This window comes from Leptidea sinapis, chromosome 37 (genome assembly GCF_905404315.1).
Source record: "Leptidea sinapis chromosome 37, ilLepSina1.1, whole genome shotgun sequence".
In the NCBI taxonomy this organism is placed as follows: domain Eukaryota; kingdom Metazoa; phylum Arthropoda; class Insecta; order Lepidoptera; family Pieridae; genus Leptidea; species Leptidea sinapis.
Window position 1 is genome coordinate 1973529 of NC_066301.1, and position 144179 is coordinate 2117707.

Below are 144179 nucleotides of genomic sequence, written 5' to 3' on the forward strand. Positions count from 1 at the left end.
CCAAACTTTTAAACTTAATTTTATTGTGCTACCTTACGTACCAAAAATTTAAGTTGAGGCGTAAAAAGATGATTATTACACCGTCTTGTCAACAAGTGCCTATTTGGTTAACTTTATATAGCAGTATTAGAAAAATATGAAGTAGGTGTCATTCAACTCAGAATAGTTTGCTCACACAAATTATTAATTAATAAATACACAAACTTATTACAGCTAGCATTGGGAGTTGCACGTTTGACCGCTGTATTTAAACGTGGATGAACATCCACCAAAGATGATGTTCGTTAGGGTTATGTTACAACGAGAAACAACGCGACAACTGTTTCCAAACACTTATAGCCTTACAAATTAACTTGGTACTAATTATACCTGAGAATAAATTAAAAATATATACAAAATATTTATAAATATCCATTTTCTTTGATTGGTTGATTCGGACGTTTGAAGTTTCCCGCGTTTATTTGCAAGGCTGCCTGGCATTCGGTAAACTTCAAAGTTATAATTGTCAGCGATATAGTCAACATTTTGTATATTCTTGGTTTATTTCAAGTATAACTTTTGATCAAGTTTATTTGTAAGGCCATTAAACTTTATCATCTTCTATTGCTACGAAAACCGAGATTTGTGCAGATAACACCAACCATCGGGCCTATACAGGTCTATAGTACATGAATAGGTACACTTGTTTATCACGCCAATACGATGCGCTGACTATTTCACATTTCGAATCTATTTATTTTAGTACGTATGGTATTTTCTTTACACTTTTATAGGATTAAAGAGGCAATTATTCTGGAATGAAACGCAAAGGGCGTCAAACACTTCACATGAAGCAAACTATCCTAAACAAACATAATGTTTTCTTTAACATCTAATAGGAAACCGAGAACCTTATGTTATAACTTTGTTAGATACTTGTCACGTAAAGCATATTTATTTAGGTTCTCAACAGCTTGTCGGTACATTCGTTTAATGTAATTGATTTTAACAACAATTAAAATTAAATAAGAATTCCCTTTTAGTGATGACCAGCAACAATAACTGGAGGCAGCTAAGTTTAGTTTAGTTTAGCTAGTTTTCCATGCTATATTTTTGAAGTGAAAACTTCTTTAGTGGCGTTGAGCACTTTTCTCGGGATGGGTATAAAATGATAAAATCGAGTATTGTTTACTTGGTCACACGTAACTTAGTCTTTATACAAATGAAACAGTTTCAATTATGATTCACATAACCTGAATCGGGAAAAATCCGACAGGACTGGAAGACACACCTCTCATGAAAACCAATTTCTACGCGTAGCTTATTTATTTATTATGACAACATAAGGTGTTAGAAAATAATGAGTAGCCTATGTATTATTCGGCGCTTCCAACGTCAGTTACGCTCTCATGTTTTTTTTATATCAGAGGGGGCAAACGGGCAAGAGGCTCACGGGATGGGGAGAGGTGAGGCAACCGCCCATGGACATCCGCAACAACACGTGTCAAGAAATGCGTTGCCAGCCTTTAAGGTGGGAGTATGCTGTTTTCTTCAAGGTCTCTAAGCCGTATCTGTTCGGGAAGACCGCTGCCGGTAGTTGATTCCACAAAGTGGCTGTGCGAGGCAAGAAATTTCGAACAAAACGCACGGTTGTGGAAATCCAGACGTCTATGATCGTCGTGATGTGGATGGTACTTTGCACGTAATGTCCGGTGGTGGAATTCGGCCGCTGGAATCAACCCGAACAGCTCCTCTGAGCACTCCCCGTGATAAATGCGGTAGAAGATGCAGAGAGAACCTACATCTCTACGCAATGCTAGAGAATCAAGCCGATCGGAGATGACTTGATCGTCGATGATTCAAGCCGCACCTCGTTGTATGAGGTCAAATGGAAGAAGCTCGTACTGGGGAGCACCCACCCAGAGGTGAGAGCAGTACTCCATGTGAGGCCGAAATTACTGTCTCGCCTTACTGAGTACACCAAGCTTTTTTGAGGGCAGTTTGGCCTTCTCTTCCAAGTGACCACGGAACTGAACCTCGCTAGATATATCGACGCCAAGTATGCCAATACAGGCTATGGCAGTTAGAGGAGTGATCTCGAATCAAGAGGATACGACAAAGAGAGACTTTTTAGTAGTGAACGCACAAACTTTTGTCTTCTTGGGGTTGAATTGGATTAAATTTTGTCGGCCCCATTCCGAGACTTAGTCTCGATTCAGACACAAGTTTGTTCCGGTTCTCGTCGACGCTATCCCGGGTCATGTTGGCACAGCCGGTGTAGGAAGCATACCCTACGTGAATGATTTTTGATTTTTCTTCTTACATCGAAGGCTTGGTACCACAAACACATCCACACCAGGCAGCATCTTTTTCTGCCTAGAAGCAGTGCTATGCAAGCATTACTGTGTTTTGGTTTATAGGGTGCCATGTTATGTTAAGTGATGAGCACATTTGCAATGCCTCTCAGAATTTTGAGTATTTCAAGAACCCTGAGCGGCACTGCCTTGTAGGGCGTACCACTAACCATCAGATGAATGACTTGCTTGTTTAGACAAGCTTATTATCAAACATACAGTAGTCTTAAGACTAGATATAATTGAGATATAATATTTATAACTTAGATAAATATACGTAAAGACTCATACAAAGAAGATTAATAGACTTGATATAATATTTAAGTTACAACAAGTGATTGGTTCAAAAAGTGCATCTCTATTATGGAACATACCTTATATAATATTTCGTTAGTTGTCCCATAATAAATTATACGGAAAAAAGGTAATTGGCTCTATCATATAAACCTTTATGATAACAAAGGGTATTTTTCCGAAAAAATAAATCTAGCGAAGACGTATAACTTATATTGTTTTATACCTCTGAGAGTTTAGGAGGCTTCAAACAATATGGAAGTTCCTAATATTATTCATTCATATTCATAGCAAGCTTGAGAATCTTATTTATATTTGACAATCAGTCGACCGCGAAAGTTTAGATGAGCCAATCTGTTTATCGAATCTTTTTTGTTAAAGATCACACGGATTTTAGCTTTTATACCTAATTCATATGTTTTCTATAAGATTTTTTTTACGGATATAGCTAAAACTACTACTTCCAAAAAATTGAACGCATCTGTTAGCAACTCAGCTGTTATTACGTGAAGTGTGAAGAAGAAGTATGTAAAGCAATATTTAAATTTGAACGCGTTACAATATCTGATGAAATAAATATTGCCAAAAGTTTTGAGCCCAGAACCACAGGTGATCTATGGTGTATTTCCGTAAAAAATCTGAAAAACGTTATTGCTGTTATAGCTAGCACCTTATCTTATGGTTATATTAAAGTGCAACAACGAACAAACGAGTGCAGATGGAAGAAAAACCCTTGAAATGGCAAACCAAATTGGAGGAACGAAATGAAACTCACGTGAAGGGATTTACAATTAATAAACATTCTGCATATGATGGACGTGTAACGATTTCCGCGTTTATTTGCAAGGCTGTTTGACATTCGGATAACTTCAGGATTATCATTGTATTGACAGTGTTATCAGCGATATAGCCTTATACCAAGTTTATTTGTAAGTATGTCCTATTGTAAAAACTGCAAAAGGCGATGCCGTCGGAATTTTATGTTTCAATATCACTTCATGGTGGTAAGCCTTACTCAATCTCACTTACTAAGGTAAGTCTTGCTCGATTCGTTATATCATAAAAAATTGCATTCTATATAAAATTATTTCCATCAATATTTAGCATCAATACTCTTATCTTATTATTATAGAAACAGGATATTAAAGTGAATTAACTATAGTACTGTAATGACTTCATGTAATTATGTCAAACAGATAATGTCCCCAGAGAGAGTTATATTATGGTTCTGCGGCTCGTTACTACAAATTGATAATATTACCATATTCGTAGCTTCTAATTATTATCAGAATATATTATCTCATACCATTTATTTAATGATAGTAATGAAGTATCAAAGGTATTCAAATCCCTTTAATATTATCTCAAGGCTAAAGCGATCAGAAAACGATTTTTTCAAATTAGTTATTTCAGTATTAGGTTACTGTATGCTTGCTCTTTTTAATATTTTTTTAGGTATAATCTTAGTAAACCATCTAATTTAATATAATATATTCTATATAGACATTGTTTTTAATAAAACAATAAAATAAAAAACATACATTGTGTTTTCATGCAATGGCCAAGTCAATTTATTTAAAACATAAAATATTTTTAATATTGAAATGGTTACGGTAACATGTTGTTAGGATAGCTAATTACGTAATAACTTAAGACAGAGGCATTAAGTAGAAATTAAATAAAATGAGTATGACTCTTGACATGAGATGACTTTTTATTTACTACATGGGTCTCATAACTTAAGAACTGAGTTGCGAGACTTGGATTTTTTTGATGGCATCTCATTTATTTTTGTGGATAAGACCTACTTTGTTCCTTTTCCCGAATATTCTACTTCTTGAATACAAACAACAACCTATCTTCTTAAAACTCACTCTCTGTCTCTATGGGTTTTTCTCGGAGGCTTTGATTTTATGATTTTTGAAAAGTCTGGACTTCTTAGTCTATTGCATTCACAAACTGAGAATGCGCTTTAATACTTCCAAACTCGACATTAATTAAATATAAGCCGCCCAGACTTATAACTCTTGAAAATGCAACACAAACACCAAATGCTTAAATAACTTTGTAACCGGTATATATTACATGAGTTTACAAAGTAATTAGTCAGTCAGTGAGTGACAAAATTAATTAATTATTAGACTAGTTATAATTCTAATATTACTGATTCAAACTGAATGAAATTTGATATATGCCGTGTTTAGACAATGCTTGCTTGGTTTCTGAATTAAATTCAGACTTCTAGTCTTATCCACAACTAAGGTAAAGGTGCTCAAAAATGGCCTGAACTACCTGGAGAAAAGGATGGTACGGTCGTGCCGTTTGTATTTGCTCGACTGTTATGTATTTATAAAAGCAGTAGGTATCATATGAATTGGAAATATTGTTTGAATTTCAGGTTTCTGATTATTTAAATGAGGATTGCACTTATAGAAAGCTTTTGTTTTAACGACTTTTTAAATTTACTTAGAGATAAATTTCTTATTTCTTTAGATATTTTGATGTAGTAACGTACACATTGTCCTTGAATTGAATAACCATAGTTATGGTGTTTTTATTGTATTGTTTATTTTATATCTAATAGTAAGAGAAAAAAGACTACGAGTCACCTGATGTCAAGTGATCAACTCTACCCACATTCTTCTGCAACACCAGTAGACGCTTCTGTCTCCACGCTTTTTCTGAAGAGTTGTCTGTCTGTCCATGTTGTATTATCCTGGAAACACCTCACAAGATTGTAAATTATAAAAAATAAAAATAGCAGCCAATGTTATTTTAAAATTGCTGGTAAAATAGATCAAGGCGTAACAATTTTATTTCTTATATTATTAATATTTTAATTAAGACATACAGACAGATATTAATAAAATAGGTTTATTACACTTGATTTCACCTGATTCCTAAAGCCAAATTAACACCACAAGTTACAAGCTTATTTACCAGCAAGCGTGGCGTTCTTCAAATTCAAATATTTTATTCAAAATAGGATGTGACATCAGTTATATCATCACTAACTCACAAAACCACCACCCATTCTAAAAAGAAAGCCTCAGTCCTGAGAAGAACGGGCGCAACAAACTCAGCGGGCTTTTTATTCATCCAAAATTTGTTTACAAAGTAATATTGTACAATTAAACTTACTATTTAATAGCCTGAGCTTTAATATCGATAGCGTTGCCCCATAGCAATATACCATACGACATAATACTATGGAAATAACTAAAGTAAACTAGTCGCGTCGTATCTATATCAGTTAATTGTCTAATCTTTTTAACCGCGTATACTGCAGAATTAAGTCTGTTCGCCAATCCTTCCACAGAGCGGCTTCCAAGGAAATTTAATCCATGTTTAACCAATCTCATACGTAAACATCTTGGCGCGATCTCTCCAGTTCGAAGAGACAGGGTTACTTTCAAAAGAAACATAAGGCCGGTACCGCTTTTTTGATTCCTTTGGTGTTCCAGGAGAGTATGGCCAGCTGTGATGGTAATCAGTGTCACTAAGTTGTAACGCATGTATGTCCTCCAAATGATATTTTATTAATAAACGGATCCAGATAATAATTTACATAATTTTCAAAAGTAATTAAAACATAACAACCATTTCAATATTTTACAACATGAGTTTTTAAAGTTTTTATGTAACACTGTTAAATTCAAATTCAAAAACACTTTATTCATGTAGGTCACTAAAATGACACTTATGAATGTCAAAAATAATATATAAATATTGTTTCTTATTGAATTTACCGCTACTTCGTAAAGGGTTGAGCTAATGAGAAGGAGTAGCAAGAAACTCATTGCCACTCTTTTAAGCCAAGATTTACATTTTAGTTGTTTTACAAATCATTTCAATTACAATATATGCAAAGTGACGCAACAAAAATATTCAAAAGTCAAAAACTGAAAGGCTTGCATGAGTAAGTCAAAAAAAGAAAAAAAAAGTAAATTAATACTTATAAACACAAGAGTTATTGAGTATAGTATATGCATCAATCCACACATACCGTAAATAAATTTTAAAAGTTCCGGTTTCCGGGGTTTCCGGCATAGGTTAAGTCTTCAGTGAGATATCATATCATCCCCACCATCTGGATGTGTGGCGGTCCTCCACCGTGCACTTTAAATCTGTGGAATGAGCTTCTTTGTGCGGTGTTTCCGGGACGATACGACAAGGGTACCTTCAAAGAAAGCGCGTACACCGTCCTTAAAGGCCGGCAACGCTCCTGTGATTCCTTTGGTGTTGTAATTGTAATCCTGATCCATAAAAAACAGAGAATGTTTACATTCACTGAGTACATACCGCCCGACACTATCGCAAATGATACAAAATCATTTAACAACCTTAATTCGCTAGTCAATCTGTGAACAAACAAAACCAAAATATCGAGATCTCATCGCACGCCCAGTTCAGATCCCTTTGTTATGCTGTACATGTTCATGCTGGTTATACTCATGAGTTCATTAATCACTCCTCGCCTCGGAACAGTTTTGTGCAGGAACGATATTAATATTATCAGCAACACACAGCCATCTAAGAAACTCACAAATTTAATTAATGTTTCACGTTCACTTAAAAGTTACTTAGAAGTTATTTAGCTCATAATTTTATTAGTATTTTAAATGTTATTCATGTACAAACAGAAAATATCAACTCCATACTTACTTGTATTAAGTGAATTGAAACAATAATCATTGGATACTTATATTTTAAAGGCCCTTAATATGATTTCCTCAAATAATAATTATATATTGACATAATGTCATTCTTCGAAAATAAAAATTCTAACGAATCTATATATTTTTACTCACGATTATGTGAGGTTAATTCAATTTACAAATAAAAATAAACTCTCAAGTGTGAGTCGGATTTGTGTACCTTCAAACAATATTTTATGTATACCTACTCTATGTGCTTCTTGTTTTTATATATAATAATATTTTTTACTCTTTTTAAATTTTGGTTATATAATTTTAACTGACGTTTACTTTCGTAATTTTCATAACGTAGCAAGAGAGACATGTGAAGAATTTTACAAACCAAATAAGTGCAGTGGTTGATTGATTCATTTCGTCGAGGTTGATTTATATATCACCATTAAAAGATTTAATCGTTTAAAAATTAATGCTCATAATGATAAAACTTTTTCAAAATTAAAAGTACTGAAATCTCTTTCGAAAGTCAATATATTTTTGTCAATTTAGTCACATTGACGCACTTACAAAAGTCCAATTAGCCATATTTATAATTTGATAAAGGCTGTCAGGTCAAGATATGTTCGTGTTCGTGTGCCGCCTTGCATCACAAATAGATACATTTTGTATGATTAGTTTTAGATTGATCTGTTTGTTGTTTGCTGTGTTTGTTGTTCTTGTTTGTTTGTAACTGTCACATTCGGTAATACCTGTAATGATAGTTGCTATGTGTGTGAAATAAATAAAACTTCAAACGTTCATGAGTAACAAATATACACACAAACCAATAAACAAACATACAAACTTTTGCCTTTATAATATAAGTGTGATTTTTGATTAAAAACGTAAAAAGCCACCGACTGAACAGATCTTGATCAGAAAATAGGGACAGACTGCCAAACTTAAAACTTATAGCACCCCTCTTTTTCGTCTGGGCTTAAAAAATATCTAGCTGCTACTCCACTGATGTCACTGTCCAAAACGGGTTCTAAATCCAAACTACGCAGCTTAATCTGAAAAAGTGTTAACATTGCTGCCTATTGACCAATAATATTTTAAACAATTGGAGTAAACGCAGATATGTATAGTGGTCTATATGTATAGAACGTCATTGCCTAGGTCCTAAGGAATGACTGTAAAGACCAATGTCAGCTGAGCAATACAGCCGCATTTAAGCGGACTTCTTGCGGAGTGGACTGTGTGCCGGACTAGGAAACAGCACCGCAGGCGGCACTTAATCCGGTCTTTGTTTGTAGTCAACTGGTTCAAATCGTTTTCCTCCTCTTCACAATACTTTTCGCAGCGCTTTACTTCGCGAGAGGAGCGAGTTCACTTGGCACAAGCGCGTGGGCGACCGTGAAGGCATCCGGTGACCGACAGATACGGTGGTTCCGTCCATAGATAATACACTATATACTAGGTTCCGTCCTTGCTAATGGCGCGTGGTGCAGCGGGCGCGGTGAAGTGGGGAAGAGAGAAAGAGCGTGATAGGAGAAGGAAAAGAATAGATAGATAGTGGTGTAAGCAATCATTACGAGAAGAATTTAAACGTGAAAAAGTGATAAACATACTGTTACCACCAGGTACAAACATATAATTGTTATGCCCACTACTTGGTTATGTAGAATTAGTAAGTTTATATATATTTTTTATACGGGCGATTTATGTACAAAACAATAATGAAGGTTACAATGACATAAATAGCAAATTTACTTAATGATACCACAGATTGGCAATGGAGCACCTGTCCTCAGGCTTTTTAATAATTTATTAATTTTATTTTAGGATATAATGTCGAAAAGAAGAATCCCGCAAAGTTTCTTACGCCCACTCTTCTCAAATTTTCGAGTGAGTGGCTGTTTTTGACGTTCAATAAGTGATTTCAAATACTATTTTCAATAAAAATATCTGAACTTTTATCTATCTCATCTATCACTTCGTCTAAATTTCAGTTGTCATAACTATTGCGGTGTATCAAATACAGCTTGCTGACAGACATTAGGACGGTCGGAAGGGTGGATAGCGTAGATATAGTAATTGGATTCCCGTTGATTACTGCTAGTTACGTATCTGTAAAATCTGTGACTTGAAAAAAATTTTTAAGTCGTAGTCAAGAACGTCGAGTCAAGAAGTGAGTACTAAGATGATTCGGTATTCGTTTTGGCTCTGGTGTAATCGGCGTGCGGTGCGAGTGCGGACGAGAGCAGGCGCCGGGTTAGCACTGAGCAGTTAGTCAGGGAAAACCATCAAACGAGGCGGTTGTGTCGCACGCGCACGCCGGGAACACCACGTTTTATTACGTAATCGTGTTTATATTTGTAAATTAAACCTTCTTTTACGATTATAAACTACTTACGATTGACTGATAATCGGTCTTGGCCCTTCATATAATATATAGTTACATATTAATATGTACCTACTGCATTGCAGTTTTCAGGCTACAAAATATAATGAATCCACAGTTATTACATAATAAAAATGAATAACCCGTGTCCTTTTTCATTACGTTCAATATAAGACTGCTCTACGCGGACACATAAACTTTATTCAGCAAACGTTAATTAAGTTAAGAGCCTCTGGTTAATACGCAAATAATGCATGATATTCGATGGTAAAAATGAATTTCGCTTCAAAATCTACGTTTTGAACAATATTTATTTTCAAACTGTATACCCCCTGATCAAATATGTACTGGCTTAAACTCAACGCCTGTAACGGTTTTTTTCATGAAAATAAAGGACAAGACGAGCAGGATGTTCAGCTGATGGTAATTGATACGCCCTACCCATTACAGTGCAGTGCCGCTCAGGATTCTTGGAAAACCCAAAAATTCTAAGTGGCACTATAATAATTCCGCTCGTTAACTTGACACAAGATGTTAAGTCTCATTTTCCCAGTAATTTCAATAGCTACATCGCCCTTCAGACCGGAACACTTTACTGCTTCACGGCAGAAATAGACGCCGTTGTGGTACCCATTGTGTATCCCGTGCAAAGGAGCGTCCCACTGGTGAAATATGGCGACAAATAGAAGTGTGCCAAAACTTGTGTTAATCTATAACGTGCGTCGGGTGGAAATTTGTGAACTTAATTTAATGAAATTTACATTTAATTTTCATCCAAGTACTATTACAATTCCCTAGGCAATTAAGAAGCTGTACTGATATTGCAGCACCTGCTGCTACTAAGCGATGTGTTAGTTCACAGAAAGTTAAACAATAAACGAAAATAAATAAATTCATAAATTAACTTTTGATTAAAAAAAAAAATCCAGATTTTATTTCACAACCTAGCAAACACTACGCATGAATAGAATATCTTTTGTTGGTTTTAAAAACTACGTCATCTGTAAAATGATAATATATTATTAATTTTATTACGATTTGATTCAGGCAAACAATGCTTACACACATAATTACATTAATTTAAAGCTAATACTGGTTTGCAACATATTGCTGTCAAATAGAGCAAGGCGCTACATTTTTTACTTCTACTATCAGATTCAGCTTGAACGTTTTTTGGCGAGCGACGAGTTGAGACGGGGCTCTGAGGACATTCAAAGACATATTATCTCAGGGGCTATGATAAAATTACTCTAAGAAGCTGCTCTTAGTCATAGTCAAAGTTCTTTATCTGCCAGAAATATTCACAAGTAAAGTTGTTACAAATTTAAGAGCAGGCACATGTTTTGTCTTGACAGACATGCAAATAGTTTTGTGGTTTCGCTTCACAATATCATAAACCTAAGACAATCAATAATTACTGCGACATTTAATTTTATCTAACGTAAAGCTACACCTAAAAGACCCTACAATACACAATTACAATAATTAATGAAATGCTAAGAGATATTGTAGTAAAAATAATCACTAGTATTGGTAAAAATAGTATTGGTGCCAGTTACCACTTCGTTTGATAATATTAATTTATTGAGTAATAACATTATATTTTGAATAGTGTTAATAATTTAAATATAAATCTATTTGACTCTGTCTCCTCTCTTATTTCTTTTGGTAATTTATTAATTTTACTTAGCAGACACTGAATAAAAGTATTACTAGCCAACTGATTATTGTATACTAAGCAAATAGAAAACTTGGAGCTCTGCATTGTTCTTATCTGAATTGATTTTTTGTCTTTTAATCTCTATAGTACCAGATACTTCATATAAACTGGTTGCGCTGGAAAATGTCAAGTGAAATTTTAAATAAAAGGTTATTCAGTGGACGGGAAATGAATCATAGGAATAAAAGGGGAAGGCTGTAATACAATAAAATATAAAGCTGTAGAGATTATAGTGATGTTCTTCTTTCTTGCACGCTTTATTAGGGTTCTGTACCCAAGTAGCAAAAAACGTAATCCTTATAGATTCGTCATGTCTGTCTGTCTGTCTGTCTCTCCGTATGTCACAGCCACTTTTTTCCGAAACTATACAGTTGAAACTTAGTAATTAGATGTATTTTATTAACCGCATTATGATTTTAACACAAAAATAGAAAAAAATTGGGTCTACGTTACAAATACAGTATATACACTGTAAATATCGGATAATTCCGATATTTTTTATTTAAATATTTACACCTTTTTCACTACACAATTACGATTTTGAAGAAGCAGGGGATGGAAAATTAGACAATTTACAGTATATGACCGCATATCTTACTTGAACTGCGTTACAAACAGAAGTAAAAAATCTGATGAAATAATATTGAGAAAAAGAAACAATGAAAATATGAAACAGGAAAACAATAAAGTCTGCATATATATTTGGTTATGTTTCATAATATGAGAAAATATCATCGACTTAAAGTCTGATAAGTATTTATTTCCTTGAATCAAGTGCTATAGTCAAAATGTTAAAATACCCACTGTTCTTTACTCCAAAATATCAAACATTTCGGAGCATTAACACTACCACATAGTGATACTTGAGCTTGTATTAAAAGCACTTTCCTAGGCCCAAACCACAGCACAATATTTCCTGTCCCCAGACCCTTATTACGTTATTACAGAGACAATACTACAGTAATAACAACAAAATATCTCTGTCCCTTCACTGACACTTTAATATGACATTATACTATATTTGTAAGGTCCTACAACTTGGAATGGTGTTGTTGTTTAATTATATAAAGCCACGATTTATTAATTCAAGCTCCAGTTATTCGAGAATACAGTGTTGTTTTAGCCTCATATTTAAGTAAACAGTCCTTTCAATAAAATTTATTCAAACAAAACAAATCTTATAACTATATTTACAATGCTATGACTTCATAAAATTAAAACTATCATTACGTGGAAGAGTAGCAAGAACACTGGCAGCATTTCCGCGTTGACAGTCCTTTAATTTGGCGCGAGACGTTGGCATTCCACAAATTTTATAATCCTATGAAGATTCTTTATGATTTTTGGAAGCATTCTATACTCAGCTGGATTTTTTTACAGTTTCGAGGGACTTTTGTATTTTTAAACATTTTACCAACTGACGGGGGCTAAAACGCGCACTATTTTGCATGGTGGGGGGGCTAATCTTGCCACCCCACATCCTCATGGTAGTTAATCAAATCTCTGATCGTCCGTGACCCGTATTTAACCCGGTATGTGGCCACACTTCCACACTCCAGAACCATGTGTGCGGCCGTCTCTTCTACCCCCAAGCAAGATCAGCGCAGGTTAGTCTAGGAAGGGATAATTCAAATTCAAATATTTTTATTCAAAATAGGATTTAAAATCACTTATTGAACGTCAAAATCTACCACCCATTCAAAAGAGACTGCCCCAGACCTGAGAAGAATGGGCGCAAGAAACTCATAAAGATAAAATAAGGGATCAACGGTTATATTTCAATGAAGCCTGTATTTGACTTACCTGTTTCCGGGTTATAATAAATGCAAGTACCTAAATAATTATAAAAATAAAATAGCTATCAACTTCAAACATGCATAATATTATAATATAACACAAGTAAATAAAAGAAATCTAAAATATTTTGATGTTGGTGGTGATGACAAATGACTAATAAGAAAGATTAAATTTGAAAAGATTTCAATGTCGTTATTATTATGTTTAACTTAAAAATGTTGTAGTGAAAAAATATTTTTTGTTTCTTAGTTTCCTGTCTATAGTACAATATGAAACCCTATTGAATATAATTAAGTATTTCCTTGAATAGATTTAGCTGGTATTATAGAATTTTTGTTGTATTTTACTTCTAAGTTACTGTATTTTTCTATACTGTATACTACGATAATTGCTCTAACAATACAAAAACTGTATTGGTGTAAACTGTAGTTTTCCGAATAAAATAAATAAATGCATGTCAGTACCTAGTTGGAACACCCAGACCGCTTCAAGTATGCCTTTATCTTATGAAGAATAGGGTGGGTATATGCATGAATTTTAAAAATACTTAAATATTATTTTTTACACCCTAAAAATTATCTAACACATCAAATTATAGATAAAACCATTCTTGTTCAATTAAAAAATAAATATTCTTTCCCGAGTTATGTTCGGTCGATCATAATTATTTTTAAAAATTATTATTTATTACACAAATCACTAATTACAATAATATTAGAATATGTGTTACTTAATACAAGCGAAAGTGTACAGTAAAAATATTAAATAAGTGACAATCGAAGTACAGCGTCCGCGTCCATTCACTTGTTCAATCTGCAACTCAGCTCCTTCACACCGATGGGGCCCCGGTAACGCCCGGCAAGATATTTCGGGTATTCAAACTAAAAGTACTAAACCAAACAGAATAATTAGAATTAAAGAATAAAATCTTCTCCGAAACACGCTGCATGTAACGTTACAAGAATTATTCTGATCAGTTCAGTAGTTTTCGCAGTATAACCGAAGGAAAAACCGGCCATACATATTTTATTAGTCCAATATAGATTCTTGGGATAGACTCTGACGTCACACTGCGCTTCAACCAATAGCATTGCGTTTCGATGTTTTATGTTTTGCGCGTATTTATTGCACTTTTGTATATTTAATATTTATTATTCAGCATAAATTTAATAAAAAAAACTATTTAAGACAAAATAAATAATAATAAAGATTAGAAAAAATAATATTTTAACAAGTTCTAAGCGTTGGTAAGCCTTCCCTGCTGCCACTCCACATGAGGAATGACAACTTCGACAAAAAATGAGAACCACCGCCCATGCAAAGTCTAGAGATGCTCAGCCAGCCTTTGAACAAAGAGAAGTTATAATGGCCCGAAGTCGAATGGATTGATTAATTCATGATTCAATCATGATTGAGATCAACCTCGTAGAATAAAATGGCAATGGAGCGACCGCCTTCAGGCTATTAAAATATAATAAATTTTATTGCACGATATTACATCGAAACCATATTTTTATGAAAAAAAAAAAGAAGCTCGCTAAGTTTGTTGCGCCCATTCTTCTCATTTCTATGACATACTATTGTGTATGGGTGATAGTTTTTTACTTACAATAAGTGATATTATCATATCTTATATTGATTTTATTTGACTTTGAATAAAAGATGCCAGCTCAGTAGTGCTCCTATGTTTTCTGTGGTGTTGCAAGCGGTGATGATCAGCTCACATCAGTTAAAACTTACGTTCATTCGTCCTAATCTTAAATAAAAAATAACTATAAAACGCTGGTTTTATAGATATATATCGTAATTGGATTTTATGTGTACAGAATTTGATACATACAGAAAAAAAAGAAAACGGGAACTAGCATAACGTGTATTCTAGAATAATAAGGGAACATTATACATAACTATTATATTTCTACCTTGCAGGGCTGTCTCTCTAACGTATTACATCACACAACCTTCTTTCCCATGTAATTTAATCTTTAAAATACTTCTCAGCCGGGGTCACTGCACCATATTATGATACATACCCCCTTATTCATAATAGTCTGCTAACTTCAAGCATTGCTAATTCTCACTCTGTCTTCTTCTATTGACCTAAGTCAGAATGAGAAAAAACACTCGTTAGCGACTGTTTGAAGTTAGCGGTCAATTATGAATAAGGGGGTTAATCTTTAATTAAACCACAGTTATAGTGCCAAAAGTTCTAAATCTGTGTTTGTTTATGCAAAAAAGTTATAAAATTCACCTTCCTCAAAGGCCAGCAACGTAGCTGTGATTTTTTTTGTTGTTACCGGTGACCATTACGCTGTTACCGTAAGTTTGATAAAGATATCTGTGGTATTTTGAAAAATCTGGATATATTCTGCAGCTGAATGGACGAAGATTCAGTTTTCCGTTTATTTATTTATTGTCCAATTAGCACGGCAGTGCCACTTAAACCAATAAGACGAAACACAAAAAGGAAAAATTACAAACAAAAAAGAAATATTAATGAATTATATTACAAGTTATACAATTTCAATGCTCTCCGCGTACCCTAGTAGTTATTAATAAGGGAAGTCCACCCATCATTGAATGGGTTCCATTGAGCACTCTTGTCCAAGAGTGCGTTGAAAGATTTGCGTTCATTGGCACGCAGAATGGGTGCCATGGCTGGCTGCCAACGGTGTGATTAAGCGATTTATTTAACGGCATTTTTTAGCTGACCCGGCAAACGTTGTTTTGTCATATAAATTAAAAATGCATTAATAATATTTTAGGGGTATGAAAAATAGAGACCGATTCTCAGACATATTAAGAATAATATACATATAAAAATTAATTAAAAGCGATCAAGCCGTTTCGGAGCAGTACGGCAACTAACACTGTGACACGAGAATTTTATAATAAAATAGATAATTTTGAAGAAATTTAATCATGCTTCTCAAATGTGAAAACGCGTCCACAAATTTTCTTATATCGGAAGCTGCGTGTCAGACTGGACTGTACCAGATGCATTCTCCATACTTTTACCGACGACCAGAAACACATTTGCATGGACTGGTGTCGCCAAGTAAGATAAGTTCAACGGCGGTGACTTAAATGCTGTATTTGACATCGTCACAGGTGATGAAAGCTGGATATATTGCTACGAACCCGAAACCAAAAGACAATCATCTCAGTGGGTGTTTCGTTTCGTGGATCGGCCAACTAAGGTAAAAAAAGGAAGAAGTCAAGGAAAAAAGATTATTTGTCTTGCAAGGAATGCAAGACGTCAGCGCCCTCGAAGCAGGATCCTTCTTCACCACGACAATCCTTCAGCGCTCCGACTGTTGAATATTTGACTATTAAGTGTTGAGATAGTGACTCATCCGCCATACCGTCCTGACATGGCGCCCTGCGACTTTTATATCCTCAAGATCTACAGATAAAATTCGAGGTATTCGCTTTACTAGCTATAAAGATGCGGTGAAAGCGTACGAAAATGCCATAGAAGAGACCCATAATGAAGAATGGGCCCACTGCTTATCTCAGTGGTTCTATCGAATGCGACGATGTGTAGAGAGGAACGGAGCTTACTTCGAAAAACAATAAAAGTATTGGCAACTTTCTACATTAAGCCGTTTTTCATTTTCTAAACATTTTCAGTGTTATCTAGGTAGATAGGCAAGTTGAAGGTAATCCAGAAGTTCTATCAATACGTTATCCGTGATAAAAAACACGCTTATGTGTTTTTTATGAAAATACGGGACGAGACGAGCAGGACGTTCAGCTGATGGTAATTGATACGCCCTACACATCACAATGCAGTGCCGCTCAGAATTCTTGAAAAACCCAAAAATTCTGAGCGGCACTACAATTGCGCTCGTCACGTTGAGACATAAGTCTCACTTGCCCAGTAATTTAATTTTACTTTTATTTTTAATTTTACTAGGTACGGCGCCCTTCAGACCGAAACACAGTAATGTTTTCACATGGTTTCCAGGTCTTTGTCGACGCCCCTCTCGGAACGTCCAACTATTGCCTGGTCAGGAGTATAGTGCCTATCCGACGCCAACGTTACAGACCACCAGCAACCCGCCGCCTTTGGCACTACAAGTCAGCAGATTGGGATAGGGTGCGTTCCTTTTTTGTATCCTACCCATGGGGCAAGGTTTGATTCCCTTCGGATGATCCTAGTGCCTGCGCCGTTGCAGTAGCCGATGTGATGCTAAAGGGCATGGATATTTTTTTTATACCAAGCTCTGTAGTACCGATCTGTGGCAGATCACAGCCCTGGTTCGATGCATCAGTAAAAGCAGCATCCGACTGCATAAAACAGGGGTTTCGAACTTGGGTTGCGGTGCTGGGCACAAAGGATCTAAACTGCAAAGTTATTAAGAGGAAATACCACCATGCCTCCAGATTTTTTAAGTCAAATCGCCCGTGCGAAATCAAAGCACGTCGTCAAAATCGGCGAGCAGCTTTCCAGTTACCCGACCGGAATACGCAAGTTCTTGTCGTTGTCGAAAGCTGGTCTTGGTAACTTCAACCAGCCGTCCCTGTCGCCGTTGCACATGAGGAATGACACCCTGGCCCATACGACAAAAGAGAAAGCCGATCTCCTGTGCACTCGTTTTGCCTACAACTCGACTCTTGACGACAACGGAAAAACACCGCCGACCATCCCGCGGTGTCAGAGCTCTATTCCTGGAGTAGAGTTCAGACAGAAAACTGTTAGCGAGTTGCGAGCTCTGTTTTCGTTGGAAGTCAGAAAGTCGAGCGGGCCGGATGGCATTTCTCCAATCCTGCTTAGAACGTGTGCTCCTGCGTTAACGCCGGTGCTAACGCGTTTATTACGGCTCTTTTTCGAAAGGCGTAGTCTCTGACTCATGGAAGTCCGCCCTTGTCCATCCGATCCAAAAGAAAGGGGAGACAGTTCGGATCCGGCAAACTACAGGCCTATTGCTATTACCTCCCTGCTCTCCAAAATCATGGAGAGCATAATCAACCGCCAGCTCTTGGTGTACCTAGAGGGTCACCAGTTGATCAACGACCAACAGTACGGATTTCGCTGTGGTCGGTCGGCAGGTGATCTTCTGGTATACCTAACACATAGATGGGCGGCGGCTATTGGGAGCAAGGGGGAAGGCCTGGCAGTTAGCCTGGATATAGCGAAGGCCTTTGATCGTGTATGGCACAAGGCGCTCCTCTCAAAACTTCCATCATTTGGGCTTCCCGAGAGTTTGTGCAAGTGGACCTCCAGCTTCCTCACTGGGCGCAGCATGCAGGTCATTGTCGGCAGATATCGCTTGAACCCGAAGCCCGTGAATGCTGGAGTGCCCCAAGGCTGTGTGCTATCTCCCACGCTGTTTCTTCTGCATATCAATGATATGTTGGACACCTCCAACATACATTGCTATGCAGACGACAGCACTGGTGATGCCGTATACACGGGCTCTCTCGGGAAATCGTCGACCAGTGCCGGGAGAAACTTGTGTCTTCTATCGAGAATCCTCTCTTGAGAAGGTCGCGGAATGGGGTAAGTTGAACCTTGTCCAATTTAACCCCCAGTAGACTCAAATTTGCTCGTTTACCGCTTGAAAAAACTCCATTTGTCGTATCACCGCTCTTCGACAACACTTCCCTTAAAGCCTCGCCTAGTATCGGAATACTGGGTCTCGAAATCTCGAGCGATTGTCAATTTCGTGGCCATCTAGAGGGCAAAGCCAAATTGGCTTCGAAGAAACTGGGCGTCATTAATAGAGCACGGCAATAATTTCTGGCGCACATTCTAGCGCTCTACAAAGCGCAGGTCCGGCCACACATGGAGTATTGCTGTCATCTCTGGTCTGGCGCACTCCAGTATCAGCTCGATCCATTTGACCGCGTGCAAAGTAGAGCAGCTCGAATTGTCGAGGACCCAGTGCTCCGTGAACGGCTGGATCACTTGGCGTTGCGTAGAGACGTCGCTTCATTGTGTGTCTTCCACCGCATTTATCACGGGGAGTGTTCCGAAGAGCTGTTTAACCTGATTCCTGCCGCCGAATTCTACCTTCGCACCACACGCCACAAGTTAGTATATATCATCCCCACCATTTAGATGAAAAAAGAATAATAATTTTAATATTTAAATATGCTTAGAAAGGTAGAGTTAGAAATTGAAGACACAAATATTAGGAATTTGTAGTTATATTTATTAAAATATAAATATAAAAAAGTTGAGTTAATTGAGTTTTAACGTTTTTAAGATAATACTGGTACCGAACTTAGCAAGGCTTAACAACATCTTTTCTATTTTGTAAATTTTGAGGTTATATTAATATATTATGATTAATAGAATTAATAAATTATATTATTATAAAACATTAAAACTAAAATTTTCCTCAAGCTGGAAGTGATGGGGACCTCTGCTCATAGTATAAAAATGACATGATTTGCATTAAATTAAATAATAATATGAAAACAATACCTATATCGCTGTCCTTCTCTGACCAGGAAACAGCTGGTCAAATTCATTAACTAGGTTGAAGTTTGAACCCGATGACGTAGCTATAAACATACTGCGCATGGCAACTTTCTTCTTCGGGCGCCGGCCAGTGCGCATGCGTCCGTAGTGTCAGATGGTCGAGTGAATTATTTCACTCTCTGAATAACCTAAAAATAAAAATAGTGTTAAATAACTCATACAAAATGGCTTTTGGGTCTTTAGAGAAATTAGGATTAGCTTTGCTTATCGGTTTTGTGTTCTATATTGTTAAATGTATCGTTAATTTGGTTTATACGTTTATCATTGGACCGGCAATCAATAAAGTTGACTTCAAGTCAAAGGGAAAGTGGGCATGTGAGTATTTTGCATAACATCTAATTGCATTGTTTTGATGATAATGAAGTTTGGTACCTTGGTGTTATTTTCTATTAAATAATTTTCGACTTAATTTAACTAACGGCCGTTCCCAATATTCAGTCTATTTCTTACTTGAGATAAAAGTCGTGACTATCGTTGACTTTTCTGTCCCAATAAACTTACCTATCGACGGTAACTCACCTTATCCGTACACGCTGTCTGTCAATGGGAAGACGTTTAGCTTACCAGCGATAGAAGTTTGTATGGAAATTTCAATTCACGCGTCCTAATGTAAGGCAATAAGAATGACTTATAGTGTATATTGGGACAGCTTCAGATTATTGACAGCTAATTACTGGCAGTTGAATGATAGTAATTTATCTCTATCTGTAGATAGTATATTGGGAACGGCCGTAAATCCTTTCAATAAGAACTAAATGAATTTCAAATAACCGTTTTACTTACTACCTATTAGAAAATTATTTGTTAGTTTAAATTACTAATAATGTCGCCGTTGAAAATAAATGCAACGACTTATTTTCTTTTATATATAAATATTATAACAACATAATACTGAGCCTAGTAGAAAAACATATTATTTCATAGTTCATCGCGTCTATTTTTTTTTATGGATGAGTTGGATAAATGGGTGTATGGGTTCAGAGGAATGACAGGAGTATTGGCGTTTTAAAAAGGTTTACGTGCTTTTTTGAAGGTTCCCACGTCGTATCGTTTTACCTGTCCTTTGCACAGGAAGCTGGTATATTATGGGTACCACAACGGCCCCTATTTCTACCCTGAAGGCCGCCGCTGGTAGTGAAATTACTGGGCAAATGAGACTTAACATCTTATGTCTCAAGGAGACGAGCGCAATTGTAGTGCCGCTCAGAATTTTTGGGTTTTTCTAGAATCCTGAGCGGCACTGCAGTGTAATGGGTAGGGCGTATCAATTACCACCAGCTGAACGTCCTGCTCATCTTGTACCTTATTTTCATAAAACAAAAATCGTTCGGGTAACACCGCACTAGGAAGTTCATTCCACAGATTACTTTGTACATGGAAGAAAGTTTCTGGAAAACCGCACTGTAGACGAAAGCCACATATTCAGATCCGTAACATATAGATTTAATTATTTCAGGATGTATATACTTTGGACTTATGTATTACATATAATTCTGTTTATCATTCTTCAGTTCAATGACTCTCCAACACGGTTCAATTCAGGGCTCGGGGATATGATTGTTCAATATATTGTGATTTAGCTCGGCGATACAAATATAATCATACTAGCTGACCCAGCAAACGTTGTATTGCCGATGTTAAAATCGCGATACAAAAGTAACTGTTGATCGTAGAAGTTGTATGTATTTTTTAAATTTCATAATCAAACAAATTTAAAAAAATGTGAAAAAAATAAAAAATAAAATTTGGCGTGGACCACCTTAACATTTAGGGGTATGAAAAATAGTTGTCCGATTCTCAGACCTACCCAATATGCACTCAAAATTTCATGAGAAGCGGTCAAGCTGTTTCGAAGGAGTTTAACTACAAACACTGCGACACGAGAATTTTATTTATTAGATTATTAACTTATAAACCGGTATGGTACAAATCAAGATCCTTGTGAACGTCAAAATTAATACATATCCGTGATTCATTTAAATTTTAAATTACTCTTCGTATCTACTATAATATTGGAGTTATCGCCGAAAAACGTTTGATATAAATCGTAAATGTAATAATCATAAATGAGGCTGCATTTGTATAATTAATTAAAAGCATAACTTTTGTTTCCATGATATGGATCAAATAAAGCCTTAATTTAGCTCTGGACTACGTTATGCATTTGTAAAAAAAATGCAGATTAGCGTGTACAAAATACAGTTATATACAAAATACCTTAAATTACCTTTTCCTAAAAAATATCCAATGTGGAGCCACATCTGCAGTTTTCTTATATCATATATCGATTTCATTTACAATAGCAAAAAATTGTCTGTGGTTATATCTAAGTATATATCTCAGTAACAGAGCAGATCTATCCGAATTGTTGGGACGCTTTGCACTGTGAAAGGCTCGGTCTTTTCGTAAATTAATCAAATTTAAAAAAAAAGTCCACACCAGATGTGGAGATGATGGAGGAACACCACACATCCATCTGGATGGTTCCTCCACGATGCAGACTTCGATAAACTTTCTTTTAGATACAACGTAACTGTGTAATGAAATCAAATTAACGTTGTCAACCAATGACATTCTTATGTACGTCATTGTTCATAGTAGTTTCTTTGATTATCGCGAGTGTTACACATTTAAATAAAACACTTTTAAAGGATATATTCAGTTTTTATTTCTATTCAATGTGTTTTATTTTACTTTTGAATCTAAGATTCTTAAGTTCAGTAGGTATATGTAATTTACCTACCGTTTAATTAAGTATAATATCACTTGTGAAATTGTAATATCACGGCTTTGACAATACAACACGCCACAAGTTAGGATATCATCCCCACCATCTGGACGTGTGGCGGTCCTCCACAGTGCGGTTTTCAAGAAGCTTTCTTCCACGTACTGCAACCCTGTGGAATGAGCTTCCTTGTGCGGTGTTTCCGGGACGATACGACATGGGTACCTTCAAAAAAAGCGCGTCCACCTTCCTTAAAGGCCGGCAACGCTCCTGTGATTCCTCTGGTGTTGCAAGAGAATGTGGGCGGCGGTGATCACTTAACACCAGGTGACCCGTACGCTCCTTAGTCCTCCTATTCCATAAAAAAAATATACCTAAGACATATAATAATGTAAGAAACCTGTAAGGTGATAAAACACAAACTCCTGGTAATAATATATTTAATTATTTACACCTTAATTACAGTTTCCAGTAAAATAATTAGCTAAGATACTAAAACTGATGAAGAATAATATTAATTAGATAATTAGTTAGTTTTCTGAAATACCTACGTACGAACATAATTATTATTTTATGCATTATTACATAAACTGAAGACTGAAATAAATTATTACCTATGTATGTATTGTCTTTTACCACAAAATTAATTTATTTAAATAATATGAAAAACATGACGGCCGGCTATCGAGAAGGTCGCGGAATGGGGTAAATTGAACCTTGTCCAATAAACCCCAGACAACACAAGTTTGCGCGTTTATCACTAAAAAACACCATTTGTCGTATCACCGCTCTTTGACAACAGTTCACTTAAAGCCTCACCTAGTATCGGAATACTGGGTCTCGAAATATCAAGCGATTGCCTATGCCGTGGCCATCTGGAGGGCAAAGAAGTTGTACAACTAAATTGTACGTTTGACACAAGTTTGTGTGGTCACCAATAAAAATTATTCCTTTCCCATCGATTCGAAATCACTATTATTATCATACCTTTTATTATAATTATATCTTATTTTCTACATTTATATTTATAACATATTTATGAAAAAAAAAAACAATATTATAAATATAAAAAAAGAGTCCCGTCGGCGTTGGTTCACGACAATTCCGCTGGTGGTTAGCGAATAGTTGTGTAACTGACCCTTAATCCAGTTAATAAGCGAGAGCCTCTTGAGATGATGGTCGAGGCTCTTTGCTATAAGATCGTTTACGGAAATGACCAGTGGGACACTTATTGTTGAATCAACATCCCACATGTCAGTAACCTCGTGTGCTAGGTCTAGGTACTTCGACAATTTGTCTATGTCAAGGTTATCATCACACGGAACGGTGATATCAACAATAAATGCTCGACGCTCTAACCGATCTACCAACACAATATCAGGCTTATTAGCAATGATATTTCTGTCCGTGATGATAGATCGGTCTTAGTAGAGCTTGGCACGGCTGGTTTCCAGAACTGGCTACGGACATATATATAATACGGGATATATAAGTATATTATAATACGGGACTTCAAAATGCACAAGATTGTATCGAAGAGCAAGTTGCTGATGGATAATCCTGGCTACTTGGTTGTTTCTGTGCAAATACTCTCCATCGGCAAAATGAGAACAACCGGAAATTATATATCTGATAGACTCGCCAGGATGATAGTAGTTTAAAAATTGAGAATATAGAGAAATAGTCTCGTAGCTTGCTAGTAAAGTAATTTCGTCTTTTCAGTTACTTAACAACACTTTAGCTCTTCACAGGTCGTAAATTTGGACAGAAATGAATTTAAATATCGTTGTCACTCCCTCGCTAGTATGTAAATAATAAAGACGAGGAACGGAATCACTTTCGTTATTTATGTAACAAAACGTAGAAAGTACACTACAGATGTGAACGAACTTCGGTTTCCATATCAACATAATTTCACCAAGATAATAAAACATTATTATATATACAACCGGCTTACCTCGACAAGACCCTCGCAGAATTCGTTTTAATGTCTCAAACTTATCATTCATTCATTTTTTTGTTCTATAAGACAAAGGAATCTTTAGTGAAACTTATAACAAGATGTACCTGCCCTGCCTGTCAAACTTGCTCCAGCCGTTTCGGAGATTAGTCGACATGAACAGGCAAACAAAGTGTGACGGGGACTAAGATAATATATATGTCTAGATAGCATCTTGCTGTTAGACAACAGATGAAAACAGGCCAGGTTTATTACTTTAGTGTACTTGACAAGCTTCGTCTTACTTGACAAATTGAAACAAATGAAGATCAATTTTTATTTAGGTATAAACATGATTCTATATTAAAATGTTGTATACGATCGGAAGAGAACTTCAACATTAAACATAACATTTGTATAGGTATATAAACTAGCTGACCCTGCAAACGTTGTGTTGCCTCATAAAGTAATTAAAAAAATAAATCATTAAAATTTTTGGAGTATAAAAAATAGATGAAGACCGATTCTCAGATCTACCAAATTATCGTACATAAGATTTATCGTACTACATTATGTATTATATTCGATTTCCATCTTGGAACCCTATTGCCGATCTGTGGATGGAACAGAATAATATAAATATCGCAATACCAAATAGGTGTTTATCGTAAACGGGTGAAATTTGAAGTTGTATGAATTTTTAATGCTGAATCATAATAAAATAAAAATAAAAAAAATTGTCAAAAAAAATGGGGATATGAAAAATAGATGTTGGCCGATTCTCAGACCCACCCGATATGTGCTCAAATTTTCAGCAAATCTGTTAAGCCGTTTCGGAGGACACCGGGATACGAGAATTTTATATATTAGATATATATATATATATATATGTGTGTGTGTGTGTGTGTTACGTGATATCTAAGCTAAATGTGAACTGTACGTTATCTACGGCGTGTTATCGCAGTTGATAAGGGACACACATTATGAACCACACGACCGTTCTTGTTATCAGTTGTCACAGCATGCATTCGAGCGTATCTCACCTACAGGTATGAATATCCCGAGAAACATTATATTCTATAATTTTTTCTGCGAAAAAATCATTGAGGAATTTATTGATCTTCTAAGTTGTGTGACTAACAGCCGTTCCTAATATTCAGTCTATCTCTTACTTGAGATAAATCGTAACTATCATTGGCTTTTCTGTCCCAATAAACTTATCGACGGTAACTCACCTTATCCGTATACGCTGTCTGTCAATGGGACGACGTATAGCTTACCAGCTATAGAAGTTTGTATGGAAATTTCATTTCACGCGTCCTAATGTAAGGCGATAAGAATGACTTATCGGGTATATTGGGACAACTTCAGATTATTGACAGCTAATTACTGACAGTAGAAGGTAGTAATTTATCTCTATCTGTAGATAGATAGTATATTGGGAACGGCCGTTAGTAAAAGGTACAGACAGCAGAAAAACTAAAAACATATATATTTTTTTTAAATTTTCTCTACAGATGCACAGAAAATGTTTGTATGTTAACTGTTAATGACTACTTAGGTACGTTTAACAAATATTGAGGGACAAAGAATGGATATAATTTATTTATGTATTAATAAAGGCTTACTAACTAAATACAATTTAGTAACTTAAGCACTGAGAATTAAACAAATATAACAAAATAGTTTAAATGTACATAAATTTTACGTAAGCACAGCATAGATACAATAATTTAATATAAAAACTAATAATGTGTTTTTTTAGGTTTTAAGACTATTGTTTGCATTGTTTAATTAATAATTCTCTTTGATATTAGAAATTTTTCTAATATTCGATAAATTTCTAATGTTGGAAAATTAAAGAAATTTATAAAAATTAACAAAAATCTTGTAAGTTGTAAAAATTTTAAGTTTTAACAAAATCTGGCCGTTTATAGTGGGTCAAAATCGCGCTCAAGTGAGTCGGTTACAACCCTACATACATACAGGTGAAGCTAATAAAAAGTATGTAAAAATGGAGAGCGTTTCTCTACAGTTCTGTTTTCAGGGAACTTTATACGAAATAGTTTTACAACATAAAGAGGTTTTAGCTCACTTTATTAGCCGCGTACCGAGGCCGTATTAGTAGGCAATTGTCGCTTGCATTTCAAACCACCCTCCACGTTCAAGCCATCATCCTACGATATAAATAAAAATAAAAGTCGAAACGGTTAGACCAATATTAATAGGACTTCCACTGACAGCATAATGGAGTAACTTAGTCTACTTTTATTTTAGAAAATGAATTATAGTTCATTAAAAAATAAAACCATTGGATCGTTAGTTAGCTGGTGTTAATTCACATAAGTCATTGTGTGTGAAACACTTAATTAAGTTTATCTAGGATTTATTTGATTCAAGAAAAATTCATTTTGAGTTGCACCCATTTGGAACGTAATTTTCAAAATGGTCTTCACGGATTACTTAATTAATTAGTTAGTAGTTATCGGCATATATATTGATCTGCCTACTGTTTATGCAATTCTGCATGCTTGATCACAGTACACAACACTAAAAATACAATTCGTCACCCGAAGGAAAGAAAAAAATATTAACATTATCTAACTATTAACATAGCAAACATTTTTATAAACACCTGCTTCTAACGTCTTCTCCACAAGTATATATTAATATATATAATAATTATTTGACGTATTAAATATAGATTAGTAGCTCATTATTGAAGTATTTTATCTTTATATTTCATAACGCAGATTTGTGTGTGATAATATTTTGATATTTTGTACGTAATAACTATACTACGCATGTTAATAAATGAATTGGCTAATATTTAGCAGAGTTTCTTGTGCCGCTTCTTCTCTCTCAGAGCGCCATTTGTTTCCGAAGCGGTAGTAGTATCTAGTATGTGAATGACATAAAAAAGAAATCAATTTTGAGAACATAAATGCCTTTTTATGCCTTTACGACACAAAATAATTTCGAATACCTGTTTAATTATCATTTTTATCGCAAATAAGGGATTATGAATTATGTAACGAAAAACGAAGGCGAATGAACAGCAGATACAGCTCTCACTTCTCTTTCACACTCTTCGCCACACATACTCTTCCTCTTTCATTCTATAGCTTTTTCCGTCTATGACCTAGAATTAGCTTTTTATTGAAAAATATTGAACATCTCTTTGTGGTATTATTATTGACCGTTCAATTATTACTACAATGTGCCGTTATAAGATATTATCTTCTGGTTTATTCTCTTTCCGAGTTCATATAAATCCTACTCTTACTTCGATTCGATATTTAATAAAACTCAGATTTTTTTCAGTTCAAACCCTAATTCTATTCTAAATTATACATCTTAAAACATTGTAACGAAATATATATATAGAAACTAAGATTTTAGTTTTTTACGATATTTTTTGCCAATGTACAATTGCCAAATCTGGTAAATCACCAAATCAAAGTCCATTTTCAACGAACAAACAACTTATGAATTCTTATACCACTTCATTTTAATTGTAAATAGTTTTTATATTAAGCTCAGTAAATATATTTCGTGTTTTATGTTTGCACTGACATCAAGGAAGTAATAATAAGTTATAGCTCCAATTACCATAAAACTTGTCTAAAATCACGTTTTTTTGCGTGTTTTCTGATTACCCTTCCCCTTATGCCTAGTGCGCACTTTTTGGGCTATCGTATCGTATTCTGGCCACAAAATATTGACACTAACTTAAAAAAAATCAAATTCTTATTTATTTTAAATTTAAATTTGGAACGCGTATATTATGTTAGAAGTTCGTTCATTTCCCGCCGTTTCACATAGTTGTTAAGTAAGGTGTCGAAGAGATGAGAATTGTAGTGTTTTGTCATGCACTAATTAAATGTAAAATCGAAAAAATATACAATGCACTCTCGTGGCGGATAAGAGATAGGGTAAATACAATGTTCTACAATAATGTTAATATCAAAATAAAAATGTCCAACATTGCATTTTTAATTATCTACCTACATAAGCCTCAATAGGAATTTTTATGACAAAAAAATATTTTATCATGGGGATGAAACCGCAGGGCACAGCAAGTTTTAAAAATAATACTGTATCTGTTTCATTTATAAACGCGATGTAATGTTTAAAATTACTTCTCCCTGTCATGTCATTATGTAGTGACACAAAGGTAAGATGAAGACATACGGCCTTACAAATAAACTTGGTATAAAGTTATAACTGATGATAAACAATGAAAATGCAAAATGTTTACATTATCGTTGACAACACTGTCAATACAATGATAATTCGTGAAATGAAAAGTATACATATTGTTTAGATAATAAAAAAAGGACTTGACTTAAAGGTCTTAGTTACCAGGTTATAAAATCCCAAAAAAAAAAAAGGTTTTCCGAATGACAAGCTGCCTTGCAAATAAACGCGGGAAACGTTGTACGTCCGAACAAACCATTCGTAAGCAAAATGTCTATTTGTAAACATTTTACATATTATTGGTTTATGCTTAGTAATAACTTTATGCCAAGTTTATTTGTAAGGTCGATAAAGTTTTAAATTTGGAATAACTTTACTTAGCATTTATTAATAATACAGAATACGTCTTTAATTTATATAATGTCTAATTCAGCTTTTCAAGGCTTATATTAATTTATATAATTAATTGGATTTTTTCTCTTTAACTCGCCACGCCACGTGTCGAAAAAGGCATATCAACAAGAAATATTATGTTATATAGCTGAGGAGATATCTGTATTCCCAGTTTAGTGTATAAAATATCTTAATATCGTTAAATAACTGGCACGAGAATGTGCCAGAGTTTGGCGAGAGAACATCTCCCGAGGATGCCTCGTGTAGAGGCGCAACACGTGTCGAATTGATAGAAGACAAATATTGGCGGAATCAAAACAGAAGAAAACTCAAAATATTACTTACTATACTTATGAGTTTCCGCAAAGTAATGTCTACTTCTTTTAAAAATCTCTTTATTAATAATGATTAACTGATGATATAATTCTGCTGAAATACTGGATGATTCTTGCATATTAGTAGTATGATCCTTTGTGGCTTTATAATAATCGTTTATTCTTTTGTGTTCATGTTTATATAAATCTTTTACTTTATTTTGAGGATTCATATAATGTGTATTTTTTAACATTATACGATACTATACTGATTTGGAGGTTTTCATTTCATAAGCTGTAATAAATGATATTTCACATAAAACGATAGTTAAAATGACATAAGGCGCAGCGTGATGCGACACAAATTTTACCATATCGTGCAACTTCAACCTAAGGCTTGGTAGAATATGTCATGCGTCTGTTACTACTACGGCAACACTACAAATTAGACTTCAACTCTTGTACATATTATTTTTATTCTGTTCTACCTATTGTGGCATCTTTGGAAAGGGCTCCGTAATTCGGCCAATTTGTGCGTTATTTGTTTGAGGTTTAAAGGGAACAGGTACGAAAATGTCATATTAAGGTCTACGTGACGTCATCATGGTATTAACATGTCTACTTCGACGCGCGTGTTAATACTAGGGATATATACATAATCAAGTGATACTCAACATTTTAATGCATTAAGCTTTCTTATGACAAGCAAAATTGCATTGGCGCTCAATATCTATTCAAAGTTGTGTTGTAGAGGGTAGGACATACCATCAGGTGTCATACATAAGCCACAAGTTAGGATATCATCCCCACCGTCTGGGTGTGTGGCGGTCCTTCAAAGTGCAGTTTTTAAGGAACTTTCTTTCACGTGTTTGCGGGACGATACGACATAGGTATCTTTAAGGAAGGCTCTAACGCTCTTGTGATTCCTTTTGTTTTTCAGCTCGTCTCTTTTTATCATAAAAAAATCATAACCAACTTAATTACTGCCAAGTATTTACTACTGCTAAGCATAAACGACTTATCTATGCTAAGTTTAATTACCACTATTATCTAAACCAGTTCAACTTGCATAAATGGTAGTGTTTCGCTCTCAATCAAAGGTCCTCGCCAAGGTGAATAGGAAGCGTATAAAAAGACTGGCGCGGAAACAGCGCGCTGTCAGCCTTGTATTACACGAAACAGAAAAATATTACAATTTAATATTAAAATATTAGCTGGCCTACAGTTTATTCCTCAACCACGTTACAAGGATTTGCTAATTTATATTTAAATTAACAGCTCCCACGTGACTCTAATTAATAATGTCGGCGATTGCGGCCAAAATGAGCTAAAAATGGACAGCTTTTTGTAAAAATAGCGTACGTTTTCACATACGCGACGTAACAGTGCAGTACAATGACGTTCTATACACATTTAACGACAAATCATTCGGAGTTTGATAACGGACCGGCGAAAGTGTGCTTAAAGACAATGTTAGCACACTTTTCTCCTTAGTCGTGTGTCTGTTAACTGAATAAATGTTTTACCTTGCTACTTATTGACCAATTATATTTTAAACATCAGTAGTAAATGCGGCAATGCATAGATATAGCAGTCGAAGCTTAGTATGTTTTAATTTGTGGCATGTTCCACATTTTGGCTTTGTTTTTATGTTTCGTGATTTGTCTATATGTATAGAATAGTTCAGTAGCATCTTGCTAAAGATAGGTACAAAAGCGGATGTTTTATTTTCGAGCGGAGGATAAAACTATCACATATTTAGGTCTAAGTTCGTCCCAAGCTCTTCTGAGTTCGAACTTAACTTTTGCCTCTTACCACGATGCCCCCCAAGAGAATAAAAGCGGTTAAGTGCGAGTCGGACTCGCCTATGAAGGGTTCCGTAGCTGCAAGTAACATAGTATAAAAGTTCTTGTAGTTCGTTGTAACTTTGATGGATGTTTTAATAATAGTGTATTTTTTTTTCAATTAAGTAATGGATAATACGACTTATGTCGTATTAGAAAAACTACTAGATCTCGTTCAATCTAAGTTTCGATGGAAGTTTGTATGGTAATGTATGTCATGTATATATTTTTTGATTTATCATCCTCTTATTTTAGAAGTTACAGGGGGGACACATATTTTACCACTTATCTCGGGCAAACTATTCAGTTTAGAAAAAATAATAATATTAGAAACCTCAATATCATTTTTGAAGACCTATCCATAGAAGTCCTATTTTTTGAGTTTCAGTTAAACGTATGGGGAAGCCCCAATATTATATTTTTTTTGTGTGAAAATCGTAATGTGGTTCATTACTTACCAAGTTTTAACAGTTTAGTTCTTATAGTTTTGAAAAAATGTGGCTGTGGCATTCGGACGGACACAGATATGAGGAACAGGATTCCGATTTATGCCATTTGGCTACGGAACCCAAATAAGCCGCTATGATCACTTTCCTTCCTCCTTACGTACCTAAACCTATGTCAAGTATATAGATATTATATATATAAGCGAGGCCTCTGGGAACCATTTTTACAAATAAGTAATATTAAATTGTATATTTCCCGAATCGATTTTTCTGAGTTATGATAATATATTACAACAAACAAAGTAAATTACGCTGTCAATTAATATAAATTACGTTATTATCAAAACGTATTTATTTGACCAGTTATGACGCACTTCAACTGGTATTTCGACTAAAAGTTAAATAAGACTAAAAATTTATTTTGCTTTTAACTTATAAGTACACATAACAGGAAACAATAAAACTCATAAATAAATTGCAATGGGGCAAACATGTTGAGGAGGATTCGGAAACAGGATTCGCGAATAGGCATTGCAGCATATGCGGTTAAAAAAATTAGACAGTTAACTGACATAGATACGGCTAACTTAAGTATACTAGTCACTAGTATACTTTAGTTATTTTCATAGTATTATGTCCTATGGTATATTGTTAGAGGGCAGTACAGCTTATATTAATACTATCTTTGTGCAGCAGAAGAGAACTATTCGCGGAACACAGAAGAAATATAAATTAGTTATGCCTACTACTCGGTTGAGTCGAGTTAGTAAGTCTTCTACTGAGTGATGCATATGCTTCTAAAATATGATCCCAGAAAATGTACAAAACAAATTGTTACTGAAATTAAGAAAATAAAATAAAAAACGTTTGTATGGTAAAGGTACTATAGCATAAGCGATCTTCTTAATGATACCACACATTGGAAACGAAGCGAACACCCTCAGGCTCTTTATTCATAAATGTTTATTGTACCACACATTGGATCGTGGTTATATTGTGATCCATATTTTTATTTAAAAAAAAGCCCGCTGAGTTTCTTGCGCCAGTTCTTCTCAGGTCTGAGGCAGTCTATTTTGAATGGCTAGTAGTTTTTGACGTTCATAAAGTGATTTTGAATCCTTTTTTGAATAAAAATTTTTGAATTTGAATAATATAAACATTTGAATACAGTATATCTGTGAATGCAGTGTGCCTCATTGGTTTTCATTAGCCCTATCCATGGCATCTCGTCTCCAAGTCGAAGCAACTATCAGCTTGATCTGGTCATCCCCACGTTAGTGGCGCCAACCTCTACTGCTTCTACCGTCTGCTGTACCATTCTGTCAACATTTTTCTCCACTTTTTACAGTGCCTCGCATCGGGTGACCTGTCCATCTCTGCTTAAGCTGGTTTATTTTTCATTGCACATCAGTTACTTTTGTTATTACATATATATATTATCAGCTATTATATGTTTTTTTTCACGCTGTTACCCCATGTTGTTTGGCTATTTTAGAGAATAAAATCTATTTTTTTAAAGATTTTGTCATTTGTCAATTGACCATGGATCTATAGAGTTTTGGTATATTTGACCCGTCGCTGGGCGGGGTCCGTCGAAAGTAACAGAGGTAGATTGCGTGGGTATAATTTGTTATTTAAAGATTGAGCTATTTCCATTACTTTTAATTGTTATCGTTACCGGCCTGTATATTATTCTGTCAATTTATTAAATAACCAAATAAAAAGACAAAAAAACATGTTAAAAATGTTCTTTTCTTATAATGTGAAAGTAACTATGTTGAGAGTTACCTTAACAGAGGTATTTCCCTGAAGTCTACTTATTAAAAAAATCAATCACATTAAATTTTGACATTTCACTTGAGCTATGTGATACTTTCTACACATTCGACATACCTATTCGTTTTAATGTATTTCGCATTGCTTTTAAAATATGTTAAGTAAACATGACTTTTTAGACCACGCGGTATATTGTGAATCGGTGGTCAAATTCACCTGACGATAAAAAATGCAAACTTTAAATAGTCTTGACATTTCATTTCACTACAGCAAACTTACATTTTCTACCCATTTTGTTATTTTTAAATAGCATACCTTGTTAAGTATCGCTTTGAGAGTAATTAAAACTTGGGAATTCGAGTCGTTAAGTTAGTTCTCGCCAAGTTTGTTACAAGTCTGTAGACTCACAACAGGTTGGTCTTTTGGGTAATATTAGAGAGTTTTAACGTTGAAAATGTTTACAAAATTTGTTTTGTTTTCTTTATAAAATAGCTTAATATATTTGCAAATTAATTGATATGGAGTGTTGTTTCGTCGCCACATTATAAAGTAAATGTTGCTAGAATTGAGCGTCTCCAAAAGATGGTATGGCATCTTGCGTTTGGTCGTGGAGTTGTTAAAAAGATTAATACATATGAAGAACGACTATCATATTTCCACATGAACTCCCTAGAAGAACGAAAAAAATATTTGGACTTAGTATTTCTAAGAAAAAAATATGCACCGGCCATATTAATTGTCCCGTTTGCTCAATAAAGTTAGATTTCGTTGACCAAATAGAATTCCAAGATCATTTCAACGACAAATCTTTTTTTTCATTACCAAAATTGTCGCACTAATCTAAGAAAATTCTGACCATTGTCACGAATGTATACCCTGTATGATCAGTATAACAAGAATTTCTTAGATATTTTCGCTCCCTCGAACCTTAAGAAAATGATGAAATAATGAAAAATGAAAAATGTCGAAAGAAATATCTTTAATACCACAACGGGTTCTTAAATCTGTGCTTACTAATTTGCTACTATTTTATTTATGCAATATAAAACATAAGTGAGTGTGTTGTTATCTTAATTAAGTAAAATTCTGTGCAAACTGTGATTTCCTGTAAGTGATAAGACACTATGCATTAATTATATTGTATTTATTGTTGTATTTGTGTACTTGTTGTTGGAAATCGTAATAAATAAATAAAATAAATATCTTTGCGTGACATTTAGGAGCATTTTTAACAGTTCGAGGGCCTTCACGAACATTATATCGACTATCATAAGTTGATGTAAGTTTTACACTATAATAACTAGTTTTCTACATTGAAGACGAGATATTTCTTAATGCAAAGTAGATACTTGGGGCGTGATACCCCGATTAAGTAGAACATCTTCCATACCAGCGTTGATTTACACGTTTAGACAAACAAATTTATTATAACATCTATAAGACATACGTAGTCTTTTGTGACTTTGTTATACCTTTTTATTAAGAAGTCACTTATTAAATGTTAACACCTTCCTCCACAACAGAAAATAATGACATAAATAAATTTGACACTTGACTCGGCTATCTGAAATAAAACTATTTTATAATTTATTTATTACAAGACAAGTGCAGACCCAGCAATCGTTGTTTTCTGTATTTCTGTTTGTGTTCGTCTTATAAAATAAATACAAAAAATCTCCATTCTTTTGAATAAGACTGTCAATTGTATGAGTGTTACGAGGGCGGCACTGAAAATTTCGGGAATCAAGGAAGTGACACAATATTACTATTTAAAAATGTGTTTATTGCTTTTCGAAGTATTCTCCGCAAAATTTGACACATTTTTCCATACGGTGGAACCAATCATTGAAGCAACCATTCCATTCGGAAGTTGGGGTCTCCAAAATGGCCGTTTTGTAGGCGTCCACAGCTTCTTCAGGTGATGAAAATCTCTGACCACGCAATTTATTATTTATTTTAAGGAAAGTATAGAAATCATTAGGGCTTAGGTCGGGGCTGTACGGCGGATGGTCTAATAGTTCTATGTTTTCTTGCTCTAAAAACTCTTTTGTTCTGTGCGCGGTGTGAGAACTCGCATTGTCGTGATGGAGGATGATGCGGCGGTTGCAGTTCTCTTTACGGAGTTCAGAAACGAACCTGAGGCAAACAAATGCTAGCATATCATTCTGCATTAACCGTTCTTTGTCCCTCAAGAGGAATAGTCGCAACATGGCCGGTTTTGGAGTCAAACGTGGCCACCATTTTCTTGCAACACTCCGTGAACGAACAATTTTTGTTGGCTTTAACTCATTTTCGAACACCCAAACTCGTGACTGGTTTTTCGTTTCGGGTTCGTACGCGTTTATTCAGGATTTAATATGACAGGAACAGTGGAAATATTCCATTCCCGATACTTTTAGTGCAGCCATGTATGTAATACCTTACCACGTAATGATAGTTTTAATTTTATGTTTTTTTTTTATGGAATAGGAGGACAAACGAGCGTACAGGTCACCTGGTGTTAAGTGATCACCGCCGCCCACATTCTCTTGCAACACCAGAGGAATCACAAGAGTGTTGCCGGCCTTTAAGGAAGGTGTACGCGCTTTTTTTGAAGGTACCCATGTCGTGTCGTCCCGGAAACACCGCACAAGGAAGCTCATTCCACAGCTTTATAGTACGAGGGAGAAAGCTTCTTGAAAACCGCACTGTGGAGGACCGCCACACATCCAGATGGTGGGGATGATATCCTAACTTGTGGCGTGTCGTGCGAAGGTGAAATTCGGCGGCAGGAATCAGGTTAAACAGCTCTTCGGAACACTCCCCGTGATAAATGCGGAGAAGAAGCGCACACAATGAAGCGACGTCTCTACGCAACGCCAAGTGATCCAGCCGTTCACAAAGCACTGAGTCCCCGACAATTCGAGCTGCTCTACGTTGCATGCGGTCAAATGGATCGAGCAGATACTGGGGTGCACCAGACCAGAGATGACAGCAATACTCCATGTCTGGCCGGACCTGCGCTTTGTAGAGCGCTAGAATATAGGCCGGCTTGAAGTATTGCCGTGTTCTATTGATGACGCCCAGCTTCTTCGAAGCCAAATTGGCTTTGCCCTCCAGATGGCCACGGAATTGGCAATCGCTCGAGATTTCGAGACCCATTATTCCGATACTAGGCGCGGCTTTAAGAGAAGTGTTCTCGATGAGCGGTGATACGACAAATGGGGTTTTTTTAGTGGTAAACGCGCAAACTTGAGTCTTCTGGGGGTTAAATTGGACAAGGTTCAATTTACCCCATTCCGCGACCTATGTAATCATACTATTGTAAAAATAGTTATAAGATTTTTTTTAATTGAATAATATTTATTTATTAACACGTAGGTTTAATGTTTACGCTAGATATTGGCTTGACTTGTGTCTACGTTTTGGAACCTTCAATGTAATCTTCAACAAATTCCCGCAATATTTAATACACACGTATCAAGAACTGACGACAATGTAATATTTTAATATCTTTGACACTATATCACTAGGTTAATAGGAAAATATCAAATATTTAATTAAGTGTTAGAAAATTTATTGAAGTAGGTGCTCTTGTGCGGAAATCTATAACTATCCAAATGTTTTGAGTTTTCTTGAGTAGTAAAGACATACTCAAGACGAGAGTCTCGTGACAGAGTTTGGCGAATCAAAATCTCCTGAGGATGCTTTGTGTAGAAGCGAAACATGTGTCGAATTGTTTGAAGACGAATATTAGCAGAAATAACACTCCTGAAAACTCAAAACATTTGGTTAATTTGGTATACTATGTATTTTTTTTGCTATTACAGATCGTATAGTAATAACTATCAAAAGTAGTAAAGTAGTGTTAGTAATTTTAAAAATCCTTATTCTTATTTATTTTAAATATAGTACCTAATATGTATATATTTAAAATTAAAGATGAACTTCTATTTTGTAATATAAAAAATATAAATCACCCAATATAATATTATGTATATCAGTAATACTTCGTCGCTTTTACCTTAAGTTCACATTAAGAATGATTCATGCTACAAATAACTAAACTAATTTACTCTATAAAACTTGTTAATATAACAGTTAGTTGTTACATCCATGCTAATTGGTCGTTTGCTTTGAGATCACATAAAATTGCTTCTGTAAACGTTACTGTTTGCCTGTTTATCGAGCGTGTGACTAAGCTGTATGTTTGAATGTTTAATCATACAACCGGATTGTTCCTTCCATATCGTTTATAAGTCTAGATCTACCTAGATACCAGTGGGAGGCTCCTTTGTACAGGATGCCGGCTAGATTATGGGTACAACACCGGCGCCTATTTCTGCTGTGAACTATTACTGTGGTCGGTCAGAAGGTCGCCTTAGCTAGTGAAATTACTGGTAAATGAGACTTAATATCTTATGTCTCAAGATGACGAGAATTACTGGGTTTTTCAAGTATTCCGAGCGGTACTGCATTGTAACGGGCAGGGCGCATCAACTACCATCATCTGAACGTCCTGCACGTCTCATCACCACTGTCATAACTACCGAGATACCTACACCACCATCGGAAATTCTTTCTTAAATTTAACAAATAGGAAAACAACTTGATGATGATAATTATTATGATAGACCTCGAATATAATAAATTACGTCATTATAATTTGACCCTCACCGTGAATTAAGAATTAAAATAACAATAATAAAATTTAAGTTTATAGTTGATGATTAATTCAAGAATAATGAATAATATATTACACGGATTTATAAATCTACCAGCGAATTTACTAACCAAAGTGAAGAAACGGCATCGATAAAATTGTTCTGATTCTTATTATAAAATATAAATCTTCTATATTTTTGTGTCTTTATTAAACTTGCTTTTGGTCAATAGAGATTCTTGTTACCGGGAGGTCTGCTTGATGTGTTTTTTATTATTATTATTTCCTTTAAAGTTAAAGTATTATATGTATATTTTATTTTATGAAATGCTCACATAATGCCTCTATTTATTTACGGTATGTGTGTATGGTAAATAACTCTTGTGTTTATAAGTATTAATTTACTTTTTTTTGACATTTGAGTATTTTTGTTGCGTCACTTTGCATATATTGTAATTGAAATGGTTTGTAAAACAATTAAAATGTAAATCTTGACTTAAAAGAGCGGCAATGAGTTTCTTGCTACTTCTTCTCGTTAGCTCAACCCTTTACGAAGTAGCGGTAAATTCAATAAGAAACAATTTTTTTTTAACATTCATAAGTGTAATTTCCGTGACCTACATGAATAAAGTGTTTTTGAATTTGAATTTGAGAGTTCAGCCTAACCAACTACTACTTTCTCTACGCCACGCTAAGTCAATATACGTGGGCGAAACTCTGACACTTTTTTTTTACACATACCTATAATACAATACCGACGCGACCTAATTAATCCAAAAATTTACATAGTTTAATTTTAACTAAAGACAAAAAAAACTTAATTATGAAGCGACAGCGCAGGACAAATAGCTATAATATAAATAACTATAATTAATAAACAATGTTTTACGTAACTCAGGCAGATCAAAAGCTTTGGACCACACGACCATTAACGAGATTAAACGCAAATACTTGGCGTAGACTATATTTGTTTGGCCTCCATTGCGTACTGGATACATTTCAACATTACGGTGATAGAATATACTGAACAAGCTTAAGCTTTTCAAATTATATAACCGGGTAAGGCCAAGTTCAAATAGCGATTTGATTTGGATTCAAGTTGGAAAATTAGATAACAGAAAATATGATTCAATGTAATTCATATAGTATTACTTGGAAAACAATTAATTGTGCCAAATGTTAAGGTTTCTATGTGAAACAATTAGTATTTAGATCCTTTAAGTGACAGCTCCGTGGGTCTCAGATGTAAACTATTGCAGTTTTATGATAATACCAAGGAAGTTAAGGATTTAAGACCGTGCCCGGGACGTTTCAGTTGCGTTGGCGTGGTGATACCGTGCATTAGTGTCTGTTCACATACGTCATTGATGTGACCGGACCATCCAAAGAATGAGGTCTTCCATCTTTGCCCTTCCCTCACTTCTTTTTGTTTGCGTCTCCGACTATAATAGCAGTGAATTGAAATAGGTTACATGAAAAGCAATATACTGAAGAATTCATAAGGAAAGCAATTGCTTCAAATAAAAAGGATTTGGACAAGGATAGAGAGATAGATAAATAATAACTAGGAAGAAAATAAGTCTGTTAATAATAAAAAAAAATCTTGTGGGTAGATTATCGTAATTATTCGTTCTTAACTGACCGCTATTCGACGAAAGGTATTCCTACCAAATTTGAAGTCTCTACGCCTTATGGTTCCAGAGATATCGTGATGAGTGACTATATACGAGGAAATCTCTTATATAGATATAGATGAGATTCGGTGTTTGAATTGAATTAATAGCAAATGTCATATATGTCTTAAGTTGATGATAGGAAAAAACTGTTAACAAAATAAAAATCATTTAGGTCCAAAAACGACACTTATAAATATCAAAGTTATTTATTTACCACAAATAAGAAAAGGTTTGAGCATTACTAATTTAGCTTATTTAAGTGAATTTTTATTGATGAATATGGAAATGGGTGGGCAGGTAGACGTGGTCTACAAGGACTTCGAAAAAGCTTTCGATCGTGTGGATCATAACATTCTGCTCTCTAAGTTGCATTTATTAGGTATACACGGTGACCTCTTAAGGTGGATAAAATCCTACCTGTCTAACCGTTGTCAAGCTGTTGTTCTGGGAGGATTTAGGTCAGACTATACATCTATTCCATCGGGAGTGCCACAGGGCAGTTTGCTAGGGCCCCTGTTTTGGAACGCCTATATTTACGATATAGGAGCAAGCATCGTTATTTCTGATTATTTATTGTATGCTGATGACAAAAAAGTCTTCATTAAGGTGCACTCTGAGGATGACTGTGAATTATTACAACATGACCTCAATAACTTATACACCTACTATAATAATAATAATATCACAGTCAGCCTCAAAAAATGCCAGGTCATTAGTTTTTCGCGCAAACCTACACCAATAATTTTCTCTTCGATTTCGATGGAGAGTTAATACAAAGGGTTAATGTTGTTAGAGATCTTGGTGTCTTCCTGGATTCCAAAATGAATATGTCAAATCACATAGATTCCATAATAAATCGCGCTTATCGTAATTTGGGCTTCGAAATGCGTACTTGTCATCATTTTGAAAATCCACGTTCCCTAAAAATAGTTTATTACGCATACGTTAGATCAATTTTAGAGTATGCCTCCGTGATATGGAACCCATTTTACGCCATATATATTAATAGGTTGGAAGGAATTCAGAAAAAGTTTTTAACACACTTAAACTATAAATTCCGAAAAGTTGCATCCAACTACAAAGACAATTGTCGCATATACAATCTGCTGACATTGCAGGAAAGGCGTACTGTCTCGGACATAATGTTCTTACATGATGTGCTGAGCGATCGTCGCAACTGTCCTTCTCTTCTGGCAGGAATATGCCTACGCGCTCCGTCGTTGCGCACCCGTGACATTTCTACTTTTCAAGTTCCGACTCGTCGTACTAATTATGGCCAGAACAGTGTTCTCACTCGTTGCACAAATGTATATAATAAATCCTTCAAAGATATAGATCCATTCTACGGTACTAGGTTGACCTTTAAAAACCACACCATAAAAAGTATTGTAGAGAAATATCATTTGTAGCAAATATCTTTATTTTTATTAATAGATTAAACTATTAAATGTATGTATTGTACTATTAAATCTGTTAATCTACACAGATTAACAGATTTAATAGTTGAATTAGATTAAACATGATACATACACATGTATCATGTTTTTCTCTTATTTATATTCATTTTTCTGACTTATACAAATAATCCATTATGCAACCAACGCAGGCACTTTTTTAAATACTTTTTTTATTTAATTTCTCTGATCTTGTGTTATTCATTGTTCATTTTTTTCTTTATTATTGTAAACACTGCTGTTCCCTCCATTAGGTAAACTGTGGTAGACTATTGTATTAAGCTGTTGTCAACCCTAATAAAATAAAATAAAAATAAAATTAACGAAAAGACTCTGCACAAAAGTCATCTATTGCCACTAACACACTACCTTAAATCAACATAAATGCAGCTTCAGCATTTTGCATTTTTTTTTTTGTATAATTTGCTCAAGGGGATTCGTTTCTCTCGAATTTTTCGACCTACTTCAGTTTATTTAAAACTAAAATAAAAGGTATCAGTAATATGTTAACATGTTTCTAAATAATATAGAATAATTCTATTAAGAAAAAAAATTGTTTAATAGCATGACGCATGGACCAGTGTCAACCCTCGCTATATTATATATAGTGAAGTGAACGACCCTCCCCACAAGCGGGCTGAACGCTATATTTATATTCCCATAATCCATTTATCAAACAGACACTAAAAATAAACATTTGACCATCTACCAATACGTCGGAAAAGTTAAATTAGAACCAGATGTATAAACTCGTCAACTTTATAATGTTTCTCTGTTTGATATTTCTACTCATCCGCCACACTGTCACGGTTACTATAGCCTTCACTTTCACCTCTACAAGTTCACGGTAAACGCGTTCTTAACCACATACTCTTAAAGGAGCTTTTGTGTTATTGTATTTTACGATATTATGTAGGTACTAAAATGAAAGTGCAGGAATATATTATTTTATACACTGTTATAAAATTAACGGCATGGATCGTGTAATTTGAATTTTCTTAACACTATTCTTCGTCATTCGGCTGGTGAAAGGAAAACATCGTTTAGTTTGTTTAAATGCGATTATTTAAAATTGGTATAGGTATTTTCATATCATTCAATTAAAGCTTTGAAAGATCTAATAGATTGTATTGCTGATCTTGTGTTATAAATCTTTTTTAAAATGATTCATTAACGTTAGGTTTAACTTTAGAAATATAATATCATGATACAAGTGTATACGCCGGCAACGGTCCTGTGGTTTCCTTGGAGTTGTAAGATAGTATAAGAAGCTTATGTCGCTTAGAGGGCAATGGAGAGCCACCCTCTAGCTATGCTCGGAGATTTCCCTGCGACATCAAATCAGAAATCCTCATTTCTGTAGGAGGACCAACGTCACTGACATAGCCTCAATGATTGTGAAACTGAAGTAGCAGTGGGCACGGCACAAAGTTCGATGAACAGATGGCCGTTTTGACAAAAAAGTCCTCGAATGGCGACCACGTACCGGAAGTCGGGGGCCCACAAGAGGGCAGCGCTCCTGCGCCGCCGTTAGTCGTGCCGAACGTCGTGGAGATCTTTGGAGGAGGCCTTTGACCAGTAGTGGACGTCTTCCGGCTGATGATGATGATAAGGAACGGGTGACCATTACCACCAGGTAGCCAGTACGCTCCCTTGTCCTCCTAACAGAGGCTCCGAATAACTTTCACACATCCGTTGCAGGTATAAAGACGGATAAGTCTGAAGTCAGTCTAGTAATTAGACATTTTGCTACTTAGTATAAGGGTGGAATAGAGTTGCTATAAAATATTCTTATTTTTAAGGCCGTATCTGTATAATAAATGAAACCTTATGTCAAAATAATTATCACTTAGCATTACAGACACGGTCACAAGGAAGTGACTACAAGATATATTTTGCTACATATTATCATATTAAATTTAATATGTATGTAAATATATAAGATATTGGTTACTTCCAATTCGTATGTTAGACTACACTATTCTACTAAATAGTGCAATTAAAATTCAAATAAGTCCATTAAGTAGTATTATTACCACGTATAAAATCTTTGATACGACACACGACATAAAGTCGGACTCCGGTAAATTATCGGTCACTTTTAAAGGTTAATGATCTCAACTTTCGGTTGTCACCTTGAAGTGTATAATATGTATAATATGTATACAGAAAATGCACCCACTCACTGTTTAAAAAGCTGTTTCATGCAGAATGTATGGAAAACTTATGAGAAGCTATGATTACATTACCTATAGATTTAATATAATATAGACTTATCTAATTCTTCAGTACGTCTTTACATTTTGATGAAAGTTTAAGGATGTACGAGTGGGGCCCTGGATTGTTAAAATTTATTAATTTGAAACTGGTTCTGTATAAGGCAAATAAGGCGAAAATATACTCTGAATTTAATTATGATATCTGATAGCAAAAGTTATTACTCTACAGTAGAAAGCTTTGATCTCAATATTATTAAGTTGAAAAAGGTTTTGCTCAAATACTTTTATTTTATAAAATTGAAAGTCAAATTTACGACTAACCAGGTGTTTATTTATGACGGCAGCACACACACTCTATTTTTTCTTTAAGGGATACGGAAGCTGAAAAAACATTAACTTGATAATATTGGCGTGTTAACGATCTTGGGCAAGTTTAATATAAAATTTGTTTTGTTACAGTGGTAACGGGAAGCACTGATGGAATTGGGAAGGAGTATGCAAGACAGGTAAACATTATTTAACACTTAATTGATTATGGTTATACTTTAAAGATTGAGTATTTAAAGACAGAGTGGCCGTCATGATGCGTTTGTCCTTTGTGCTGGTTTTTCTGTGAAGGAGGAAACAAACGTGCAAGCGGGTAACACGATGTTAAGTGATCACCGCTGCCCACACTCTTCTAAAGCGCCAGAGTATCACGAATGCCATGCCGGAAGGTACGCGTGCTTTTTTGAAGGTATGTTCCACCGCTTGTTCGCACGTGGCAGAAAGTTCCTTGAAAACCGCGCCATGGAAGTGAGGATTATATGCAAGTTTGTAGCGTGTTCGTAAATGTGGAGTTCGGCAGCAGGAATAAGTTTAATATCTCTTCGGATTTCTCTCCATGATAAATGTGGTAAATAAAAGACATGACGCGACGTTTTTAAGAAATGACAAATGTTCGAGCCCATCGTTGAGTAAGTGATCCCATACAATTCGAGCTCTGCGTTGCACGCGTTAAAATTTTGATCTCGAATCAAACTGGTACTGGGGTGCACTACACCAAGGATGTGAGAGCAATACTCTATATATCTCGCCAGATATGCATTTGTAGAGCCCAGAATTAGAGGCCGGGATAAAGTATTGCCTTATTTTATTGGAGATCCCCAGTTTGTTCAAGGACAATTTAGCTTTGCCTTATATAGCCGCGGTATTGGCAATCGCTCAGGATTTCCAAACTAATTCTTCTGGGGTTTAAATTGACGATGATGCCAAACGAGGGTATATATACGATCATCCGATGTTATATGACCACCGCAGCTAATTCTCTCTTGAAACTATATATAAATCTATTTTAATATTTTATTTTTAAGTGTTAATCAAATACATTATTATTGTAGATTGCTGCCTACGGCTGTGATATAGTTCTAGTCAGTCGGTCCATGGATAAGTTAAAGGCTGTTGCTTCTGAAATTGGTATGTATTTTAGTTGAGTTTCCTAACGCGAAATTTTTCATAGATTTGAAAAAAATAATTCTAATTTTTTAAACCGAAGTTTCCTTTATATGAGGACAAACTATTGTTACATTATGTAGAGCTATCGCCAATATTCTCCTGCAGCACCAGAGAAACCAAGAGATGAGAGGAGCGTTGACGGGCTTTTAGGAAGGCTGAAGTTTGTCGTATCGTTTTGGAAAAACCTGTTCATTCCACATTTGGTAGTACGTGGTAGGAACTTCGTTAAAAACTGCACTGGTAGGAATGATGCACATCGAGGTGGTGATGATGATATCAAAATTTATAGAATGTCGTGCGAAGGTGGAAGGCGGAGGTAGGAATGGTGTCAGACAGCTTTTCGAAACACTCCTTGTGAGATACATGCGTTAGAAGACACACATTGAAACACCAAGTAATCGAGCTATTCAAAGAACACTTTTAAATAAACATTCAATAATAAGTCATTCACACAGTCAGGGATTGAACTCGCAACCCATCGCTAGATCCGCAGACATTCAAATACCAATCGACAAAGCTTATATAAATGAGAATTTTAATAAATTATAGCAGTAAATAAATAGTAAAACTTTTCATCCATTAAACGGATAGGTAAACGTCGCAATATCATTCAATTAAAACAACAAAAAACCATAAGTATGAGAAATAATGACCTTTTATAATGAAGTTTTATTGCAGTTTCGACTTTACAAAATTAATGGAAATAATTATGAATTGTCCAATCTAGCATTGTCTAATATTCCAAAAAAATCTTGATGAATTTGTGCGTACAAATCGTTTATAATAAAATCGAACAGACAAATCCGATTAAATGATCTTAATCATCGAATTTCGATTTTTATAGCAAAATCAATAAAATAATTGTAGTTTTATTATTTTAGTCGTTTATAGGAATACTAATGTTCTGTATATCCTTAGCAACAAGAAAATGTGAAGGCATCAATAAAATGGCACATTACACACAGGTTTTGTTTGTTAATAAAAGATTAATATTCAAACGCTTGTATATTTTCAGAGAATGAATTTAAGGTGAACACTAAAATAATACAAGCAGATTTCAGTGAAGAGGGAATTTACGAAAACATCGCAAAAGAAATATCTGGTCTAGAAATAGGAACTCTTGTGAATAATGTTGGCATTTCCTATACATATCCTGAATACTTTAACGAGATACCGGAATGGTAAGAATTTTGAGAATTTTCATACATTTTGACTGACACATATACTTACGTGAGATACTCAGAATATTTTGAGAAAAGGAAAAACAAATTTATATTCACACTATATTTTCTTTTAAAATTTTCAAAGAAGCAGCTCTCCGACAGAATCCATGTACAGTTTCATGATTATCTAGAAACAATTTTATAAATACTTTCTTACAGCCCGCCGCAGACAAATCTTCTACGCCCTTCTCGAACACCGTTAGCGTATCTTCCGGCGATAAAAACTTACTCCTTTCAGATTCTGTTTAAGAAAATAAAAAGATGTCACATGGTGCCAGATCAGATGTTTTTCTTGAATTGCTTTGTATAATGCGCCTGATATATTCAATTAAATTTTTCACTGCTAGCCCATTTTGGTCGATAACAGCTTATCTAGGACCACCACTTCTTTCTTCATCCCCCAGATTTAAAAGGCCGCTCCGACGATCAAGTCCATCAAACTACTTAAACAATTTTAGGCCACATTTGAAATGGTTTAAAAGCAATGCACAAAAATATTCTCAACGCAGATCCGTTTTCAAAGAGATGATAATTTAACATTAAAACAGTTTTTGTTTAGGAAATAAATAATGATTGAAACACAAATTTCTTGCTCAATAATTATAAAAATATATCTCGAAGAGTGATCGAAGCATGAAATATAAACCCACTACCTATACGCAATAAGTGAGGCCAGTGGTTTGTGCTAGACTAAGAAAAACTTTAAAACTTTTGGGGCTTACATAATCAACTTATACTTATAAATTTAACCAAGTTTAAGACTTACTTCTTCATTTAAAGTTGATATTCATCCCACTTCATTTGATTAAACAAAAAGCTTACCTTTCTGTGGGTTAAAGAATGATTATTTTATCGTTTATGTACATTTTGATCTTCTCCATTATTAAAAAGTATACAAAATGAAATCAATTTTTTTAATAATAATATCTACCTATTTTTGTTAAAAAGTGCGAAATATCGAAAACAGTTAACTTTTCATTTATCGCTAGAATATTGCAATTCAAAACCCAAGCCCGACCAACACCTGAAAACAATTTCTATAACCGAGCAGGTGTTCCCACATTTCGTATGAAATAAGTGCTTCAAGTGAAATATTATGCGAACTATCGAAGTATTATGGAGCGGGATTATTCCCAGCGCTCCACTAAATTCTTTCTCCATATAATTTAACGGCGCGAATATTGATATCGTAGATTCACGAGTACCCTGTGAAGATATCTTGAATTATTCATGCTGTAGTAAAATTTTATATGATTTCGTTATTTCTATTAATAGTGTGCTTACTGGCTGATAACCGCGTTGTTTTACTTCGCTGCAGAAAAGCGAATAGTTTCGATTTTTGCGAAATATTTGAACGATTTTTGATAGATAAATGAAGGGTCTGTAATCGCAATATTATCTTTATCTGAATTAAAAACTGACACGATATTTTTTGCGTGAACACGTTTGTTGTTGCTATTCTAAGAAGAGGGACTTATTACTTTAATAAACTTCTTTTTGGGGTTTCTGCGAATATAATTGTAACAATTTGTCATTTGTGACAAAGTTTCTTAAACACTCGTATTTGAATTGGAACGCTCGAAACTCATATTTCCAGCTAAGCCCAACCAATTTAATCACGGAGAATTTACCTCTAAGACTAAGAAATTTGATCATTATTGCTAAGAAATAAAGGGAGCTACAAACACATTCTTATAAAATAAAATATTGGTCACGGATTATATTTGTTGCGTATTACAGAAAAAATGCTGGGTTTTTCCTTTGTAATTATAATTATATTCATTCGATTTCTATTTACCATAAGCACCAACAGGTTTTATACCACAATGAGAAGATTTGGAGTCTCTCCGTAATCATGACATTTAAAACACAGTTGAAATGAATCTCAACTAATATAATTTTATTTATTATTAATACGCTTATTGCGTATTAACAAATAAAATGTTTAAAAATCTTTTTTGTCCCTAAAGCATTACGAAAATCGACGTGCAAGAAATCGTTCTGAACTCCAGCACACTATCATGCATAAGTATATTTGAATTGTTTGAATGATCGTATTGAATGATTCATCAAATTTCACAATAGCTATGAGACCTACTTCGATTCACAATAATTAATTACAGTGATTAGCCACAATTTTATTATTCTATTGGCCTACTGACGAAACAAAGTTAACGTAGAATATCAATTTGAATAATTTGTTGTCCAGTGCTTGTAGTGCTTTGCAATGGATCATTGTTTCTTCAATTATTCAAGAAAGAGGGAACCCCTGAGGGCTACCCATACAAACTGAGTCTTGCGTTAGACTCGAATCCTCATGCAATTATTTACTTCAAAGCCGATTTTAGAAGCAGAAGCTATGGGGAATGGACACTTCAAATTTCAGAGCCAAGCATTCAGATCCCTGTTTTTATAGTTATTAATATATGTATATGATTTATTAACAGGGAGAAAACTGTATCCTCTATAGTCAAAGCCAACGTTGTTTCCGTAACTCGCATGACTAGAATCATTCTCCCAGAAATGGAGAAGCGTGGCAAAGGTGTTATCATCAACATCGGCTCTGCGTCGTCTATCATACCTAGCCCTCTTCTGTCGGTGTACGCTGCGACGAAGGTATGTTTTAATTTACTGTTTCACTTTCATAGGTATTATCTGGCCCCAAATAAGCATAGCCCGTCGATGCTGGATAACGATATATGTATAATATATTATATTCCAAAAATCCATGATTTGGATTAAAAATGTCTTTCTTACACATCTATTAATTATGTGAGATGATTTTGATACAGCTCGTGAGATTTCGAACATAGGGTTCAGTGGAGGTTTTATAAAGACTGACTAATGGAACCAATAAGTCGTAATATTCAGTAAAATCATCTACTCTATATAAACGCTTACAGCAGATCGAACTGTGATAAATTGTAATGTGTCATATTTCAATACTTCGAATACTATCCAAATTTATATTGCTATAGAAGTTTTACTTCTGACTCATGTACTCTGTACACACTTTTTTCTTAATTTTACCCAGTTCATTCGCAATTTACAGTACTGTGATAGTGATATTTGGCGAGACCCTCCCGCTACCAAGTGAGATTGGGTCAGGTTCGGACCCTCTCTCTCCCCGAAACGCTTCACGTAATTAATTAATGCCCCCTTAATAATTATTATTTTAGATGATATTGTATCTTACTAATCATGCCGAAAAGACCTCCGTGGTTTGGGGCCAGTTATTAAATAATAATATATAATATAAGCGGCTTTAAATCACGTTCTGTTGGAGGTCCTTCATTTATATTATTGCACACATTATTGCGATTGTTTTTCTATCCATGGTGGATATTTTTTAGTGTCATATTCATTAATTGATTTCATTTTTAAAATACTTAAAATTACTGTGGTTTGTTTTTTATTGGTAAGGTCTCTAAAAAGGCCATAAGAACATATTTTATAAATTTGTGAACTAAACAAAGTGTGACACAAATTAGGATGATTTGGTAAAACAAGACATTTAACAGTAAATTGGAAGATATCCAATGAGTCTTTTGTGTGAATAAAACTCAAATAACTTGATAAGTCAACTTCTGCAGCTTAAGCGTGTTGTACTTTGACAAAAGCCTGTAAGTTTTCTTGTACTGTATTACAGATTTGTATGTTGAGTGTTTCATTCAGTAATGCATTAACAGGTTATTTCATTTCAACAGAAATTTTAAAAAGAAATGCTTGTTGTCACTAATCCATGCCTTTTCTAGTATATTCATGTGCAAACGAGAGAGCTTCTTGCTTTCAATCAGAATAATTTGAACCAGACTTTTTTTAAGACTTCCTTTTTATATCTCATTGAAACGCAAATCCTGTCAGTTGATGAGTGAAGGGGCAAAGCTTCCTATTTGAAGAGTAAAGAGGCAAAAATCTCGAGTTAATGATGAAAAATTTCCCCATCCCTAATTGATCCCTAAAATAGATCCGCTAACACAATTTGTCCGCTTTCTAGGCCTACGTCGACAAGTTCACCGAGGGCTTGGAAATGGAATACAGTAAAAAGGGTCTTATTGTGCAGTGCGTGCTGCCAGGGTTTGTCTGCTCAAACATGACTAAAATCCGCCGCAGCACGTTGCTCGCACCAACTCCAAAAGCCTTCGTTAAGTCAGCTCTCAGCCTTGTTGGAACCACATCGCATACGACAGGATATTTCCCTCACGCTATCTTCGTTAACACTGTCAACACAATATACTCAACGTTTAATGGATTTGGCGTGTGGCTGGTCACAAGGTCATTGGAGAACAGCAGGAGGAAGTATTTGAAAAAGTACAAAAAAGCGTAATATATTTTTTTAGATTGCACATTTGTTTATAGTTACCAAAGAATTAACCGCTGGTGATTTGGGACGGTGACTTGTAGTAGAATATGATATTTCAACTAATACTTTGAAAGTGTCAAAGAGATCTTCTATCACCGGAATTTGAAATATACCAACGTACACCAAATCAATTTTGCCTTTTTTATTGTGTGCCATTAAACGTTAAATTTATTACATGTCAGTAATATTTAACAGTCTGTTTAAAACGGCAAATAAAGACCTAAGCTGTGAAGAATATATTATATATTCAAAATTCAACATGGTTAGATGTCTTAGTCAATTATGTGATAATTTTACAACACTGTATCCCTGCGCGTTGATAGTAATGCGGGCCGCCATTATTGTGACGCAAGAAAACAATCCACCAATCACGGACTGTTTGCAAATTGACCAATTCCTGCTGACGTAACCTAGACCTTATTAATATAATTTTTTTTTTGCCATACAGCAATTTTTCAATATTATTTTGACTTGTTCTTGAATTAGATTCACTCGAAATTTAAAATCGCGGGGCTAATAAATATTTTATAGTCTTACATCAGTTTTATTTTCAAATATTGTTTTTTCCTTAGTTCAGTAAGTGTACGTTGAAATATGTTTTTGTTATGTAACAGGAATTGTTATGGATTTGGTTTACGTTAAGTAATTTCTTAATTGTAAATACTTTACACATTGCATTTAAGCTATAATACAACCTCAAATTAATGCTGTTGCCTTATTATGTAGGTTACTTTGTTCTGCTTACTACAAATAAAAATGGTGAATATTTGATGTTTTATTTAATTTTCCTGTTTCTGTTTGGGTTGTGTTTTATCTTGGAGATACGGCTTGTATTTCTTTCTGTATATAGTATTTAACACTGACCGATGTATCAACTAAGAAAGTTTAATAATACCTAAATTCATTACTTTCATTAATTACCTTCCTTCGATACCACAACGGCGCCTATTTCTGCCGTGAAGTAGTAATGCGTAAGCATTACTGTGTTTCGGTCTGAAGGGCGCCGTAGCTAGTGAAATTACTGGGCAAATGAGACTTAACAACTTATGTCCCAAGGTGACGAGCGCAGTTGTAGTGCCGCTCAGAATTTTTGGGTCTTTCAAGAATCTTGGGCGGCACTGCATTGTAATGGGCAGGGCGTATCAATTACCATCAGCTGAACGTCCGGCTCGTCTCGTCCCTTATTTCCATAAAAAAATGCATGAAATATGTAACGCATGCAATTACTAGTATGCTGTAAATTAACATGTAAAAATGTACAATAAGTAACTTATTTAGTAGTAAGGGGAATGGTAATATAATATTAGATCCTAAACAGAAAATAAACCTATATAACCTTATAAAATCATCTGTTGGTCACATTTTGGGAGTGGTTAAGTTTATAAAGGTATTTTTCTGAAAGAAAATCAATAATTGAAAAGAGATAGGTAGTTGTTATTGGTAAGAAAATATTGGAGTAGGTTGGCCATGTAGGTTGGATTAAAGTAGATGCGGATATTTAAGCAGATAATGTGGATGAAAGGATAGGTCAAAATCAACAAAAATATAAGAGCTTGTAGGAAAGGTTGTGGAACAGCGGTGTATCAGCTACAAGTCCTTCATCTCCGCTAACCGCTGCGGGTGATATGCGTTATTGTACAGATTACACACGAGTTGAATGCAGAGTACAGGAATGCGATAGTGATGTGATCTAATTAAAATTGATGACCATAATTGTGTCGATAAATTTATACAATGCTTTAAGTTTACAGTTTCAACATAATAAAATATTGTTCTGCCTTTCTTTAACAGACATGTCTAAAATATTTTAATAATAATTTAATTATATAATAATGCAATAAAATGGCTTAGAAAAGTAATTTAATTTATCATAATTGAGGTCATCGTTATTGTTTTTGACATCAATTAATACACTACCACTGCTTCGGAAACAAATGGCAAGAGATGAGAGAGAAGAAATGGAACAGTCATCCGAAATCTATCAGTACTATTTTATGATTTTTAGCGTGGCATTTAGGAGATAATAATAAATTGTAATTTATGCACATACTAATCTTACGTCAAGAAACAAAATTATGTTTAACTTACTCTATATGCGTAAGGCGCAGTTTCAGACTTCAGCCAGATATTGCTCGCTGGTCACACACTGGTCAAGTATCAGGTTGAACCGTTTGACCGCATACCAGGAGCTGCTCAAGAGTGCTGCCGAAGAGCTGTTTCAACTGATCCCTGCCACAGAATTCCTCCTTCGCACCACAAATGGCTAACTAAAATTATTTCCACATCAACTGGACGTGTGGTGTTCCTCCAATGCGTCATCAAGGAACTTAGTTCCATGTACAACCAAACTCTTAGAATGAGCTCTGTTGCGCGATACGTGGGTCGTACGAGAGGTTACGTTGGATAATTCCTCTGGTGTTGTGAGAACTAAAGAGTATGGGCAGCGGTGATCACTGCATACCATCAAGTTACCCGAACTATCATTTATCCTCCTTTACGCGGTTTAATCTAGTATGCACATGTAACAATCTGGGTGTATTTATAGGCAAGATCAGAAAGAGACATAAATGTAATGTATATGAATAAAATTTTCTGTGAATTTTATAAATATAAGGATAACCTTATATTTATAAAATTCACCCATAAGGTGATACAGTGTTTACTCAACTTACTAATCCTGTGTATAAATGTATTGTTTATAAAGGTGAGTACCTACTGTTATCATAAAGCACATAAACTTATTAGGTACAATAATAAAAAGTATGCTAATTGTCGCCCTATTAAAGGTGTTATATAACATATAATTATATAAAAAGCAAAAAATAATATAGATATATTATTAAATAATATAAATATATTATTTTACATATATTTCTGCAAAATATATATCTAAGTTATTTTAAATAAAATATGAATTACTTGAATTCCTTACTTGATCGTGCCTCGTGTAGTAAAATAATGTACCTACTGTATATTATTATGAACACCTCGCTCAAATGTTAAATGAGTATATAGTTTGGAATCTAAATAACCCGTAGTAAACAGCCATTGATTTTTTTCTTCTTTTATTTGAGAAACACTGATGTGAGTGATCACCTACTAATACAAATAGAACTATTTTTCCGTCATAAAAAACATAGAAATTAAAGATTTTTAAAAATTCTTATTTAATGTCGTTTTGCTCTTGCTAATTGACCCTTCAACAGTCGACCTAAATTGTTGTAATAATTACAGTAACCTACATTAAAATGTATGTTAAGAGTAGGTAATAAATGTATTTCGATGAAATAAATATATACCTATATACCTACCAAGTATAGGAAGATACTTTTTAACCTTGTTAAAGTTAAATGTTACAACTGATATCAATTATAAAGTTCTTACGGAATAACAACTTAAATTATACATTTCTGATCTTCGTTGTTAGGTTATCTGTAGCTATAGGTAATCACTATAATCAAATATTCACATTATTTTCCAGGAAGCAAAAGAGCCTAGCGTGATCAAGGGTATTAGCGTAATTTTATTATGATAGCGAATTAAAGAAGATTATAACAAGGAGATTACATGGAGATTTTTATATTTACTTACATATAATAAAATGTTATAGTTAAAATAAATTTATTTATATTAACTGATTATTTTTATTTTTTAATCCTCGCACGAAAGACAATCTAAGTTTTCAGCGTGTTAATCTGTGTCATCGTATTCCACTGTTACAATTTCAGTAAAAGCTCCATATTTTCCCTCCATTCGCGTTTTCACTGTTCGCGGTTGAAAAAATGGCAACCAAATTTATTTACCTCCCTTATTCGCGGCCAAAGATTTCTCTATTCACGGATCTAATCGGTACATCGATACATACATAACAATAAAAATGATTCTGGATATGGAATCAATTTTCTTGTTATGTATGTATCGATGTACCGATTACAAACGTTTTATAAAGGATATTGGGATGGCCTATATCCTTTGTAAAACCTTGTCAAATGGACTTACAAAAGAATTAAAAAAAACCTTTAAAGGAGCTTTAAAAACTGCCAAGCACGGAAAAATGATATAATTATTTTACCATTAGTATACCCTTAAGATAATAATTAATCAATATGATCAAAACAACATTGAGTCCAGTCAACCCAGACTTGACTGGCGGCCAGATTAATACATCACACACACACAGTCACAGGACTCAGTCACGTCACTACTGGTACAGTCGAGCCGAGTTTTGCATTCTTTTTTTCAATTATTTACTAAATTATTCTTGCAAGTAACATGCCAATACGTATAATATTTTACTTCATAATATTGTCTTGAATCTTGATAACTATTTTTGACCAAAAAGATAGATATGCTATGGATATCAATAAAATACTTTGCGTTAACTATAAGAAAAGGGCGTAAGTATCACGGCCATACTGTATTTCTAAGAATTACAGGTATTTTCGTCTCCTGTATCTCTTAACAATTAGGCTAGCGCATGTCGAGAAATTTTTCGTCTTTACGTAAATAAAAAGCTAATCGTTTGACTGATAGCAAGATATACCAACGATTTGCTCCCTATGATTTGTTGTCGCTCACGAATATTGAATACTAAAAATAAATGGTTAGTCCCATTGGCGTAGTAATATCAACAAGTCGTCACTAGTCAGGTAGGTTGCTCTTCAAATTGAAAGACAAATAGGTCCCGCACACTATTGAAGACTACAGAAAAATTTGTTATCAAAAAAAACATTAAGCATTTATATCTCTATGGAAGATACTATTATACTCAGTTATGACCGGTTATCACTGATTAGTAGGGATCATGGAAAATACTGTGGTGAGCTTACGCAATTGCAAGTTTTTCACTTATTCTTAAAAGCTGATTGCTATAGTACCAACACTCGTTGTCTCAGTTGTCTCTGTCTATTTGGTTCAAAAGTTCTCAGTGCTCCAAGTGGTTACCACAGACATAATATGAAGAGTAGATTGATTTTGAGGTTACTAATTATAAATTGCGGAAAAATAATTAACAGAGTCAGTAGCTACTCAGCAAGGGACTACCTAGATGAGAGCATAACTTCTATGGTCCTTTATATTTCGAATACAAAATACGAGAAGAGAGCAATTTTCGTAAGCTGCCATAATCAACACGAACTGGTGAGCCTGGTGTGTATCTGCCTTGTTTATTTATTAAGTTACGTGAAGTGGTAATAAAAACTTATTTAATTAAAAAAGTAATATTTTTTTTGCTTGTCGACGACACTGTCAAATCAGACTTGTCAACTTTGTCAAGTAAAATGAAGAAATAGAAAAAAAATCAATATAACAAAATTTAACTAAAAATCATCAGAACTAAGTAACTAAATTCAGCAACATGATAATAATGAAGTAAACCATGAAGATGAAGAAATACACAACTATGTCGTAACTCATTATGGGGAAGAGGTCCTCTGAAACTTGCGGGCTCTCCTTCAACTTAAACCAGTTATTGATGATAGTAGGCTCAATGGTAATCCTGATATTGCTATTTCTGGTAGTTTGTCATATAGTGAACGGACGGTAGTTATGGGCAACAAGGCAGTTTGCTACTCTATAGATTTAGTTCAACTATTATTGATTGCTGTTGCTTTCGTAACCCTCCTGGTTGTAATGAGCTGGATGTGTAAATACTACCAACGAACATAAAATGGGAAAGTGTGGGCACTTCACTTTGGAAGCGCATCAAGCCCTGACCATTGTTGGGTCCATGGTCGTTCTTGGATTGGTATTTAGTATCATTTGTCACATATTCCAAGAAAAAAGTTAAGATGCAAAGTACTGAATACAATGTCGTCCAACTAATTATAGTTGGATTCTCGTTTGTAATTTGGTTGATGGCAATGAGCTTCATGTGCAAGTACTTTATAAACTTACCACCGTCTTAAATACAGTTTGATTATTACAAGCCAAATTTTTGTCACCATGTACCAGTTTTATTTTTGTGAATAAACCTATTCTGATATACATAATTTTGTTTTAATTTTATTAACTTCAAAAACATTCTCAAAAATTGCCTTGTAATATTTTAGAAAAACGGTGGCTGGTCCATGCGTCAAATGGTTCACCTGTTATAATAATAATCTGTTACGGTTATTGTATTTGTTTGATGGGATTACTAATTGTGACTGTAATCACGACCATCATGTTCACGAAGCATTTTACACAATTAATGAATTCAACTTCTGGATTGATGCATCCAATATACGATAATTTATATATTATATACAGTTTATTTTTAATAACTTTACCCACACAATATAGTAGATTCAGTAACTTAAAATAATTGTTTAAAGTGACGATTTAAAAGTGCTTAGTTTACGCCTAGGTACCCTTTCTTTATCTTTGACTATATCAAATTGTTAGTAAGTACCTACTTTAAAAATTAAATTCTCTCAACTTATATTAATAATTGCTATCGGTGGTAAAAATGTTTAGATTAATCAAAACTTTTTAGAAAATCTGAGCCCTTCCTGAGCATTATCGCTCGGTCCGCCCATCGTAATACTGACCATCATCTTGGCACCGCCCCGTCAACCCGTCAGTGATTCCACTTGTGATACAGTTCGCGGAGATCACTTACCATCTAGTTACCCGTTTGGATTAGTTTTTATATAAGGGGGGGCAAACGTGGGGGGACAACAACAGGTCTCAAGAGATGCGTTGCCGGAATCCTCGCAAAATACGCCATAGAATGCCAGACGTCAACGTGATGCGGGTGGTGTTTTGCATTTTGACGTAATGTCCGGTGGTGGAATTCGGCCGCTGGAATCACCCCGAACAGCTCCTCTGAGCACTCCCCGTGATAAATGCGGTAGAAGGTTTGTAAGCAGATTACTGGCCTCTATCGCTGTCCCAACGCACAGGGGTTATAACATAGCTGTTCCTAGATGTCCGGTAAATAGCAATTAGGGATGGACCGAAATTTGTCTTACATTTAAGCTAATCTCCGCGATTTGAAATCGGCATTTAGCAGAAGTTCATTTTAAATTTTAATGCACAACATTAATACATGAAAAAATTAAAGTAACTGCACTATTGTATATTATGTAGTGGGAGGTTAACTAGATGGTTACCAAAATAGCGCTATTATACCTACCACCAAACAGGAGGTAGTGTGCAAAGATCTATTTATGTTTCCATTTGAAGGGTGCCGTAGCTTGGGAAATTATTAGGTTAGTGAGACTAGGAACGAACGCAATCATGATGTCGCTCAGTAATTTGTTTTTTTTTTTTAAGATTCTTATGCGGCTCTGTACTGCGATGCAGAATATATCTCTTAACATCACGCTTATGTCATGATCGTTTTTTAATTAATTTAGTATTTTTTTTTATCAGTGGGAGGGAGGCTCCTTTGCACAGGATGCCGGTTAGGTTATGGGTACCACGACGGCGCCATTTTCTGCCGTGAAGTAGTAGTGTGTAATCATTATTTGGTTTCAGTTTAAAGGACGCCGTAGCTAGAGAAATTTCTGGGCAAATGCGACTTAACATCTTATGTCTTAAGGTGATGAGCGCAATTGTAGTGCCGCTCAGAATTTTTAGGTTTTGCAAAAAACTTAAGCGGCACTGTATTGTAATGGACTGGACGTATCAATTACCATCAGATTTACGTCCTGCTCGTCTCGTCCATTAATGTCATGGAATAAATTGTCTAAAATTATGAAAAGAAATCAAATACATAATACCTAAGTAGGTACCTTTTATAATCATCATCACTAATTTATTAATTACTATTAACTCCTCTCATTATCATTATGTTAGTTGAAATTATTCAAATGAAATTTGAAACTGAATAAGAAAAATAAAATGAATTACTTATTCTTCATTAAGAAGTCTTAAATTTTGAATGAAATTTTAATTTATTAAGTATCATTACCACTCGTGCTTACATAGTTCTTAAATAGTAGATGCACAGCACAATTTGCCATTAAAATATTTAATTGTAAATATTAAAATACAAGGCTGTAATTACCATCTTAAAGTAACTACTTTTATGTAGTTAACATTTATGGCTACAGAATTCTTATACTTAATTAATATTCTATAATATAAGGATAAATGCAGCATGGGGCAGTAAAGTACTCAAATGGTGACTACTTAACGGAAGACGTAGTGTTGTGGTAGGCCCTCCAAGATAGACCGACAATCTGGTCAAGATCGCCGGGGTAGGCTGGATGAGGGCAGCGCAGGACCGATCGTAATGGCGATATTTGGGGGAGGCCTTTGTCCAGCAGTAGACATCTTCCGGCTGATGATGATGATGATGAATATAAGCATTCATCTATCAGCCATAATATAAATTTTTATGCGTTATAGTTATAGGCGTCACTCGTATGAGTATTTTTGACCCTTATACACATAACGAAGGCGTTATTTTGATGAAGCGCTGAGCTTCAGTTGGGCAGACAATAATTTTAATGAAATAAGTTTGAATTTTTCGAACTTTAATCTTCAACAACAACGCGTTAGAAGATCCGATACCATCTATCGCTTTCGAGAAAACGCGGGAATAATAAACCGGTGACAACAGTTGATCCGAACTCTCGTTTGTTGCAAGTTTTTATGTATATAACTGACATTTAACTTCATAAGAAATTCAGAAATTAATATGCAATTATGCATAATTAATAAAATAATCTATCTAGTTAGTGTTAGAGTACGAAAACACTGCGTTTCACGGTATAATTCATATCCTAAAAATCGTATTTACTATTTATTTAACATTCGACGTCTCTACGCAACTCCAAGTGATCTCGTTCACAGAGCACTGGATCCCTGACAATTCAGCAGCACTGTATTGCACGTGGTCAAATGGTTCGAGCTGATACTGGGGTGCGCCAGAGATTACAGCTAATACTCCATATGTGGCTGTGCTTTGTAGAGCGCTAGAATATGGGCCGGCTTGAAGCTTTGCTGTACTCTTTTTATGACGCCCAGTTTCATCGAAGCCAATTCGGCTTTGCCCTCCAGATGACCACAATAGTGTTCTTACACCTAGATAGGTATAAGAACAAAAAATATAACGCCTAAATATTTTTTAATAGCAATATGACGTAAAAAACAACATTTGCCACAATACTCTCGTATTTTAAAATTATTTATACGTTACTCTGAGAAGTGAGAACCATCAACTCTCACCACACTTAAGTTATATCATTTTCAAACCCCTATTTAGTATTATATCTTTCAAAAGTTTTCATTCATTTATTGAAATACATACATACATAAGTTTATAAAATGTTTAAAGACAGCATAATCGACGGTGCTCACTGCTTGCGTACACTGTACAAGTTCATAAAGTGATTGATTCAACTACTGCTTTCAAATTAGAATTCCGCAGTAGTCTAAGGCGCCAGATTTAAGTTCTGGTTGCCGAGAGTAGAGTGTGGGTTCGAACCCCACACAGGACAAAGGTTTTTTTATTGCATTTTATTTTATTTTATGAATAAGTTAAACATTGTTTAATTTTGTTAGATTTGTTAAATTTATTTTTTATTTCGATTATTATGCTGGTATAAATAATTATGTTATTTAAACAAAAAAGTCTCACTTATTTGTTTATGTCAAGCCACATAATTGTTTTTTCGGTCTCTCATCATTCGATATAAACATTTTTGAAAAGGGAGTTCTAATTGGTATTAGAACTCCCTTTTCACCAATTAGCAAGTGCACCCGATGCACATTTGCCCGTTTAATTAAATAATGCAATTAATAAAATAAAAAGTTTCAATTTTGCAACAATCGAAATGTCCTGAATAAACTAAATAAGTGAATTGAACTGAATCAAATATAAAATGAAAAATATTGAATAAATACCAATTCATTTCATACATTATCTATTCAGGTCATTGTAAACAAGTGGGAAAAGCTATTCGCTTCAACTTTGTTAAACTTTTCACGGAAAACCGGAGTGCAAGCACGATTGGATTTTAATATTAATTAGACGAGCTGTGACTAGGTATCGTGCTACCGTGTTAAATGTTTTATAATAAAGGTTTCAGAACTTTGTAAGGCATTGATACAATGCACAAAGTATCGGATAATTGCGTCCGTCTCTTTCGACTACTTGTAATGAGTGTATACTAACTGTGACATTATATATAGACCTAAAATAATTTATTTGTCTAGATAGAGTCTCTTGATGTTAGACAACCGATAAAACATGCCAGAAATATTAGTTTAGTGTACGTGACATGCTACGTTTTACACTCGCGATTTGTGTGTCAATAGCGCTACCTCCCATCCTGTGCCGCTTAATTGCTGACTATTTATGGTATAAATTGAATTTAAAAAATGATTCAATGTTATTAATTTGTAAATGAAAAAAATAAGGTTTTTTTATATAATGTGCCAGTATGGTGGTATATTCACATTCACATTTCTAGCGTTCGCTGAATCACTCAGTAGAGATAAACTATATGAATAAATTTTGTTTTATTTAAAAATATCTTGTCGTAGAAAAACTATTGTATGCGACGTTATTTAACTAGGTCAAAAAACGCTCGTGACATTATTCATCGTGATGTCCGCCTGTGGCTCACAATATGTATTTATATTTTTTATATTATACAACTGTTGAATAAAATACTATCATATCAAATCGACTGAAACCGGCTTCACTGGAACGATCGCTACATAGCCGAACGTGACGCGTCCATCTCATTCAGTTCAAACAATAATTACTGAGCGTGCCAAAAGTATTTGAAACTTCAAAAATTACTGATGTTTTTGTTAGTCGTTGCTTGATTGTACTTAAACATTTTCATTTAACCTGCGCTGTGAACAATCCAAACATTAATGCTTTGAAAGCTACCCTTGAGCGTTCAAGAGTCAAAGTCAAAGGCAGATATTGTTGTTAAAGTCTCACTTGAAAGGTATTACACTCAGACGGAGTGGAGATTGTAAGCAAGATTTAAGTTGGTGCAAAAAAATATATAAAATTAAAGTTTATTATTTTTCTCAAACGTGCTTAAAAAGTTTTAGCAATTATTTTAACAAACTTCTTCGAGATAAATTGACATTGCTGTATTGGCAAAATGTCCTAAGTAAAAACAAATGAAAAATATTTGACTACCTAAAAGTCAATCAAATTATTACGACAAAATAGTGTAGTTTCTCTCGCCTCTTACCTCGTCACGATGCGCGTGCGACACAAGCACATCTGTGCTTGTGTCGCAAGCACAGATCAACTATTTATATAGTTACAAACCTACCTCGGCTGATACCGACTCGACCGACAGAATAATACGAGCTATGACTTTGAGTCGCGAACACAATAGTTTAATTATTCTGGACGCAAATAGCCACCCTCTTTAAATATATCACAAATATAAATCCTATATATTATGCCCTGTGCTTCCCCGGGGCGTAAAAAGAATAGGGTAGTCCCAGGCACATGGGTGTCGTAAGAGGCGACTACGGGTTTTTTGAATGTGTGAGAGTCACGCTGCCGTCTTATGACGTCAGCACAAACGGGCCAGACACTTCCGGGCTACTTACCACACTCGCACAGAATACCGGCATGAAGTAGTGACCTAGTGCCGCTATGTTCATCCATCCAGTTCCATCAGGGGAATTCACTCCAATTTAATCACCGTCCACCACCACCTTGAGACGGCACAGCCGGCCTTATTGTTCCTTACGGAGACGCAGATATCTCAACATAGCGATACGTTATATTTAACGTACCCCGGGTACAAATTTGAGCATAATTTTTTGCCTCATGCCGGGGTATGTGTGTACGATAGGGCGGATATCTGCTGTCGCCGTCTCGGCAATTTTGAGGGTAGGGACCTGTCTACTCTCTGGCTCCGCTTAGATTTAGAGGACCGCGTCCGCATCTATGCGTGTATTTACAGGTCCCATAGTGGTAACGCAGAAACGAATCACCTCATGGGCTGTGTTCAAGCGGTATTTGATGAGGTGCTTGCACGAGTCGCCAACGCGGCTCCCGGATGTGGATAGCAACATGCCATCCTTATTAGATCTTCTGATGACTACACATCCCGATAGTTACCAGGTCTCTGTCGACGCCCCTATCGGAACGTCCGAGCATGCCTGGTCAACAGTGTAGAGTCAACCAGTGACCCGTCGCGTTTGGCACTACAAGTCAGCAGATTCGGATATAGGATGCGTTCCTTTTTTGCAAACTACCCTTGGGGCAAGGTGTGTTTCCCTTCGAATAATCTTAGTGCCTGCGCCATTGCAGTAGCCGATGTGATACTGCAGGGCATGGATATTTTTATACCAAGCTCGTTTATTCCGGCATTCTTATTCAAAAGGGGTAGTCCCTGACTCATGAAAGTCAGCTCTTGTCTATCCGATCCAAAAAAAAAGGAGACAGTTCGTATCCGGCAAACTACAGGCCTATAGCTATTACCTCGCTGCTATCCAAAAACATGGAGAGCCTTCAGGGTCACCAGTCAATCAACGACCGGCAGTACGGCTTTCGCCATGGTCAGTCGGGCGGCGGCTATTGAAAGCAAGGGGGAAGGCCTGGCAGTTGGCCTGGATATAGCGAACGCCTTTGATCGTGTATGCCACAAGGCGCTCCTCTCAAAACTTCCATCATTTGGGCTTCCCGAGAGCTTATGCAAGTGGACCTCCAGCTTCCTCACTGGGTGCACCATACAGGTCGTTTTCGAAGCTTATTGTTTGAATCCCAAGCCCGTGAATGCTGGAGTGCCCCAAGGCTGTGTGCTATCTCCCACGCTGTTTCTTCTGCATATCAATGATATGTTGGCCACCTCCAACATACATTACTATGCACACGACAGTACTGGTGATGCCGTATACAAGGGCCATGCAGGTCTCTCGGGGAATCGTCCACCTGTGCCGGGAGAAGTTTGTGTCTTCTATCGAGTCCTCTCTCGAGAAGATCGCGGAATGGGGTAAATTGAACCTTGTCCAATTCAAACCCCAGAAGACTCAAGTTTGCGCGTTTACAACCTAAAAACCCCATCTGTCGTATCACAGCTCTTCGACAACCCTCCCCTTAAAGCCTTGCCTAATATCGGAATACTGGGTATCGATATCTCGAGTGATTGCCAATTCCGTGGCCATCTGGAGGGCAAAGCCAAATTGGCTTCGAAGAAGCTGGGCGTCATTAATAGAGCACGCTACTACTTCAAGCCGGCCCACAATCTAGCGCTCTACAAAGTATCAGCTCAATCCATTTGACCGCGTGCAACGCAGAGCAGCTCGAATTGTTGCAGTGCTCTGTGAACGGCTGGATCACTTTGCGTTGCGTACAGACGTCGCTTCATTGTGTGTCTTCTATCGCATTTATCACGGAGAGTGTTCCGAAGAGCTATTTAACCTGATTCCTGCCGCCGAATTCCACCTTCACACGACACGCCACAATTTAGGAATTCATCCCCACCATCTGGATGTGTGGCGGTCATCCACAGTGCAGTTTTCAAGGACCTTTCTTCCTCGTACTACAAAGTTGTGGATTTAGCTTCCTTGTGCGGTGTTTCCGAGACGATACGACATGGGTACCTTCAAAAAAAGCACGTACAACTTCCTTAAAAGTTTAATTGTTTATAAATTCTATTCGTTATAACATTATATACTTAAACTCTTCTTGTGATTTGATACTGTCTGTGTCTGTGATTTTATCTTATTAGTACCTACATGAAAATCACTCCAAAATTCTTTTATAATAAATAAATATTGATACACACAAATTATCTTGCCCCACACTAGGCATAGCCTGTACTATGTACAAGACAAGACAAGACAATGGTACAAGACAACGATATAGTTAATACAATATACATACATAAATACTTATAAACATCGATGACTCGGAAAGAAACATTCATATTCATCATATAAATGTTTGCACCTACCGGGATTCGTACCCGGGACCTCTAGGTCAGTAGGCAGGGTCACTAACCACTGTGCTACAGTGGTCGTCAAATTCTTTAAGTCCTATTTATGATTTAAACCCCACTGTCAGTCTTCAGGAATACCAAGGCAGAGCTGAAAGCTTGCTTATTTTACAATTATTACTTTACTGTTTGCATATTACTATTGCTAGTTTCGCATTAAAATATAAGATGTTGAGTTCATTAAAAACTTTGCCAAAATTATATAAAAGGTACATACTCATTACACATATTCGAATTCAAAAACACTTTATTCATGTAGGTCACTGAAATGACACTTATGAATGTCAAAAAAAAATAAAAATATTGTTTCTTATTGAATTTACCGCTACTTCGTAAAGGGTTGAGCTAATGAGAAGAAGTAGCAAGAAACTCATAGCCACTCTTTTAAGTCAAGATGTACATTTTAACTGTTTTACAAATCATTTCAATTACTATATGTGCAAAGTGACGCAACAAAAATACTCAAATGTCAAAAACTGAAAGGCTTACACGAGTAAGTCAAAAAAAGAAAAGAGTTATTGAGTAGTCTTATATATAGTAGATGTATCAATCCACACATACCGTAAATAAATAGAGGCATCATGTGAGCATTTCATAAAATAAAATATATAATAATTTAAACATTAAAGGAAATAATAATAATAAAAAACACATCAAGCAGACCTCCCGGTAACAAGATCATCCAGCCACCACGAGTAGCACCCGTCACGAGCATGACGCATGGACCAGCCATCGCCTCCCTCGACCATATTTTAGGGAAGGGAACGACCCGCCCCACGTCACCGCCATTGATTTATTACCTAATGATATGAAAACCCTTCATATCCACGGCAAATCCAACCGAAACTTGAACGGTTTTTTCAATTTATCGCTAAGAAACAGACAGACAGAATCTGCGGCAGACATTGTATTATAAAATGGTATAATTACTGTGTATACTTTTATGAGTAAATATATTAAAAGCAGTGTGCCGAATATTCTAGTTAGTAGAATATATTAACAGAATATACACATTCATTAAGGAGCTTAATATTGCCTACTCACGTCTGAACTTCTCGAGAGAAGGGTTGAATTATACGTGGGGAACAAGTTACCCCTCTACTTAAAACCTTAAGTCTACTCGAGGGGTTAATTAAATATGGAAAACTGAAATAATAGTCATATAATAATATTATCTTTTGGTCACACTTTTATTTAAAAAAATACTTATGAATTATATTTAGTTAGATAGCCAATGAAGAATTATAAATAAAATTAAGAGCCTTTTATTTCCTATAGTTAAATTAAATTTAGACTATATCGCCTAACAATAACCTTGGTATAAAGTTACATCTGAGAATAATCCAAGAATATGCAAAATAAACGTGGGAAACGTTATACGTCCGAATAAACCAATCATAAGCAAAAGTCTATTAGTAAATATTTTTCCACATTTTTGGTTTAATATCAGGTAGAACTTTAAGGTAAACTATATACCTAGTTTATTGTAAGGCCGTTATATGTTTTTCAGTTTGTTTATCCATATAAATAATTGAGACAGAAGCTCCGATTTAGAAAGAGCCAACAACACTCAAAGCCATTAAAATGTACAAATATATTGCTGTTATAATTTGTTCACTTCAATCTAAGTTGCTGGTTATCCATGGTTTTAACAGCCCTATGGAAAATAGGTCATATTTTTCAAATTATCCTTAAATGGTTTTAATCCACGTTCAAAACTCTGAAAGTCCCTGGCATCCCTGCATATTCATCATTAAATTTATCGGAAGGTCTCAATTCCTCGTTAGTTCCAACTTTTTCTAATTCATGCAGGTAAGCTTTGAAATCGTCTGAAGAAAATTCTTGATACCAGTCTTCTGAAATTGATAGAAAATAATATTTGCATTATAAAATCTACATTGCACACTACACATGCCGAATGCATCAAAATATCCCGGCGTTTTCGTGTCTTAGTAAAACTGCATGCATATCAACTGCACTTTCGATTTTTCAAGGATAAAATACATCCACAAAAACTACCTCAAAAGGAACAAAACTAAACCCTTATAGGATCACTTTGTGGTTCATCTGTTCGACTGTCTGTCAAGATCTTTTTTCTCAGGAACCCGTGGATGTATTGCATTTTAAATGATTTACTTAAATCTACAGTCATTTAAAGCTATAAAAAATAAAACTTCTCATTTAACGTACAAACAGGTACGGCCACTTATGCTGCAAGAAACGTATATTTCGACTCTCTCAAGGGAATCAAAATTATAGGGTATTTTCGTTGACCTAGAACTATGAATTTTGGCAAGTAATACCATCTTATACTACAAATATAGGAAAAAATCTAAAAGCCATACGTTTATTATTAAATTATAAAAAAAAAATTGAGATAACCCTGTCATAGCACAAGTTTAAACAGAATTTTAATTATTTTATGATGTATAGATTTCTATTAATGGCATGAAAAATTACTTAAAATAAATTTTCAGTATTTATTGTGTCCCACTATAGCATATTATACACAAGCGATCTCGCACTTCAAGGTCGCTCAAGGTAGTCTTTTTGAATGATTAGCTCAAATCATTACTATGAAAGCATGTATATTTTAGTTTTGTGAAAGAACTTGTAAAGTTAATTATAAAACCATAAACACTAAAAAATAAAACCATTTGTTTTCATTGAAAATATTCATTTCTTGATATTAATTAATATGATAAATTCTCTGTTTTTCAACTTTGTGTCGTGTGTGTAAAATAAAGTAATGCACAATTATATGAATAATTTAAGCGTGGTCTTATAGCTTGTTAGGTTAGCTTTCAGATACAATCACTGATTTAACTATAAGCATTCTTTTACTACACGTAAAATAATATGGATAGATACATTTTCACGTTGCCAAAATCGCTCGGAAACCAACGGAATTGAATCTAAGAGGGATCCATTTTCGAAGTGTTAAAAGGGCGACAACACTCCTGTGATTCTTGTTATGTTACAGGAGATACATATCAGGTGATAACTTAGCATCAGATGGTCCGTAATCTCGTTTGTCCTCTTCTACCTTATAACAAATATACACATACCTACTCTAATCATTTTTATATGTATGTATAATAATACCTATCAAATTGTTATAAACTAAAATTCCGTAATTTTTAAATATTTACCGTGTATTTCACTAATAGATTTTTCACTTCCTCCCATCTCAATAGGTAAAATATCTCTGTCCACAAATTTGTATAGATCTTCGTAGGTCTTGAGAACAGAAATTCGGCTAGCCACTTTTGGTTTCAATGCTTGTTTTACAAGCGATATGACAGAGTCAATAAGTTTTGACGTTGTTAAATAATAAATTCCTAATACTCTCATCCCGTACCCTTCCTAAAAACAGAAATTGGTGAAAATACGGATATATAGTGAGGGCGAAAGATGAATCACGAACAAGTGAATGATTAAAACTTATACTTCTTCGTGAATCGCAACCATAGAGAGTATTCGAGGCTCATGGAACTCGATATAGATCAATTTTGTTCAAGAGTTGTATAATATATACAAATTCAATTTCGATTCGATCCCGCGCTCTCAACTAAGCCAACCGTCAGCATGATCCGTTAATACCAGTGGGAGGCTCCTTTGCATAGGATGCCGGCTACATTATGGGTACCACAACGGAGCCTATTTCTGCCGTGAAGCAAGTAATGTGTAAACATTACTGTGTTTCGCTCAGAAGGGTGCCAAAGCTAGTGAAATTACTGGGCAAATAGTCTTAACATCTTATGTCTTAAAGAGACATGCGCAATTGTAGTGCCACTCAGATTTTTGGATTTTTCAAGAATACTGAGTGGCACTGCATTACAATGCAATGCCCATTACAATGGGCAAGGCGTATCAATTACCATCAGCTGAACGTTCTGTCCGTCTCGTCCCTTAATGTCATAAAAAGAATCTTGGTATATTTGTTCAACTCTCGGGTTGTATATTATGTATATACGATTACGAGAAAAAGAAAAAGTTAAGCAAAAAAAGACATTTAATATAAAAGAAGTTACTAAAATAATGAATACTTTTCTTCTTATTAGTATTATTAGCCAATTATTCTAATGTTAAGTGTGACACAATTCACATTCTTGATATGACATGACATTTATTGAAGTAGGCGTTACTTTGCGGAAATCCATAATAATCCAAACGTTTTTGGGTTTTCTTTAGTGTTAATTGGGTGTTAATATTATGTTATACATGTCTCGTGCCAGAGTTTAGCGGAGAGTCCACATGTCCTGAGCATGTCTCGTGTAGAGGCGAAACACGTGTCGAATTGTTTAAAGACAAATATTGGCAGAATCAACACTAAAGAAAACTCAAAAACGTTTGGATGATATAAAATGATAAGAAAACAGTATATAATATCATCGCACTGATAGATACTATGAAAAAATAATTGTATTTGAACAGAACTCACCATCAATATTGTGAACAACTTCTTTAGTAATATAACATCCATTTTAGGAAACACTTCAAGTAGGTTGACATTAAAGCAGTCAATTATTATGTGAAGTCCAGATGAAAAATCGTAGTATTTCATATAGTCTGCTTGCTGTAGAAATTATAAATTGTAGGTTAAACAACAGACTATTTAAGAAAGAGTTTCGAATAGCTGTTTAACGTGTTTCCAGTTGCCGAATCAAACATTGCACCATACGTCAGGCCTTCGTACTTAGCCGAGTAGTAGGCATAGTAAGTTAATGTTGGTTCCTGGTGACAGTCTCTAGAAAGTTCACTAATGTGACTATGTACGTACGTAATATATTGAAGGCAACAGCTTAAATGTTTATTTCTTTAAATTTCACTCATCAATCAATGATTCTTTAGGACCTAGCTAATGGAATAATTAAAACAATTTAAAATGAATTATTAAAAGTGGCGCAAAAACAGGCACTGTTATGAAACCCACTAAGTTGGGTTCATTGGCAAAGTTGCCCAATAGATGGATAGATTGCAGATGTACGTGACGCAAGAATTAAAACTATTATCAGTAGCAGAAATTATCGGTGACAAAAATTATTTAAATTTACTACTTACAAGCAAATTCAGCTTGCATGACTTTAATTGAACCTCCGAAGATCTAAAGTCCTCGATGATTCTGACTACATAGACTCTATGATGATCACTTGTAAGTTTGGGCAATAAGATGGGCATCCTGAAAGTAATGAAACGAATTTAAATCTATATTATAAATAAGTCGTATTAAAAATATACAAAAACATAAGAGTATGATTTAACTCACATTAATTTAAAAATGTTCTTATAGTCATCTATGAGGTCCCAGTAAGAAAAAAATTCTGGCATTAATGACCTGAATGTGTTATATTTGTCTTCAATTTTTTTTGCCCGCTCCACTGATCCTTTTGCATTTAACAGCAACATTTCGTAGTGATTCTTGTCTGAATATTTAAATTGTTAATTAATATTGAAAGTGGACAAAGTGGTAACAAAATTAAATGAAATTTCGGAAACATGGAAGAATGTTTTTTTCACTTATTGTTGACCTGCTATCAACAAATTTTCCAAATATATCGATTGAGTTGCTATATAATAGCTAATGGCTATAAAAGCTTCAGGTATAGGTCAGAACCGTACTAAAACTATAAGTATATTAATCTTAACAACAATAGTCTGCAGGTAGAGATTGCTAACCAATGAACGACGTGAAAGCCATATTATCAGTATTTTGATGACCTGCTGATGGTCTAGGTTCATAATGCTGTTCATGATTTTAAGAGTCAGTTCGTAGTAGCACTGTAGCCTGTACGTAACCGGATCCGATCACCCTCCTAATCTTCTACGATAATATTTGGTGTGATGACTTAAGATGTCTGACTTTTGGGTCAAAGTAATCAGCTATGCTGTCAATGCATCTTTGCTTGTGGAGTGGAAGTTTATAAAATAATTAACCCTTCTCGACTAAATCAGATGGACGGAAGGCATTAATACCCTCATTGCCATTTTCTGTTGTTTTTCGGGTATTGATTTTTAATAACCGCCAAAATGTTGAAAATTCTTAAAAAAGTTGAAGTTAGAAGGTCGAACGTCTGGTGAAGACAGCGGATGATGAATAACCAAAATCTGGTTGTAGCTGTGTGAGCCTCTACATAATTGTATTTAGTTCTCCACTGTTTACATCTTCATCCCATTAATAACCATCCCATTTGGTTTGAAGATGGGTGGCGGCTATTGAAAGCAAGGGGGAAGGCCTGGCAGTTGGCTTGGATATAGCGAAAGCAGTTGATCGTGTATGGCACAAGGCGCTCCTCTCAAAACTTCCATCATTTGGCCTTCCCGAGAGCTTATACAAGTGGACCTCCAGCTTCCTCAGTGGGCGCACCATACAAGTCGTTGTCGACGGTTATTCCTCGAATCCCAAGTCTGTGAACGCTGGAGTGCCCCAAGGCCGTGTGCTATCTCCCACACTGTTTCTTCTGCACATCAATGATATGTTGGACACCTCCAACAATCATTGCTATGCAGACAACAGCATGGGCAGTGTCGTACACATGGGCCATGCAGGTATCTCTAGGGAAATCGTCGACCATTGCCGGGAGAAACTTGTGTCTTGTATCGAGTCCTCCGAGAAGGTCGCGGAATGGGGTAAATTGAACCTTGTCCAATTTAACCCCCAGAAGACTCAAATTTGCGCGCTTACCACAAAAAAAAACCATTTGTCGTATCACCGCTCTTCGATAAAACTTCCCTTATAGCCTCGCCCAGTATCGGGATTCTGGGTTTCGATATCTCGAGCGATTGCCAATTCTGCGGCCATCTGGAGAGCAAAGCCAAATTGGCTTCGAAGAAACTGGGCGTCATAATAGAGCACGGTAATACTTCAAGCTTTGTACAGCCCATATATGGAGTATTGCTGTCATCTCTGGTCTGGCGCACCGCAGTATCAGCTCGATCTATTTGACCGCGTGCAACATAGAGCAGCTCAAATTGTCGGGGACCCAGTGCTCTGTGAACGCCTGAATTGCGTAAAGAGATCGCTTCATTGTGTGTCCTCTACTGCATTTATCATGGGGAGTGTTCCGAAGAGCTGTTTCACCTGATTCCTGCCGCTGAATTCCACCTTCGCACGATACGCCACAAATTAGGATATCATCCCCACCATCTGGATGTGTGGCGGTCCTCCACTGTGATTCCTTTGTTGTTGCAAGAGAATGTGGGCGGCGGTGATCACTTAACACCAGGTGACCCGTACGGTCGTTTGTCCTCCTTTTCCATAAAAAAAAGCTATGAGCAATCACACTGGTACTATATAAAAATTTATGACCGCTTTTAAATGTAGAGATTGTTAACCGTAATCTATTTTCGTCACTGCTAACGTTGTTTCGGAACGTAAGCATTCGTTTCTGTGCCTGTTGAGTAGAACAAAGATAGACCTCGATGCTCGCTGGAAGGAACATTTACTTCGTGAGGTTTCCACCGACGGCAAAGTTCATCTTTTAAATCGATATTTTCAAAATGTAAGCGGAAAAACCAATAATAACGTGGTGTACGATTCTTATTATTATTATTATTTGGAGAGGGTAGCTATTTGGCTACTTCTAATGTGTTATAGTAGCACCGCGTCCAGAAGGCCAGAATTGAACTATTGTGTTCGCAAGTCATACTTACGCAGTATCTTTTTGACACGAGTATTACAAACAGCATCTGGGAGTAGGGTATAGTCGTCAAGTATGGTACGATTCTCAGTAATATTCGCACAGATAATACCACGACACTCATATTCTATAGCTATCCAAACTTATACTTTATCCATGATAAATAAAATATTCGATTGTAATGAAAACATCACGCAAATCTATATATTTAAAAATGAATTGCTGTTCGTTAGTCTCGCTAAAACTCGAGAACGGCTGGACCGATTTGGCTAATTTTGGTCTTGAATTATTTGTGGAAGTCCAGAGAAGGCTTAAAATTAAATAAAAACAACAAATTTGTTTTTCCTTTGATGTGTCCATACATAATTTCTATGAGAGAATTTATTGACGCACGGTTTGACAGTTCTGCTGTGAAACAATTTCATTACTACAGCAGGGTGCATTATGTGCATTATTATTATGATATATTATTGACAAATTAATATAAAATCATTATTTTATTCATTATATACAGAACAACGTCTGTCGGGTCAGCTAGTGAGGAATAAAAGACTGATCTTGAAAAAAATAAATCCATAACTTGAAAATCAAAATAATTTTGAATTAGAATTTTAATTTAATTTAATCTTTAATTTATTATAGTTATAGTTACAGTTAATTTATTTGCAAATACTTACTGAAATCTTTCTTTTTGAAATGAGGCTGCTGCTCTGCCCATTTCTTAAATATTTCAACAAGAACTTTGAACTGAGTTTCATCTAAGTTAATACGTTTTAGAGCTGTTTCCCTTGAGTCAGGGCGTAAGAGAAGTAATTTACTTCTATTTACGTTATCCATAATCTTAAATATTAATATTAATATTAAAAATTATCGTACGTTTTCAAGTTAACGCGTCTAAATTCGGTGTAAGAATAATATTAACTTTGAAAACATAAAATATATTATTACTTTTAAGATATTTCCTGTTTAAATTCTAACTGAGACAAAAAATATAATTTTAATATAATATTCTGTCATTCTTACTTAGAAATATATTTGAAGGTATTATTTCTTATAAACGTTATCATTACATTTGCTCATGAGAAATTATACAAAAACTTTTAACAAAAAAAAACAAACGACTTCAAAACATTATTCCAGAACAATAGATATAATGTGCACTAAAAAGTATAAAAATAATAGCGTAGTTTTATACAATCTAATTAATTAATCTAATTCTAGTTACGATTATTGTTATATTTGGAATCGGTGTCCTTCCACCGCGACCCGCTCTCGCCTCTCGCCTCCTCTCGACTCAGTAGTGTATGTAGTTACAAACCTATCTTGGATGACACCGACTCCAAAAATTACAATAATCTCAACTAGATTTAGACTAATTAATTATATTATTATATTATATTAAAATACGCAAATATTTTTATACTTTTTAATGCATCTCTTGTGTTTTTGAAGTCAGTTTTTTTTTTTAATTTTTTGATTTTTAGTGAATTTGAAGGACACTAACTAACAATTTGTCTAAATATGTGTAGGTATACTAAATTTTTCAATGCAATAATGAACGTAAGAACTTTGCAATTTGATTACAGACGCTGTGTGTGTATGGTAGATGACTTAAATATTCTAATAGCATTATGTAAAAGATTCGGCCGAGTATCGTTAATTTGCTCCTAAGAATTGAAGAGTTCCGTTACTTTATCATGGATTGCATAATCAGAACCCAACCAAACTCTTTCCAAACTACCTTTGAAGTATATCCTTTCCAATAAAAATAGAATCATCGAAATAGGTTGGCGCGATATTGAGTTATTCGTAAATTTATCATCCACATACGTATAGGAAATTTAAGACTTTTATGGTTTTCTCATGAATGCCATTGGACCAAATTACAATGAGACTACACGGGAATCATCAGCTTTCAAATAAAAAATAATTATCAAAATCAGTTAACCCAGTCAAAAGTTTAGAGGTAACAAACATAAAAAAAACATACCCACGAATTGAGAACCTCCTCCATTTTTGAAGTCGGTTAAAAATAATGTTCTAAGGTCGGTTAAATGAAGTTCTTGTTATTGTGAGATGGGTAAGGTTTACCCATTCTTGTATAAAATAATATTTGCTACTGATATATATTTGAAAAAATCGGACCAAGTATTTCCTGTTTATTGTAATTAATTTTAACAATATTTGAAAGTGTGATTGACTTCAAACCACAATACAAAACTAATTAATAAATACACAAGATAAATAACACAGACATAGATCTAAGTAGATAACGCAAATCCCTCCGTCTGTATGAAAACCAAGCGTGCCCTTTTTTTTGTACCTACTGTGACGTCGTTAAAAATGCCAGTGCATCGAGCCTAACGTTTAGCCACTCACCTCATCTTTAGTTGACGTTTTCAGTACATCAATAGTCGGAATTGCTTATTACTAAAATCAGCAATGTATTATAAATCATAATAAAAAATAAAATAATAGCGTCAAAGGAAGAGCATTGCTCCTCTTTTTGTCCCCTTTTTGACACGCGAAGTACATGCACTCGCGGCATCTATTTGGATACATGTCTGTGATAAATAACATGTTTAAGATAAACCGTTATTAAACAAATTTTGACGATGAACAATAATGTTCTATTAGTATTTTAAAGTAGGTAATTAACGCTCATAATGATTTTCAAACGTATTAAGATTTTGTTCTCAAAGAATTCTATATTTATACTTAAAACTAAAGCAACTTCTTTCTGCTAATTGTAGAGTTACTACAAAAAACTAATTACTCCGGCTCAATTAAAAAAAATATTTCGTTGATTAATTAATTGTATAACAATATTGCAAATAATAGTTTTTAAAAACTTAACTTTCAAAATTTAAGTCATCAATATCTACAAATCCTGTATTTCGTCCATTTAGTCTCAAGATTTCTGTATATTAAATAAGTAACAACAAAAATTGTAGACAAATAATTGCAATTGCAATCAACTTTGGTAGCTGGAAAAGCCGGAAGAAGAAGGCTGGATTAGACAGGACTGATCATCATGGCCATCTTTGGGGGAGGCCTTCCGGCCGAAATGATGACGATGAGGCATCATTTTACAATATTCAGTGGAATTTTACTACTAATTAAAATTAGTTAATTAATATTTGAGTGTATTTTGTATACAGTTACATATAGTATCGAGTAACACTTAAAATGTTTAACAAAGTTTAGGTACTTATATTAAAAAATAGTAATGTAACCTTTATGACACACACGCACACATGCTCACAAACACATACACATATTCACACACACACACAGGCACACAGAGACATAGAAACATCCTGTTCGTATAATATTTTTCTTTTGTTATATTATATTTAAATTCTCCAAATGTCTCTAGGGGAAAACCAGATTATTAGTATTTTTTAACTTTGCTTAGTTATTTCACGAGACCATTTAAAAGCTTACAAAAATCCAACCTGACTCAGATGTACTATCCAATTTATTTGACACAATGGAAGTCGATAGACCGTGAGGCTTCTATTTGTAGGCAAGCGGGCAAAACTGTTCGGCAACCCATTAACAATAGGGTGATACATTGCCTTTCGTCAGGCTCCATTTCAGGCTTCTTACGTTCGACAAATGAACTAAGCTCATGCTCGATTTACGAACATACTCACATGGACTGCACTATATTGAAATCGTAATTATTTTTAACTGGAAGCCACAAAGCCTAAGCCTACTTGGCCAAAATTTTTTACTATATCAATCGAAAAAGAGGTTCTTGTTATCTGGGCTTTTTAGAGTTTTGCATTTCTTAAGGAAAAGATTGTGTTGTCATTTTGATTCTTGATCTGGTCAAGATCGCCGGAATACGTTGGATGAGGGCAGCGCAGGACTGATCGTCGTGGATATCTTTGGGGAAGGCCTTTGTCCAGCAGTGGACGTCTTCCGGATGAAATGATGATGATGAAGGAAAACAGTGATACAGTTATTTTGAAAATAAACAGTGAAGCAAATGTGAAGGCGCTAAAGAAATAGTTTAAACTCTTCAACTTATTACTATATTATACGATTGTTTAAGTTAAAAGATCGATTTAAATAAATTATCCTTATTCTTATTCTTATAAGTGAACCATATTCTTATAGACGTACGGAGTCTCTGTTGAATAGTGTGTCGAAGAAAGTCATTATATTATTATGTTCAAAGCCAATAACAACTAGTAATGTTAATTTGATATTATTTATTACTGAACTCTCATGTTGTGAAATTTGAAATTATTTTTCAGTGTTGTACTTATGTGTGTACAGTGTTGTAATTTATGAACGATGTGGGACACGAACGCGCCACACCGCCTCTCGGATTCGGTCTGAGCGCTCTTACCAACTGAGCCAACCGTTCGAGTGATGTATGGTTCGTAAATCTTGGCATGTCTCGTTCAACTCTCAGGTTGTGGCTCCATCTACAGGATCTGCTTTTCAGCTGATAACCTGCTAAACCCCAATAATTGCTTACTTAGATATAATCTTCTATTATATATATAAAATTGGAGGTGTGTGTCCCTATATTTCACCTTGCAGCCAAAACTACGCATCGCAGACCAAAAGTGTTTGTATGTGGCAATAGGTACAAGGTTCCCATTGTGCACTATGGTGGGTGCAAGTCGATAATTATAAGGGTGTAAAAGATACGGGGGTTGAAAGATGTTAACTTTGAAAATGTGACTATTATTGATCTAAAATGGTCTGGATTGTTCAGGAAATTTCTGGAATGTTCTAGAAAGCTTTAATATGTATACCAATGTTCTGATCGATCGAAAATGTTCTAGAAAATTCTAGAATGATCTAGAAAATTCTAGAATGATCTAGAAAATTCCAAAATGATCTGGGAAGTTCTAAAATGATATGGGAAGTTCTAAAATCGACGTTTAGATTCTGATCGAATGAGAATGTTCTAGAAAATTCTAGAATGATCCAGAAATGTTTAGAATGATCTGTTAAATTCTGGAATGATGTAGGGAGTTCTAAAATCTACGTTTAGATTCTGATTAAATAAGAATGTTCTAGAAAATTCTAAAATGATCTGGGAAGTTCTAAAATCTACATTTAGATTCTAATCGAATGAGAATGTTCTAGAAAATTATAGAATGATTCAGAAATGTCTAGAATGATCTGGAAAATTCTAGAATTATATAAAGAGTTCTAAAATCTACGTTTATATTCTGATTGAATAAAAATGATTTAGAAATTTCTAGAATCACCTAGAAATTTCTAGAATGATCTAGAATATTCCAGAATGTTTTAGAAATGATTTATATGCCACGGATTTGAACGATTAAGAATTTTCTATATATTACTAGATTGATCTAGATTGTATGCTAATTTTCTGATCAATATAGAATGTTCTGGAAATTCCTCCAATGATCTAGAAAGCTCCAAAATGTATCTCAACTTTTTGATAGATTAGAAATATGCTGGATCGTTCGAGAAACTTTTAAAATTTCTTGAGATACTTAAAAGTCGAAATTATTAGAACAATCCGGAAAATTTGGTCTGTAGTGGGGATAATTTTTGCGACTATATAAGCCGAAATGTCAAACCCGTGCTTCAGTCGATTTTTTATAAGAATTGTATAACGAAAAAATAAATATTAAAAATGAAATAATCATAAATAACAGCGTATAGTGTTTTTTAAAGTGAAGAATCAAAAGTTTTAACGTGCAGTGTAATACACAATATTGTTTCTTTTTTTTTTTTAGTTTTTTATTTTAGTGCAGTGTGAAAAAGGCGAAAAAAAAAATTAAAATATTACTAACTATGCCGAAACGTAAATGCGTATTCTCACGTTCTCGAATTATATCGAAAAGGCAAAAAATGTCACGGAGAAATGAAACTACAGACGAAAGAGAACAACGTCTCACATTACTTCGAGAAAATTATCATCAAAGTCGAAATAATCAGACTGAAGAGCAGCTTAATGATTCTAAAGAAACGGACCGAATCAGAAAAAGATTGCAAAGAAAAAGAAAGACAAATGAACAGGCAGATGATAGAAGAATACAAAATGCAATAAGAATGCGTGATCTTCGACTAAATGAACAAATGGAGGCTCAAGTTTCTAAAACAACTGTATATTCTGTTCGTCAAAAACGTCGGGAAAAATACAGTCTTGAACAAGAGGCGTTTCATTATAATCCTACTAGAAATTATTTTGAACATTCAAGTATAGTGATCGGAAGAATGAATGAAGTATGCAAATTTTGTGAAGCTAAAAAATTCAAAGGAGAAACGCAAAGTATATGCTGTTCAAGTGGCAAAATTAAATTACCAGAGTTAAAATCACTGCCACCGGAATTTCTAGAATATATGAAAGGAGAAACACAAAATTCTAAAGAATTCTTACAACAAATTAGAAATTACAACGCATGCTTTCAAATGACTTCATTTGGAGCAACTGCAGTAATTGAAGAAAAATGATTTAATCCAGTATTTAAAATACAGGGACAAGTATATCATAAAATTGGATCATTATTGTCACTCCCAAATAATACTCCGAAGTTTTTACAAATTTACTTTGTAGGAAATGAAGAAGACGAACTGGATCAAAGGCTTTCAAATTTTACAGAATTGCGTCGAGATATAATTCTTCATTTACAGCGCTTTCTACATGAAAATAATGAGTTGATAAAGATATTTAAGACTGCGATGGAAAAATGGTTTCGGATAATTATAAAATAATAATTCGGGCAGATAAAAAGCCAATTGGCGAACACGAAAGACGATTTAATGCACCTCAAGTAAATGAAATAGCCGTAGTTATGGTGGACAATGAAAGTAGTTATAGGGATATTGTGGTACAACGAAGAAGTAATAAGTTGGAACGCATCGCTGAAACTCATCACATGTATGACGCCTTACAGTATCCACTAATATTTTGTCATGGTGAAGACGGTTACCATTTTAATATTCAGCATGTTGATCCACAAACAAATAGCCCTACAAACAAAAAAGTTTCTTCCAAGGAATTTTACGCATATCGGATAATGGAGAGAGTGAATAAATACAATCATATACTCAATTGTCGGAAATTGTTTTTACAGTTTATTGTTGATATGCAAGCAAAAATAGAAGCAGAAAGATTGTTATTTATTCATCTAAATCAAAATAAATTACGAACGGATGAATATATTCACTTACGAGATGCGGTAGCCAATGATGGGGATGTTGAAAATTTGGGACGATTAGTAATTTTGCCTTCTACATTCATTGGTAGCCCTAGGCATATGCTTCAATATGCACAAGACGCAATGGTAGTCCTGACTTATTCATAACGTTTACGTGCAATTCGTCATGGAAGGAAATTAAAGATGAGTTACAATTTGGACAAAAGTCACATGACAGACATGATTTAATTGCGCGCGTGTTTAAACAGAAACAAGTAAAATTCATTAATGCAATTGTGAAGAGTTGTATTTTCGGAAATGTTAATAGCTGGATGTTCTCCATTGAGTGGCAAAAGAGAGGGTTGCCACACTCACACAATTTAATTTGGCTGAAAGAAAAAATTCACTTAAATCAAATCGATGACGTTATTAAAGCAGAATTCCCAAATCCGGTTGAAGATCCTGTTCTATATGAAATAATCGTGAAACAAATGATACATGGACCTTGCGGGGCACTTAATATGCAATCACCCTGTATAAAAGATAATAAATGCTCAAAACGATATCCAAGATCATTTTTGAGTGAGACGCAAACGGGAGATGATGGATATCCGCAATACCGACGTCGACCACCGAGTGAAGGAGGATTTACAGCAAAAATTAGAGTACGGGGTGAAGAAATCGAAATTGATAATCGATGGGTTGTCCCTTATAATCCGTTATTATCGAAAATGTTTAATGCACATATAAATGTAGAATATTGCAGTTCAGTTCAGTCAATTAAATATGTGTGTAACTATATTAACAAAGGAAGTGATATGGCTGTCTTTGAAATTACAAATGAAAATAGATATGATGAAATTTTAAGTTATCAAATGGGACGATATATAAATAGTAATGAGGCAGCTTGGCGTATATTGGGGTTTCCGATTCATGGCAGGGATCCAGCTGTTTTTCACTTAGCAGTTCACCTTGAGAATGGGCAACGGGTATATTTTACTAATCAAATAGCACAAAAAGTTGCAAACCAACCTGTTAATACTACGTTAACTGCATTTTTCGAATTGTGTCGAAGTGATCTGTTTGCTAGAACTCTTCTTTATGGAGATGTTCCCAGTTATTACACATGGGACTCATCGCGAAAAGTATTTAATCGACGAAAGAAAGGAGTTTCGGTTGAAGGATTTAAAGGTGTCTTTAAAGATAAAGCTATTGGTCGAGTATATACGGTACATCCAAAGAATGCTGAATGTTTCTATTTACGTCTACTACTTCATGAAGTACGTGGACCAACTTCTTTTGAAGATCTTCGAACAGTAGATGGTTACATTTGTGAAACGTATCGTGAAGCATGCCAGCGTCGTGGTTTATTAGAAAATGATAATCAATGGGAGCAGGCAATGAAAGAGGCAGCAGAAACAGCAACAGCGAATTAACTGCGAGAACTCTTTGCTATAATTCTAACATCGTGTAATCCTTCAAATCCGAATAGACTATGGCTGAAATATCGTGATAGTATGAGTGATGATATTCTAGCAAGACTACGTAGAGAAAATCAAGATATGAATATTACATTCAACGATAATATTTATAATGAAGCTTTGATAATTTTAGAAGATCGATGTTTCGCAATATGTAATCAAACTTTAGTTACTCTCGGAGTGCAATCTCCTAAAAGAAACGAATTAAGCGTGACTAATTCTGAATTATCAAAAGAACTTAATTATAATAAAGATGAATTGCAACGTTACATTGAAGAAAATGAACCAAAATTAACACGAACACAACGAATAGTATATAACACAATAATAAATCGTATTGAGACGAATGCAGGAGGAATAATCTTTTTAGATGCACCCGGAGGTACTGGAAAAACTTTCCTCATTAATTTGGTCCTAGCTACAATTCGGGTGAAAAATGAAATAGCATTAGCATTGGCATCCTCTGGAATTGCCGCGACATTAATGGAAGGTGGAAAAACGGCACATTCTACACTAAATTTGCCATTAAATGTAGCTGAACAAGAATTCCCAGTCTGTAATATCACAAAATTTTCTGTACGTGGCCAAATTTTAATAAGATGCAAACTTATAATATGGGATGAGTGCACGATGGCTCATCGAAAATCACTGGAAGCGCTGGATAGAACATTACAGGATCTTCGGAAAAATACAAAACTAATGGGAGATGCTTTATTGCTACTATCAGGGGATTTTAGACAAACGTTACCAGTTATTCCAAAATCAACACCAGCTGACGAAATAAATGCATGTTTAAAGCGATCAATTTTTTGGAACAATGTTGAAAAGTTATCACTGACAGAAAATATGCGAGCGTTAATTACTGGAGATCCAAAAGCACAAGAGTTTGCCGACAATCTTTTGAAAATTGGGAATGGCACCTACCCACTAGATCCACAGTCTGGTAAAATAATTTTAACTGAAGAGATATGTCATGTGGTCTACCACATGACATATCTCTTCAGTATAAGTGATATGCATAAGGTGTTTTTAACACCTTATAGACAAAATTTATCCATCCATACAACAAAATTATTTAAATAAAACATGGTTGTCTGAGCGAACAATTTTGGTTACAAAAAATGATGCAGTAAAACGAATAAATGAAAAAATACAGGAAATGATACCGGGAGAGGAAAAAATCTATAAATCAATAGATACAATGATGAATCAAGATGAAAGTTTAAACTTTCCAACGGAATTTTTAAATTTATTAAACCCACCTGGTATGCCTTCTCATGAATTAAAGCTAAAAATTGGATCACCAGTCATATTAATGCGAAATCTTAATACGCCAAAATTGTGCAATGGTACAAGATTATGCGTAAAACAAATTTTGAACAACATCATTGAGGCAGAAGTTCTCAATGGCAAAGAAAAAGGAAACTTGGTTTTTATACCAAGAATTCCAATAATTTCGAATGATTTACCATTCTATTTTAAACGGTTACAATTTCCTGTACGATTAGCTTATAGTATGACTATCAATAAGGCGCAAGGTCAGACGTTCCGATTTTGTGGAGTTAATTTAAAATAATCCTGTTTTTCACATGGTCAACTCTATGTAGCTTTTTCACGCGTAGGACAGAAAGAAAATTTATTTGTTTATGCACCAGAATGCAAAACTGTAAATGTAGTATATAAGAATGTATTTCAATAAAAATGTTTAGGATATCAGTTAATGTTAGATGATAAAAGATATTAATGTCTACTTAGTCGTAAGATTTTAATGTAAAAATAAGTAAGATCAATAAATTAATAAGAAAAAAGAAAATGTGTCTTTCATGTGAAAAAATTGTGAAGTAAGTAGTGATAGATTATTAACATTAACAAATAAGTATACAATTAAAAATGACCCAGCGAAGCGGGTATTCATAGCTAGTAATAATATAATATTGAAACACTTTTTACACAAATTATCTTGCCCCAAGTTAAGCATATATAGCATGTGTTATGGGTTACAAGACAATGATATATTTAATACAATATACTTACTTAAACATACATAAACTCATATAAACATACATAAATACATTTAAACATCCATATTCATCATATAAATGCTTGCACCTACCGGGATTCGAACCCGGGACCACTCGGCTATACAGGTCGTCAGATATCGACTTCAGATGTCGCTCTTTCAATCCAAACAATATTTAAAGTGATGCCATGTGAAATATAACAATTTTTTGTGTGTATCAGATACAACAGTACTCTATAGTATACTATTTCAATTTATTGATGATTCCAGTCATATCGGCTTTAAAGAAACCAGAATTTATTTAGCAATTCGTAGATATTGTTAGAACAAATCAGTAGCTTCCCAGATGAACACTTATAATAAACATTATTCAAATAACCAATAAAGCTTTTGTGCTACCTCCAAAAGGTAATGGAAGTTTTGAAATTAATTAAATTGAAAATGGTCGGGAATTGTTCAAATATTCGACATCAAAGCACTGTATTTTCATTTTATAAATGGAAGTGGAAGTTGTAAGCGCTGGTATGTATTATAAAATCATTTATTTTCTAAATTATCTTCTATTATTATAAAGCTAAAATTTTATATTTTATTAGTTGTTTACTGGTTCAAACGCGCTTCTATCTAGATTATTTAATTGAATTTAAAGTATTTTTGTCTCGTAAAATATGTTTGCCTGATTCATAAGAAATATTTTATGCCTGACTCCCGTCGCCCTGGTCTTGGCGCCATTCCCAAAATGTGGAACCATTAAGATCATTTATAAAACTACTAAACTAAACTTTTAATGCAAAAACGGCTTTTTTTCAATCAAATTTGGTTCCTCATTTTTCTCAAGATTTCCTGCAATCCTGTTGTAAAAGCATATACATCGCCCATCAATATATTATCTTACTCGGCTTAACCAATGATTAGTAGGCATAAAAAGTTTGTTTGCTGTAAACATAAATATTATAATATTTCATTACCTTTTTAAGTTGAACAAAATTTTTGGCCTGACTGTATAATATTATGATAGTTATATCAAAGTGTACTAGCAGTACCCAAATTTCCAATATTATTTTAAGTATAAAAGTCGGTTAATATGTTTTTGTGTTGCCTAAAAGTTTTATGTCTCAACACACATTTCTGCTGAGAGCCCATTTCCATTGATCCAAAAAGCCACTCAAAGTAATGCAATGCAAATGCTTTTCGCATAGCCCTGAATAACACAGGCGCTGCCTTATGTACCGGCTAAAAGCTGACCTTATTAAATTTTCACGGCAAATGCAATTTGGATTAGATTGTCTGAAATAATGTTACGGGCTTAACTTATTTAATGCTTGTGGTAATATAGTTTATGAATGGATTTAAAATGGATTGTGTCTTTGTGGTTTTTAATGAAATTAATAAGATTCAATTTTCAATGTATTTATGGCATTCTTCAATGGTATTATATGGTATATCACAGCATTTTTGTAATATTTAAATATCTTGAATATCTTATAGTAATATATATAATAGTTAAAATTCTTATATAATTTTAGTTTGTATCACATATTTTTTTTTTCTCATTGTCATATTATTATTATCTATGTATATATTTTATCGCATTCATCTACATAAGAGTAACATTTATGAACCAATATCTTATACTTTTGTTGGTATTTCGGTATATTATAGTATACAGGGTCAACATGCATTAAGAGCGTAGATCGGATAAAAATAAATACGTATTTGTTTTACCCTTTCTATGGATCTTTTTGTGACAAAAATGATACCTAGTACTACAATTCTATTTATATGTTTATGTCGAAAGTTAAGTAAATACCAAACATTGTGTTAAAACTCTTTAAAAAATTACTTTATCGGTTGTTAATTTATTTTGGAATATGTTGAAATATATTTACATTACATGAAAAATTATCGTCAAATATATTTCAGTAGTTATTTTAGCCAAATATAGCACAGGTACATTTTATATATATGACGACCCCAGTGACCCCAGACTATAGCCCAGTGGTTACTGAACCTGCCTACTAAGCAAGAGGTCCCAGGTTCGAATCCCGGTAGGTGCAATCATTTATATGATTAATATGAATGTTTGTGTCCAAGTCATGGATGTTTATTTGTATATTTTATATATGTTTAAGTAAGGATATTGTATTCAGTATATCGTTGTCTTGCACTCATAGTGCAGTACAGGCTATGCCTAGTTTGGGGCAAAATAATTTATGTAAGAGTGTGTCAATATTATTATTATATTATACACAAGCATATCTTAGTCGTTCAGAATAGAAAGAGAAAATAAAGTTGATAATAAAACTATAAACACTTAAAAATAATTATTCTAATATATAATGATTTTTCAAATTTGTGTTGTGTGTGTATATAATATAAAACACAATATGAATAATTTATACATTATATTATAGCTTGTTGCGATAGATTTGGTACTGAAATTATCCTTACTATAATCATTATTTTGCTATACATAAAATAATACACTTTCCCGCGCCAACATCGCTCGGTACTCAACGAAGTTGAAGCATTCGGAATCAGATCCCTCTAAGGTTAAGCCAAACCGTGCTGATTCTTGAATCTCCATATTAACTATAGTCTGTATGCTAAAATAACAATAATATTATAATAATTCTATACTTTCAGTGCTATTATATTGTTTAAAATTTAAAGAAAAATGAGGGAAAATCTTAAGGTACATTCAGAACCGTTCGATGTAATATATGGAAACTCCAATACGAACATTTATATGTAAATTTGATTGGAAGTCGAAGCTACCAGAGCAATGCTTATATTATACATTCTCTTTAAGTAAAAGATAACTGTTAAGTGTTTGTTTATACGACACAGCATGTTCAGAGGGTACAATTGCTTATTGGATGAGTATAATGAGGGTATAGAATAGTTCATCTGAACAGAAGATTAATATAAAGACTTATATTATTACTTATTGGTTTTCCAATAACATTTCTTCTAAATATCTTTTTTATTTGTTAAATACAGGGTGACTGGTAACTAACGCAAGACATATTAACAACAACTTAGGTACATCAAGACTAACAACGTCTGATTTACAACTTTTATCGAAATGTTTTAAGAAATTTTATGAAAAAAATTCTAGAGTTATTTTTACTCGCGGGGACAAATAATTTCAGCTCTATGTCTTGTAACGGCCGTTCCCAATATTCAGTCGATCCCTTACCTGAGATAAAAATCGTAACTATCGTGGACTTTTCAGTCCCAATAAACTTATCGACGGTAGCTCACATTATCCGTGCACGCTGTCTGTCAATGAGACGATGTATAGTTTACCAGTGATATAAAGTTTGTATGAAATTTGCAATTCACACGTCCCAATATAATGCGATAAGAATGACTTATCGGGTATATTGGGACAGCTTCAGATTATTGAGACCTAATTACTGACAGTAGAAGGTAGTAATTTATCTCTATCTGTAGATAGTATATTGGAAAGGCTGTAAGCCACGATATGTCATCAACTTACACTAAATATAATAATAATAATAATAATATTGACACACTTTAACACAAATTATCTTGCCCCAAACGATATATTTAATACAATATACTTATTTAAACGTACATAAATACATATAAACATCCATGACTCGGAAACAAACATCAACATTCAACATATAAATGCTTGCACCTACCGGTATTCGAACCCGGGACCTCTAGCTTAGTAGGTAGAATTGCTAGCCACTCGGCTATACAGTCGTCAACCACATATAGCGCGCGAGTTCCGCCTAGAAGTTAGCCGTCGCTATTAAAACTTTCGCATTGTTACCACTGTCTATAAATAACTAAAAACATCACGCATAGCTTAGGCTAGATTTATAAAGCGTACATAGACTTTATTTAAGTAGAACTTAGCTGAGTTTTAAAAAACGTTAACTTAAATTTAGCGTTGGGCTGTCTTATCTTGAGATCAAGGTCAATTCAGCTGTCAAATGACAATATACATGAAATCAAAGATTATGTTAAGTTTACAATCAGTATGTGAAGTTTGAGCAAAGTTTAAGTACGCTTAGCCTTAGAGTCCACACCAGAGTATGAGTACTCTGATACAGTTGCACAGACAGCATATTACACATTATTTTTGTTACTAGGAACACTGTTATTATCCATTACTTCTTTCATTTCTTTCAATTCAGTATTAGTAATTTTAAATTCCTGTAAATAGTTTTTGTAATACAGGCGATATCTGTTTAAAAGGTGTTACTACTGCTAATACTTGTATTTCTAGGTTTTAATGTACACTGGAAACATACAACTGTAATAATTATGATAATAAAGAAATTCAAATCAATCAATCACACAATTACTTCTTTCAGTGTAGTTGATTTATTTGTATTCCTTGTATTTTGATTAATTTAGCTTAATATAAAAGTAGAAAATGAGACCGACGAGTGGTATGTCAGACCGCTTACAGCCGCGATTTTAGCAAACAAAACGTACGGAAAATGTATGCACCAATACTGCAACTCTCCGTTAAAACTATAACTTTCGGAGTAGAGAAAGGCACGAGATGTGGAGACTCTAACATAGGGAACTTAAAGCTGCGGCTACTAGAAATGTCTCTGAGACCACAAGTGTGTATGTACATAAGATATCTTTTTCATAACCAGACCTCTTTGGGTCTCCAACTTCTTTGCAATATTGAGCCCTAATTGTTGCCGATCACGTAAAATATAGTTTTAAAAATTCAAATAATATTAAGAATTGAATCATGGACATAAATAAACAGACCATTGTGGGCTAGAAATATTTAAAAAAATTAAAATACCGCTTTATAATTGCCAATTGGATATATATTATAGATACATATGTTATCCTTATGATATAGATATAGTTATATATAATGTAATATCTCAAAGAGACAATGTTTATTTTTTTCCGAAATCTCCATATCGTTAATGTATATACAAATATGATATACTAAAACCTTCCACGAGAAACTATCCATTGGTGAAAACAGCTCGAAAATAGGTGCAGTAATTTATGAGTTTATCGCAAACAGACAGTCATACAGACGCAGTGGAGGATTTTGTTTTATAATATGCAGTGATTTTATAAAAATCGAACACGCTATAAATTCCCAAACTGAATTCAAGTATTTGAAAACCCATCGAACTCCCACAGTTTGCACGTTTATTTTTCCTCAAGAAAATACGAATTAACTTGGTTTCTTACATTAGTGGCACGGAAAAGTTTTTTAATGTCGCTTTGAGTCCATTATTCTGTGAATTGAATTGTAAATTAAACTTAATTTTAAAAAAGTTCTTTAGACCAATTTGTGAGCACAAAATTAACTTTATACTTTGACATTCCCCTCTGCAAAGTGTGAGAGTACAGCGAAATAGAATTCAGTAGATTACTGGTTGAAAAGTTTAGTTACATTTCAATTTAAATGTTCCTAATATATTTCGACTCCTCTCTTTGACTCTCCGCATCTTATTGTGCTTCATATATTTACCCAATTTTTTCAAATTAATATTGTTATTATTCTTATTATATTTTTTGAATTAAAAAGGCAACTTTCAAGTTCAAAATTCTTTTGTTAAAAACTTCTACATTCAGCATACATCAAATTTCATGTACTACAGTACTGCCATAGTTATGTCAACATTTCCTTTGAAACTCTTTCCTTTCCAATACTCCTTCGACTTTTGAAATAAATAAAAAACCACAGCAGCACTCTTAAAATGAAAGAAAAAATAAACAAATTATCTTAAAAGAAACTATCATTTTTCTATGAAATAATTATCTTACAAAATATCAAATCAATTTAACAGTATTGAATTTAATCAAGACGCGGCATTTTCGTCTATATATTTTAGTTCCTCTTTCTGCACGCGAACAATAACAATTTGATTGCAATCACAAATCCAGGATAAAATAAAAGTTATCATTTGGCCATTTTATATTTTGGGTAGATTTTTATGGTTCAATAATTAAGCTGAATGTTTGAAACAATTTTTTAGTTCAAACACAATTTGAACGACACAAGCCTTATACGAATCCATTTAGATCACATATCTTCACAATGGACTGGATTTAGTAGTTTAGCGATTAGTACCAATGTCGTCGCAAACGAAAGATATTGAGTGTATTATAAGAATTTGTGAAACATATTTGTTACTGAATTATTGCAATATTCGTCGGATAAATATTTGTTAGGAACTAAATAAAAATGGCTTGTGTAAATATATTTAAATTTACAATGAACAGAAATATAATCTTAATATGAACCATTCTTCTGCATTTAATTCTTTAAATTAAAAAAACAAAATAATGAGTCTGAACCAGTGAACTAGCCTAAACGAAGACGGGACGAGAGACCATAAAATATATAGTTATATTAGTAAAATATAATCTTATCAACTGAAAGTTAGTTTTATTTATTGTGGTAAAAAAGTGACAGGTATGAATGTCAATTTATTTTAATATCACATAAATTTATATTATATTTTAACTTGTAAATAATTCAATAGCAAAGACGGTACGTAAGACAGAAGACCTTCTAATGTAATGAAGAAGAGGAAATAAGTAAATAAAATAATTGGTTCTTTGTTAAACAAAATTCCGCTGAAAGCCCATTTCCATTGATCCGAAAAGCCACTCAAGGTATATAGTAAACGTACTTCATACTTAAACTCCTCTCTGTATATTTTAGCCGACTGTATATTCAGGCGGAAAGCTGACCTTATTAAAAATTCACGGCAAATGCAATCTGGGTTAGCTGCCGTGTCTAAAAGAATGGATGTTACGGTATGGCCCTGTTTAATATTTTGTTTGGCCCACTATCTCGGTGTTGCAGTAATATTAATGAAAATGTGCTTTCAGGAATGAAACTACAATTGCTTTGTATTACACCGATTATTTTATGCAGATCAGAAATTGAATTAAATAATACTCTGGGTCTTCTACCGCATTTATCAAGGCGAGTGTACCGAAGACCAGTAGTACTTGATCCCTCCCAATCCCACCTTGGCACCACAGAAACACAACAAAGCTAATTAAAATCATCACCATCTAGATAATAACAATATTGACACACTTTTACACAATTTGTGTATCTTGCCCCAAACTAGGCATAGCCTACTATGGATGCAAGATAACGATATATTTAATACAATATACTTAACTGAAACATACATAAATACATACGAAAATCTATGAATCGGAAACAAATATCCATATTCATCATATAAATCTTTGCACCTAACCGGGCCTTGAACTGGTGACCTCTAGCTCAGTGGGCAGGGTCCTAGTGACCACTGGACTACATGCGTCGTTGCCTATATGTGGCATTTTCCCACAGTGCGGCACTTCCTACACCACCATATGCCACCAAACTATGGATTGAACTTCCTTTTCCTGGTAACAACCAGGACAATTCCACGTTAGTACTTTCAAAAAAAGACACTTCTTAAAGACCAGTATGATTACTTGTTAGTTAACCTATTTAAAAATTTAATTATTAATTTGTTTTAAATTTACTCAAGTCTCCATTGCATCAAAAAAAACGTGTAGAAAAATCGAAATTATATTTAGTTAATGATTCAAAACTTTAATGAATTGTGTGTTTTATGCTTTTAAAATGCTGTAAATGTATTTTAAAATAATAATTCAAAATGGTGATAGTTATTGAAAACCTCACAAAAGACTTTCGTCTTTATAGCCCATCACATTTTCCCAAAGAATGGTGCAGCAAACTTGTTAACGCTTTGTCTCTGCAATATCTCCTCCTCACACATTTTATGGACTAATAACTCGCGGTTATATTATTTTTTTAATTTAATACGAGTTTCATGATCATTGTAGGAATTTAATAATGTATTTTAAAACCTTACATACTTTTCATTGTAATCTATATATAATATCAAAGAGAATTGTCCATTTGTATACTCGAAACAAACGGTTTTAATAAATTTAAAAGAAGAAAACAAAATGTTCGTCGCTCAGTTTTTACAGCAGGGCCGATAGTATATTGTCCCGATATCTTATTTAATAATTAATATTCATTCAAAATTAATACCGCAGTTTATACGTTTTATAATATTCATAATTAAATCATTTATATCAAGCGTACGGGTATATACTCGTATAAATTAAAAACACGATAATTCAATATTTGACGAAAAATCTTATAATAAAATCTTATAATAAATAATTTGTTAGTTAAAATATTCACTTAAATCTATGTTAGTTCCTATCGCTAATCCTTAAATTTACCTTTTAAAACTACTTGCACCTAGTACTAATATGATAATATGTTTTACCCGAACATACATACAGACAGCAGACAAAAATTCTATAAACTACTTTTTTGTATTCGTATTGTTTGTGGAACACACATCCAGCACCCTTTTAAAAAGATATTCAAAATACAGTTATTACTTTGTTAGGAATTTTATATGTACAGATATAGCACGTCATAAAGAGAATGTAAACCTCCATATAAGAATATGAGATAATTTAATAAAAATTATACGGAAAAAACTAAATTTTCAGTAATTATGAACAAAATCTGATTAATTGCTTAGCTAATATAAAGGAATTTTACTAGATGTAACTAGTTTCGGATCATTCAGAGGTCCTCCATTAGGGTGAGTCTAGTCTCTTACCAGGTATGATTATCACTCACTGATAAAAGTAATATTCCAGCAAAATGGAAAAGTATCCGCAATCTTCGTTTAAGCAAATCTTCTTTTGTCTGAAAGGTAAAAACTAGATCGGGATCACATTTTCCATCCAATTTATTTGACATAGCTAGCTTGACGGACCGTGGGCCTGCTATTTGTGGGCAGGCGTGCAAAACTGTTCGGCAACCCATTAACAATCGTGTGATACATTGCCTTTCGTCACGCTCTATTTCAGACTTCTCACATTCGACAAATGGATTGTACACGTGCGTGATTAATATTGTATTTGTATGTGTGTGTGTGTGTGCACACGGGCACTGGTTGCCCTGGTAATATCCGTTATGCAGGTCTTCATTCACTTTAGAGAATTCTCAACGCTCCTTCGACAACGCCGAATTCCACCTTCGCACGACACGCCACAAGTTACGATATCATCCCCACCATCTGGATGTGTGGCGGTCCTCCACAGTGCGGTTTTCAAGGAGCTTTCTTCCTCGTACCACGAAGCTGTGGAATGAGCTTCCTTGTGCGGTGTTTCCGGGACGATACGACATGGGTACCTTCAAGAAAAGCGCGTACACCTTCCTTAAAGGCCGGCAACGCTCTTGTGATTCCTCTAGTGTTGCAGGAGAGTGTGGGCGGCGGTGATCACTTAACACCAGGTGACCCGTACGCTCGTTTGTCCTCCTATTCCATAAAAAAAAAAAAACGTGAGCCTCTACCCTAATGCCTTTTTGAGAAGGCTGCACTGACCTGTACTAGAGCCGCTTTTAAACCTAGACCTTTATACAATGTAAAACTTTTACAAACTTTTTAGTGTGGAAGTCATATAAAAGTACGAAAGTATATATAATATTATGTGCCTAATTTGAAGGAAATGTGTTACGTTTTTTGTTTATTCATATTTATGGCACCTAAAAAATATACTGTAAAATCATTTTTGAAAACCTCAGCAAACCTGTATTTTTAAATATTAATTCGGTAGTTTTCTTCAAGATTAACGCATAAAAAATGTATTAAAGGTTTTTAAAATGTAGATTTTTGACGCACTACGTTAAATAAGAACAAAATATATTATGTCTACTAGAGGCATTTCAATTCACTTTGGGAAAATGCGTTACATTTTTATATTTCTAGTCATAGAAATAGCGTCATAGAAATATAAAAATGCGTTACATTTTTATATTTCTAAGACGCAGTTACTCAACGATTAATCCAGGTGCTCTCAATATTTTCTTAAGGAGGGCCGTAAAATAAAAAATAATATACACTTATATAGAAACAAGCAGTATATCATGAAAAATATGGCATCTTGTACAATCTAATTTTTATATTTAATTAAAACGACGATGCAAATTACTAACTTTATAAAGAATTTTTACAAAAGGACCTAAATGAACACATTAATTGTGATTAAGTGTCAAGTCTTTCAATAATAATCATCATAATATTATTAATACCATAAAATTAAGCTACTTTGTATTGAGTAGCTTCGCAACCAGTATGTCTACAGTTAAAATAAAATGACGAAGACTAACAGTTTCCACGTTTAAGGTTTCACCACATCCAAAACTTTTGTTGGATTGAACAAAGTGGGTTTTATGCCATGGCCAAATCTCTGATTCATGTAATGTTGAAAATCATAGTTAGTCAAAAATTATCTATATCCAAATATATACGTATCACCATTGTAATAGATTATTTTACAATTACTCGTATATGTATTTGAAATCAATATAAAAAATAGTTTAGTCTAAGAAGCTTACGGCCGGAATCATCATAATATCAAATAATTTAAGACTTCAGTGTGACGTCTTTCTCTTTCTTCACCACGTTGAGTACAAGTTGACGCGATCTTCTTTATTTTATGAAAAACAGCGTTATCTGAGCGCGAGATAGAGGCCAAGACAGTTGAGCGCAGGCGATTCCAACGTAACATTAACAGCCTAGATGAAAATTCTTGGTTTCGATGATTTCGTTAAATATTTTAATCATTAATATTATTCTAATTATATTTTGCACTAGCTTTTTCCAGCGAATTCGTGCTCGTACAATAGTTACTTTCGGCAGCAATTTTTATTTTTTAGTATACTCACTTTGCAAATAATACACAACAAACTGCTGTGGTTAATACATTTAATAAGCTCCTATACTACTACTACTATACTTTCATCCCCACACAAATTTAAATTTAAAAATGCTAGAACAAATATTTATTTATTTCTTATCAAGTGCCTAAATACAAATTTTCATTGTGTTAGTTTCGAAAATGCCGAACTTCCATACAAATTTCCACCCCCTATTTCAACCCCACCAAGACTTTCATTCGCGATAAAACATATGTCGTTTCCCAAGCTGTTGTATTAAATGTAATCAAAATCAATTCAGTGCTTTAGGCGTGAAAGCGTAACAACCAAACTTACATTCACATTTATAATATTAGTAGGGATTCAGATTCTGCAATATAATTCTGTACTTTGCTTAACTTCCAAAACCAATATATACTAGTGGTCACAGGTAAAACCTATCTTGGTTCTTGGTAAAAGCCCATAAAACGTTGCTTTGTAAAAAAATCCTACCAAGGTAAAACGAAACGTGAACCAATATTTGGAATTATCTTAATTATCACTGATTAATATTGATTTGTGTTTGTTAAGTAACAAAAAATGTTTATTTAATATACATATATATGTGTTAAAATTAACTCTTATTATTTAGTAGGTAGAAAGTTTATTTCCACAGCAAAATTAGGTAGTATTCAAATCAAAATATTGGTTCATAACTCATTTTTAAAACTACATTTAATAACAAATAGTGTTAAGGATTTGGACATTTCTGATTATCAGGGATAGCAATAATAAAATGACACCTAATTTTTACCGTAGCAAATATACACAATATATTGTTTGCGAGAAACGGACAAACTACCATTGTTTAAATGTCTGTCACTTTTATTTATTTGTTTGAATTTAATTTAGTTTTCAGTCTGTCATTATCTTTATCTTAGCTAATAGTAGAAGCGTAAACAATATCAAGTCAACTACCTAATTCTGTTGAAAGATTGATGATCTAAAAAGCTACCCAAAGTAATGCAATACTAATGTGCCTTCTGTGCCTTTTTAAATTTTCACGCCAAAAACAATCTGGGTTAACTGCCGTGTCTAAAGCAATGTAAATGTTAAGATCTCAACCTGTTTAATGTTTTATCTGGTGCTCTCAATTTTGCTGTTATAATATTAACGATATGAGATTTCAAGAGTCTTATTATAATAATTAATTTAACCGTCTATTATTACTCAGTTTTTGCACTCAACTTCTTCAGATTTGGGAAAGTTTTGGCATTTAACGGCCGTTCCCAATATTCAGTCTAACTCTTACTTGAGATAAAAATCGTAACTATCGTTGACTTTTCTGCCCCAATAAACTTATCGACGTTAACTCACTTTATCCGTACACGCTGTCTAACAATGGGACGACGTACAGCTTACCAGCGATAGAAGTTTGTGTGGAAAATTCAATTCACGCGTCCCAATATAAGGCGATTAGAATGACTTATCGGTTATATTGGGACAGGTTCAGATTATTGACAGCTATTAACAGACAAGGTAGTAGTTTATCTCTATCTGTAGCTAGTATATTGGGTACGGCCGGAAGGGCCATCTATCCATCTAACGAACTGATCGATTTATGGCCGTTTTTAATAACCTATCTACCCTTAGTGTAACTTACTAGAGGATAACAAATCTATCCTTTTACGCATACTTACATTTCAATAATCTATCGACAGATAGCATTGGACTATAACTAATAATATAACTATATTGAACATAACTATGGGTAGATAAGATCTTGTCATTAAAACGGTGATAGCAATATATCCGTTACTAGAGATACGTAATTGTAAACGGCCGTTAATCAGATATCTACGTCATAGTTGAACATATTAGCAAGACACATCAATTAAAATACCAAGAACATGATTATAAACCACAGCGGCCCCTTTTTCGCCGCGAAGAGGTAATGTGTGTGTTATTTTTTTCAGTTTGAAGGGCACCGTAGCCAATAAACTTACTGAGCTAATGTGACAAGCGAACTTATTATATTTTCGCTCAGATTATTAGATTAAAGCATCTTGAATATAACCGCATTGTAATTGGCAAGTCATAATTATCACTTACCACCATCACGTTCACCATCGGTGAACATTTTACTCCTCCTCCCATTTTCAAATATTTATTTACTCAAGGAATAAATGGAGTGAATGGAGAATTCGAGACTCAGTTAGACAATTTTGCTGTAAATGTTTTCGTAACAATAACACAAATTTAATGTGACTAATTGTCCTTGGTAATCATATTACCGTTGGTACCTTGAAAACTGCAAAAGTCAACAATTTGTTGGATTGCAATAGGTGATATACAATAACTGACATACTCGTAACATTTTTACAATTACAATTGAAAACCAACAAAAGAGATTTTGTAGAGAGAGAGGTTTCATTTATTTTCCAAAGTGGTGGTTATTTTTAACTGTATGTCGCAGGGAAATGATAAAAACAAAGATTTGGTCAATTCTCTAAGTTATTTCATCAAATTACGGAGTCTTTTTAAAGAACAACACGATTACTAAATTCTTAGCAAATGATGTCTAAGTCTGAACCAACTCTGGCATTTGGTCAAATCACTCGATTTGTTTCGAGAGTTTGTTATTTTAACATCCTCCGGGATATGATCAAAACACGGTTTTATCATATTCCTGCGACACATACATTGATTACAAAAATATTATATCGATTATAAATTGAATTTTTAGGCAATGCTTATTAAATATAGCCCTAAAATGCAAGTATCGGGATACAGGTTGAACCAAGAAAATCTTTTATTGTGCAAAAGTTTTTTTCAATCTATAAATTAATCTGAGAGTGGGTAACGAGGGATAGACAAGTTTATTGCGGTTTTCACCCTCTGTTTAACCCACTAGTATAAATCAAGTATTTGACAGGACCTAACACATTATTCAATATAGTTATATAGTACATTTACATATACATTTATATACAGGTTTATTATATAGTTCAGTTATATACAATTTATAGAAATATTTGGTCAGCTATGAACGAAGGAAATTGAGTACAATCGATTGCAAGCCAAAGTTTAATAACATTTATAAAATAGGCTTGTAAAAGTTTTAATTTAAAAGCAAAAAAGAGGGTTTTATCTGTAACGATGTGAAGTCCACAAAGATTTTTTAAATAACAATAAACAGCTGAACTTTATGATGTACAATTTACATTATTTAAAATTATTTTGTATGTTTTTGACGCTACAATTTTTTTTTCTTCTAGATTAGTTTAAGAACAGCAGCAAAGTACTTACATACACACAGATAAAGTATTAATCGTATGATTCGATATTTTCACTAATATCATATTTAATTATAATTTTAGTACAATTCAAAACAAGCCCAATATACTAAATTTATTAAGCTTTAATCTTAGTTTACAAAAAAATCTAATGCAAGAGTAAGTCGTAGCGATTTTATATCGAGAAAATTTATGTTCTTATTAGTCAAAATTGATGAACCAAAATCCCCGAATATTAACATTATAATATTGTGAAAAAGAGAATAATAACAGAGATATTAGAACGTAAGCACTTAATATAAAATAACATTTTAAGTTATAAAATTCACTCACAAAATAAGAAGTGCCCGTTTTTAGTTTTTAGGTAGGTAAATCCAAATTAATGTTAAACCTGAAAGCCTCGTAATACCGCGTTGGTTAACCAACATTATTTATCATGCTACTTATAAATTCAGCCTCTAAAGTTATATTTATATTTTGTATACACGTGAGCAACTACTGAAACGTCCGGGCAACTAGAGCGGCTTTTTTCTTTAGACAGTCAAACGTCCAGGCAACCAGAGTGGCCCAGTCGACTTGCGTATTTATTTTGTGTTATAATCTGTAGTATGAGTGAATAAGCTTGTCAAATACGATTTTTAAGACTCTATGGTAAGTAATTGTAATAGGCTTATCTTTAAATATCAAGTATCCGAGCAAAAATTAAAAGAAATAATTAATTGAAAATCGCTTTGCGGGGGGAATTGTCATTTGTTTATTTTTGTAGTGTCAAGTGTTTTGTTATTGTTTTGTTCATGTAAGTGTAATATTTTAATTACGTATTATATTTGTTTTATATATGAAATTAATCCTCATGATATCTTGTTTCCGATTTTATCTACAAATTACATATAAAATTCTTCTTACGACATTAAATCGAAAAGTTATAACAGTATGATCGATACTACTTTATCGATTTGGTTTAAATATCAAATTTTTATTGTAATCCAATAAATTAACAGTAAATCATTGCTTGTAATAGGGACAAAATATCATAAATATAATGTTTATAATATTCAACAATCTGGATGTATTGAGACAACCAAGTATTTCACGTTTTACTTGTGCATTCCGCAGATAAATTGTAGGTATATACTAAGAATGGGTGTTTTATTTTAGTTTAATGCAACAATCCCGTAAGTCGAAGTAATGACATATTAATATCAAAAAATAGGTTATATAGTCTATTTCAATAATAATCAAGTTTTATTAATGTGTGCGCTAATATTTTACATAAAAACTTAATATAATGAAAATGTTATCACATTTCTACCTATAATCTCGAGCTTTAACCTTTTATTTATATATAACTTGGGTTCAAAAACATAATTTATGATTTTACACGTTGATTTTCTATACTTTTAACTACTTGAATGTATTTATTATATAGCCATAGGTGGAGTCATTATGTAATTATATCGCTTTTAATAATGATGAATCTCGCGCTCGCCGTCGGATAATCTTAATCGCGTCATCGGACGTTTCGCTACCTGCCAGCTGTCATTAATCGGACGTTGCAGTAGATTGTATAAGAATTAAAGACTTATTATCTATGAATCCTACTGTAAATATTGGTGTGGTAAAAAAAGAAGAGACGAGATAAATTCACGCAATTTAAGGCAAAATTATTAGATATTGGATGATTCTGGAATGTTATTTCAATTATTATCCAGCATGAAACGAAAACAATATACTTTAGTTATTTCCATTGTATTATGTCCTATGGTATATTACTATGGGGCAACGCTGCCGATATTAATACAATATTTGTGCTGCAGAAGATGGCTATTTGCGCTACTTATAACCTAGGTCCTAAATTGAAAATTAAATAATGGCCTACGGACATCGCCGTAAAGTAAAAGATTAAATGAAATGTTTAAAAAAATATTCTCATTGTGCTAATTTCTTAGCACACTACACAATATATCACTATTCAATCAAATCAAATCAAATCGGATCAAATCAAATCAAATAGAATCGAATCAAATGAAATCAAATCAAATCAAAATCAGTTTATTCACGTAGGTCACGGAAATGACACTTATGAATGTCAAAAAAAAATTTTTTCTTATTGAATCTACCGCTACTTCGTAAAGGGTTGAGCTAATGAAAAGAAGTAGCAAGAAACTCATTGCCACTCTTTTATATCAATATTTACATTTACATCGACTTACAAATCATTTGAATTACAATATAATATGTAAAATGATGCAACAAACACACTCAAATATTTGCGACAGTGATAAACTCTCAAGAATCCCCACCTACTTATATTCATTGAAATTGTTACAGCAATTAATTGAAATAGATATTAACCGAAATATTTAAAGCCTTTAAAGGGACTGTTTGCTTCCCTTCAAATTTTATTCTCTGATATTTATTACCTTTATTGAAATGCTGCCAACTGTAGTAATTTAGAGTTGTCATTCCAATTCAAAATTTAAATAAGACCGAACAAAGGTGGTTTGTTTTTATATTGAAAGAAACTCCTGCCTAACTAATATTATTCAATAAATTACATTAGATTACGGTAGGATTATTTACCCAAAGCTTAATATGCTCCTAACGTTTTAATAATTCTCTCAAATCTTGAATTAATCAAATACATTCATCTTTGAACATAAATTTTATACAACGATGAATTAGATAACATTCAATAAATAATTAAGTTTGTTCGACTATGAGTAATTGGTTTAACAGACTGCGTACTCAAACGGTATATTTTGTCAATTTTGAAACATAAAAAAAACCTAATGCTCTTCTTTTCAATTATAGAAGTCAGATTGGAGGCTGTTTGAGTACAAACTACTCAAGTTCTTTCATCGAAAGAGACGTTAAACGAGAATTAATACTGAACGTGGCACGAGTACTCATTGCTCAAACCCGTTTACCCGAAGCAGTTATTCTGACAAGAAACCACGCGAATGCACATTGATCATCTTGGAGCGTGTAACTACAATGGTAAATTACGCATTAAATGTAGTACCTTTAAATTTAATGAATATAGTGTGTGAGCGAAAAACTTAAATTATAATTGCGATTTGTTATGTTTTTAAAGTGATAACCCTGACTTATGGGATTAACTACACAAATAAAATTGAATACAAAATTTTATAAACGATGCCGGACTCGAACCAACGCCCTCTCGCGTTAGTGAGAGCGCTCTTTCCAACTGAGCTAACCGTGTAAATAATCTCAGAAGTAAGGGTTATCTTTAAAAACATAGCAAATTGTTTAGATTTGCAAGAGCGACATCTCAAGTTTATTTCCTAATATGCAAATATTAGTGTTGAGCAGTTTATCAACTGTAAAGTAGATCCTGTAGATGAAGCCACAACTTGAGAGTGGAACAAAGCATACAAGATTTTATAATTGAATTCACCACCTATGAAAAGAAACATTTTTGACTCACATAAAGTCATGTTTTCTTATTTATGTCGTTGCCTCCTCTTATATAAAAATTCTGAATCGGGGTTGCACATCCGCCAAGTTATATAACTATTTATAGTAAGGTATACCTGCACAAGATCATGCATTTGAAAGAGTCATTTATTCACTTAACCAACAACGAAACAACTAACTCGAATAATGATCGACTAAATTAAATTGTTACGATGTAGTAGAACATCTGTTACTGTGTAAAATTTGGCGTCTAGACATTGTAAGAGTAATGGCCTATCTCTTGTACAGACCGCACCGTTTGGTGTGCAACATATTTCACTGCTCTTCCAAAACCACATCGACTGTACCTTCGCAAATGTTATCTTCTGACACTAAGTTTAATTTCACCTACCTTAATTGTCAATTACACATTTAAACACCTTTCTCGTGTGCAAATAATTAACAAATAATAAAACGTCTGATATTAATATAATTAAATACCTCATTAATTAATACTTTTGCAAATCTCTTATCACGAATTGCTTGAAGTTGTACTCTACTCTTGGCAGGTTTACAAACAAATAAAACTTTTTATGAACACTTTTATGATTCAAGAAAATCTGTTTATTTTAATAGAATTTTTCATAAAGTTTGACTATGGTTACCTAATGTTAGCATGGGTACACTTTTGCATTTTTATTATTTAATCTTCATTCATCTTGACGATTCGAGATGTTTTGGTTGTTTATTACGTGTATGCAGAAAATGCCTGCATGATCGCTATCTATGGTGTATGATTTTCATTGTTATGATATTGAATAACTTAAAAAACAGATGTTTTATTTTAGCATATCCTTAATTCTAAAATTGTAATACATCTTTCGTTTCTTAAATTTTATCAGTTAAAGTCAGAATAAAATTTAATTAAGTTACTCTAAGATTCTTCAAAACATTAAAATAGGCGTTCCTGCTACAATTCTACCTACAAATTATTAGGTACATAGTTGGAATTCGCACGTTTTAACTCAAAATGTGCAAATTTTTTATGAAGCTATTAGATTTCGACCACTTTTCGTACTCCTCTATTTCTGCGCTTAGATTCGGTTTAATTTATACTTTTCGTATTATCAACTCCACCGTGACGGTGTTTTCACTTCGGTTGTATGGTTTTGTACACACTGTTTCTTACCTTGTTTTCTTTCGACTGATATTTTGACTTCGAAATAATTTTGCTTCGACGCTTTTTGCAATTGCAATTGCAATTTAATTTAGCAGTTTGATTAGTGACAGTCTCGACAATATTCGCAAGTGTTTAGACTCGAAATATTTTGTGATGTCATTTTTGTAATTATTTAAAAATAGCGGTATATTTTCAAATCTCTATTAAAGCACTTACATATCACAAAGTAGAACCAGTTAAATATATTTTTTTATTAAGAAAAATGTATAAATATTTCCAATTTTAATAAACCTTGGAACATTAACGTGATATAATATCATCTGCTTGAATGTGATAAACAAATACAGATCACACTGAATCGCACCAATTAAATAATGTCTCTAAGTTAGGGCTGGCAATTACAAAAATAAAATTATTAATTAATTTATCAGCAAGATTGATCACCAAAGTATGAGCTTCAGTTTCACCTTGTATCCAGATGTCCTTCTTGAAAGTAATGTAATTAGTAGAATATAATATTACCAATACATCCTCAAAATAAATAAATCTGTAGTTCGGCGTATTTACGAAAATAAGGCCAAATATCCTCTCGAATTTAGGTTATATTTTTTTGTATTTTTGACAAAATTGTAAGATATTATATTATTGTAGGTGGTCTGATTCATATTAGTTACCAATAAATATAATAATAAGTCATTTATTTATTTATTATTATTATATAAACCTGTAAACTTACAGTTTTACCCAAAGCGTTTACAAGCTAGTCACAAAAATACAATTAATATAATAAAATTAGATTTTAAATTAAAGATAAAATAATACAAAAAATATCAAGTTATATAAAATCAAATATTGTCCATAGCGCCAAATAATCAAATAAAATAAGTCCAAAGTTTTAAGTCAATACTTAAATTAAATAAAAAAGTTATTAATATATAATTCAAGTACTATCTAACATAATATGCATGTCATTTACAATCGTTTGAAATTTGTCCGCCAATAAATCAATGTCACACTGAGTGAGCAAGTCGCCGATCAGACGTAATGCTCGAATAGTAGGAGCGTTCTCCGCATGTCGGGTGCGCGTGACGGGCCGCTCCAGTAGACGCGGCCGACGCCGCGGAGCCATCGCCCCCGCCGTATCACGGGAGATACGATTTGGTACCAATAAACCAACTTGAGCAAGGATTTGCGGACACTCTAATTTATTTCGTATTATGGAGAGATAATGCACCACTAACAGCATCTTTCTCCTGAACGAAAGCCTCTCAAGCTCTACCATCCCATACACAAATAAGGAAGGGTATAAATATGGGTAATATCCGAAGGTCCTCTTATAGAGCCAGCGGGCAAATTTACGCTGCGTTTTCTCAATCATGAGGGTGTATTTATCCTCATAGGGATCCCAGATAGTAGCGCAATACTCAAGTTTGCTCCGCACGTAAGCATTATATAATACCTTCGCTACCTTAATATCACTAAATTGAGAAGCATTCCTAATAATGCATCCTAGTACTCTATTCACTGTTTTACAGGTAGTTATAATATGCAGATGAAAATTTAATTTATTATCTAATGTCAGTCCTAGATCGCAAATGTCATAAACTCTTTCCATAGGGGCGTCAAACATATTATAAGCTACGGTGATCGGCAGTCGTTTCCTTGAAAATGTTAAAACCTTACACTTATCAGAGTTGAAAGGGAGGTGATTAGCCTGGCTCCACAGAGATACGGCATCGATATCCGCTTGTAGAGCTTTGGTATCACTATTATCTGCAATACTCTGAAATAGTTTCAGGTCGTCAGCAAACAATAAGCACTTGGAGGTTTGGACCGTTTCCGGAAGGTCATTTATCATTATTAAAAATAACGTTGGTCCAAGGGTACTTCCCTGACTTACGCCAGACCTCGTGTAAAAATATTCAGAATCGTATCCATTCACCTTTACAAATGTTTACTTATAATATTACATTGTTATTACTTCCAAGAAAAATAGAATATCCTCGTCTGACCTTGTCGAGGTAACTACAGAAGTCAAAGAATAAGTCGCGTCACCTTTGTCTGTTCACGCGTGGCTCACCGAGTGACAAGTAGGTATAGAGTATATAATAGGTGGAGAGTAGACCCTGGGGGCTCTCTCTCTCCGAAACAAAACTTAGTAAACGAACGAAATTTAAACGAAGTTTCGTTACCTATTATATTTTGGTTTCCGACACACTGACGAAGTTCTGAATCATAGAAAATTTTCTTGAAGGATTGAATTGGATGAAATCGCTGCCCCACTAATTTGAAGAGTACAATATCATGCCAACGATGGGTATTGATGGGTATATGTTATATACACTTAGTACCTACTAACGATATTTTCAATGAATTCTTAATAAATCATCTATTAGAGTGCTTTTTAACACACTTCGCAATCATGATTCACATTCCATCAGAAAGTTTCAAGTTTCAAGTCATCATCATTATTCGTAATATACTTATTTGTTTTTTTCTTATTAAAAATATCGTCTTATTATACATCTTTTGGAATGACGATGATAAAACCTTGACCTGCCAGTAGAGCTTGAGCTAAAGAAGCCGCTGATTGAGAGAGAACCTGCCTGCTTCTTTCAGATTACAGTTAATACTCTGTTAACTCGATAATATCAATATCCCCTCTTATATATAACTCATGTAGAACATAGCAGCAGGCTATAATTTATTTTATTCTGTAATTTCCTACAAACTCTCAGTCGGGAATTTAACTAATAATTAATTGTGCAGGCGGTGCCGGTTTCTTCTACATTCAAAATTATCTTCACGTAGAGAAGCCTCGATTTAAACATTGTTGAAGCCATTTCAAGCAAATTTGCAACAAAATCCACAAAAATGAAAAGGAAAGGGTAACCCTTGATTTTATCAAATTGAGGTTAAAATTTCGATCAAACAGATGTCATATTCAAACTATCGTTCGCAACGTAAATGAATAAGAATAGACTTAGAAAATAGAAATATCACAAAATGTTCGATCGGGACGAACTTTCGGAACGATTTATAGAACCAGAAACACGCGGAACTTCAATCAAAACTTTGTTTTTCATTGAATAAGAGTAGACCTACTGAGCCTTCTCAGAATTAGAATCGAATAATCTCCTTATTCCCCGCTTTATGAATGTAAATTAATAATTCTAATAAAAATACAGACTGGCGCCGTAACGCGTTATGTTACGAAGCAGCTTACCCTTCCATAGGATGTCATAACACATATATATAAAGATTTTTTAAATAGATAAAAGGAATAGAAAATCTATTAATTATAAAAAAATAACATTAATAACAAATAAAACATTAATTACATTCATCTAACAGTCCTCAATCGGTCTTCAAGGCATGAATAACATTTCCCTTTCCGTTCCTTAATAATAATATGGCCTTCCAGGGATATACATATCTATAGAATATGTCGTCAACACAACTCCGTACTACACGAAGCTACTTAATAAATAGAAATCTAGTTTAACCCCCTTATTCATAATGGTCCGCTAATTTAAAACAGTTGCTACAGACTGTTATTTTTCATTCTAACTTAGATCAATAGAAGAAGACAGAGTGAGAATTAGCAATGCTTAAAGTTAACAGACTATTATGAATAAAGGGGTAAATATATAATATTCTTCATTGTCATCATCATCATCTCAGCTGGAAGACGTCCACTGCTGGACAAAGATCTCCCCCTAAGATCGCCAGACAATCGGTCCTGCGCTGCCCTCATCCAACCTACTCCGGCGATCTTGACCAGATAGTCGGTCCATCTTGTAGGGGGCCTACTAACACCGCGTCTACCGGTACGTTTTTTACGCATTCGTGGACCTTACCGCCCCAACGGCCATCTGCCCGTTGAGCTATGTGCCCTGCCCACTATCACTTCAGTTCCGCAATCATTTGGGCTATGTCAGTGACTTTAATTAATATTCTTATTTAGTTTAAATAAATAAAAAAAATCTAATTAGGCCTTTACCATTATTATTCACGTTGATTTGTGTTAATTATTATTGTATGTTATATACTCATTTATTTCTGCTAAGCTTGCTGTGTTCACACCTCGTGCAGTTGCAGCATATCTTGTATTTAGTTAGGAGCTTTAGTATGGTGTGTTTTTGTTTTATTTCTGTTGTGTGTACCAATTAAAATAAGTAAATATTTAAATAACAAATAATTATATTTGTTAAACATACAAACATAGAAACACGCCTGTCTTCCAGAGGGTTAGGTAGACTTCCATTTGCTACGCTCCAGACAAACTTATTGCTTACCTGGAAGAAGCCAGGATCTAGCAACCTCTCTCAATCTTGTTACTCTTGACTTTGCCTTTTTCCAATCTATAATATATAATATAATTAAAGTCGTTTTCCAACACAACTTATTGTGTAACGCTTAAAATATGCTGTGCTATTACATATTAAATCTGGAACTCTGGCATATATATAGCACTGCATATATGCAAGCTATATATATGCCAGAGTTCCAGAAGTCTTGGTAGCAGCTATGAAGATATAACGTTCGGTATTTATGAGTAAAAAATTGAGGAAAAAAGTCCAAAAGAAGTAAATGTAATTTAGTGATGCTTGGCAGCCCTACAAAATACAGTCCACTAAAATCCGATTACACATCGTAACTTTTCCTGTGACGTGTTAAGCCTTTCGAGTTGAGTTAAAATTCGTTAACGTACAATTTTTAATCCAAACTTGTACGTAAATAACCGTCGGCTCAATTTCACAGTTTCAACAACTTTCGACACGAACTCTAGCATATTTCGTTGGCTGAGCGATAAAGTGTTGAATTTTTAACGCTTTTCAGTTGTTTTCGAATTTTAATTGAAAAATAATTACTTTTTTAAATATAGTACTAACACTACACCATAGTTCGTTTTGTGATTCCTTTCCGATGTGTTTTGTTATGGAGCTACTTCGGCCATGAAGAAATGAAAATGGGTACAAAACCTAAGTACCCAAAGTATGTACATTTGGAGAGTTGAATGTCGCGTATATTTTGCTACAACTTATGCAACAATTAATGATAAATATCCGGACAACCAAACCTTGCTCGGATTTTTAAGAATGTATAAAAGTTAAACAAAAAAAACTAATAGGACTTCTGGATTTAAGCCGGGGTCTTCTGCTTTCCGGGTCACCCAATGTCCCACCTGGGCTATTATAGTATTGTATATATATAGTGGCGAAATTTTCCTTTGCAATCTAATGTTAGCTGTTTCTCATTAAAACACGGATAAAACTACATTATTTTTAAATTTAAACCTAGCTAGATCGATTTATCGCCCCCGAAATCCTCTGTATGCTAAATTTTATGTAAATCGTTGGAGCTGTTTCCGAGATTCAGATTATATTTATAACAATTGCTCGTTTAAAGATATAAGATTTGTGCACGTCTATTTGAACTGACGATCCCCTTTTCATATGCAACTTTCGCTTTTTCATTCGGTTCTAGTCAAAGAAGTTTAAGTATTTACATAGAGTGGCCAATGGCAAATTTTTCACACTGAAATTTTGACCGACATTCTAATAGTTATTGCACAATAGTATTTCAACTGTCGAACGGCAGCGGCGGCGCTACTTTGTGCTATTGATAAAGATAAAACTATTATTATAATCATCATTGTTAACGACAGATGATGTTTTAAAAATTAATGTTTTAATAAAAATTATGCTAAGTCTCGAAATTGGTGACTGCATTATCTAACGTTAACCTCGGGTTCACGAAGGGTTAGATAACTACTAAAAGTCGCTGAAATTAATAACAACATAATATACTATTAAAGTTAACCCAAAAATACAACATTTTCATTCGTATGTACTACTGTTAATATTTTATCAAAATATGTATTCTGCAAAGCAATCTACTCATAGCCAATATCGATTAATCATTTCTGACAATATATTGAAGACAAATAAATCACAAAAATACGTCAAATACGTGTAAACGATCTGATGGATTCGTGTTTGTTCTGGATAGATCCGGACTTTTTCAATATTTGTGAGAGGTGCTTAAATAAACTGTCCGTTGACAGAAACAATTTGTTGATACATCTTCGACAGATTAACTAATTAAAACACTTCATAAGGGATTAAAACGCATGCAAATTGTAACTGTGTTTTTACATTAGATTTTGATATATAATATATACATATAGTATAATTTTACATACAGACATTTTTATTACTATTTTTGCTAACCCGACCTTTCGTGATTTTCCAGATCACGTTTTCAGCGTTGCGGTTGGCGGTTTAAATGATTCAACATAGTATTTAAGTTCAGCGCCATTTATTGCCTCGGAGGTTGTATTACCTATAGACAGATGGTTTTTGGTAACATTCTGTTTTTGTATATGTAGTTTTAGCATAGTCAGACAAGACAGGCACAGTATAAAGATACCCGCACCTTGCAGTGACATATTGCACTTTCCTGGTCTCAAGAATTGGTGGATCTTATTGGTGTATGAATTTGCTTCTCGAAAGATTTATTGAAAATTATTATTCGATAAGAAGACTCATTGCGCATTGTTTTAAGCACTGTGTGGTGTGACTATGTGTAATCTGACCCAAAGTCTTTATAAACTATTAAGCCTTTATTTATTAATATAACGTTTTGTGTAAGTTTGAAGGATTTGAGTGACATGTTACATTTAGAGATCGGTATGTATGCAAACTAAGTACATGCATGGATTGTGTCAGAGTTAAATGTGTGGCAAAACTTTTGCTGAGCTTAGACTTCTAGTTGTTTTTATATTGCTTTCCGCATTTTATTGCTTTAATTACCTTTTTATCAATTACATTCTTGTTTTTACAAGTTTTCACAATAATTTTTGATTTGATATTATTGCATACCTAATAGGTTCTGATCTGTATTGTCTAAATATTCTTAATAATTATCATGACATACTTTATTGCATTATTTTATTTTATTTTAATTCATATTCATACTAATCCTTCCTTTTCTGTTAGGAGATTATTGTTAGTACTGTCAATCTAAGCTAGATATTAAGGCACATTATTGTTATTGAGACCCAAAGAAACTGGATCGATCAGGGCAAGGGAAAAAAGGAAAAAGTTGGGGGAGGCCTATTCCCAAAATGGGGTCCATAACCAAAAAAATAATAGTATTATATAATTATTTAAGTATATTAAATAATTAAATTGGTCAATTTAAATAAAACTAACACTAGTTTTTAAGAACTTAAAATTACAAACATTTGACTGTAAAATAAGGGTTATAAAATAGATGGCTTTTTATTATTTTTATTGTTATTGAGATGTGAATGTAATATTATACCTATGAACACTTACATGCAGGTATAGATGAAGGAAAAATGATCCAAATGACCTCGTCACCAGTGTTGCCCCACTTTACTTCGCTCCGTTAAAACAGAATTGGACGACGCTATCGGTATATCACGAACGATTTATGGCACTCTATTGCGGGTGTACATCAAGCAAGTTGACATTTTGCTAAATATGATTTATTCGAGGACTTCCTCTGTGGGTGTGTATGTATGATTATTTACGTAAATATAGCAGACTATTGACTGTGCGATATTATCAACAGGGATTTACATTTCCTGTGGTATTCTTTGGCATTATTTCTTTATACAAGCAGTTTATATCATTTATAATTGCCTATACACAATGCTGGGTCTTAGCCCCAACTTCATCTACCAGGTTTTCAAAACTGGATCATGGATAATATAAATTTTATTGTTAAAATTCCAGCCCACCTTCTATTTGGGCCATTAATAGTTGTCAATGTAAAAATAACATAGATACTATATTTAACCGACGACCAAAAGCGGAGAAGGTTTTTTCAATTTGACCGTTTATTTTTATATGTGATTGCGGATAACTTCGTCTCTTATAAACCGATTTTGACGATTTGTTTGTTGGAAAAGAGATATCCCAAGGGCTACTATGATAAACGAAACCAGGATCTGATGATGGCGTCCCAGAGAAATACAGCGCAACCTTCGAAAACAGTAGCGGCGACTAGTGGTTTTGTTTTTTTTTTTTTTCAACTGTTAAGTATTTTAAAACTCTACTATTAAATGAAGGTTTGGAGTCGCTCAGATGTTTGATCTGAAATACAGTCCAGAGAACTCCTCAACGAGCTACAACAATAAGGTGGTGTTTGGGCTTGATTAATTTTCATTGACGAGAACTTTACACCTAGATAGGTTATGACTGTTATTCTGGGTTTGATGATGAACACGAAGAACAGTCAAGGGAACTTCTCATCTGTTTACAGTAGCTACCTTGAGTTTGGGCAATTTTTAATTCACTCGTAAGGTTGGTGTTATACTTTATTTGACTTCAGCTCAGATAAAGGAATACCCACCCTCAAGGGTTTTTTCTCTACTAATAGCCACTAAGGTGGGTAGCAATTTTTTTAAACACTAACGGCCTTACAAATAAACTTGGTATAAAGTTATAACTGATGATAAACAAAGAAAATGCAAAATGTTTACAAAATCGTTGACAACTCTGTCAATACAATGATAATTCTGAAGTTTTCCTAATGACAAGCTGCCTTGCAAATAAACACGTTATGCGTCCGAACAAACCATTCGTAAGCAAAATGTCCATTTGTAAACATTTTACATATTCTTGGTTTATGCTTAGTTATAACTTTATGCCAATTTTATTTGTAAAACCTTCTTCAATCTGCCCATTACATTGCATGTAATGGGCAGATTAAAGAAGTAGGCGAAAAAACTGAATAGCAAAGCAGATAATTAACCTTTTTTATTTACCTAACTAAATCCTGAAACAACAAACAAGCAAGTTAATTAATTACATAAAGTGTGATAGGCGGCGATGGCGCGACTCAAAATTACTTAGGTAGGTATACTTACATTAGTTTAAGAATTAGTTATTAAAGTTAAATAAAAAACGTTTATTATTTTTTCTTTTCATATTTATCGGAGATTATTTTTTTATCATATTGGCCGAAGCCGTTCTGGATATTATAAGGAAGAAAAAATATTCTACTTTTGTCTAAAACTACCATTAATTAAAACTATAACCAAAAATTGTATTTACTTAATTTCGCCATTATTTGCAACATGTTACGTAAGTAATTAAGCGATCCGACTAAAACACTACCTTCCAAGAATCTCTTTAAGCCCAAGAACATCATCGTAGTGTCGAGGTATCTCCTAAATTAAGGTAAATAAATAAAGACATGTACGTGCTCCCCTTAATTTGTTCCTTCTGCTGCCAATTGACGTAGATCATTGATGTCTAGATACGCCATGTATAAACACTGAACTCTCCAAATGTTATGACATGTGAGCTCTCTCTGCATATAATCAAAGCCTTCTATGTATACTACTAGACGAGCTCTGTGGCCTTAAATTAATTGCTCACTGAGTTTCGGTTCCGCTGCCGCAACTCGTTTAGTCCACTTGCTCGCAAGCGAAAAGACCATTGCACTGTTTTGAAAGCCGTGAAGGTTTTTTTTAACAAATAAACACCGCTTTTATTTAAAGTGACCTGTAAATCATTTTCATTATTATTACATCTGCGTTTGAAAGGCATATTCACCATGTCTTCTCCCCTTTCCACCTCCCCACCCACGCGATCCAAAATTGCGACACAATTGTTATTCCAAAGTTCTTCTCTAGTATTATACATAGAAGTCTTAGCATATAATACCACGGGGAGTACTCAGTAGCCGAATTCCACCAGCGGATTGCAAAATCAAAATGCAAAATTCCGGTCTCAAGAATTCCAATGACTTCAAAGAACTCTTCAATCCTCATTCAAGGGTACAATTTTCTTGATTCATACATAAGCTATCGAGTGTCATTATTTATAAAACTTTGGATCTGATAGTAAATCTGTAGGTAGAATGCCAAATCGTATTCCCATATTTTGTTATAATCTATTTAAAGATCTAAAAGCTTCTCATTAGTGACACAAAATACTAAAAGGCATATTTACGTCTTAAAATTTAACAGTCTTTGTAGTATTCAATTGTTAATCTTTTTTTATATATATTTAAGAGGACAAAAGAGCATACGGTTTAACTGGTGTTAAGTGCCGCCGCCCACATTCTCTTTAATCTTTTTACATGAAAAGAAATTCAGAGCTGTTGTAAAATTTGAATAATAGGTAGACATATTATATTAAGAGCAAAGAAAACCTGTATAGTTATAAAAAATGATAATGAACTTAATTTTTTGTTCTCATCCAGAATCTATACATCCTAGCGTATTAAGTTAACCAAGATCGTAAATTCACATAATTGAAGCGGTCCGATCCAGGTGTCTGACGCTATCCTTTGCTTCATACGACAATGCTTATGTGTGCGTATTCATATGTTAGTGTTTTGAACAGAGTTAAATTTTTAGAGTGCCGTACCTAAAGAGTAAAAACGGAGCCCTTTAACTAAACTGCGCTGTCGTTACATCTGTCTGTCAGCAGGCTGTATCTCATAAACTGCTATAGTTAGACAGTTGAAATTTTCAAAGATGATGTATTTCTGTTGCCGCTATAACAAAAATCTAAAACACAGAATAAAATAAATGTAGGGGGCTCCCCTACAACAAACGTGATATTAAAATATATACGTCTGTTCTGTGGAACATTGGAATGGAAAGAAGTTCCTATCTATATTATTTTTGATATACGTATGTTATTGATTAACATAACAAATAAATGAATTACTCCCGTCTAAAAGCAATTAAATTAAACGGACAAATAACTCGGAAACAAGCCTCCACATTCATATTATGTTTGATCCTACCAGAATTCAACCCCGGTTCCTTTAGCTCAGAGTCAGTAGGGCCACTAATCACTAGTCAATCGGTGGAAGTTTCAGCAGATTGGATTTTTACTTAAAGACAGCTTATGGTAAAAGTAACTTTGAAAACGTATTAAGGTACTGTGGAAAAAACTAAAACTATGAAATGGCGAAAAAGATATAACTCATATAGAAGATTGTCATGTAAATGACTGTACAAAGACTAATCCCGCTTGCTTAAATTAATATAAAACAGAAATTTATATTCCGAATGTGAAACAGAAATATATTCTGAAATAAAATAGATCGACCATCTCAATTCTTTACATATTCAGTAATATAAAATCATAATATTATTTTACAGCTATGAAAATATTCAATAAATCATATTTGAGAATAATTGTAACCGTAATTAAAAAAGTAAAATTGTAAAATCCAAAAGTGCACGCCACGAACGAACGAATCAACTGCGTCTTTTTTGAAAAGGTAGTGATTTTTGAAAGGAACCTTCTCTGCTTAGTTCTGAAAATTATGAAAAAATATAAGTCGTTTCATCAAGTCGTTCTCGAGATATACCTACCACGCCGTTTTTATAAACCACAGACTAATGGACGTCCACGATAAGTTTTTTTAATGAACTTTTTTTTTATATTCGAGAACTTAAAAATATTTTCATTGCGTTATGTTGTAATCGACTCTCTAATAAACCAATTTTTTGTGGATATTGAGGTATGACTGCGCCTTAATTCATACTTTATCGTCATTATCGTTAAGCTCAATATAGTTTCTCATTATGTGAAAATCGTCAAATTGCAAAATATATTCAATGTCATTATTCATAATGATCTTTGAACGTACGAAAATAAAGGCAAATTGCTAACCCGCCTGCTGTACTTTGCAAGGCAATACTTTATAGATAAAATGTTTAAGTCTTTTATTTTTGTTCACTGTTTGAATTTATCCGACTTCTGTATGTAAATTTCATTTGTATATCCTCTTTCGGGCCTGTTTTATGTTTATTGACGTCGCATTATTTAGCAGTACCTTAGATGTCTCTTGATTTGATTAAACTATTGTAAAGATAATAATAAATTCCCTTATTACCTTTCGACGGCAAATAATATGGTCACTGTAAAGCTAATAAATTTTTTGAATCTAAGTTCTTTAACGCACACTACGGGTGTGGCGAAAAAAAACCTACGTTTGCCTACGCGCAATTAAGAACCTGACCTTTTTGAAAAAATTGAGTGACAAAGGATTCCTGGTTTTGCAGTCTTGCGGCAGTTTTCTTTTTCCTTCGCAGTTTTGCCGCAAGACTGCAAAACCGCGAAGGAAAAAGAAAACTGCGAAAAGTTGGGCTACAAAGGCTCATTAAATATTGTAAGTTTATAAGATACATAAAAGTATGTTTTCCTGAGTTTTTTTTTTATTTATGCCTCGTCCCTTTTTAATACTATAATATACTTATAGATTATTGAACTATTTTAACAAGGTACCTGTTTAATATTAGGAAGTCAAGAAACATATACTACTAAGATTAAATATACTGATGGAGAATATTCTGACGAAGTTTGAAGATGAATTAGATGTATTGAATGATGTACAATAAAAACAGGATTTTTTTTATCATGAAAAAAAATATTTCCGAAATTTTGAAAAAAAAAATATTTGCCATTACTTCAATTCGTTAGTTATTCCTCCATTTAATTTGATCTTAGACGGTAGTAATTCATTTATTTGTTATGTTAATCAATAAAATATGTTAATAATAAGACGTTTATCAAAAATAATATACTAACATAATATGAACATCGTTCCAACCGAATGTTCCACGAAACACACACGTCATATCTTTTAAATAACTTTAGAACTTCGTATTCCAATAAGTTATATTCCAACAATAAGTTCATAACACATACCGTTCACTCATTGTTCTAACATTATATTATTATGAACAATATTGTATAGATTAATTATATGACGTTTCTTCGGTGAAGTTGACGTTTAAGATAACTTTAAGAAGTATAACGAAGATAATTTGTGTAAATTTTGAATGTTTGAACTCCTGGAACTGCCACAGATTGACAAGATTAGTGGCTCTTCCGACTCTGAGCTATAGGAACCGGGGTTGAATTCTGGAAGGATCAAACATAATATTAATGTGGAGGCTTGTTTCCGAGTCTATGTTTGTATGTACATCGTAATATATATATCCATATGATAGCTTACGTCTATGTAAGATATTTTTTGTGAAAAGCGTTTCGTCGATTCTTATTCTAATTATGTAATAAAATTAGGTGAATAGGCGTGGAAGTCCGAGCGCTTCCAAGCGTTGTGTAAGTACTTAATTTTCGAGTAAGTTATTAATCTTATTAAAGTAATTAATTAATGCTATTTATTTTAAGTGTTATTTTTTCTTCAAATATGATCGCTAATTATAACGTCCCGGAGTTCTGTTATTATCTAACCAGCACGATGTATATATAACCACAGAGTAGGGAATAGATACTTATGTAAATTTATTGATGTAGGCGTTACTTTGCTTAAATCCATAATTATACAAATGATTTGAGTTTTCTTTAGTGTTAATTCCGCCAATATTTGTCTTTAAACAATTCGACACGTGTTTCGCCACTACACGAGACATGTCCTGAGGATGCCGAAGTAACACTAAAGAAAATACTTATGTATTAGATAAAATGTTACATCTTCTATTAACTAATTAACTAAGAGTTTTGACACCGGATCAAATTGAATTGAGATCACATTGTTTTCAAAATTTAATTCATTTACTTGAACATTGAGTCATTATTCAATCATAGAAGCAGATGAACTATGCGAATCAATATTGTCTATTCTGTGATTTAACTAGAAACATATTATATGGAACATCAATGGCCGGCACCTTGTGAAGGCAGAGATACCAAACTAATACTCAGCTTAAGTGTTTATTTGTACTGCCTATAGCTTGATTCAATTTCAATTCCGTTAGTGATAGCTCAGAAACTATTTGCATCTGTTCATTTCAATTATGCAGGCCCACATTGTTATAACCAAACGGAATAGCTATACAGCTACGTTTATTATTAAGCAGAAGGTATAGTATAATATATTAAGTAAGAGGTAATTTTACTAATATTAGAAAAATTTAATACTTTTAAAGACCTATTACAATGATTTTTGCATTTTGTAAAGTTGAATTATTATTCGTGGGTGTATTCACCCTCATTCTCATTCGGCTAAGTTAATTTCTATTGACCTTCTAGTTCCGATACAGTTTAACCGAAATATTTAAACTTATAACATGACTAAGATTACGGTACGGAAGACCACGGTAGATAATAGTTTGTATTACATTGTTCATGACTTATTAATTCTTACTTTTATTTTTTGTTATTTCACACTTACCCCTTTATAATTATTTACATTGTATAGTTTCTAGAATTAAGATTTATCACTAAGTTACTTAATTTTCTCATAATTAAAATGTTGAATGTACCTAATTAGAATAACCAACCTAGAATTAGTATGTAAGTGCAAATCGATTGTTAATGTTAAGTTGAGTTATTGTTGGTAAATCTTAAATAAACAAAGATTTAAAAAAATATGTATAAATATATTATTTATTTAATCAAAACAAATCTTATAACTATATTTACAATACTACGACTACATAAAATTAAAGCTATCATTACGTGGAAGCGTACCAAGAATACTGGCAGCATTACCGCGTTGGATAGCAAGGCTGATCCGATGACCGAAATAGCTGCCAGCGCTTGGGTTTCGGCCGGAGTGATATGCATATTGACAATGTCATATTGTCAAGTAGCGTTCCAATCGGCGCAGAAGGCAAGGCTTGTAAACAAAATCCCGACTCATTTTCTGTCACGGCCAAAAGACGAGCACGCTCTGTTATGTTAGTAGATGAGATCAAAAGATCATCAAAGGCTGACTTACAAAGAAGTGCGTCCCATGCTTTTTGACACTTTCGTCTATCGTCTGGAAAATTTTGAATGTTTGCAATATTTAGCCAAGCATTGTTAGCTTCGTTCAAATACACAATCTCTGAGTTACCTGGTACATGATTTACAATTCTAGTAACCAAAGGCTGCGCACTATGAACTGAAGATAGAAATGCAGGTAAGGCAACGCCCGAAACTTTGCGAGTACCCAAACCACCAAACCGTATCGGTAAAGAGGCTTGAGACCATGCACGATCTGTAAACGCGCAATTCAAAACGATTTCTAAAATATTTTTAAGTGAAATATCAATCACATCAAGCAAATTTGGAAATTTCCATAACGGGCTCTAGCCCGAAGGAAAGGTCCATAAGGTCCATAAGGTCTACCTTAAGAGGTCCGTAAATTTTGGAACAAATAAACAAGACCGAATAATAGTTAAGGCCATATGAGAATTAATTTTCAATAATCTGTCCGAAACGTTATCAAATTTTTTAACACATTAAATTAATCGTTAAATTAATAATTAATCGTTTAAGATCGTTGGAATTGAAACAGGAAATAATGGAGCTCCAAGAAGGTCAAGTGAATTCTTATCCAAAACTTTAATATTGGGTGCCAGAACATTAAATTTATTGGTAATATCAACCCGGTCTGAAATTTGGAAATATTCGCCGATTGAGCTAAAACATTCTATTACAACTTTCAAATCATCTAAAACAGAGTCCACTTCACCACCCAAAGTACCATCATCCAAGTACCAAACATTAAATGTTGATTTTAGTTTTTTTATGGCGGAATGAATGGCAAGGCTAAATATTGCTGGACCAAGAGGGTCGCCTTGCTGACAGCCAACAGAAGACCAAATATTATGATTTTTGAATAATAATTTAGATGGTTTACTATAACATTGCCAAATATAATGATAGATTGAAGGAATTGAATTTTTAACTTCTCTCAGCAGAGCTCCCCGAGCTATCAACAGAGTTAAAATAATTTTTCACATCTAATTTTAAAAAGACATCACCAGAGTTCCTCTCCAAAAAAGTTCGTGCAGCGTGAACTGCAGCTTCGCAACCACTTTTGCAGCCGAAACCCAACTGAGTTGGAATGAATTTAGTTGATAGGAAAGGAGAAATATGTTTACAACAAATTTTAGAAACAAGGCGTCGAAATGTGCAGCCCACGGCTATAGGACGAATACCACCATCTTTTTTCTTAAGAGCACATATATTCGCACCACATAAAATTTCGACAATTTCTGTATTAACTTTTCCAGAAAGCATGATATTTACTAAGAGAACAATGTCCTCAAGCAACGCTCTACCCGCATCCCCTGTGGAAGGACATACCAGATCTTTAAGATGCTGGGGTGTCAGTCCATCGGGGCCGCCGGCCGAACCAGTCTTAAAGGACATTATTGCTTTTAGTACATCACCATCATTAGCCCGTAGATGATTATCGGAAAAAGATGGTTCCGGAATAACACAATTAGCATCTGGTGATGGGTGTTTACTTTGTAAAGCCAAAAGTTTTTCATTTGAGTCGGGTGCTAGGATATCATTTGAAAAAAGTATAGATGCAGCACCTTTCACGTCACCGTCATTAACTTTCTGTTCTACTTTATATAAATATATATATGTATAAATGTATATTATGCTTCATAATTTTGTAAGATTTGGTCTGCATTTTTATATTCCTACTGTTTATAACTATCAGTCTACTTTAATAGTTTATTAATATTATTTGTTACTATATATTCATTCATATTTATCATGAGTAGATTTTCTATTATCAGGTTGGCATAAAGCTTTAGTATAAATAAGATTAGACGTTCCAACATTTTGGACTAAAACACTATTCTTAAGCGAAACAGTTTAAGCCCAAGAACATCATTATAGTGTTGAGGTATCTCTTAAATTAAGGTTACAAATAAATAAAGGCATGTACGTGTTACCTTAATTTGTTCCTTTTGCTGCCAATTGACGTAGATCATTGATGTCTAGATACGCCATGTACTGAACTCTCGAATTGTTATTATATCATGATTTTATAACGAGTTTATCAAAAGAGACGAAAACTATAATTTTTTATGTACTAATATTGTATAGCTGAGGATATTTTGTTTATATTTTTGAACGCGCTAATTTCTATCTTCAAGTTTGATTTAAATAAGGATTTTTGAATGATAGATTTATATACCAGATTTATATATATCTAGCAGTAGCATTTCACCAATTTATTTCAATATCTAGCTACTAAATTACTGTGAAGTAAGGTGCATTATTGAGTGATCTCCATAACGGTTTGTGATACGTAATTCCGCGATACAAAATGGTTACATGAAAAAAAAAATTGTGAAAAGTGAAACCGCGGGGCACGGATAGTTAAAAATATCTTACTTAACATCAGCCCACTTAAGTCTTTTTTTTTAATATGACTCACTTTTCACATACATACATACATACTTACTTAAAAGGCGTAAAAGCATTAAAGGCATTTATTTTCTCAAAATTGATTCCTTTAGAATTATTTTTGATGTCATTTCTTATACTACTAGATACTACTACCGCTTCGGAATCAAATGGCGCTCTGAGAGAGAAGAAGCGGCGCAAGAAACTCTCCCAGCAAAAAAAATTTTGCGCTCTTTTCAATAAAAATATATAATACTGTACAGTCATTTCTATCGCTATAAAATAATCACAATCTAGTCCCAGGCTGTCCGATCATTTAGATATTCAGCAGAGGAGTAATAGGATTTACGACAGAGCCATTTTTTTACAAAACATTTAAATTTATTTATAGATAATGCCTGAGTGGCTGGGACTTTATTGTAGAAGTATATACATTTACCCTAAAAGCTATTATGTATCTTATGAAGCCTACTAGAATTAGTTATAAGCAATCCCTTATTTCTAGTGTTATAATAATGAAAATCACTATTAAGAGCAAAAAGCTGACGATTTTTGTGAACATATATTAAATTTTCATAAATGAACTGACAATGAACAGTCATAATATTTATTTCTTTAAATTTTTCTTTGAGAGACTGTCTATAACCAAACTGATATATAGCACGAACAGCTCTCTTTTGCAGTGCAAACACTATATCAATGTCAGCAGCATGACCCCATAGTAATATACCGTACGTCATGATGCTGTGAAAATAACTAAAGTACACTAATCTAGCGGTCGCAACATTCGTGTACTCTCTAATCTTTCTAACTGCATATGCTGCAGAGCTGAGTCTATCTGCTAGATGGGTAATATGTGGACCCCACTGAAGCTTTCTATCTAAAGTGATAATGAAAGAAACACCTATGACTGGGAAAAAAACTGGGATTCGAACCCGGGACCTCTAGCTCAGTAAGGAGGTTCACGAATCACTGGGCTATAGGGGTCGTCTTTTTGTTTTATATACCGTTATTATGGCTAAATTTAGAAACTGTTTTCAATTTCTGTGTGAAAATGTTATTTTATAAATTTGTAAACCTTCATTGTCATTATCAGAACCTTTTTTATGCAAGTGCAAGACAAACGAACATACATACAGATCACGCGATGGTATGTGACTTCTGCGGCGGAGAGTCACTTATAGCACCAGAGGAAACAAAAGAGACAACAGAATATGAATTCGAAAACTGAAAACAGCGTGGACTATTGTGGGCGAGGACCAAAACGGGGATTAAGTAATGAATTCTAATGTCATGGTAAGAATATAATTAATTAATTAGCTAGATAATTAATCTAGTAAAACGTGCTTATGTACGTAGTAGTTTTTGTGTAAAAATAAAACACTTTTCCTAGATATTGCATAAATCCTCCACATACATATGTCCAGTACAAATCCTGGCCAATAATCGCTCAATTGTCATGTTTTTAGACATTACAACGAGTTTCGAGTTTCACTCTTACAATAAAAAGTCAATTCGTTAATTTCGATACGCTTTATTTTCTAAGAAAATTGTCAATTAATTTGTCGAGTTTATAATAAACCGTTTACCCATATCATCAATCGATTTTTTTATGAAAGTAAGGGACGAGAGGACCAGGACGTTCAGCTGATAGTATTGTTTACACATTACTGTTTCACGGCAGAAAAAGGCTCCGTTGTGGTACCCATAATCTAGCTGCCTTCCTGTGCAAAGGAGCCTCCCTCTTGTATTGTATGTTATTTAGTGCTCTGAATCGCCGTTATTACCAGCACAATAAAAAAACTGTACGACATGGCTTCCCTCGTAATATACGCGCTTATACCTCACAGTCTGTCTTCCACGTAATGCCAAGGTTTTCTAGGCTCTTAAGCCACTGGTACCGTCAAAAAACGCAACTCACTCATTTAATGGACCCGCAACACTGCTGCGATTTCTCTGGCATTAAAATAAAAGTGGTTTGTGGTGATCCGTGGTGATGACATCATCATATTAAAAGAACAACAAGCCAATCTGAAGAACAAACCATGCTGGTTTGTTTGTTCTGGTCTGTTTGTTCTTCAGGCTTCTTATCGGAAAAAAGAAATAAATCATAATAGTTTTAATTCAGTTTTTTTCTTATCCAGATTTTATATATCCAAGCGTATTAAGTTAACCATGATCGTAAATCCACATAATTGGAGGGGTCCGATCCAGGTGCCCGACGCTTTCCTTTTGTTTTCATACGACATTGTTTGTGTGTATTTATAACGAATAGCGTTCAACTTTTTTCTTTCTTCTACTATCAGTCATGAAATTCACTGGTTGACGTATTTGAAAAAGTAATGGTAAATTATGGTAATGAATGAATGAAGCCTTTATTGAAAGCAAAATTAAAATGTACATTTTGAACTTATGCTATAACTTAATATACTAAATGGCTATAATTATATTTCACCTAATATATACTATATCTTATGTTAATAATTGCTTGCTTGTCCGCCGCCATAGGCCTCCTATTAATTATGGTAATAGCTATCAATAAATAGGTGAAAATATAAATGATCTTACGAGTATACTGATCTATAAAAATCATGTCATATTTTAAGAAATATTTTTTAGATTCAGCTAAAAGCAAATAAGTGTTAAAGAAAACTATGCTTAGTTAAGATGTTTCAGTGAAAAAAGTGATACTAAATATAAATATAAACTTTAATGATATGTAAATGAGTTTGCAGTAAATGTAAACCGTCGTATAAACACTAAAACAATAATCCTTACGGTAAACAATTCTGAATAAAAAATTCGAAGTCAATAAACATAAAAAAGACACGAAGGAGGATCTAAAGCCATTCCGAAGACAGATTCACATAAAGAAATCAGCAAAATTCAAACAGCAAACAGAAATAAAAGGTTTTGAAAAGTTTATCTCTAAAATATACCCTCGCAAAGGAAAGTACTACAGGCGGGTAAAGATATTTGCCTTTCTCTTCGTGCGTTCAAAGATCATTGTTCATAATGAAATCGACTTTATATTGCGTAATTTAAGATTTTTACATGTTTAGAAACTGGTGTTCGAATATTTTATACTATTGCCTTGTTCTGACTTCTCTTCTCCTCAAGTTGAATTGATTAATCTTAAAAGTAAAAAATGTAACGCCTTTTAAGTATCAATGAATATTATGTAAACTCTGAGTATGAAAAAAATGGCGTGCGTACAAAGTACACATGTTAGATGTGAATCTTCATTGGAAAACTAATTTTTAAATCTCGTTTATATCACTTATCCTAATCTGTTCTCTAAGCCAAATGTTTTTGTCAATATTATAAATTATTAGATATTGTACTTACTCGCAGCCACGCGCTAAACCTGCACGATACAAAGCTAGTGGGGAAGATGTTTTGCGTTTTTGCGGCCGCGCGCTGAACCTTTACGATATAACTCTAGTAGGGAAGACGTTCTACTTACTGGCGGTCGCGCGCTAAGCCTGCATGATACAACGATAGTAGCGAAGTTGTTCTTACTAGCGGTGCCATGTGCCTCATGCTACGTTTGCCCTTTCTCACTCTATCTCAATCCGTCTCAATCTCCCTCTCCCTCTTCTTGGATAAAAACGTCCCACATTTTCGAGACACTTTATTGACATATATAGACACTGGATTTAAAAAATGATCTCATATTCGTTTTCTGCACCCTCGAGAACCTCGGATTCGATATCCATATTGTTGAAATCAGAAATTTGCGCGGTGGCCATCTTGGATTTCAAAAATGATCTCAAATTCATTCTCTGCACCCTTGAGAACCTCCAGATTCGATATCCATATTGTTGAAATCATTTTGCGCGGCGCCCATCTTGGATTTCAAAAATAATCTAATATGCAGTAAAAAGTAAATATAAGATTGTACATTTCTATGAAATATAATTAATAATTTTAATTCTAGTTACAATTATTGTTATTTTTGGAATCAGTGTCCTCCCGCCGCGGCCCCACCCTCGCCTCTCACCTTGTCACGTTGCGCGTGCCACACAAACACATCTCACCTACAACTATGTAGTTACAAACCTACTTTGGTTCACACTGACTCCAAAAATAACAATAATAATTGTAACTAGAAGTAGATTAATTAGATTTTATGAAAATACGCAATTATTTAATATTTTCGGTTGTTTTTTTTTATTTTTTGATTTTTAGTGGATCTGAAGTACGCGTAATTTATCTAAATATGTGTAGACCTACTAAATTTTACAATGCAGCAATGAACGCATTGCATTTTGATTACAGCCAGTCAGATATTCTGCTCGCACCCTTACTGTAAGTCGTTAAGGAGTTCCATTGATCATCATATTCGACAACGACAATTACTTGATCATAACGACGCTACGGTAGGTGACTCAACTATCCGGAAAGCATACAAAAGATTCAGCTGAGTATCGTTAATTTGCTCCTAAGTATTCCGTTACTTTGTCATGGATCCCATAATCAGAACCTAACCACACTCTCAACAAACTACATTTGAAGCATATTCTTTTCAATACAAAAAGAATCATCGAAATCGTTGGATCGATATTGAGTTATTCGTCCATTTGTCACTTATAGCAAATTTAAGTCTTTTATCGTTTTCTCATGGATGTCATTGTCAGATCTGGACCAATGGCACAACACAAGAAGCACCAACTTTCAAAACCACACATCCACAATGCTTTTAAAATACAATTTATATTTGGTTTAAACCAGATATACAAATACATACAGTAAATATCTCAAGTCAAATTATTGTAGGATTAACGTTTCAAACTTAGATCAAATAAACGGCTAGATACTCGTAGACTATATATGCGGCTAAGAAAATCAGACGGTTAACTGACATAGATACGGCGAGATTAGTATACTTTAGTTATTTTCATAGTATTATGTCCTATGGTATATTGTTATGGGGCAGTGCGGCCGATATTAATACTATCTTTGTGCTGCAGAAGAGGGCTATTCGCGCGATTTATAACCTAGGTCCTAAAGAATCATTAAGAGAAAAATTTAAAGAAATAAACATTTTGACTGTTGCTTCTCAATACATTTTTGATAATGTTTTGTATGTTCATAAGCACATTGAGGAGTTTTCTAGAAACTGCGACATTCATAATGTTAACACGAGGAACAAACATAAACTTGTTATGCCTACTACTCGGTTGGGTCGAGTTTGTAAGTCTTTTGTTGGGCGATGTATATGCTTCTACAATGTGATCCCAGAAAGTGTACAAAACAAATGTGTTACGAAATTTAAAAGAATTGTTAAAAAACGTTTGTGTGGGAAAGGTTATTATAGCATAAACGATTTTCTTAATGACACCACGGACTGGGATTAAAGCGAACACCCTCAGGCTCTTTAATTATTAATGTTTATTGTACGATATTACATTGTAATCCATATTTTATATAAAAAAAAAATCTTGCGCCCATTCTTCTCAGGTCTGAGGCAGTCTCTTTTGAATGGGTGGTAGATTTTGACGTTCAATAAGTGATTATAAATCCTATTTTGAATAAAAATATTTGAATTTGAATTTGAACTGTGACAGCTGTGAACATGTCAAAAAATAGCGGCCAACAGTTATCTTCTTTTTTAGCAATGCACGCACAATAAATCAAAGTGACATACATAACCTCGAGACTGTAAGAGCATAGTAGACTGTAGCTTGTTATGCATACATAAGTAATAAACACTCTGTACTCACTAACACTGTACTACTCCACAGCTGAATATCTAAATGATCGGACAGCCTGGGACTAGAGTGTGATTATTTTATAGCGATATAAATGACTGTACAATATTGTATATTTTTGAAAAGAGCGCAAAAAAAGAATGCTGGGAAAGTTTCTTGCGCCGCTTCTCTCCTCATTTGTTTCCGAAGCGGTAGTAGTATCTAGTATATTAGAAATGACTTCAAAAAGAATTCTAAAGGAATCAATTTTGAGAAAATAAATGCCTTTTATGCTTTTTTATGCCTTTTAAACCTGGTCTGTTCTCATGCATTGTCTAACAGGAAGAGGCTATTATCATATTATTTATCTAAGCTTTAAATCTTCACCAATTTTGACCGTTCGACGATAACGAGTTTTATCAATAATTTAATAAAAAAAAAACATATTGAATTAGGCGTTACTTTGCGGAAATCCATAATTATACAAATGATTTAAGTTTTCTTTAGTGTTAATTCCGCCAATATTTGTTGTTAAAACAATTCGACACGTGTTTCGCCTCTACACGAGGCATCCTCAGGACGTATTGTCTCACCAAAATCTGGCACGAGACATGACATGAGTCTCGTGCCAATTGTCACGTGTCGAATTGTTTTAAAAACATATATTGGCGGAATTAACACTAAAGAAAACTTAAATCATTTGTATTAATAAGTGTACACAATTTACGTCTTGTTCGTTGAAACAAAGACACACGAAAACAGCACACAATTTATATTATTATATTGTTGCATTGCAATAAATTGTAGAAACAAATTGCGCGTCCATATCAGTAAATATTGCTCTATGTTCCGGTCGGAGGAAGGACGTAGATTTCAGAAACAAAAGATGATTTACACAACGAGGTGAAACTTTTCATGCGAGATATTATATCAAATGTGTTAAGTCTTTTGTTCTTGAAACACGAAACATTAAGATATTTATTAATATTAATATGTAAAATGAAAGCTTCATCAACGTCATCAGAATATTGCGAACTAAGAAATTAAATTTTATGTATATTACATATGTAGCCATTTTTTTGTAGATTTTGTCAGTAGAATACTGTTTTCATATTTATTTCGAAATTATTTACATAATATTAATTTTTTTATAAAATTATTATTAACAAAATAGCACTAGAAGTTCACTGACGGTTTAACTAGAGTAAGATATCTTAGATGCAGTGTAACTAGAGTCACGTCAGACATTTGAACCTTAGAGTGACAGGTGTCAATCTAAAGCACAGAAACTGACCTCTACTATAATGTACTTTACTGGCGGCTGTCAAAGTGCTTTTGTGCCTGTTTCATATTCGCCATTTTGGCGCTGTTGGCCATGTAGCGAAACTCTGTGGCACTAAAACTAGTGATGACAACCTCAGAAAACGACCGAAATTAATTCAAAATGCAAAAATACTTCAGAGTATTGTACATTCCTTTGCAGCCATTTGCATTATATGTCAGTATTAGTTCTCCGGACTCTCGCGAGTGGCGCTTCAAATAGGCACAAAAAATTTGCTGTCAAACATATGGAACAGCCTGTCCAGTGGTATTTTAACAGGTCAGTGAGCTCAGATTATGGACGTTTGTCAAATAATTTGACATGGGTACCTTCAAAAAAAGCACGTAACCGTGATTACGTTACATTAAGTGACCCGACCCGTACGCTCGTTTGTCTCTTCTATTAAAAAAAAGTTTGTTATACTAAAAACCTGTCTTTAATTCTTAAAAAACTATGAACATCTAATATATTATATATATTTAACTTCAAATTCATAGTTTTCTTTTACTGATATACCTTTAGACACTAACGATATTTATTGCAGTAATATTACCTTAAATTGTGAACAATTTTCCCTATAAATAAATAGAATGCATATACATCATTGTATTGGGCGACTGAACTAATTAGTTAAGCGGAAGCATTGACAAGTCTGTGTGTCTGCTTTCCCGCTACCTACCTACGTGCCCCGTAATTTGATTATCCGTGCGGTGATCATGCGTTCCGTAATTAATTTATAATAAAACTAGCTGACCCGACAGACGTTGTTCTGTATATAAAAATGTTTTTGTATGAATTTGTCGATATTATATCATAACGTCAAAAATTACTTCGTAAAATATGCACCCTGCTGTCGTAATGAAATTGTTTCACAGCAGAACTGTCAAACCGTGCGTCAATAAATTTTCTCATAGAAATTATGTATGGACACATCAAAGGAAAAACAAATTTGTTGTTTTTATTTAATTTAGCAGCATTTTCCTTTTAAACCTTCTCTGGACTTCCACAAATAATTCAAGACCAAAATTAGCCAAATCGGTCCAGCCGTTCTCGAGTTTTAGCGAGAATAACGAACAGCAATTAATTTTTATATATATAGATATTATGGTTGTCATGTATCAAGTCCTCGATGATGACATTTATCATATCATGTGTAAATTATTATTTTTTGCCTAAAACTGCGCAGAAAAATCATTTTGTTACTTTATCAATACGTTACTTACTCTTGCAGCGAAGCCACCCAAAGTGGGACTTAGCCTCTGACACACGAGATTCCCCCCCTTATATCGGCCCTGTGCGATATCACGCCAATTTATAATTTTCATCTCGCGCAGGTCAGCGTTCAGCTGGTATTTCCACCTGTACTTAGGGCGACTTACTAGGCGTCGGCCCTCTACAAGTCCCGAGTACGCCTTTCTCACTTCACGATCTATTCTACGTGGCCTAGCCTGCGGAGACATCTTTTATCTCGGCATTCTTGCGGACTCTCGATTCCCCATTTTCACACAGGGTGGGCCGAAGATTTTACGTAGGGTCTTTCACTCTGCTAAGTTAGTTAAATAATTTGTAGCAAAAGTAATATGCTACCGGTCATTGAAATGGAAAAATACTCGAGACTTGGACTGGGGACGTTCCCTATGTGGACTATAATTTATTCTAGTTTTTTGTAGTTTTATTCCATATTAATATAATTACTAAGCACACACAAAAAATACAGAAAATTACACTCTCAGTATTATATTGTCAATAAGCATCTGCTTGTGGAATCTTTCTTTGTTTTAATTAAGTTCGCAATTATTCATAAAGGCAGTATCTGGGTCGCAGAATAAGGTGAAAACAAGTGAACAATATCCAGTAGCAATAAATGGCTTAAAAACCTATTACGAGCAGAGAACGAGCACAATTCGCGATCATTCCAGGCCGCTGTGTATGGCTAGCCAGTTTACAATAAATCCGAACACGCCCCTACTATGTAAGCCGCTGCGTGTCGACTTGTATTTATTTGTGCCTCAAGAAGTTGTCTGTTCAATAAATATACGAGTAACTAGAGATTTACTTAATGTTATTGATAAAATTATGTCTGGTCCAACTAGCCGGAATAGCCAGGTTCAGCTGGGGTATTATTTTCCCCAAATTTAATTATAGGCAAATGAAATAAGTGTTTAATAAGTCTCAGGGTAATAATCACAGAGTGATGTGATCGATGACGTATTGAGTGCAAACTAACGAGAATTTTAATTTATTTTTTGAAGTATTACGATTTGTGTCAAATTGTTGCTGTTAATGATGATTAAAATAAAACTTGGTATGAGCTAGTCGTTTCATAAAATAATTGGTTCATAAATAAATATTTCACGTACTAGCCATTTTTTAAGATACATCATCATCATTATCATCAGCCGGAAGACGTCTACGGCTGGATAAAGATTTCCACGACAGTCGGTCCTACGCTGCCCTCATCCAACGTATTCTGGAGATTCTGCCCTCATCCGTCGTTGTCATCTGACATTTAACTGAGTAGACGTATATCTATAGCTCCTGTATTTAAAATTGTAAATCAACGAACTTACTGCTATAATTACAATAAAAGTGTTAACCATTTAAATAGTGTGGTGATCAGTGTTTTCAATCAAATTCTCTTGAAAAAGTACTAAAAGCAGTGTAGAAACTTCACGGTCCAGTGACGAATTTGGTAGCATAAATAAATGTGGATACCTATAAAATAATCTGCTAATGCTGTCACGCAATTCAAATTTCGCCGCGCGCTGCAATTTTTTTTCAATTTATATTTCTTTGGAAATAATTGTGAACGAAATTTGCAATGGTTGCAACATGTGAAGCGTGCCAAGCACACATTAGTGTGACGATGAAACGCATAAAATGTATCAATTGTAACCACATATACCACTCTGAATGTGTACGATTTACTGGCGACTCAACATCCGCACGAACGCAGTGGAAGTGCCCTAAATGCGTGGCAAATGACCGAAAAGGTGGAGATAACAGTAACACACCAGTACGAGTAGAAAAAATAAACAAAACCGCGCGAACTGTAGCCGCCAATTCCGACATCTCAGTGTCTGTATGCGATATCCCTGCAGCCTCGATAGGTAATGATGCAAACCTAATAATTTGAAAAAGTTTGGAAAACATTCTAGACGCCAAGCTGCAGTCGGTTAAATATGAAATTGTTGAAGAATTAAAAGCTACTATCTTTACCGAATTAAAAAATGAAATAGCTTCGTTATCTTCCTAAATGTCTCAGTTGCAGACTTCCTATAGTCAACTTCAGGACGAAAACGACCATCTTAAGAGTGACGTACGTACACTGCAGGAACGTATCAGCGTGTCGGTGGATCAACTATTGTAGTACTGAAAATTGCTGAATACGCTGGCGTGGTGCTTAACCGGATATTTATTTGCACATCGCGTCCAGCCTCAGAAAGCCTTAGCTGGTAGACCTAAACCCATTGTAGCCAAGCTAGCGGACCGTCTATACAAAGATAAAATACTCTCTGGCCTGAAAAACAAAAAGGGTATCTGCACCAGAGATATAAGCATCGATGGAACTGAGAAAAAATTTTTCGCAAATGAGCACCTAACCTCTGAAAACAAATAGTTATTAAAAGCAACTAAAAATTTAGCAAAGGAGAAAGCGTACAAGTTTGTTTGGGTTAGGAACTGTCAAATTTTTTTAAGAAAAAACGAAGAATCGCCGGCCCTTTACATTCGTCTCGAAAAGGATTTAGCCAAGATAAAGTGACTCCGTGCGTTATTAACTATTTTTGAGTTATCTTTTTACAGTTAACTTGGTTATTTTATATATTTTTGTAAAATTGCACAACACAACAAACACCTACTTAATCACACTCAATACACTAACACTTACATTCATCAATTAACACATACACCCTTTATTAAGTCTTACACAAAATATATTTCTTTTTTAACTCGCACCCAACTTCACAAATCAGAAATTAAACAACATTGTTATCACACCCATTCTCCTTGTAAAGAAACAGCAAAATTATTCTGTATCGAACATCAAGCAAATATTACCTTAAGTATCCGTACAATTTAGCTTATTTTACATACATTATTGTCCATATACATATATTATTTTTCTATATTTTGGTACGTATTACACACGCAAGGGCGCTAATACAATAGAAATACTTTACCAAAATGTGCGTGGCTTACGCACTAAAACAAATGAATTTAGACAAAACATACTTAACCACGATTATCACATAATTTTAATAACAGAATCATGCCTGACTAACGTTCTCTATAATAGTGAGATCTGTGACAATAGATATGACATTTTACGTTGTGACCGAAATCAGGGAACATCTACTAAAAAAATGGGAGGGGGAGTCCTACTATGTGCTTCTAAGAAGCTACATGTCCAACATCAACGCGAGTGGACCTGTCCTGGCGTCGAATCCTTGTGGGCAACTATACCAGCTGAAACTCTCAAAATTTGGGGTAACCACAACATCCATATCGGATTAGTAAATGCACCACCTGACTCACAGTTACCTATAAGACTCGAATCAATCTATTCCCGACTCGCAGAAGTTTTGGCAACTCATCCCAATGACTATTTCATTTTATGTGGCGATTTCAACTTACCAAATGTCACGTGGACTGACTCTGGACCTACACTGCAAAAACGTGGCCCAGTGGAATTGCAAAATGCTTTTGTAAATATTTTAGATATTTGTAACCTCTTTGGTTTGAAACAAAAAAACACTATGTCGAACTGTAAGCGAAACACTTTACGTCTATTATTTAGCAACATTGACTTTGAAGTTCACCACTGCCTTACTCCCCTCGTTACAGAAGATGTATATCATCCATGTCTAGAATTTAATCTCTCGAATTCACTAATTCGTAATATTCGTCAGAAACCCACCAATAGGCCCAATTTCTATAATGGGGACTATATCAAAATTAATGAATATTTATCACAAATCAATTGGCACGAATTACTAGTAGCTGATTCAATTAATGAAACAATTAAAATATTTTATTCCATTCTAAACGAAAAAATAAATAAATTTAAACCAGTTAAAGTTAAACATAAAACTAATTTCCCTGTGTGGTATTCTAAGTCTCTAATTCATATAGTGCAAGAGAAGCTTCAAAAGCATAGACAATAAGAAAAAAGATAAAAATCCTCGTGATTAGGACGAGTTTGTCATGCTCAGGACTCGCCAAAAACTCGTACAGAGCCGGTGTTACAAAAACTACACTAAGCGTATGCAATGCTTCCTTCATTCGTAAAGATCCTAAGCTTCTCTTCTCTTATACTAAATCCCTTAGAAACAGCTTAGTGGGGTATCCTTGATACCCCACTAAGCTTACACTTGGTAATAGTACTTACACAGATGAAACTTCAGTTTGTAATGGATTCAGTCAATACTTTGAGAGCGTCTTTGTAAAACCAGCAAACTCTTACGACGAACCAAGTTCTCTAAACTTGAATCATAATGAAACCATTTGCAAAATTACTATAAGTGAAGATGAGGTTCGTAAATTGCTGAAAGCTTTAAAAACTAATAAGGGAGCTGGCAGTGATGGAATCCCACAGATTTTTTTAAATAAGTGTGCTAACAATTTAGCCTTACCGCTATCCATAAAATTTAATGTCTCCATTAACGTCTTCAGTAGTTTCCCTGATGTGTGGAAAGAAGCACTTATAGTACCGATACATAAAAGCGGATCAAGAGCCCAAATAGAGAATTACTGGCCGATATCGATTCTAAACGCAATGAGTAAGTTATTCGAATAGTTGTCTATAGATACATATGCCCCATTATAACTAGATCTATTCCCTACGAGCAGCACGGATTTATGAAGAACCGTTCTACCGTTACAAATTTAGCTGTTTTTACGGATTACGTAGTACAGAGCATGGACGAGAAATATCAAGTAGATGTGATCTACGCGGATTTCGAAAAAGTATTTGACCGAGTAGATCACGTAATTCTACTGCAAAAACGAAGCGTGCTAGGCGTAAATGGGAGCTTGCTTCGGTGGGTTACTTCATACATTAAGAACCGTATGCAAGCAGTTGTAACGGGTAGTGCTAGAAGTAACTTTGTAATAATACCCTCAGGAGTACTACAGGGGTCCATCCTAGGTCCGCTTTTATATAACGCTTACCTGTTTGATATTGGAAGTTGCTTCCACCTTGCACAGTATTTATGTGTGAGTATTTTTTATGTTCGCTGACGACACAAAAATATTTGTCAAAATACGTTCACTTGACGATTGTCATAAACTACAACATGACCTAAATGCCTTGACAGAATACTACGCAAGGAACAGAATCATAGTTAATGTTAAAAAGTGCCATCATATTACTCCGACTCGTAAAAAAAATACAATTGAATTTAACTACAAAATTAATGGCACATGTATACCCAGAGTGACTGCGGTTAGAGACCTGGGTATCCAAATCGATGCTAAGTTTTCAATGAATGAGCACGTTGATAATGTAGCAAATAGAGCTTTCAAACAACTGGGTTTTATAAAACGAGTGACCCGTTCCTTCAGTAATCTGGAATGTATAAAAGCACTTTTCTTTGCGTACGTTCGGAGTATTCTTGAATACGCATATAATGTCTGGACACCCCAATATATTATACATATCGAAAGGCTTGACACCTTACAGAGACAGTTCATTAAATACTTAACTTTTAAAGAATTCAACAGTTATGAAGAAGCGTGTTCTCACTATGGTATCGGCACACTGGAACAAAGAAGGAATCAAAGTGACATGTTACTTCTGCAAGCAATTTTGAGTGGCTCCATCGACTGTCCTAGTCTACTGTCAGCCTTTTCATTAAACGCTCAATCTTTAAGATCGCGTACACGCGCCTTTTGCATGTTCCCAAACCTAATACAAATTATGTCCAAAATTCCATAATTCCGCGTCTGTCACGAATGTATAATAAACAGTACGCTGAGTTTGACGTATTTCACTTATCAAAAATTAAGTTAAAAACAGAAATAATATAACATCATCGGAAAAAATAATAATAATAGGTAACGCAACAATTACACACAAACACAAACGCACACACACACCACACACATAAACACACGTGCGCGCTATTGTAATCTTTTATTTGTTAGTATAATATACAGTACATTTTTAAGTCTATTCTGTTAATATATGATTTCTTTTTATAATTTAAAATTTATGCAATCCTTTGTGGCTTTATCTAAAACCTAGGTAAAGATTGTAAAAATAATTGTTGTGTACGCTGTTGATTACATTAATAAATAAATAAATGAATAGATCTTGACCAGATCGTCAATCCATCTTGTGGGGGGCCTACCAACACTGCGTCTTCCGGTAGGCCATTCGAGGACTTCACTGCCCCAACGGCCATCTGTCCGTTGAACTATGTCAGTAACTTTGGTTCTCCTACAGATCTTCTCATTTCTTATTGGATCTCGCAGGGATACTCCGAGAATAGCCCTCTCCATTTCCCTCTGAGCATAAGATAAGCTACATTACACATAGGTATTATAACCAAACATTGACATTTGAAGAAGTACCCATTTTCCAAAGGTATAATAGAAAGATGCAGACAGCCCTGTATGAAGAGGATGGGAAGACAGAATAAATGCCACTGTTCGTTAGTACGGCTACTAATCTCCAGAATTCTTCTGGATGTCTGGAACACTATGGAACTACTAACATTCTGGAACGGGCTGGGCTAGGATTAATGAAGATAAATTAACATGTCATACAATGGCCCCACGCGCCACTGATATTTCAAAGCTATTCACATTTATCACGATTTTATTTGAACTCGATTCTACAACCATTAGTAAGGGTAAGAACATGCAGGTTAAAGCAATTTCGGTTTCTAAAATTGCCAAGCGTTGCTACCACAATAACCAAGCAATTGTTTTCATTTAATAGATATTACAAACATACGAGAATTACAAATTGAATGCATTTCACAATCCCTACTAATATTATTAATGTGAATTTAAGTTTGTTTGTTACGCTTTCACGCCTAAGTCACTGAACTAATTTTAATGAAATTAAATACAGAGATAGACAAGAGCTAGGGAAAGGACGTAGCCTATCAAGAATAAAAGGCTTGGCGGGGTGGAAATTTGTAAGAAAGTTCGTCACTATCGAAGATGAATGACACAATGAAAATTTGTATTTAGGCACTTCATAAGAAATAAATAAATATTTTTTCTAGCGTTTTTAAAATTTAGATCTGTGTGGGATGAAAGTTCTACAGTTGGTAGCTTTTAAAAATGTATTATTTGTAAAGTGTAAAAGCTAGTATTTTATACATGATCGTTGTTTCTGATTGTTATTAATTATTACTATGATTTACTTTTATGTTTGTTTTATTGTGCCCCATTGTTCCATTGCCATGACATCCTATGCCATTAATTTTTTTAATGACAACAACGTGTGATATTATATTTTTTTTACTAAAACTTCTTGAGGTAGATTTAGGATTTTATTTCGTGCATATTGAACGAAACTAGGTTTGATGCTTAGGTATAATTTATCATACACTGGCCTGCAAAAGTAAGTATCACACTTTTCAAATTATTTTTTTTTCTTAACTATAGAAGGTAGAGATTTAAGATTAAAGCCTGAGCCTGAGCCTCGAGCTCTGATTACAGCTTCGAGCCGGTTTGGCATACTGAACACTAGGTTTCGGAGCCGATGTTGGGGAATATTCTCCCATTCTTCTACCAGGGCCTGCTTTAGTGCCCTGAGGGTAGTAGGTGGTGGTCTGCGATTTCTGACTAGCTTCCCAAGCTCATCCCAGGAGTGTTCAATCGGAGATCAGGACTTCTTGATGGCCAAGCTATCACGCTGATACCGACCTCCTGAATATACTCTTGTACGATATGAGCCGTGTGTGGCCGGGCATTATCATGCATCAGCATCGATCCATCACCCATATTTGCTTAATACGGCCCTGCATACTCATTGAGAATCTCTTGAGCATATCGTTGCCCAGTGAGGGTGCCATTTTCTATGGCTACTAGCTCTGTGCGACCTTCTGAAGATATGCCAGACCATGCATATACACTGCCTCCAACGTATTGGACACTTTCTGAGATGCAGGCTGGAAGGTATCGCTCACCAGGTCGCCTGTAAACACTTCGCCTTCCATCAGAAGTGTAAAGGGAGAATCGAGACTCATCTGCAAACAAAATTCTTGACCATTCTTCTTCATCCCACTGCATGTGTGCACGGGCGTATCGCAGTCTCGCTACTCGATGCTGTCTCTCGAGTTTTGGGCCACTCGCTGGTCTTCGGGGTTTCAAATTTGCTTCAGCAAGTATTCTTCTCACTGTACTGTTACTAATGTAGTCCCTCCGGGTCTGAAGTAGCTGTTGCTGGACTTCAACTGCATTTTGGTGGCGATTTCTTAACACAGTGGATATAATATAACGATCTTCTCGGGCACTGGTACACCTGGGTCTGGCATTACAAGGTCTCCTCAGATGGTGTCCAGTCTCTTCGTACTTTCGCTTTACCTTCTGGACCGTTCGTACCGTCACACCCACCATTCTTGCAGTGCGATGCATACTGATGCCTAGTTCCAGAAAAGCCATGATCCTAGCACATTCTTCAACTGAAAGAGGCATGATAAATAAATGTTATGTGCTTTTTAGCATATATTTTTAAAACAAGACCAATCGATTTTGCAAAAAATTTAAAACAGAAAGAAAAATGTGAATGGTAAAATTGTAATTCGGAAACGTCCACTTTGAAAAAGGAATGGTTTTGTTTTTGAAGTTTTTTTTTCAGCCAATTCTTAAAAGAAGGTTACCGACTATAAAGCTTTTATGTACAAAATTAAATTCTCTTTGGAGTCCTTTTTATTTCGAAAGTATATCTTGTGAACTTAAAACGTTATCCCAATTTTAAAAGTGTGATACTTACTTTTGAAGGCCAGTGTATTTAAAAGAATACCGATTAGCTGTTTCTGAGAATAGGTTGTGCATATTACAGAAAAAAATTATAAAAAATATTTTTTTGTCAGCCCAGTAGTTTCATTTTATGAACATTTTTCAATGGATGATATAATTGTAGCTTGCGGACAGCTTTTTTAGTTTTCATTTAGCTTAATTATATATTATTACTAGCTGACCCAGCAAACGTTGTTTTGCCGATATTAAAATCGCGATACAAAAGTAACTGTTGATCGTAGATGGGTGAAAATTTGAAGTTGTATGTATTTTTAATGCTGACTCATAATCAAACAATTAAAAAAAAATGTCAAAAATATTTAAAAAAAATCGTGTGGACCACCTTAACATTTAGGGGGATGAAAAATAGATGTTGTCCGATTCTCAGACCTACCCAATATGCACTCAAAATTTCATGAGAATCGGTCAAGTCGTTTCGGAGGAGTTCGGTCCCGCACACCGTGACACGAGAATTTTATATATTAGATTATTAAGTATCAACCCGAGTCCCCATATTATGTGGGTCTCAGGCTACCTGTCATTGATATCTATCAAACGTTCTTCACGATATTTCAGTGTCTCATAAGATCGTGAAATAGAGCAATGAAATGTTATAGTTTAACTGATGTTCTAGAAAAATTCTACTATAGATTACAGAACAACACACATGACTATCTGTGACTTTTTTTTTAAGTTTTTAAACTAACTATTAAATTTTTACAAGAACACCAAATTACCTACCACATTTTAATTAATAATAGACAGGAAGAAATTAAAATATATTTTCTTTAAATAAATATGATTTTATTACTACGAAATGCTAACCCCGACCAAACTAGAGGCGTTCCCTTCATTAGCTACTCATAGAGTCCGACACCAGATCTGAAGAATTATTAAGAGATTAATCTGAGATCCGAATACTTTCAAATAAAAATACTCTAAGCGAAGCAGGTAGAGGTAACAAACATACAAAACACACGTATTCGATAACTCACACTTCTATACGTCGGTTTATAACGATGATATTGCTGCATTGGATACAATTCCAAATCGCACTTAAACTTAAATTATTAAGAGTTAGGTATATTTTGAGCCAATTTCTACGTCCAAAATCCACCTTCGCATAACAAATTTGCGCTCTTTTTGCCTCCAACTCGACTCTTGACGACAACGGAAAAACACCGCCGACCATCCCGCGGTGTCAGAGCTCTATGTCTGAAGTACAGTTCAGACAGAAACCTGTTAGGCGAGCTCTGTTTTCGTTTTACGTAACGAAGTCGAGCGGGCCGGATGGCATTTCTTCAATCGTGCTTAGAACGTGTGCCCCTGAGTTGACGCTGGTGCTAACGCGTTTATTCCGGCACTCTTATTCCAAAGGCGTAGTCCCTGACTCATGGAAGTCAGCCCTTGTCCATCCTATCCCAAAAAAAGGAGACAGTTCGGATCCGGCAAACTACAGGCCTATTGCTATTACCTCCCTGCTCTCCAAAATCATGGAGAGCATAATCAGCCGCCAGCTCATGGTATATCTAGAGGGTCACCAGTTGATCAACGACCGACAGTACGGCTTTCGCCATGGTCGGTCGGCCGGAGATCTTCTGGTATACCTAACACATAGATGGGCGGCGGCTATTGAAAGCAAGGGGGAAGGCCTGGCAGTTAGCCTGGATATAGCGAAGGCCTTTGATCGTGAATGGCACAAGGCGCTCCTCTCAAAACTTCCATCATTTGGGCTTTCCGAGAGCTTGTGCAAGTGGACCTCCAGCTTCCTCACTGGGCGCAGCATACAGGTCGTTGTCGACGGACATTGCTCGAACCCGAAGCCTGTGAATGCTGGAGTGCCCCAAGGCTGTGTGCTATCTCTTACGCTGTTTCTTCTGCATATCACTGATATGTTGGACACCTCCAACATACATTGCTATGCAGATGACAGCACTGGTGATGCCGTATACACGGGCCATGCAGGTCTCTCTCCGGAAATCGTTGACCAGTGCCGGGAGAAACTTGTGTCTTCTATCGAGTCCTCTCTCGACAAGGGTCGCGGAATGGGGTAAATTGAACCTTGTCCAATTTAACCCCCAGAAGACTCAAGTTGGCGCGTTTACCACTAAAAAAACCCCACTTGTCGTATCACCGCTCTTCGACAACACTTCCCTTAAAGCCTCGCCTAGTATCGGAATACTGGGTCTGGAAATCTCGAGCGATTGCCAATTTCGTGGCCATCTGGAGGGCAAAGCCAAATTGGCTTCGAAGAAGCTGGGCGTCATCAATAGAGCACGGCAATACTTCAAGCCGGCCCACATTCTAGCGCTCTACAAAGCGCAGGTCCGGCCACACATGGAGTATTGCTGTCATCTCTGGTCTGGCGCACCCCAGTATCTGCTCGATCCATTTGACCGCGTGCAACGTAGAGAAGCCCGAATTGTCGGGGACTCAGTGCTCTGTGAACGGCTGGATCTCTTGGCGTTGCGTAGAGACGTCGCTTCATTGTGTGTCTTCTACCGCATTTATCACGGTGAGTGTTCCGAAGAGCTGTTTAACCTGATTCCTGCCGCCGAATTCCACCTTCGCACGACTCGCCACAAGCTATCATCCCCACCATTTGGATGTGTGGCGGTCCTCCACAGTGCGGTTTTCAAGGAGTTTTCTTCCGCGTACTACAACGCTGTGGAATGAGCTTCCTTGTGCGGTGTTTCCGGGACGATACGACATGGGTACCTTCAAAAAAAGCGCGTACACCTTCCTTAAAGGCCGGCAACGCTCTTGTGATTCCTCTGGTGTGGCAAGTGAATGTGGGCGGCGGTGATCAATTAACACCAGGTGACCCGTACACTCGTTTGTCTGTCTTACTTCTTCTTCTTTAAAATGTAACTTATTGTATGTAGGGTGTAAAAAAACATCGAAATCAGGTTAAAATTTATATTTTTATTATATATTTCAATGTACACATTGCAACCTACAGTTACATTGTCCATCATATTATTTACTTAACTAATCGACATCATAAATCCAAAAATTCATCACACCACACTCAAATTAATTAATTCTTCCAAACTAATTGAAATCGTCATCAACCTATAGTAGTCTAACATATGTAAGCTGCTATAACTTTGTATATTATATAAATATTGCGTGTTTGTGTATGTACTATGTGTATTTCTAAAGCGGCTGAACTTTTGATAAAAATTCTAAGGAATCTTTAGGTTATCTCAGTAACAAATTCCTGTGATATTTGATAAGCAATTTTGGTAAAAATATTTTATAAAATAATATATAACGCCTTACACAACCGATCATAAATTTTCAACACAAGTTTTTAAGGAGTTTTCAAGGGTACAGAAGAGATGAGGCTATCGATTTCATAACAGTTCCGAAGTGAGCGCTATGGGGTGGGGCTAAGCAAATACAAAATAAAACTTAAAATAAAAATGATATTTAAATACGCAAGTAAATTTCCAGGAAGTTGATTATAAACTTCATTAAATATTATAACATATTGTCAAGAAATCCATTACTAATATACACACGCCCAACACAACTACAAAGCCATACAAATAAACCCGAATACTTTACAATTAAAATACGATCATTTAATAATAATTTGATATAACAAATGTGATAGTTTTTCTTATATATAAATAAATTGTAATACATACACAATGTATGTTTTTATACTCTTATTTTCGACCGCGCACATGTAAATATAATAATAGTCTTAAAAACCTCCTAATTGTCCCTTAAAGATACTATTTTCTTAAATTGGCCATCGATACAGTAGGTAAATGTTGTCTTTAAAATAAATCACAAATATCAACGGCCTTTGATGAAAATGCAATGACTTATTTAATACAAAATTTGATTGATGTGACTAATTTGCTAAAATTATTGAATTGTCTTATTCTATTCAAATCAAAAGCAATCATATTGCATGATTTATATATCCGTCAATATTGATAACTGAATCAACAGAATCCTTATATCCATATTTCTTCATATTGTGCTACGCAATATAAGCTCAGCAGTGCCTAATAAACGAAAACAATAATGTTATTAACTACAGTTAAGGTAAGGTCAATGTCTAAATAAGTACCCTTATTCTCGTATATCTGTACAAATGAATATTATATTTTCTTTCATATAATATATGATACCAAAATGATACCAAAATAATATGATATGAGACATGCTTTCTTTGACTACGTCTATAATATTTTCTATTTCTTTTATCCTTTACCCTCATGTTGAAATAACATATTGTGCAAATAATTCACAGGGAAAGCTTATTTTTAATTAGCATGTAACGAAATTTTTCCCCAAAATTACAATTTACTATAAGCACTAGAGTTTAAATTTGTTTTTAAATAAAAATTGGAAATTTATACGAACTCGAGCTTGAAAATAAATCTCCATGTTTACATTTTACTACGAAAAAATGAAAACTCTCAATTATTTGCACACTACTTGGGCAATAGATAAGAAATACTCTTTACTATTTTTCTTTGAAATTTGGCACAACAAGTAATTTAGATTCAATCAGTCATTTTATTGTTATGATTATATTATGAATGCAATCTATAATTAAAAACTAGTTTTACGGAACAGATTCGTACAAAAATCCTGCCTAGATTGACTTTATATTACATTCAACTAACAACAAATATATTCTACAACGAGATCCTTTCAGGTTCCTGCTCTTCTTTAACTGTATAAACTGATCTACGTAATGCAGCACCCTCATACATGGAACTAGGAACGTGATGCAAAACTTCGGGCAAAGCCTCTCCACCTGAAGTTATCAGGGATTCTTGGGTCGCATTTCTGCTCGGGTCACGTCAAGACCTTTGTATAAACTCTGCTGTTATGATCTTTTTGCTATTACCATTCATCATCTTATCGTGATGTTTCAGTCTATGGACTATTTCATCATGTAAAACATTAAAACACATAGCCGTTAGAGCTAGACCTGTTATAATGTAAATTGAACAAAACCATATTGTTTCCGATGAAGTACCATTCCTCTGACTAGCACCAGGTGCTAAATGGCCGAACCCAATAGTACTTAAACTCATAAAACAGAAATAAATACCATCAACAATGCTCCAACCCTCTAATTTATATAAAACAAGAGCACCGAAAAAGATATAAGCAAAAATAGCCGCAAGGCACAAAGAAATCGGAGCAAGAATGGAAAGCCCGTGAAACGAAACTTTTGAATCTGTGTCCGTACAACTCAAAGAGTCGCAATCTCTAAGGAAATTTAATCCCACAGTTTTATCTTTTATTGAATTCGTGCTAAGGCTGTTTGCTTGGGATGCCGAAATAATTGTACCAGATGGAGAGCGAACATAATATGGTTCTTGTAAATGCAATGTTTGAGATCTATAGTCATCTGTTTGTCTTTTTACTTTATCCTTGGAAGGCTTAGTATTTGAAATGTCTTCATCTAGGTAACAATAACCGCATTTAACGCACAGACAACAACAAAGTGTTCTGCTGAAAATACTCCTTATGAGTCTTGATAGTAAAGCTCCAACCACAGATAAATACAGTAGTGTTAAGGGTATGCCTATCACTGCATAGCCAATTGTCACAACTTTACCTAAAGCTGTTTTTGGGGCGATGCTTCCGTATCCTAAAACAAACAAAGATAATTTGTAATATGATAATATCCAGGTTTATAATAAGTTATAATTATCTAGTAATATGAGATTTACCTATAGTAGTCAGAACCGTTAACGAATATAGAAAGGCCTTAGCGAAATTCCACTCATAGTCATCAGTGATATGAGGTGGTGTAGACTCCAAGGCTCTGACTCCTTCGTATTGTTCAGAAACATCAGCAGTAACTCTAGAAACTAACTTATCCTGAAACCTCGCTATTTCCTGAGCTGCAAGTCTAGTCCAGTTCTCTTTGTATAAAATATTTAGCGAAACTGTAATCTCCCAAATGCTCTCCACTGTTTGTGATCTAAGCTCAGCACTAGATTGTGCAATGCTATTATTTGATTTTGATGCATGTACAGGTTTCTTACTATCACCGGTTTGATAGGAAGTGGTAGCTAGAGTTTTTTGATGAATTTTGGCTGCACTTCCTTCTATAGCCAGAAAAATGAATGCTCCCATTAATGTATAGATAAGTAAAATCAATAATATTCCAAGATTCGTGATACATCCGGCTATCAAGCTCTTCCTTTTACTTCTATTAGTTTTAAAACAAAAACAACAACTAATATATTCGTCGCTGTGTTCAACTGACTTACTACTTTTTTTGTAGGTGCCATTAATTGGTTTCTTTTTCTTGTTCGACTCCATTTTAAGTATTATTATTATTATATTCTGAAACAAAAAAGTATCATTATATAATATTTTTTTAAATACATCGAAAACAGAATTCATTTCGTCCACCAAATTTCAATCGAATTTTTATAAAATATTTCAAAAGTACCTGCTACTGTCACTCTAATTATTCGGTCATATGCAACTATGCCTATTAATTTGTAATTTTCAGAAATGAATGCCAAAATAAATTACGAGTTAAAATACTTTTCAACTTTAAAGAATAAAGTTTTAGAGGTAAGTAAATTGAAAAGTACAACATAGCCACAAAACGCAAGTTCTTTCAGGTTTACTATTAGAACCCAGCTTATTTTCAAACAAGGTCACATGTTTAAATAAATACTTTTTAAAGGATTAAAATGCGTGTAATTGTGACTATATTTATCATTAGATTTTTGATTAAACTTTACACTTTTATTATTATTTTATTTATATATATTTAGTCCCCCTGAAAATGTGCTCTGCAAAGGTCACGAAATGTTATACTTATAAAATAATTATAATAAAAACGTATTTTATGTGTAACACTCGCGTTAATCAAAGAAGTTACTAAGGTAACAGAATATAATAATTGAATTAACGCCACAGACACAATCACAAGTAACCAAGTTATTAAGACTAAGCTGTAGATTCTCTCATAATATGAAATTTAATCTTAGCACTAAGTTATAAACGTTTATTAAGTGCACGTGATAAATCTTAATTCGCAGTAACTTGTATTTGCAGGAGCATGCAACTTCAGCAAGATTGCTCCGAAGAGCATTACATCTGTATTATTATTTCCTTCCGTCGTAGAAGGGAGCCGGATTACGTAAATTTGTGAGGATCGTGTTACATTTATAACACGGATGACACTTCCTGCAATTTGAATTGTACGCGGATATACAAATGTTTTCTATATTTTCAAAGTGAAAATTCGTGGATGGTAAAGAAATGTAATTTAAAACTAATATTTATTATAATTTAGTCTAACAGTGCCTCTTGAATTTACACCTCCAACGTTCTTAGTCCAAAGCGTATTACCACAAACAATGGTTCGACATCATAATGGTATATTAATGTTTACTCTCATCTTCAGTTACGGCTTTAGGAATAAATTAAATTTGTATATTTAAACTCAGTGGTGATGGAAATCAGAAACAATTGTTTAATGAAGAGTATTTTGATGTGACGCAACAGGTAGTCGATCTACGTCGTGATATGGGGAATTACCATTAGTAGCAATATTTCCATACAAACTTTCATGACTGTTTTCTCCTTGTGTTTTATCTCTAGAACAAAATTTTTTTTTCTACAAATAAACAACCGACTTCAATAACACTATTTCAAAACAAAAGATTTAATGCACGAAAAAGTGTAAAAATAATTACGTATTTTTATACAATCTAATTAATTAATCTAATTCTATTACAATTATTGTCATTTTTGGAATCGGTGTAATTCCGCCGCGACCCACTCTCGCCTCCTCACAACTCAAGCACATCTCACCTTATAACAATGACTACAAAAATTACAATAATCGTAACTAGAATTAGATTAATAACTAGATTGTATAGAAATACGTAATTATTTTTATACTTTTAGTGCATATTATATCTATTGTTTTGAAATAGTGTTTTTGAAGTCGGTTGCCTTTTGTTATTTTTTTTTTTATTTTTTGATTTTTAGTAATTTGAAGTACACTAACTAACAATTTGACAAAATATGTGTAAATTTACAAAAATTTTCAATGCAGCCATGAACGTAAGCGCTTTGCAATTTGATTACAGACAGTTAGAAATTCTGCCACAGATCCACAGTCCCATTGATCATTATATTCGACTACGACAATTACTTGACGATAACTATGTTATGGTAGATGACTTAAACATCCGGATACCATAAAAAAGATTCGGCCGAGTATCGTTAATATGCTCCTTAGAATTGAAGAGTTCCGTTACTATGTCATGGATTCCGTAATTTGAACCTAACCAAACTAACTATCTTTGAAGTATATTCTTTCCAATAAAAAAAAGAATCATCGAAATCGGTTGGCGCGATATTGAGTTATTCGTAATCATTTTGAAAATAGAACAGATCCGGGGGTATTTAAGCCGTACTAAGCGTGGCCTACGGCAGTTCTAGTTCTGACTCGAAAGTGTGTAAAGAAGAAGAAGAAAAGAAGAAGTAGTGAAAAGTGGAAGTGTTCCAAGAAGAAGAAGATAAAAGAGACTTAATGTTCGGTGCGGTGAGACGCGAAGGTACTGCCGCCCACAAGAGGAACAGCGGCAGACCGGCGAAGTGCAAGTTCAGAAGAAGTGAACGCAAATAAGACTCGTTCCTATAAGCGGAGTATTATTTCCACTCCCTGACCCACTCTCATGTCCATATGTTCATTGTTTTTAAGTTAAAGCACTTCAGTAACAGTGCTTAAAACGACTTAAAAGCCCAATAGAAAATAATCTGAAAATGGCGAAAGAATTAAAAA

General features: G+C 34.3%; 4 protein-coding genes across 4 annotated transcripts in view; 2 read left to right on the top strand and 2 right to left on the bottom strand.

Moving 5' to 3' along the window:
* Positions 1–19744: 19744 nt before the first annotated feature.
* On the top strand, positions 19745–54015 carry LOC126975691 (very-long-chain 3-oxoacyl-CoA reductase). The gene is made up of 7 exons (XM_050823694.1): positions 19745–19990; positions 43763–43809; positions 44683–44758; positions 45813–45978; positions 48468–48636; positions 50018–50331; positions 53865–54015. Exons 1-7 carry the CDS (start codon positions 19840–19842, stop codon positions 53884–53886), a joined length of 945 nt encoding a protein of 314 aa, XP_050679651.1. The 5' UTR covers positions 19745–19839; the 3' UTR covers positions 53887–54015.
* An 11450-nt stretch (positions 54016–65465) lies between these two features.
* Positions 65466–72805, bottom strand: LOC126975696 (uncharacterized). Its single transcript, XM_050823699.1, has 6 exons — positions 72617–72805; positions 69569–69725; positions 69364–69481; positions 68744–68878; positions 67452–67665; positions 65466–66155 (listed from the first exon to the last, which is right to left on the bottom strand). The coding sequence occupies exons 1-6, from the start codon at positions 72774–72776 to the stop codon at positions 66001–66003; spliced, it is 939 nt and encodes a 312-aa protein (XP_050679656.1). The 5' UTR covers positions 72777–72805; the 3' UTR covers positions 65466–66000.
* Positions 72806–80598: 7793 nt separating this feature from the next.
* LOC126975709 (ATP-dependent DNA helicase PIF7-like) lies at positions 80599–81645 on the top strand. The gene has a single exon (XM_050823709.1). The coding sequence runs from the start codon at positions 80599–80601 to the stop codon at positions 81643–81645; it is 1047 nt and encodes a 348-aa protein (XP_050679666.1).
* A 56636-nt stretch (positions 81646–138281) lies between these two features.
* The window catches only part of LOC126975682 (potassium channel subfamily K member 18-like), an 18672-nt gene continuing 12774 nt past the window's right edge, over positions 138282–144179 (bottom strand). Inside the window, exons 2-3 of the mRNA XM_050823681.1 lie at positions 141091–141712; positions 138282–141008 (exon numbers count right to left, since the gene is read on the bottom strand). Of these exons, the coding sequence (XP_050679638.1) occupies positions 140209–141008; positions 141091–141688 (1398 nt within the window). The 5' untranslated portion in view covers positions 141689–141712 and the 3' untranslated portion in view covers positions 138282–140208. The remainder of the gene's footprint in view (positions 141009–141090; positions 141713–144179) is intronic.

Excerpts from the sequence above, each read along its gene's own strand:
- LOC126975691 (XM_050823694.1), top strand. The coding sequence starts at position 19,840 with ATGGCTTTTGGGTCTTTAGAGAAATTAGGATTAGCTTTGCTTATCGGT. Across the intron at positions 44,759-45,812 it reads GGCTGTTGCTTCTGAAATTG|AGAATGAATTTAAGGTGAAC; the intron begins GTATGTATTTTA and ends GTATATTTTCAG. Across the intron at positions 48,637-50,017 it reads CGGTGTACGCTGCGACGAAG|GCCTACGTCGACAAGTTCAC; the intron begins GTATGTTTTAAT and ends TCCGCTTTCTAG.
- LOC126975696 (XM_050823699.1), bottom strand. The coding sequence starts at position 72,776 with ATGGATAACGTAAATAGAAGTAAATTACTTCTCTTACGCCCTGACTCA. Across the intron at positions 69,482-69,568 it reads AAGAACATTTTTAAATTAAT|GATGCCCATCTTATTGCCCA; the intron begins GTGAGTTAAATC and ends CATTACTTTCAG. Across the intron at positions 68,879-69,363 it reads CATGCAAGCTGAATTTGCTT|CAAGCAGACTATATGAAATA; the intron begins GTAAGTAGTAAA and ends TAATTTCTACAG.
- LOC126975709 (XM_050823709.1), top strand. The coding sequence starts at position 80,599 with ATGAGTGATGATATTCTAGCAAGACTACGTAGAGAAAATCAAGATATG.